This window comes from Sciurus vulgaris (assembly GCF_902686455.1).
Source record: "Sciurus vulgaris genome assembly, chromosome: 7".
NCBI classification, from domain to species: domain Eukaryota; kingdom Metazoa; phylum Chordata; class Mammalia; order Rodentia; family Sciuridae; genus Sciurus; species Sciurus vulgaris.
The window spans coordinates 121,009,675-121,148,134 of NC_136467.1; the positions used below are offsets into that span (position 1 = coordinate 121,009,675).

The 138,460-nt window shown below is 47.9% G+C and overlaps 3 protein-coding genes across 5 annotated transcripts; 2 read left to right on the top strand and 1 right to left on the bottom strand.

Moving 5' to 3' along the window:
• Positions 1-3,410: 3,410 nt before the first annotated feature.
• ETV7 (ETS variant transcription factor 7) lies at positions 3,411-10,846 on the top strand (the record flags this gene model as incomplete). Its single annotated transcript, XM_079147384.1, has 6 exons — positions 3,411-3,654; positions 6,256-6,361; positions 7,122-7,259; positions 10,149-10,245; positions 10,527-10,627; positions 10,741-10,846. The coding sequence occupies 6 exons, from the start codon at positions 3,411-3,413 to the stop codon at positions 10,844-10,846; spliced, it is 792 nt and encodes a 263-aa protein (XP_079003510.1).
• A 32,861-nt stretch (positions 10,847-43,707) lies between these two features.
• On the top strand, positions 43,708-63,217 carry BNIP5 (BCL2 interacting protein 5). Of its 3 annotated transcripts, XM_079148443.1 has the most exons (12): positions 43,708-43,924; positions 49,894-50,519; positions 51,345-51,464; positions 53,610-53,674; positions 53,889-54,129; positions 55,097-55,228; positions 56,201-56,262; positions 56,485-56,713; positions 57,410-57,541; positions 58,636-58,700; positions 60,001-60,264; positions 61,828-63,217. In XM_079148443.1, the coding sequence occupies exons 2-12, from the start codon at positions 49,898-49,900 to the stop codon at positions 61,861-61,863; spliced, it is 1,968 nt and encodes a 655-aa protein (XP_079004569.1). In that variant the 5' UTR covers positions 43,708-43,924; positions 49,894-49,897; the 3' UTR covers positions 61,864-63,217. The 3 variants fall into 3 exon arrangements, with proteins under 3 accessions (XP_079004569.1, XP_079004570.1, XP_079004571.1); XM_079148444.1 differs by lacking the exon at positions 60,001-60,264; XM_079148445.1 differs by lacking the exon at positions 61,828-63,217 and having other exon boundaries at positions 60,006-60,154.
• Positions 63,218-66,752: 3,535 nt separating this feature from the next.
• On the bottom strand, positions 66,753-103,576 carry PNPLA1 (patatin like domain 1, omega-hydroxyceramide transacylase). The gene is given in 10 exon segments (XM_079148446.1): positions 66,753-67,266; positions 72,068-72,193; positions 73,156-73,234; positions 75,675-76,283; positions 79,974-80,034; positions 81,658-81,867; positions 82,903-82,968; positions 84,353-84,487; positions 84,490-84,581; positions 102,884-103,576. Coding segments are annotated over 10 exon segments (1,764 nt in total). The 5' UTR covers positions 103,089-103,576; the 3' UTR covers positions 66,753-67,085.
• Positions 103,577-138,460: the final 34,884 nt, after the last annotated feature.

Here is a 138,460-nt window from a genome sequence, read left to right on the forward strand (position 1 = left end):
TTGGGGTGGGGAGTGGTGCTGGGCATTGAAACCAGGTACTCAGGCAGGCTGAGCATGTACCCTACTGCTGAGTTACACCCTCAGCCCAAGATAAGCACTTTATAAAAAAGAAATAGAATATATTTGAGTAGTTTGTAAAGAGCAAAGGTAGCTGTGGTTTTGTGAATACTTCGTTTAGTTTATGTGTTGAGTGGGTCATGATATAAAATTTATTGTTTTAGTAGTTGGTTGAGGGCAATATGGGTTAAAAAATGCTGCCCTTGACCATGGCATATTAAAAGCTGTAAGTTAGATGGACGCAGATGTGAAAGAGAGGGTGGGAGTGGGGCAGGAGGATGGAGTTAGAAGGAGAGTTTTTTTAAAAAATATTTTTTTAGTTATCAATGAACCTTTATTTCATTCATTTATTTATATGGTGCTGAGAATCGAACCCAGTGCCACACACATGCTAGCTGAGCCACAAACCCTGCCCCCCCGAAGTGAGAGTTTTAAGAGTGAAGTCACCCCCTGATTGATGAGAAGGGATGTGGCAACAGCAGATGGGATATTCCAAAAGCTAAGAACTAGAGAACGAAGCGCTTCCCCTCCCCAAACTCAAGAATGTGAGGTGGACCACACACTTCACTGTGTAAGCTGAAAAGACGGGACAGGCAGCTCTTCTGGTTGCTCCAGCTGGGAGCCCAATCCAGATCTGTCCTGAGAGCTGGGAGTCACCCAGCTGGAAAGCCCCAGTGGGTGACCCAGCGGGGAGAGAGGCGATGCTGGCTGGAATCTGAAGAGACCAACACAGTTATTAAGATGAAATTGAAGATACAGTGGATCATTGGGGAGAGAGGGAGAGGCCGTGGCTGTGTGCAGGTGAGGCCGCAGAGATTCGGCCTGGTTGGACTGCTGAGGAGAGTCCAAAGGCTCAGCCCAGTAATGAGGTCAGGGAGCCTTCCTGGAGGGAGCGGGCCCCTTGTGGCACCTCGATCAGCCTGGCTGAGCACTGTGTGCTGGCCCTTGTGCCAGGCGTTTCAGGAGTATCGCCTCATCTGACAGCAGCAGCAACATTTGTCTCAGAAAGCGCGTCCTGCCTTGCCCGGCACTGCTCTTTAAACTGGTGATCTCACGGCATCTTTGGGACAGTCCTGTGTGGCTGGTATGGTTTTTGTCATCATCCTGGGTTTACAGATAAGGAAACAGCCTGTTTAGGTCGCAGCCGGCCCCGGCATCATCATCTGTACTTTTTGTTGTGTGTTTTTACTTATATTCATTTAGTTTTTTGAGGGACAGCTCACATCAGTCACGAGTACGAGGTGTGCAGTTCTATGGATCTGTGTGCATATACAGCTGTGTAACCCCACTGAGATCAGGGTCTAGGACGTTTCCAGCACCCCAGGAAGTTTCCTTGTGCCTCTTGCCAGCCAGTTCCCCTTCAAAGGATGACAACTACTCTGATTCTCGCTCCAGATTAGTATTGACTCTTCTGTTTGTTTTGAGACAACCAGGCTATGTTGCCCAGGCTGGTCTCAAACTCATGGGCTCATCTCCTAGAGTAGTGGGGACTACAGGCATGCACCACCCACCTGGCTGACATCGTTTATTCTCTGTGTGTGTGTGTGTGTGTGGCACCGGGGATTTTTTTTTTTTTTTTTAGCTGTAGATGGATGCCATACCTGTATTTATTTATTTATTTTTAAATAGCCCCCTTCTGATCTTTTTTAATTTTTAGTTGTAGATGGACACAATACCTTTATTTTATTTATTTCTTTTTTGTATGTGGTGCTGAGGAGGGAACCCAGGGCCTCTGCCCCTGGCACTGGGGATTGCCTCATGCATGCTGGGCAGACGCTCCTCTACTGAGCTGCATCCCCACCAACAGAGAATAAACAAACATTCCAAATATTCCTCAGCGGGGCAAAGAACAATGGCATTGTGAGGTTTTCTTGCCAAGTCACTTGGCAGCAGCTTTTGATATTTTGTCCACCTTTCTCCTCGAGGGACACTTGCAATGCCTGGAGGCAGTCAGGTTGGTTTAGTCTTTGGCAACACCATGGTATGACCTTGGATAGTTTTCTCCCCTGCTTCAAGAAAAGAAAAAAAAGTTTTTCTTTTCACTGATGCTGGGGAGTGAACCCAGGTCCTCTAGCACGCCAGGCAAACACTCTACCACTGAGCCACACTCCCAGATGTCTGCTTTAGTTTTCTTACCTGCAAAACAACCTGATGACCACTGATCTTTAAACCAATGCAGTCATAAACTATAATTTTATTTATTTTTAAACATTTTAAAATCTTTTTAAAATTTTTAGTTGTAGATGGACATAATATCTTTATTTTATTTATTTATGTGGTGCTGAGAATCGAACCCAGTGCCCCACAAGTGCAAGACCAGTGCCCTACCACAGAGCCACAACCCCAGCCCATAAAATATAACTTTGAATATACATTTTTCTTTTCAATGGAGGAGGGGTCCACATGGCTGAAAGTACTGAGACCCATGAAAGTCACTGTGGCCTTGCTAAACACAACCTGAATTAGGGAAGTAAACAATTGGCCTTAGGAGTGTACCAGGCCCAGGCAGAAGAGAAATGTGGGGAGAATAAAAGGAAGCAGCCACCTGCCTGGTGTGTGGGCGTGTCCTGAAAATGGGTGCAGGTGCTTCCTGTCCTCAGTTGTGCCCTGAGCAAACCTGGCTCTTGAGTTGGCCTAACCAAGTGGAAAAGGATGACAGCCAGGCACACCTGGGTTCCAGGCCTGGCTGAACTCCGTGCTACCTCTGTGACTTTGGTTAGTCACTTAACCTCCCAGAGCTTGGTTCCTCATTTGGAAAACAGTGACACGAACAGAGCTGTGTGATCATCCAAGTAATTGGGTGTTTATTGAACACCTACTGCGTGCATTGCAGGTGCGTACCCAGTCCAGTGCATAGCAGACCCTCATGAAGCATTAGTAGAAGGAATGATTGGAAACAGGCAGGCGATGGGGTACCACCAATAAATAAGCAGATATGTCCAGGGTACCAACAATAAATAAGCAGGTATGTCCATAATACTTATAGAATGATAAAAACTAATACACAATCATGGCAAATGTAAAATTGACCAAGAAAGCAAGGTGGTGCAAAGGAAAAGGACCAACACGGTGAGGGAGGAAGCGATGGGGGTTGGGGGAGAGGCCCGGGAGCCCTCGCTTAGAGGGAGTGTCAGGGTGGGGTTCTCGGAGGAGGTGACCGCAGGCGGGAGCCTGAAGCACGAGCTTGGAGAGGCCGATGGGGCGGAAGTGCCCTGCCTCTACCCGCGGCCAGCCCGGGTCAGTGCTGCCGCAGGCCTCCAGCCCGCGCTGTGGAGCAGGGAGGACGTGCTGCACCGCTGCGCCGGGCCGAGCGCCAGTACTCCCTCCAGAGCGCCCGTGAGCAGGGCTTCCAGATGAACCGCCGCGCGCTCTGCATCGTCACCAAGGACGACATCCGCCGCCGCGCCCCGGGCTCAGGTCAGGGGGGCCGGCTGGCTTCACTCTTCAGGGTTTTGATGGGAGCTCTGGAAGGCGGGGGAGGCCCCGCGCCCTGTGGGGGCCCAGGAGGGAGCGGAGGGAACGGTTGCCGGGAATGCGCTCTCTCCCAGCAAAAAGCAGAACCGGAGAAAGTTCCAGGATCCATTCATTCGCACCAAGGTCTAAATGACTAGTCACAGCTAGAGCCTGGCTCCCTGTATGAATGTTTATTTTAGCCAGAACCTGGGTCTGAGGTCCCAGGAATGAAGTTTCAGGAACCCAGTCTGGTGTGGAAGAACTGGTGGCCAGGGGCGGGGTCCGGAGGTGGCAGGCGGCAGAGCCTCGGGAATCTCCGGAATCACACCTGAGTCTCACGTGGCCTTCTTTCTGGTGGTTCTTCCTGCTCGTGCTGATCTGGTGTCTTCAGAAGAATACACTCGTGTTTTCTCTGCAGCCTGTCTTTTGGCCAGCAAAGCCAAAGCCGATGTGGCAAAAGAGGCTTTCTCAACTGTTCTTCTCTTCTAACGCACCCACACCACACATGCCACCTCTCAGGTTCTGTCACACTTTTCCCCTCATGAGTCTTCTTGAGTGGCTGTGCCTGGATTTAAATTAAAAACGAACTATCTTAAATTAACACAGTATCAGTGCTTATCTTTGGGCTGCAGTGTGACCTTCCGGCGTATGCAATGTGCTCACCATGGTAATGGCATATCCCGCACTTCAAACGCTTATCATTTCTTTGTGTTGGGAAAATTCTAAAGTCCTCTTTTCTGGCTGTTATGAAATATGCAATTAATTCTTCTCAATAATCCCCTGGACTTTTTTTTTTTTTTGTACTGGGTATTGAGCTACCTCCCCAACCTTTTTTATTTATTCTTAAACTTTGAGGCAGGGTCTCCCTAAGTTGCTGAGGTTGGCCTTGAACTTGCAATCCTCCTGCCTAGCCTCCCAAGTCACTGCACTTGGCTAACAATTCCCTGGATCCATCGGATCTGGTGGGTGGCGGGAGGAGAGCTGGGCTCTGGCTTCTCCACAGCCCAGACTGGGCAGGGGCGGAGCTGGGATGAGGCGAGCACAGGCCCGGTCCCCATCATGCCTGTGATTCTCTCCTGCTTCCGGCAAGCGACCCTGGTCCTCCAGAGCCCATCGTGTGCCTCTTACCTATGGCTGCCAGGTGGGTCTCCACCCAGGGGTCCTCTTCCGCTTTTCCAGCCTACCGTCGGCATCTTAGCCCAAAGGTGTGAGTGGGAGTGGGGTGTGGGGGGGGTGGATTTCGGGACCTTGGACAGGGCCTGCCTGTCTTAGGAAGAGGCTAAGACTGTTCAGCCCCTCAGAAGGCAGGGCAGCCTTTTAATAAAGTTTGGGGAACCCCATTATTGCGGAGGAGACCAGGCAGGGGGCCGCTGAGGTCCCCGCCCTGGATTCTTTTGATCTAGCTTGAGCGAATTTCGGGAAAGACCCAAAATTTGGTAAAAGAATAGCAAAGTTTATTAGAAGGAATAGGAAAAAGGGAAAGGGGGGTAACTTAATGGAGAGTGGGTCTTCTCAGAGAGGAGGACAGTGTGACCTCCACCCGTGCCCCTCCTGCACTCTGGTTTTATTAAAGGGTTCCCGGGAAGTTCCCAGAGTCCTGCCCAGGTTCACCTCTTGACTTTTGACTGACAGCAGGATTGTGTCAAATTTCCAAGTGCCCATTGTGCCTGGTGAAGATCCAGGGTCACTCTAGGTCACTTTGTCCCATGCTGACTGGTTCAAATTGGAACCTGTTCTATAGATATTATGGTTGGGGGAGTTATCCTTATCTCCCTGGGTTCTGAAACCTTGTCTATGGAGGGGTCACAAAATCCTCTCCCCCAGCCCACCTCTGCTCCAGGAGGGTTTGTATTCTTTTTATTTTTCAAATATTTTTAGTCATAGATGGACACGATACCTTTATTTCATTTATTTATTTATTTATTTATGTGGTGCTAGGGATGGAACCCAGAGCCTTGTGCTTGCAAGGCAAGCACTCTACCGACTGAGCTATCTCTCCAGCCCCTAATCATTTATTTTTATGTGGTGCTGAGGATCGAACCCAGTGCCTCATGTGTGCTAGGCAAGCGCTCCACCACTGATCCACAACGCCAGTCCTTGTGTTCTTATTAGCTGAGGCAGGAGGATTGCAAGTTCAAGGCTAGCCTTGAACTTAGTGAGACCCTGTCTCAAAATAAAAACAAAATTTAAAAAGACCAGGGATGTGGCTCAGTGATTAAGTACCCCTGGCTCTTCAAACCCTGGTATCACAAAGAAGAAAAAAAAAAAAAAAAAAAAAAAAGAAAAAAAAAAAGAAAAGAAAGAAGCATGCAAGCATGTGGGGTTCGCACAGTGTGCCCAGTTTATACAATTATTCCCTTAACCTCGTATTCCTGCCACTCACGCCTGCCTGTTACCTGTCATCATGAGCCTTAGAACGCCCATCTCCAGGGATGTGAGACAGTTGTGCAGTTTGTGCACTGCACACAGGCCCTCAACTGAGGGTATGTAATGGGGTGCTCAGAAGCAGCCTGACCTTGGTGCCCTGGCACCTTCCTCTAACAGGAAGGAATGTCTTTTTAAGTTTACCCACCAGAGGGTGACATTGTCAGCGCCCCTTGTCAGCTCAACAGCAGAAGTCCCATTTCCATTAGGATGCTGGTGTTGGGACGCCCTGGGCTTCACCCTGAGAGGCAGGTGGCCACAGGGGACAGGCTGGGCTCCCCACTGGCCTGGCCAGCAGCCTGCCTCCCGTTCCCACCCCAGGTGACGTCCTGCATGAGCTGCTCCGGTACATGGAGACCCAGCGCGAGCCCTGGAGTGCATCCAGGGAGCTGGCAGCGGATGTGCCCCGCTGCCCAGGCCCTGGAAGGTGAGGAGGCTCTTTCTGAAGCTCGGGCCCCACCTCAGATCAGCCTTGCTGCAGGGCCGGCATCCTCAGGGCGGAGCTAGGAAGGCGTGGCAGGGGCCGCCCCTCTCCTCGCAGGCTGTTCCCCACGAAGACTCCTGCCAGGGGCTGAGCCTGGGGCGGCCACGCCCTCAGGCCCTTCGCGTGGCCTCTTGCAGCCTTTGACCCAGAGGTCATCTCCCTTCCGCTGAGACTCTCTTCCCTTGACTTCCAGGACGTCCCACTCGCCTGGATCTCCTGTAACCCCATTGGTCACTCCAAAAATCTACTTTTCTGGTTTCAGTTTGTTTGTGTTCCTGATCGGCCAGTTCCCTTGGTACTTCCCTGTGATTGCACAGCCTATGGTGGAGCTGGGATGTGAACCCAGACTGGCTCTAGAGCCTGCCCTTTAACCTAGTGATACTTCCACTCCATCTTCATTGTTAAAGGCTTTACTGGCGGACAGACAACCAGACACACAGACAGAGAAGCCACTCATCTTTCCAGAGAATGTTCCTAGCCATGGTGGGGCCACCATATTAATCCTAAGACACTAAGAGGGGAGGAAGCCTGGCTTCTGGGTCAGAAATGACGAGGTGAATACGCACGTGACCAGATCTTTTCAGTTGTGATACTTGCTGCTCAGTGCGCACCTCTCGGGCGCTGTTCTAAGGGCTTTCTTTTTTTTTTTTAAATTTTTTAATTTTAAGCTGTAGATGGACACATATCTCCGGTTGATACCAAGGTCTTCACCCTCCTGCTGCGGCTCCCTGGGCACTGGCCTCCAGGTCCCTGAGATCACTGTCCTCACGGCTCCTCTGTGCTGGCTTGCAAACTGCCACGTGCTGTGGGACTCCATGTGCCGGCTGCTCCTGGACCCCAGGTAGGGCCCGACATCCGGTGGGAAGACAGGGATGCCAAGGTCTTTCTGGTGGTGGATTCCAATGGGCTCGCCGGACTCTGGGGAAACAGAAAGATAAAGCCTGACCTGTGGGCCAGGTCACCTCCACATACCCAGGGGACAGGCGGGGGTCAGAGTGGACCCTGTGGCACCAGGGGATAATCCTCGAATGATGGGGTCTTCCCATGTGGTCCCAGAAGTGCAGTGGTCAGTGGTCATTTTACTTCGGGAGATACTGAGGAACTGGAAGTTACCTTTTTTTTTTTTTTTTATGGTACCAGGGATTGAACTCAGGGGCACTCAACCACTGAGCCACATCCCCAGTCCTATTTTGTATTTTATTTAGAGACACAGGTCTCACTGAGTTGCTTAGTGCTTCACTTTTTGCTGAAGCTGGCTTTGAACTCACGATCCTCCTGCCTCAGCCTCCCAAGCTGCTGGGCTTACAGGCGTGCACCACTAAGCCCAGCTTGGAAGTTACCTTTTAAGGACTGGGGATGTCCCTGAGGCTCTGTAACTGTGCCTCCTCATGTGTGACCTTGCCTTTGCTTAGCATGTAAGCCTCTTTGTGGGGGCAGTGCTGAGGATGGAACCTGGGGCCTTGCACATGCCAGATAAGTCTCTACCGATGGCATTTGAGCTTTTCAAAGATGTTGGCGTGGAAGGCACGGTGCATGCTGGTCAGCCCAGAGGAGGAAGCTGGGGCAGAAGCCCAGGCCTCTCACTCCCCGGGAGCACCAGCTGTGAGGGCTGAAGAGGCCTGGGGGCGGCTGAGGCCCCTGGGCGCTCCCACGCGCGGAATGCCCATACCTAGGTGGGTATCTGTGAGGAGGCCGCATGTGGTTTATCCCAGTTCTCATGATTAAATATTAATTATTATTTTTTTTGGAGAGGACAAGGCCTTTATTTGGGAACTTTAACATTGTCCAGGTTATCAGGAATGTAAACACAACATTTAACTCTTAATGTCATTGATGTCCCCAGAAAATATAGTTAAGCTACTTAATGTCATCTGATTTTTGTAAAATATCCTTTTATAGGTACAACCTGTGTTTAGTAGAGATCTCTATATTTCTGTTACTAGCAAACATAGATTAAACCTACCTGTGTCTGTAGACCTTAAACTGACTAAAATCTTCTGACTCTGACAGTTTTTCTTGATACTTATTAGGCACATCTGCCTAAGAATCTTTCATTTGTAGCTTCCAGTCTTTATTCTAGTGGTATAACACGTGTACATCTTAAGTTACATGTAACTATTATTTCTTTTAAATGCCCAAGAATGGCTATAGTTTGGTTTTAACTGTTTTGCTAGGTGTCTAAGATCAAGCTGGTCAAATTGACCTGTTCCTGTCTGTTAAAGAGTCAGCTGAGTTCCCACAGGGGTCACTTGTAGAGAACTTAAGAGCAACTTCTTAGCTCCATTAGTGCCCTTGGTTAGGCAGGGCCTCCTCAATGAGGAGGAAGCATTAGGGGTGTCTCCCTTTTCCATGACCCTCCTCTGCAGCAGGTGCACTGATTGACTTTTCATCCTCTAGTGGCCTCATCAATCGCCCTGATCAGGAGGTTGTGTGACCCACCCAGAGTTGCAAAGCTCCTTAGAGAAGTCCTCTTGTTCCCTGGGTTCAGGCTGATTGAGGGCAAAAGATCCAAATACTAGTCTATCTTGCCCTCTGTATTTAATTTCAATCTCTAAGTTTGATCTTAACCATCCAGCAAGTCAGTCTCACCAGTCATAAAGTAAGAGTACTGGGCTTTAACTTCAATGTCTATAACTTTACAGTTATTTACCCTTTTATTTAACTGGAGTCTGTATTAGTATTGGAAGTTACCACTATCTGTTCTATAGGTGATGGCTTATTATCAAAAGTTACCTAGGTTGTGCGTTCTTGAAGCAGCTACTTCTGCAAAATTAGCAAGAGTAAAAATATATTTGGCTTGTATAATAGCTATCTTAAATTTGTCTGAGCTATACATTATATCTCCTGTTTGAGAACACAGTGCTTTTACAACAAGAACCAACCTTTTGACTATAACTTTAAATAAACTGAAGTCTGACTTATTTTGGAGCTGTTGTACATAATTTTTGAATTGGGATAAAAAAATGGAACTGCCACACCTATCTCATGATTACAGCAGTGATATAAAAAATGTGTTCTTGCCAGGTGTAGTGGTGAACACCTGGAATCCCAGCAACTCTGAAGGCTGAGGCAGGAGGATTGCAAGTTCAAGGCCGGCCTCAGCAACTTAGTGAGGCCCAGTATAAAGAAAAAAAAAAAAAAAAAAAAGATAATCAGCAGTTTTTTTAGCATTTCCTAATATGCAATGGAGTCTGCTTGCCAGATGCTGTTCAGAGAGCTTTCCCTGTGTTAACTCACTCAATAGCTGCCTTGTGAGGCAGGTGTTATTGGATGTGGAAACTGAGGCACTGAAAGGGTTAACAATTGCCCAAGAGTTTAGTCCAAGAAGGGGACAGGTTGAGGACTGTGCCCCACCCTGCAGTTTATTATGCTGCGTCTTGGCAGCGCTGGTGCCGGAAGGATGTTAATGACTAAGTTTCAGGGGTGTTTAATCTGGTCCAACCCCCATACATCACAGGCAGGGAAACCGAGGCCCACAGAACCGCAATTCCATTTAATGAGCACATACTAATACCAAGCACTGTGCTGACGAGCTTCATGGATTAGCTAATTTAATCCTAACAACGAACCCTTGAGACAAATGTTATTTTCATTTCGTTTCATTTTAAATGGACTCAGGGATACAGAAACTTGTCCAAAGTCACACAGCTGCCACGGGGTGGAGCCAGGGCCTAAATGGATGCCCAAACTCAGGCTCTTTGCCCCTCCCCTGTGCTGCCTACCCTCCCAGAGAAGAAAAGGACCTGGTCAAAGTCGTGCAGCTGATAGAAAAGCCACCTGTCCTCCCCACCTTGCGGCCCCTCTGTATTTCCCACGGAGCATATACGGTTATTCATTGCTGCTTGTGACGTTTGCTTTTGAAAAGTAACCTGCAGTTCACTCCCGCTGTGTGGTCCCTGCCAGGCAGAACTTCCGTCATTCCTTCCCCACCTTCTCTGCCTATCTCCTTCCAAACTCAAGGGAGCACCATTAAACTCCTGCAGACCCCTGGACCCAGGGGCTTAAGAAACCATCCAGCCCAATCCACTCCCTTCCACGTGTGGAGAATGAAGTTCAGAAGGCATGGGCTGTGGACTGGGGGCTGATGTGGGGCTGCTTTGCCTTCCAGAACCGGGTGAGCATGACCTATGAGAAGCTGTCCCGTGCCCTGTGCCACTATTATAAACTGAACATCATCCGGAAGGAACCAGGACAGAAACTCCTGTTCAGGTGAGTAGCCTGGGGGCCAAGGTGAAAAGGGGAAGCAGTGCTGAGGTCGGGTGGGCTGGAAGCCCCCTGCAGTTGGGGCAGGTGCTGATTTGTGGTTGGGATCTGAATTCCAGATGTCTGAAGACTCCAGAGGAGAAAGTCAGGGACAAGAGCAGCCACCTGGAGCAGCTGGAGAGCCAGGAGCAGGACAGAATGGATTTCAAAGACAAGATGCTTTGATCTCTCTGTGAGACCAGGTCTCCCATCAAGGCAGCCCCCTCACTCCTGCAGGGCAGCAGGGATCCCCAGCCAGGTTTGGTGATGGAATCACAGCGGTCATCTAGAACCTCCAAGCTGCCCAGGACCTGGGGTGGCCGAAAGCTGGGAGGCCTCACATCCAGGACACTGGATGAGGCTGGTCATCCTTTGTGTGATGCAAATAGAGTGGACTGTCTTCCTGCCTTACCCTTGGTACCTGCCCAGCTCAGGACAGGTGGCCAGGCATTGGCCCTGCCCAAGAGAGAATGGAGGTCCCTCACCGAGGCTCAGTTTCCCTCATCTGCAAAAGGCGCATACTGGGGAAACCCACCCTTGGGGGCGCGGCAGGAAATGGGGAAGGGTTCGCTCTTTGACAGCTTTAGCAAACGACCATGCTGGTAGCTGGTGTTTCTGAAGAGCTTCTTGTGCGCCAGGCCTTGTGCTGAGGGCCTTAGGTATGTCTCATCTCATTTAATTCACAGACTGACCCTGAGGGTTCCAGGTGAGAAAACGAGGCAGAGGCTTGCTGACCCTACGGGGCACTTTTCTCCAGAGGCCTGCCCCGCCCCCGTCCTTGGCATCTTTGCTGAGCACCTCCTCATCCTCAGTTTTTGTCTTTGGTGACCCTATGACTATGACCCAGTGAAGGCCACCATCCTGCCTGCCACCTGTGGTTTCCTAGACTCCTACCCTGCACCTCTCTGGAGTGGCGGGCTTCTCATCTGTAAAATGGGGTGGTCTCTTGCCCTGAGCTCACAGGTAGCCAGGAGTCTTCCACAGGGGGTCTTCCTGGAGCGCCCAGGCCCAGCCCTGCCGTTTGTGCTGGGTTGCCTGAGACGCTCTGCCACCAGGGCAGCTCTCAAGCACGAAGACGCCCTGTCAGCTCAGCAGCTGCCCTCAGCTCTCTGCCCTAGGAACCGACAGGGCCTCCTGGGGGTCAGGTCACGGGGAAGGAGAGGGAAGTGCTTCCACCTAATCCAAACCAGAGCTTCTCTCGCTCACATCTCCTTCTCAAAAGCAGGAAGTCGCCCTGTCTTTGCCGTCAGGAAACCTCGTCTCTCACGGGGCCTGTGCTGGCCTTGTCACTGCGCAGAAGTTGGTAAGGACTCTGGGGCTTTGGGCCTCAAAGCTGGGATAGCTCACGAGCAGGGAGACTCCTGGCTGAGTCCTGTCCGGACTCGTGACCTTATGGGAAGGGGCCAAGCAGGTGGCCTGGAAGAAAGGTCAGTGGGAAGTCCTCAGCCCTCTCGCTGTCCCCGACTCCTTGACTGTGCCCAGAGCTTCTCTTATCACCGCCTGGCCTGGGTCTGCATGATTCGAAGGAAAGGAAAGGAAGGGATGGTCAAAACTCCTCTGTCAGAACCTCATTTTGTAGATAAGGGAACTGAGGTCAGAGTGGACGAGGGACCTGCGAAGGTCATGTGGCCCCTGGCTTCCAGGGTCCTCTCACTTCTTCACTTCTCCTGGGTCCAGGTGGAAGAGAGTGGGGAGAGGGGGGTCAGAGGTCACTTTCCCCTTTACAGCTTTGACATTTGCCTGCTGGCACGTGGGTGGTTGTTCTGCCCTAACCCAGGGTGGTGAGGCCATTAGGGCCAGGACTGGCTGCTGGGAGAGGAGGTGTGGCTGAGGCCCAGCCCCGATCCCTGGGTTGTGGAACTCTTTGTTTGGCCTCAGGCTGAGCTCCATCTTCCCTCCCAGGCACATTAGGCCCTGGTCTGGGGATGGACACCTGGGTGTCAGGAGTAAAGGGATTCACTCAAACCATCCTTTCCTGAGCACGAATTGAGCACCTATGGTGTACCTGGCACCAGGTGAGACTCAGAGTGTTCATCCATCTTTTTTTTAACATGCTTAGACTTCTGAAAAGTGACGGGTCACAGAACACTCTGTCAAAATGCAGCACTCTCTCACCAAGAATCTTAAAAGGCAGGAGATGATGTTTCATGGTTTGAAAAAGTGGCCAGTTGCCTTCTGTTTTTTTTTTTTTTAATTTATTTTTTTATCAGATTCAATTTTATCATTCATTTTATCAGGACACAGAGTTTATGAACCAAGTGAATGTGTTAATTAATGAAACAAGTGACATGAGTCATTATCCCCTCCTGCTGGTCCATCCACGGCACCAACCTGGCCATGAGCACTGTTTTCTCCATCTTCACCATTGCATGGATTCTTGCCCATGAAGTCTTTCCCTCTCAGTGAAGTTCCAGATAAAGCATTTTTTTTAACCCTGGTGGCCCTGCCGTGTTTTCCTGGATGGCTGATGCTGGTGGCCGACGGTCTCTGTCACTGAGGATCCTAGTGGAGCTCCCAGTGTTAACAGCTTTCCATAACTGTAACATGTGCCTGACATGGTCAGCTTATTAAGAGAAAAGGTTTGCTTTGGCTTACAGTTTTGAAGGTTCCAGTCCACCATCAGGCAGACCCATTTCATGGCGGGAGTTCTTTTTTTTTTTTTTTTTTTTTTTTTTATTGTAAACAAATGGGATACATGCCGTTTCTCTGTTTGTACATGGCGTAAAGGCATACCATTTGTGTAATCATAAATTTACATAGAGCAATGTTGTTTGATTCATTCTGTTATTTTTTCCCCTCCCCCCACCCCTCCCACCCCTCTTTACCCTCTATACAGTAGTTCCTTCCTCCATACTTGCCCCCCTCCCTAACCCTAACTCTAACCCTTCCCTCCCCCCCATTATGTGTCAACCTCCACTTATTAGTGATATCATTCGTCCTTTGGCTTTTTGAGATTGGCTTATCTCACTTAGCATGATATTCTCCAATTTCATCCATTTGCCTGCAAATGTCATAATTTTATCATTCTTTATGGCTGAGTAATATTCCATAGTATATATATACCACAGTTTCTTTATCCACTCATCAATTGAAGGGCATCTAGGTTGGTTCCACAGTCTGGCTATTGTGAATTGAGCAGCTATGAACATTGATGTGGCTGTATTTCTGTAGTATGCAGATTTTAAGTCCTTTGGGTATAGGCCAAGGAGTGGGATAGCTGGGTCAAATGGTGGTTCCATTCCAAGTTTTCTAAGGAATCTCCACACTGCTTTCCATAGTGGCTGCACTAATTTGCAGCCCCACCAGCAGTGTATGAGTGTACCTTTCTCCCCACATCCTCGCCAATACCTGTTGTTGCTCGTATTCTTGATAATCGCCATTCTAATTGGGGTGAGATGGAATCTTAGGGTGGTTTTGATTTGCATTTCTCTTATTACTAGAGATGTTGAACATTTTTCCATATGTTTGTTGATTGCTTGTAGATCTTCTTCTGTGAAGTGTCTATTCATTTCCTTAGCCCATTTGTTGACTGGACTGTTTGAATTCTTGGAGTAGAGTTTTTTGAGTTCTTTATAGATTCTGGAGATTAGTGCTCTATCTGAAGTATGATTGGCAAAGATATTCTCATGGCGGGAGTTCTTGATGGGAGTTCATGGGAGACCAAAACCAGTCACCTCACAGTGGAAAAAGAGGAAGAGGGAAGAGGGCACACCCACAATGACCTAAGACCTCCCGCTAGGCCCTGACTCTCAGTTTCCACCATCTCTGATTTGCGCACCAGGAAGGGGACCAAGCCTTTACCATGTGGGTCTTTGGGGACATTTCAGATCGAAACACAGCCAGCCTTTCCTTGCTTCCTCTGGTCCCTGCCCACGACGTTAACTCGCATTTTTTTTTTTCTTTTTTTGCGGTGCTGGGGATCGAACTCAGGGCCTTGTGCTTGCAAGGCAAGCACTCTACCAACTGAGCTATCTCCCCAGCCCTAACCCGCATTTTCTATTCGAGTGTTCTCTCAAAAGTTTTGTAGGAGACAAGGCCCTGGGTTCAATCCCCAGCACCACACCCACACACACACCCACACACACACACATACCCACACCCACTCACACACCCACACCCACTCACACACTCTTGTAGGAGCTGGGTGTGGTGGTGCACACCTGTAATCCCAGCAACTCAGGAGGCTGAGGGAGGAGGGTGGCACGTTTAAAGCCAGCCTCAGCCACTCAGCGAGGTCCTGAGCAATTTACCAATACCCTGTCTCAAAATGAAAAATAAAAAGGGAGCTGGGGATATCACTCAGTGGTTAGGAGCCCCTGAGTTCAATCCCTGGTGGAAAAAAGAAAAGAAAAGAAAAGAAAGGAAAGAAAGGAAAGTTTCTGCAAAGTTATATAGAAACTGCCTTCACGGAGCTAGGTCCCGCGCCCCTGCAGGGCCCAGTGTCTGGGGGCGAATGGAAAGGTGGCTCAGGAGCTTCTCGGGGCTTGGTGTCAGGCCCCTCTTCCTGCTGACTTGGTCGCTCCACCGACCTTGCACCACAGGCAACAACCCCCAAACTGGGATGGATGGGAGTTTAAAGTGAGTTGTTCTGGATTTAGAATTCATGTATAAGACATAAGACAGGTATTTTTTTTTTTTAAATTAGAGCTTTATACATAGTGGGTTCATTTTGACAAAGTCATACATGCATAGAATTCGATCTCAGTCCCCATCCTTCTGCTTTCCCTCCCCGCCTTCTTCCCCATATTCTTTTTCTTCTAGTCTACTGATCTTTCTTTTGCTTGCTTGTTTATTGTTTAGATTTATTTATTCTTGATTGATATTTTCTATGTATACATAAAGTTGAAATTTCCTGTGGTGTAATTATATATGCATATAACACAATTTTGTTAAATTCATTCCATATTTCCTCCCCCTTCTTATCCTTCCTCCCTCCCTTCTCAATCTCTTTCTTCTACTTTAAAAAACTTTATTTCTTTTGTTTTAGTTATAGATGGAAACAATAACCTTATTTTATTTATTTTATGTGGTGCTGAGGATCGAACCCAGTACCTCACTGGGTGCTAGGTGAGTGCTCTGCCACTGAGCCATGACCCAGCCCATCTTTCTTCTACTTCTACTCCACTGATTTTCCCTTTATCTTGCTGAGTTGCTTAAGGCCTTGCTAAGTGGTTGAGGCTGGCTTTGAACTCGCGATCCTCCTGCCTCAGCCTCCTGAGCCCCTGGGATAAGGTATGGACCATGGCACACTGGCCTGGTCTTCCCTGCGTCTTTATGCTGCTCGATCCTGGCACCCTACTTTCTTTCCCTTGTTTTGTTCTAGCTTCCACATACAAGAAAAAACATTTGACCCTTGATTTTTGGAATCTGACTTATTTCACTTGGCATGATGTTCTCCAGTTCCATCTGTTTGCTGGCTAATGCCATAATTTCATTCTTTTTAATGGTGGAGTAAAACTCCATGGTGCACATATGCTGCATTTTTATTAAAGATATTTTTAATCATTATATTCATTTAAAAAAAGTTCCTGGTCAGGTAATTGCTCATATATTGGGGGCTGGGACTGGTGATAAATCAACAGAGGGGACAGAGCCCTGGCCTTGAGAAGTTAGCATGGATCGGGGGGAAGCAGATATAGATGAACAGCCCCCAGAGGGGGCAGAGAGACACGCCCACTGGGGACAGCTTGGGAGGCACCAGGGGAGTGTTTCTCACTAGGCGAATCATCTAGACTTCTGATCCCTTGTTCCTACTCCCATTCTGGAGGAGTGAGGTTCGAAGACACAGGAGGACTGGGGGCCTTCTTGGGAGGTCAGGAGGATACAGGGAGGATTCTGGGCTCTCTGGAGATGAGGGCTTCTCTCCAGGGAAAGGCCTGCAGTTTAAAACAATGTCCACCAGGTGGCGCAAAAGCCTCATTTTATGTTGGTGTTGGGGCCCAGCTGTCTGCTGGGTGGGTGTCACCGTTGGGTGACAGACTACCTGTCTTCTCTTACTAAGAGGTGCAGAGGAGTCTCCAACTCAGGCAAGCTCTAAATACTCACTCAGCCTCTGCTTGAATACCTCCAGTGATGGGGAGCTCGCTGCCTATAGGTGCAGACTAAGGAGCCGTGCAGGGGGTGGAATTGAGGCTCACCAAAAAGCGCCTGTCCCATGATACTGTCACGTTCCTTTCCCAGTCCGCAGGGCACTGCTTCCTGAAATTCCCATCTTCCAGGTCTCTTCATTGGGAATACTTATCTCCTTTCCTTTTTATCTTCTCATCCTCAGGTAGTTTATCAAAGTTCTGAGCAGGGCCGAGATGGGAGCTGTTGGCGGTCTGGGGTGTTGCCAGCTGTGTGTCAGAAGCCACTGTGCCCTTCCGCACATGTGGGCCCCGGTTAGGGATCGAGCAGTCTGCGGCTCCCTTTGTTTCTTAGTAGCTTAATGAAACCAAACTTCTCGGCCTCAGTTTCCACACTGCCCTGCTGGCCACATGAGGTTGTCGAGAAACTTTAAATGACACAACATATTATTTAGTTAACATCTGTTTATTGAGCACCTACTATATGCTAGGTGCTGTTCTGGTAATTAGGGAATGCAGTGGTGACCAAGACAGACAAGTAAAGAAAGACAGAATGTAAAGTTGGCTGACAATAAGCTGATGAAGAAAGATACAGCAGAGTCCAGCGAAGGGGCCAGTTACATCCTGACCTGTCTGGGATTGGAAAGCCTGTGAAAGCGGGAGTGAGCCCTCTTCCCTGCGTCAATTTCTGCCTGGGAGCCTCTTTCCACTTGACCTGAGTCCCAATGTGAAAGAAGGACACTGTGGTCAGTTTCTGCTTTATGTAACCAGAAGCAATCCTAATGAGCATGAGGTGGTCAGAAAAGATGGGGACTCGAGCATGGCCCACAGCGGTCCTTCTTTAGCCTGTCGGGGAGCCACAAGCTAAGACCATGTAAAGTCTCCAGAGCGCCTACCATCCCAACTCAGGAAGCCCCGTGCTTTGTGGAAAGCCCTCTGGCTGGAAAGCCCCAGGCTTCTAAATGCCGGTCTTGGGTCTTGAAATCCCAGCAGTTCTGAGCAGGAAGGGATTTCCCCTCAGTCACTTGCGAGTCACATGCTCCCACCAGAGACGAGTTCTCAGGCTGTGGCAGGATGGGCGTTGCGGGTCAAAGCTCACAGGGCAGATGAGGGCAGGGGCTGCACGTGGTGTGTGCATCCCTGGGCGGCTTCGGAGGTCTTCCCAGCTCCCACAAGTCAGTGACTGACCCAGGCTCGGGGGCGGGAAACTGAAGATCAGGGATGTCATGGGAACCTGGCTGTTGTCTCGAAAGAGCCCTTGTCAGCTCTGGCCCTCCACAGACTCTGAGTGACTTGCAATGAAGTATGACCTGTTTTCCTGGCCGATCCGTGAGTGATTCACCAACCCAGGTCTTCATGAGCCATCAAAAGACAAAAGGCCTTCAACAAAGCAGGCCTGTGACCCCACCATTTGGGAGGCCAAGGGAGGGAGTCACGGAGTGTGTGCTTTGAAGAAGGGCCCAGTCACACGTGATTTACCCCCATCTCAAAAAAAAAAAAAAAAAAAAAAGAAGACATTTTCACTGTCCTCCTATCGTCGTTTGAAGCACAAAAGTTTTTGAATTTTGACTCCTCTCCTCTCCTCTCTTTTCTTTTCTTTCTTTCCTTCTCCTTCTTCTGTGTGTGTGTGTGTGTGTGTGTGTTTAACTGGGGACTGACCCCAGGGGCCCTGGGCTATAACCACTGAGATGTACCCCCAGCCCTATTTATTTATTTATCTTTGGTACCAGAGATTGGATCAGTGGTGCTTCACCACTGAGCCACATCCCCAGCCCTTTTTATTTTTTATTTAGAGACAGGGTCTCATTAGTTGCTTAGGACCTTGCTAAGTTGCTGAGGCTGACCTCAAACTTGTGATCCTCCTGTCTCAGCCTTCCCAGCTGCTGAGATGACAGCTGTGTACCACAGCGTGGGCTCCTACAATTGACAGCCCTCAGAGGCTGCTAACAGATCTTCTTCCCACTTACATTGGTTTGAGCCGAGATTTCTGTCTTGTGCAATGAAAAATGCTCTACTTTCTGAGAGAAGTAGGTTCAGGATCAGTCACAGGATTGCCTGGCACCCTCCCTGTAGGCTTGCCACTTCTCTCCGTCCTAGGAGGTGAGTTCCCGTAACTAGAGGTTTTCAGGAACAGTGGGGTGAATCAGAGGGAATGACCGCTGCAGAGCGCTGGAGATTGATTGAATGGGGTGGAGTCGGGCATTCTCAGGGACTCACTGATCCTTGCGTGCAGTCTCCACCTGCCAGGGGTTAAAGACCTGGCGTTTGAATAGGGTTCTAGTTTGCTCTCAAATCCATAAATCACGTTTATGATCACAAGTATGATACACTCTTCCATTAATAAAATGGAATACAAAACCCTCGTGATCTTCTCAATAGACACAGACAAGGCATTCAGCAAAAACCAGATGCTTTTATGATAAGAATACACAACCAATCCAGACCAGAAGGGACCCTCCTTGACCTGATCAAGGCCATCTATGGGCACCCCACAGCTGCTGTCCTATGGCATTACTTTTCCCTGATATCAGAAGATTCTAGCCAGACCAACCAGGCAAGAAACAGAAATCAAAGGCATCCAGACCGGAAAAGAAAAAGGTAAAACTCTGTTCCTAGATGATATGACCTTGTGTATAAAGAAATCCTAAGGAGGCCACAAAAAAGTCTATTAGAAGCAGTAACTAGGTCCAGTGAGGTGGCAGGACACCAGCTCAGTCTACAAAAGTCCGCTGCATTTCTGTTCACCATAATGAAATATCTGAAAGTGAAATTTAAAATAATTTATTCAAATATCATAAAAGAGAATCAAATACTTGTGAATAAACTTAATGCACAAGAATACACTCTGAAAAACTACAAAACATTGTTGAAAGAAATTAGAGAAGACCTAAATAAACACACGCACATATTATCTCTTGGGAGATGATACTATGGAGATGGCGGCATTCCTTGAAGTGATCTAAATATTTAGTGTAACCCCAATCAAAATTCCACACTTATTATTTTTCAGAGACAAGCTGATCCTAATACAGGGAATTGCTAGAAACCCCCAAATAGCCAAAATATCTTGGAAAGGGGTTGGAGGACTCCCACTTCTGATTTCAAAACTAGTACTATGGTAATCGAAATCGTATGGTACTAGCATGAGAATATAGATCAATGGAACAGATTTGAGAGTTCTGAAATAAACCCAGACATCTATGGCAATTAATTTTAATAAGAGTGTCAAGAACATTCAATAGGAAAAGAACAATTTCTTCAACAAATGATGTTGGAACAAACAGGTATCCACACACACAAGAATGTAGTGACATTCATGCCTCACACTGTATACAAAAATTAGCTCAAAATATATCAAAGACATAAATGTAAGAGCTAACAATATAAAGGTCTTAGAAGAAAATAGGACCCAGGCATGGTGGCACACACCCATAATCCCAGTGGCTCAGGAGGCTGAGGCAGAAGGATCACAAGTTCAAAGCTGGCCTCACCAATTTAGGGAGGCCCTAAACAACTTACCGAGATTTTAACTCAAAACAAAAATGAGAAGGACTGGGCTCAGTGGTTAAGCACTCCTGGGTTCAATCCCCAGCACCCCACTCCCAAATAGGGGTAAATCTTTATGACCTTGGATTATGCAATCATTTCTTAAACATAACACCAAAATACAGACGACAACAACAACAACAAAAAAAACCCTGAAAGTCAAAATTAAAAACTTTTGTGCTTCAAACGACAATAGAAGGACGGTGAAAATGTCTTTTTTTTTTTTTTTTTTTTCTTTTTGAGATGAGGTATATCACCGTGTGACTAGGCTCTTCTTCAAATCGCACACTCCGTGACTCTCTCCCTCAGTCTCCCGAATAGTGGGATCACAGGCGTGTGCCACCACAAATTTAAACAAATCTGGAAATTTGTTTAAAATATCATTTTCAAACAAAATACCAATTTAGCACTCTAAAATGAGAGAGTGAAAAGACAACCCACAAGATGGGAGAATATATCTCCAAATCCTATATCTGCCTGAGGACCGTATCCAGGATATATAAAGAACGCCTACAACTCATAATACAAAGATGAATAACCTGATTTTAAAAGTGAGCGAAACAAAAGCATTTCTCCAAATGCCAAAAAGAACAGGAGAAGATGCTAACGCCCCTGAGCCACGGGGAACCAGCCTGAGCCGCAGTGAGGTGCGCTGCACCCCCACTGGACCGCGGTAACAGGAGCACGCAGCCCGGCGCTGCAGAGACGCGGACCCAGCGACTGCACATGGGCGTGGGAGGAAATGTTCTCGAAGTGGCTAAGCTGTGGTTTGTGCGCGGCTCCCTGAATTACTGAAAACCAGTGAACTTTGTGACATGAATTAGATCTCAATAAAGTTGTTGTTTAAAACAAACTGAAGAGCACCCAGAGCCCCCCTGTGGATCAGCTTCCCCAACGAGGGCAGCAGGTCTAGGGTCCTTTCTAGGCCTGGAAGAATGAGGTACAACATAGGGATGAAAAATCCAGGCTTTGAATGCCTGACGGTTGTGGGTTCAAATCCTGCTGTCACCTCTTAAGAATTGTGGCAAGTTGGAAAATTGATTGATTTCTTTGAGTCTCTCATCTGTAACATGAGATTGATTCTTTTCCCCCTTCTGGGTTATTGGTTCTTTTTTTCGTTAGAGCATTGTCTTACATAGGAGTTGGTTCATCATGACACAATCATGCATGCATAGAATTTGATTTCAGGTCATGTCCCTCCAACCCCATCCTCCTTCCTCCAATCCACTAGACTTTCTTTTACTCATCTATTTATTTATATTTGATTGGTCCTTTTTTATTTATACATAAAGGTAAAATTCCCTGTGGTATATTTATATATGTACATAACATGATTAAAAAAAAAAAAATTCTTTTTTGATACCAGGAATTGAACTCAGGGGCACTCAACCACTGAGCCACATCCCCAGCCCTTTTTTATATTTTATTTAGAGACAGGGTCTCACTGAGTTGCTCAGGGCCTCACTAAGTTGCTGAGGCCAACCTTGAACTCATGCCCCTCCTGTCTCAACCTCCCAGGCCGCTGGGATTGCACATGTGCGCCACCGTGCCCCACCATAGCATGATTTTTAAAGATTTCATTCCACATTACCTTCTGTCTCCCACCCCTTCACTGTGCCTCTTGATCTCCTTCTTTTACATTACTGATCTCTCTAGAGATCAGAGATCCTTTTTGTGCAGGGTTCTTAGGAGGATTAACTGTTTGGTAGCTTCAATAAACAATAGGTATTTTTATTATTATTTTATCTTGGATACAAAGGAAAGAGGTCTTTGGAAGATGACTTTGACCTTGGACTAAATGTGGGGAGAATTGGTCCCACTTAAAGAAGTAGACAAATGGACAGGTTCCAGCTTTAGGGATGGTCAGTGTGGGTCCAGAGAGGGTGGATGGAGGCAGAAAAAGTATGGACACACAGCATCCCTCTCAGGTGGCCAGGTCTGCGGGTTAGGGCTGGACAGTTTGGTATTAGGGTTTTCTACAGGAGACAATTCAAGTAAGCTATCAGCACCACATTTCATTGCTAGAACTTTCCCCACTTAGTCCCAGGAAGGAGCTGTGGGTTCCCCAGGAGTCTCACATGAGGTAGGAGCATGAGCCCCCAGGTCAGCCCGGCTCTCTGGGGCCCGCCTGGTAATTCTGCTGCAGATGAACAGCAGCAGCGCCTGTTCTGGCCAGTATCTCAGTGGCCATGAGTGTTTTTTCTCATCAATATTTGATTCTGTGGAATAACAAATGGTTTTTATTTCATTCTTTGTGTCTCCGTGGGCCTTTCGAATGGTCTCCAGGGATGCGGCATCTGACTCGAATGCTCTTAGGAAACCACAGTGAGCGTGACTCATGGCTGTTCTGCCCTTTCGGCTCTTCTTTCTCCCGCTCTCTCGGTGGAGATAAAGGGTGTCTAATTGACTGGGGTTCCGTTGCAGGAAACAGAAACCACACAGGCCAAGGTTAGCAGAAAGGCGTCAGGGGCTTACAAAGTGTTGGAGTCATTGGAAGGAGCAGGAAATCTCTACCACAGCCAGGATGCAGAGGGCAGGGAGGCCCAGGACTCCCCGAGGAGCCAGCCTGCAGGGAGGCTGCGGAAAACACGCAGCTTCTCTCCACCTCCCTTGTTCCAGCAGCAGACGGATCCCAGATCCACGGGAGATGCCCTCTTCTCACTTCCTCCCGCTAAATCTCATGTCAGGTCCTAAGTCACATCTGAAGGTGCAAAGGAGTCTGGGAAATGCACTCTTCAGCTTTCCAGCCTTCGAGGGAGAGAAAAAGGGCCCTCCATGGAATTTGGGAGGGATGTGAAAGAGGCCAGCCCATCTGGACTGACCTCCAGACATTGAGATTCTAACTAATTTAGTTCAATACTTACTTGAGATAACTGACAATCCTTTTATTTTTTTACTGTTTAAATATTATATTTGCATTAACACAACACTGAGACTTCATCTCACACCAGTCAGGATGGCAATTATCAAGAATACAAGTAGCAATAAATGTTGGCGAGGATGTGGGGGAAAAGGTACATTCATACATTGCTGGTGGGACAGCAATTTAGTGCGATCACTCTGGAAAGTGGTATGAGATTCCTCAGGAAACTGGGAATGGAACCACCATTTGACCAGGTTATACCACTCCTCAGTGTATACCCAAAGGGTGTAAAACCAGTGTAGTACAGCGACGCAGCCACACCAATGTTTATAGCAGCTCAATTCACGATAGCTAAACTATGGAACCAACCTAGGTGCCTTTCAACAGAGGAATGGATAAAGAAAATGGGGTATATACACATGTTAGGTCTTTAGGTCGAAGTAACTCCATTTTGAAAATCAGCACCTGCCCACCCAGGCATGAGTCCCTAACTACTGAAACCACAGCAAAGACATCAAGTAACAATCACAGGGCCAGTCAGTACCCCATTGCTTAGAAGTTTTCCGACAGGCTGCTGAGCCTTGCAGCCTGGCAGACTCTCTGTCAATAAACCTTTGCTTGAACTCAGAGCTGTGTCTGTCTGGATAGTTGTGCCAGCAACCCTAACAATACACAATGCTATATTACTCAGCTATAAAGAAGAATGAAATTATGGCATTTGCAGGTAAATGGATGGAACTGGAGACTATCATGCTAAGTGAAATAAGCCAATCCCCCAAAAAACAAAAGCTGAATGTTCTCTCTGATATGTGGATGTTGACTTGCAAGGTTGTGGGGAATAGTGGAAGTTCAAGGGGTTGGGCAGGGAGGGGGGATGGGGATGGGAAAGACAGTAGAATGAATCGGACAGAACTTTCCTGTGCTCATATATGAATACGTGACAGGTGTAACTGCACATCGTGCGCAGTGTAACCGTGGTCCACTTCACCGTTTGAATATAGCTCTGAGGCTTAGTTTTAAAAGGGACAAGTTTTCCTTTTTCTCTTCTCCCTCTCCCGGTCCCTAACCTGGGGCTGGGGAACAAGATTACCTTGAATTATCTGTGCCCAGAGGATCACAGATAATTACCTTGAATTATCTGTGTCTGCCAGAGGATCTAGGAAGTGAATATCTCCCAAATTAACAAGTGAATGTTAACACGCCTTCAGGGTCCCTGGGACCCCCTGTCAGGGCACACCTTTGAAGAACTCCTTTAGAATTCCCCCGTCCCTCCTGATGGACAGAATCAGAGCCTCTGGGACAGGCTGTCCCCCATGTTTCTGCTTTGCTAGCAAAACAATAAAACTTCTTTTTCCTTTTTCTCAAAACCTTGTCCTCCTTATTGAATTGGCATTGGGACAAGGACCGAGCTTTTGATTACACACCCACAAAAATGGGAAGTTATCCTCCACATATGTATCATATTTCAAAATACATTCTACTGTCATGTAGAACTAAAAAGAACAAATAAAAAAATTAAATTTAAAAATTACATTTGCAGGGGCTGGGGCTGGGGCTCAGTGGCAGAGCGCTCGCCTCTCACGTGTGAGGCACTTATTTATTTATTTTAAATAAATAACATAGAGGTATTGTGCACATCTACAACTAAAAAAAAAATATTTAAAAAAGTTACATTTGCAGGGCTGGAGGTTCAGGGGTAGAGCTCTTGCCTGGCATGCAAGAGGCCCTGGATTTGACTTCCAGGCTTCTTCTAGGATTTGACTTCTGGATTTACCTTTCAGAAATGTTCCCACATACACACAAAAATATATTTATAGAGAAGTTCTCAGAAGTTAAAGAGAGAAAAGTGGGGAAAATATGCATGCCCACCAGTGGTATTTGGAGAATAAAAGCAGTGGAATAGTATGCAGCCAATAAAAGAGAAATGGACCTGCAAGGACTATATGGAAGGGACACGTAACACCCCTGCACCCCTGCTGGTGCAGGCATGGGGGGCATTCACTACATGGGGAGGCCACCTTGTCTGCGAACTTTTGGAACCGGGAAAGCCATCACTGGGAGGTCAGGGCACAGCAAGTCTTACTCACTCTTGTGTGTACGATAATGTCTATAAATTGTTCAAGGAATTTGACTGAGACCTTGGGATAGTCTTTAGCATCGTCCTTCTGTCCTTAGGATTTTACTGCTCAGTGCTCCAACTGAGAAAAGGGAAGTTGGTGGAGATGGCACTGGAGACATGCTGGCTGGCTTCTATCCATGTCGTCTCCTCCCCAAGGTCCCTGCCTGCTGAATGGGGGTGGGAGTGGGGGCTGCAGGCTCCACCTGGACTTTGGAAGTTTCCCAGGAAAAAGGTCACCAGCTGTTGGGGGCAAAGTGCAAGTGTTTGTTCCTTAGCACCAGCCACCATGCAGGGGAAGTGCAAGGATTTTTCCAGACATGCTCACAGTATCGATAGTCTCTGGGAGTTTCGAACCCTTTTATTTACCGAGTTGAAAACAAACAAAAAAAAACCTCTGTGGGGCTTGGAAGGGAAAAGGAAGTCTCCCCTGCTGTGTGGCACCTAACACCCTTAAGACGATGCTTCATGTGGAATCATCACCAGTGAGGCTCCACCTGTACAAATGACGTTCAGCACCGAGACAGCCGCCCTGCGAGAGTGAGAGCGAACTCAAAACGCCGCCTGTCTCTGCGGACTGGGTTCTCCTTGGGTCTCGAGTAGTTCTCCTTCCTTCCTTCCTCCCTCCCTCCCTTCCTTTCCGTTCTTTCTTTCTTTCTGACACTGAGTCTTGCTATGCTGCTCAGGCTGGTCTTGAACTCCTGAACTCAAGGAATCCTCCTACTTCAGCTTCGCCAGCAGCAGTGACTACAGGGCTGTCACTGTGCCCAGCTATCCTGGTGTATTAAATCCACTCAGGAATGTGTTTTTGTTGCAGCACAACAGCTCCACTCCCAGCAAGGTGGTGCTGATGTGCTCACCTGCCTATCGAGAGGCCCTTATTACAGGGCTGGCAGTGTAGCTCAGTGGTTAGAGCACTTGCCCACTATGTGTTAGGCCCTAGGTTTGAGTCCCAGCCTGGGGCAGCAGGGGAAGTAATTCTTTTGATAAGACCTTTAAGCCTGTCCTGAATCGATTATTTTCTGGTTGCTGTGGTGTTCCTGCCAGCTGAGAGGACAGGCACCTGCAAAGGCCCCACCCTTTCCTGAAACCAGGGCTCCTTCCAGCCTGGCCTCAGGCGCCATCTGCTACCTATCAGATCCCTGAGATCTTGGCTCCACAGGGCCAGCCCTCAGCTTTCCCCTCGTGGGTCACCTCTGCTGGTGGAAACTTGGTCCTCACCTGGACTTAAGGGAAGGTCAGAGCCAAGACTGAAAGTTACTAAGGGCAGAAAAGTTATGAAAAAATGCTTTGGGATTTCAATTTTGGCTTCAGTTTCCTTGATGTTGGTTTTAAGTTTTTTTTTTTTTAATTTCAAGATTGTTTTTCATTTGTGTCATTTTATTTGCTTATTTATTGGAGTCATGAGGAACACTTTGAAAATGACAGGAGGGAAGAACTTCAGGCCCCACATCTGCCTGGAGTCCATCCTCTGCTGGACCAGCAGGGCAGTCAAGGTGGGGTGCTCCTGAGGACACCTTCCACCCAGCTGGGAGGGGCTATTCTGCCGGGCCCAGAGGAGAGTTAGCAGGTTGGGGCCACCAGGACTGAAGCCCCCGATCGCAGATTGGCTGGGTGGGAAAGAGGTGACTGGTTTCCAGTGGAGGCCAGAGGTCAGAAATCTGGGTCTCAGCAGAGGCCAGCTCTGAGGGAAAATCCCATTCCACACCTCTCTCCTAGCTTCTGGAAGTTGCTGACCATCTTGGCATTCCTGGGACTCTGCAAGGCCAGCCTCCATGTGCGCATGGCTGCCTTTCCTCTGTGTGTCTCTGTGAATCTCAAATCTCCTGCCAGAAGGGTAACCCCCCAAGGTTTGCATATTAAGAGGTGGGGGGACCCTAAGAGGTGGGGCCTAGTAGGAGGTCCTTACTGGCCCCTCCTCAGTCTCGCTGGGGCTTCTGTCTCACCACAGGGTCTCTACTTACCCCACACTTCCATGGTGACCCCATCAGCTGGAGTCCTCACCAGGGCTGGTCTGAAGGTCCATCATGCCCTCGGACCTCCAGAACTGTGTGCTACATAAACCTCTTTTCTGGAATTGAACGCAGAATCCTGAGGACACCTTCCACCCACCGAGCCACATTCCCAGATTTTTTTGTTTTGTTTTGAGACAGGGCCTTGCTAAGTTGCAGTGGCTGGCTTTGAACTTACAGTCCTCCTGCCTCAGCCTTCCAAGTTTCTGAGATTACAGTCCTGCACCACAGAGCCTGGCCCCCTCTTTTCTTCATAAAGTCCCCATCCTTGGGAATTTCACTAGTAATAATAACAACAAATTACTAATATAATGCCTGTCATTGAATTTAAGGCCCACTCCAAATGCAGGTGGATCTCATCTGGAAACCATAATTTAATTACATCTGCAGAGACCCTTTTTCCAAATTAAGTTTTGCATTCACAGGATCTGGGGGTTAGGACTTGGACATATGCTTTTGGGGGCCATTATTCAACCTGCTACAGAGAGGGACCCAACAAAACTGGGGTTGGCTGCTGTTCTCCTTACCCTTCAGGCTACTGCAACTAGTCACCATGTGCCCTGTGGTGGCGGCTGCACATCTCTCTTTGTCTAATCCTTTGCAAGACCTCAAATCTGTAAAAGAGGTCCCAGTCCTTGAGGCCAAGGTGTCACCCTTACAGATACATCAGAACTGGCTGGAGGGTGGGCACAAGGCTGAAGCTCGAAGGTGGGAGAAGCAGATGGCATTTGGGGCAGATGGTTAGCTCCTGAAGAATGATGGCCTTCTGGAACACCCTCTCCTTCTCCCCTCTTCTCATCACTCCCAACTGGGAGGCCTGGATTTGGATTTTTTCAGTGACCAGAGAACTGGATACAGCCTGGGGTTCCCATGTTTTAAAACAGGAATTCCTCTGTGCTGCAGCTCCCCATCTACCAATGCCTTGAGGCACCTCTGCTGCCATCTTGGATTATTCCTGATGCCAACTCTTCCATCTTTAGTTGGGGCAGCTTCCATCCTGGGACACCTACTGGAGATTAGAAGCTCATTATCAAGGTCCCTACAGGTTAGCTGCTGCTATGTCCACCGACTTGGGATGTGGGCACATACATCCAGGGATGACAGCCAGGTCCTGCAAGATCATCACCAAGTGCCCTGCAGGTTTGGTTACATCTGAGGTATCCCTGTTAGGTGTGCTAATAGCCACCATCTTGCTGCAGAGCCTTGCAAGGGATCAGTAGGTGGAAGAAGGGTGTGAGGGCATCTTGAACCCCGCTTGTCCAGCCAATCAGCCCAGCACTCACCCAGATCCCAGAGACAACTCAGGAGCTCTTTCTGGGACCCAACATCAGCCTGGTCTATGGCTCCACCTAGCACCTGGTCATGCTGGTTTGGCAACCAACAGGGTCGTCCAGCTCCTCAATCCCCAGTCTCCCAACCATCCCTGGCCGCCAACCAGCCCAATGCCTGCAGCTATGTGGCTGGTGCACAGCTGTCAATGCCTGTTCCTGATCTGCCCAATACAGAACAGCTTTCTGAGGCAGGCGTGCAGGTTCCAGGGCTCAGCCCTCAGGACCTCCGGGGAGAGAGGTCCCTGATTGGAAAGTTGAAAGGGCAGGGGTAGGAGAGATACGATTGAAAGACTAAATTATAGACCAGGAATTGCGGGGTCCACAGGTGAGGGAAGGGGCTAAGACCAGACTTCTGTGTCACATGAGTGGACCCCAAAGGAGAGTCCCGGGGTGCAGTCTTCTAGATTGCAATAGGTCTATCCCGCCTCCAGGAGCCCCACCTCCAAGTCCAATCCTCCCACCTTAGTAACTGTCATCGTCTTGCGGGTGGAGTTACCAGCAAACTCCAGGCAACCCCGCCTATCAGAAAAGAGGGAGGCAGAGAAGACATTGGACTCTAGCAGAAACAACTGTTCAATTTTCCTTCAAGACTCTTTTTTCCCCATTTTTTTCTTTTTTCTTCTTTTGTTTTCTGCTCTCATATCTCCATCCTCTTCGAAATTAAGTACCTTTTATGCATCAGCTAATGAAGACTGGGAGTTTTGAATAGTATATTATAGTTTTGTTGTAGATTTTCTTTTTTAAAAATATTTTTTATTTTCATTTTTATATTATTTTATTTTTTTACTCACTCTATTTTCCTTTTATTGATCTGTTTCCTCAGTCTCTTTCTCCCTTTTTTTGAGCTAACAACCAACTTCTTTTGATTCCTCTTTCACTCTTCCTATGATATAGTACCTCTGTAGTCTCATTTCTTATCTCATTAACATCACATCCTACACCCCTCCTCCACCCTCTATGTCACCATTAGAAATTGTAGTCCTTATTGCAAACCTATTGTTTATGCTGTAGATAATAATCAAACTCATCATCTCTGTTTATTACCACACTACTGTGAACATCTTAATAGGGGCTGTTTTAAGGCTGCATATTGTTTGCATTGGGTGCTATTAACATTGATCTCCCCCTTAAAGGCAAGGTATTGGGAACCTGCAGGGACACTATAAATCTAGGGGGGAAGCTGTAATACCTTGAATCTGCACCATTAGAGGGGAAGACACACAAACAACATAAGAAAACAAGGGAAGAAAGCACTCCAAACAAACCAAGATGATACAATAATAGAATTCATTGACGGCACAGTAGAAGAAGTGTCAGAAAAAGAGTTCAGAATGTACATAATTAAAATGATCCGTGAAGTAAAGGATGATATAAGAGAGCAAATGCTGGAAGCAAAAGATCATTGCAATAAAAGGATAGAGATTCTGAAAAACAAACAAACAAACAAATCCTTGAAATAAAGGAAACAACAAACCAAATTAAAAACTCAATAGAAAACATCACCAACAGACTAGATCATGTGGAAGACAGAACCTCAGACAGTGAAGACAAGATATTTAATCTTGAAAATAAAGTTGAACATACATGGTAAGAAATCATGAACAGAACTCCAACAATTATGAAAATATATTATGAAAAGACCAAATTTAAGAATCATTGGAATTGAGGAAGGCATAGAAATACAAACCAAAGGAATGAATAATCTATTCAATGAAATAATATCAGAAATTTTCCAAACCTGAAAATTTAAATGGAAAATCAAATACAAGAGGCTTACAGGAGACCAAATGTACATTACAACAGATCCACACCAAGGCAAATTATAATGAAAATGCCTAACATACAAAATAACAATAGAATTTTAAAGGCCACAAGAGAAAAGTATCAGATTAAATATAAAGGGAAACCAATTTGGATATCAGCAGCTTTCTCAGCCCAGACCCTAAAAGCTAGAAGGGCCTGGAACAACATATACCAAGCTCTGAAAGAAAATGGATGCCAACCAAGAATCTTATATCTAGCAAAACTAACCTTCAAATTTGGTGAAATAAAAACCTTCATGATAAAAGTTAAAAGAATTTACAAATAGAAAGCCTGCACTACAAAACATTCTCAGCAAAATATTCCATGAGGAGGAAATGAAAAACAACTATGAAAGTCAGCAAAGGGAGGAACTGCACTAAAGGAAAAGCCAATCAAGGGAGAAACCAAGTCAAGTTAAAAAATGAAATAAGTCAAAATAACTGGGAATACAAATTATATCTCAATAATAACCCTGAATGTTAGTGGCCTAAACTAATTAATAAAAAGATATAGACTGGCAGATTGGATTTAAAAAATACCCAATAACATGCTGCCTGTAAGAGACTCATTTCATAGGAAAAGACATCCACAAACTGAAGGTGAAAGGATAGGAAAAAACATACTACACACATAGACTTTGTAATAAAGCAGGGGTTTCCATTCTCATATCAGATAAAGTAGACTTCAAGACAAAGTTAGTCAGAAGAGATAAAGAAGGACATTCCATACTGCTTAAGGGAACTTAAATCAACAAGGCATAATCATCATCAAAATTTATGCCCCAAACATTGGAGCATCTATGTACCTCAAAAAAACCCTTCTCAATTTCAGAAATCAAATAGACCACAAACACAATAATACTGGGTGACTTTAACACACCTCTCTCAGCCCTGGATAGATCTTCCAAACAAAAGCTGAACAAAGAAACGATAGAACTCAATAATATAATCAATAATGTAGACATAACAGACGTATTTAGAATATTCCATCTATCAACAAGTGAATACACTTTTTTCTCAGCAGTACATGAATTCTTCTCTAAATAGGCCATATGTTATGTCACAAAGCAACTTTTAGCAAATACAAAAAAAAAAAAAAAAAAAGAGAGATACTACATTGCATTCTATCAGATCATAATGGAATGCAATTAGAAATTGATGATAAAATAAGAAATAGAAACTACTCCAACACCTGGAGACTAAACAATACACTATTGAATGATGCATGGAAACCAGAAGACATAAGGGAAGAGATTAAAAAAAAAAAATTCTTTGAGGTAAAGGAGAACACCAATACAAAGTATCAAAATCTCTGGGACACTATGAAAGCAATGCTAAGAGGAAAGTTCATTGCAATGGAACGCATTCAATAAAAGAATAAAAAAATTAACAAATGACCTAACATTGCATCTCCAACCCCTAGAAAAAGAACAGATCAACACCAAAATTAGTAGAAGGCAGGAAATAATTAAAATCAGAGCTGAAATCAATGAAATTGAAACAAAAGAAACAATTGAAAAAGATGATGAAACAAAAGTTGGTTCTTTGAAAAAAAATCAACAAAATTAATAAACCCTTAGTCACACTAAGAGAAGTTTTTTGAAAGAAAACCCAAATTAGTAATATTTGTGATGAAAAAGGAAATATCATGACATACACTACTGAAATACAAAACATAATTAGAAGCTATTTTGAAAATCTATACTCCAACAAAATAGAAAATCTTGAAGACATTGACAAATTTCTAGACATATGTTCCACCCAAACTATTAAGAGGACATACTCAATTTAAACAGATCAATTTCAAGCAATGAAATAGAAGAAGCCATCAAAAGCCTACTAACCAAGAAAAGCCCAGGACCAGATAGATTCTCAGTGGAGTTCTATAAGACTTACAAAGAAGAACTAATACCAATACTCCTCAAAGTATTCCATGAAATAGAAAAGGAGGGAACCCTTCCAAACTCATTCTATGGAGCTAGTATCACCCTGATATCAAAAGCAGATGAAGAAGCATCAAGGAAAGAAAACTTCAGACTAATATCCCTGATGAATATAGATACAAAAATTCTTAACAAAATCATAGCAAATTGCATACAAAAATTTATTAAAAAGATAGTGCACCATGATCAAGTGGGGTTCATCCCAGGAATGGAAAGGTTGGTTCAACATCCAGAAAGCAATAAACATAATTCATCACATCAATAGACTTAAAGCTAAGAATCATATGATTATTTCAATAGATGCAGAAAATACATTTGATAAAATTCAGCACCTCTTCATACTCAAAACACTAGAAAGAATAGGGATAGTAGGAACATACCTCAACATTGTAAAAGCTGTCTATGCTAAGCTCATGACAGACATCATTCTAAATGGAGAAAAACTGAAAGCATTCCCTCTAAAAACTGGAACAAGACAGGGATGCCCTCTTTCACCACTTCTATTCAACATTGTACTTGAAAACTAGCCAGAGCAATTTGACAGACCAAAGAAATTAAAGGGATATGAATAGGAAAAGAAGAACACAAACTGTCACTAGTTGCCAATGACATGATTCTATACTTAGAGAATCCAAAAAACTCTACCAGAAAACTTTGAGAACTAATAAATGAATTCAGCAAAGTAGCAGGATATAAAATCAACACACATAAATCTAGTGAATTTCTATTCATAAGTAATGAATCCTCTGAAAGAGAAATTAGGAAAACTACCCCATTCATAATAGTCTCAAAAGAAAAAAAAAAAAAAACCACTTGGGAATCAATCTAACAAAACAGGTGAAAGACCTCTACAATGAAAAATACAGAACATTAAAGAAAGAAATTAAAGAAAACTTTAGAAGATGGAAAGATCTACCATATTCTTGGAAAGATGGAATTAATATTGTTAAAATGGTCATATTACCAAGGCACTATACAGATTCAATGCAATTCCAATTAAAATCCCAATGACATTCCTCATAGAAATAGATAAAGCAATCATGAAATTCATCTGGAAGAATAAGAGATACAGAATAGCCAAAGCAATCCTGGGCAGAAGAGTGGTGCAGGAGGTATCACAGTACCAGACCTTAAGCTATATTATAGAGCAATAGTAACAAAAACGGCATGGTATTGGTACCAAAATAGACAGGCAGACTGATGGTATAGAATAGAAGACACAGAGACAAACCCACATAAGTGCAGGTATCTCATACTGGACAAAGGTGCCAAAAACAAACACTGGAGAAAAGATAGTCTCTTCAACAAATGGTGCTGAGAAAACTGGAAATCCATATTCAGCAAAATGAAATTAAACCCCTATCTCTCACACTGTACAAAACTCAACTCAAAATGGATAAAGGACTTAGGAATTAGACCAGAGACCCTGCACCAAACAGAAAAAGTAGGTCCAAATCTTCATCATTTTGGCTTAGGATCAGACTTCCTTAACAAGACTCCCAAAGTACAGGAAATGAAAGCAGGAATCAATAAATGGGATGGATTCAAACTAGAAAGCTTTTTCTTAGCAAAGGAAACAATCATGTGAAGAAAGAGCCTACAGAGTGGGAGAAAATCTTTGCCACACACACTTCGGATAGAGCACTAATCTCCAGAATTTCTAAAAAACTCAAAAAACTTAACACCAAAATACAAGTTACCCAATTGATTAATGGGCTAAGGAACTGAGCAGATGTTTCATAGAAGATATACAATTGATCAAATATATGAAAAAATGTTCAACATCTTTAGTAATTAGAGAAATGCAAATCAAAACTACACTAAGATTTCATCTCACCCCAATTTGAATGACCATTATCAAGAATATAAGCAACAATATGTCTTGGTGAGGATGTGGGGGAAAAGGCATACTCATACATTGATGGTGGAGTTGCAAATTGGTGCAGCCACTCTGGAAAGCAGTATGGAGAATCCTCAGAAAACTTGGAATGGAACTACCATTTGACCCAGTTACCCCACTCCTTGACCTATACACAAAGGACTTAAAATCAGCATACTACAGTGACACAGCCACATCAAAGTTTATAGCAGCTCAACTCACAATAGTTAGATTGTGGAACCAATCTAGATGCCCTTTAATACATGAATGGATAAAACAACTGTGATACATATACACAATGGATTATTATTCAGCCATAATGAAGAATAAAATTAAGGCATTTGCCAGTAAATGGATGGAGTTGGAGAATATCATGTTAAGTGAGATAAGCCAATCCCAAAAAACCAAAGGCCAAATGTTTTCTCTGATAAGTGGATGCTGATACATAATGGTGGGTGGGATAAGGAAAGATGGAAGAATGCTGGGTTATGCAGAGGGAAATGAGAGGAGGGGAAGGGGTGGAGGGGGAGAAAAATGGTGGAATGAGGTAGACACCATTACCTTATGTACGCATATGATTACATGTATGGTGTGACTCTACATCATGTGCAAGAGGAATGAAAAGTCATACTCCATATGTGTACAATGAATCAAAATGCATTCTGCTGTCAGGTATAACTAAATAGAACAAACAATAAGAAACAAAAAAACAAAAAAACAGGAATTCCTGCCAGGTGCGGTGGTGCACACCTGTATTCCCAGTGGCTCAGGAGGCTGAGGCAGGAGAATGGAGAGTTCAAAGCCAGCCTCGGCAGTAGTGAGGTACTAAGCAACTCAGTGAGACCCTGTCTCTAAATAAAATACAAAAAAAAAAAAAAAAAAAGACCTGGGGTGTGGCTCAGTAGTTGAGTGCCCCCTGAGTTCAATCCATGGTACATGCCCCCCCAAACAAACAAACAAAAACCCAGGGGTTTCTGGTACTGCAGTCTATAGTCTCTGTGATGCTGAGAGTGTCAGACAGTGTGTCTGAGACCCAGTGTGGGCCAGGAGGAAACCTTCCAGGACACAGTGACTGGGAGCTGTCATTGGGGGAGTTATTCCAGGAATCCTCTCTCAAACCCCCTTTGAGTGGAGCGCTTAGTGGTGGAGTGCTTGCCTAGCATGTGTGAGGCACTCACTGGGTTTGATTCTCAGCACCACATAAAAATAAATGAATAAAATAAAGGTTCATCAACATCTAAAAAATAAAAAAATAAAAAACTCATAAGGGTCAAAAGGGCCTGTTCCCATAGTTCACCTGGAGGGGGCGCCACCCTAGGGAAACAAGTGGACTTTCAAAAGCTGGGTAAATTAGTACAGATTACCTGTAATTCTATTCTAAACAAAAGTCATTTAAAATATTCAGTTGACTATATTTTTATTTTTTGTAGCTGAGGACTGAACCCAGGAACTTGCCCATGTTGAGCAGGCGCGCTACCTCTGAGCTGTGTCCCCAGCCTGGATTCCCAATTTTAAAAACACACATGTATATTTTTTAAAAAATTTTTTTAGATGTTGATGGACCTTTATTTGTTTTATTTATTTATATGTGGTGCTGAGGATGGAACCTAGTGCCGCATGCATGCTAGGCAAGCGCTCTGCCACTGAGCCCCAGCCCCAGCCTGTTTTAATATCATGTGGATTCTTACTAGTTTATATCCCAATGTTTCTGCTTAATGTAGTGTCAAGCGTCTATCTCCAGAAGTAAGCCATGTATGAAAATAAACAATAAATATATAATAAGTATTTGACTTTAGGTTAATGTACATCATTTATATTTATTTATTTTGGGGGACGGGGTCTCCTTGCTGCTCTCCAACTCCTGGGCTCGAGAGACTCTCCTGCCTCAGCCTCCCAAGTGCTGGAAGGACAGGCGTGCACCATCACTTGGCTTATTTATTTGAGTCCTTTATAAAATAAGAAGAGTAACACTTTGCCTGTTTGTTTGTTGCAAATCATTTTTTCCCAGTTTGGTTGTTTCCTTTTTGGCATGTTCCAATGCTCCGATGCTCCCATGCTCCCGCACGCCAGTTTGCATTTGGAATGGGTCCAGTCTTTTGCTCACTTCTCATGTGATTCCTTGCTTTGTCTTTATTCTGCAGTCCTTCACCCGAATTTAGTTATTCACTCATGTTTCATGTTTAAAGTTTTAAAACGGTATCATTTTCACATGTGACGCTTTATCCATCTGGAAATCACTTTTTAGGTAGAGCATGAAGTATGGATGGAAAGATGGAAACTCAGCCTCCCCTACCCTCCAGCCAATTTCTTCAACACTTTTCTGGATCATGGGGGAAAGGACACCAGTTTTGACTACAGTGCCTGATTGTTCTCCAGAATGAAGGCACCCGTCTATCTGCCTTCCCTCAAGAGTGGCCATGGAAATCCCCATAGCCCCCTGTATGTCCTGGTCAACACCTCATAGCAATACATGAAGCTTGGTTTTAAAAAACCAAACTAGAGCTGGGGTTGTGGCTCAGTGGTGGAGCCGCTTGCCTAGCACATGTGAGGCCCTGGGTTCCATCCTCAGCAGCACATAAAAATAAATAAATAAAATAAAGATATTGTGTCCATCTATAACTGAAAAAAGAAAGAAAGAAAGAAAGAAAGAAAGAAAGAAAGAAAGAAAGAAAGAAAGAAAGAAAGAAACCAATCAAACTAGCTGGGTAGCTGGGTGTGGTGGCACACACCTATAATCCCAGTGCCAAGGGAGGCTGAGGCAGGAGGATTGCAAGTTTAAGGCTAGCCTCAGCAATTTAGCAAGGCCCTAAGCAACTCAGTGGTACCCTGTCTCTAAATAAAATATGAAAAGCACTGGAATGTGGCTCCGGGGTTAAGTGCCCCTGGGTTCAATCCCAGGTACCAAAACAACAACAAACCCCAAACTAGCATTAAAGGGAACCCACTCTCCCTCCTGCTCCCTGGGGGCACAGAGCCTTAGTTAGTTTCTTTTCCATCTTCACACTGGTCACTTTTATTCATCTTAATAGTTTGGGATACTATTTAAGGTAAACAATTATTTGTCATGGAAAAGAATGATCTTGCCTTCTAGTTTTGAAGTCTTCATCGGGACCTCCTCAAACATCTTCACCTGAACGTATTGATATGGTTCCTTAAGAGTGAGTTTCCTAACCTTGGGGACTGGAGGTGCTGCTCGGTGATAGAGCACTTGCCTGGCGTGTGCGTGAGGCACTGGGTTCAAGCACCAGCACTGAACAGAAAGGTGATTTCTTAAAATATGGTCTTCTGGTTTGTGATGGCTGAGTCGTTTAATGTACTTTCAAGTTCAATTTCCTGCTTAACATTAGTGAATATTATGTATTTCTGCTTTAAGTGATCCTGTTGTACCCTTGAGAATGGCCTGGAGAACCCCCTCATAGCGCAGTATTAATCAGGGTCAGAAAACTATGATTCCTCACCTGTTTTTTGTATAGCCTGTGAGCCTTTGAGAATGGCTTTTGGGGCTGGGGTTAGGGCTCAGTGGTAGAGCACTTGCCTGGCCCATGTGAAGCACTGGGTTTGAGCCTCAGCACCACATAAAAATAAATAAAGGCATTGTGTCCATTTAAAAAAAAAAAAAAAAAAAAAAAAAAAAAGAATGGCTTTTGTTGGGCATGGTGGTGCACACCTGAAATCCTAGCAGTATGGGAGACTGAGGCAGGAGGATCACAAGTTTGAGGCCAGCCTCAGCAACTTAACAAGGCCCTAAGAAAACTTAGTGAGCCCTTGTCTCAAAAAAAAAAAAAAAAAAAAAAAGGAAGAATGGCTTTCATTTTTTAGACAGTTGAAAAAATTTTTTTCAAAAGAATAATATTTCAAGATGTGAAATTCATATGAAATTCAAATTTCAGAACCCATAAATAGAGCTACACTGGAATACAGCCATGCTCATTTGTTTCAACTTATCTATGGCTGCTTTCTGGCTCTGATCGCAGACTTGAATAGTCTCGACCAGAGCTCAGGCAGCTGGGAATGTTATCTGGCCCTTTACAGGAAAGCTGTGTCAACCCCTAGGTATAAAAGATTCAATCAACAAACGCTTACGGAGAGGGATGAGCTGTGCTGGTCCCATGGACCCTCGCCTTCTGCCCAGGGACAGTTCCATACAGGGTGACAAGGTGACACCTCCAGGAAGGTGGCCTAGAGGTAAAGGCTCCTGAGAAGGAGCTGGCCAGGAAGAGGGTGGGTGTAAGAGATCCCACGAAAACCACGCGGGACACGGGAAATCAGATAAGGGAGTTTATTAAGCAAACAGAGTGTCTCCCCATAGGGTAAGAGAGAAAATGAGAGGAAAAGAGAAAGGAAAAGAAAGAGCGCTCGCAAGAAAGAGTGGAAAAGCGAGGAGGAGAGAGAAAGCAAGTGTGTAGGAGAGAAAAGCAAGAGAGAAGATGGCAGTGAAGCTCTCTTTAAGAATCCCGCAGGGCTAACAGGGGACCAATATCGGAGAAGGATACTTGCAAGCTGACTGATGAACCAATAGCTAGCTAGGATGTTCACAGATTGACAAGTGGTTGGGAGGCAGGGAAATGGCTGCAACGGAAAGGGCGGGGAGAGCAGCTTTGTACATTACTGTGGGGAGGCTGGAGCCCTAGGAAAAAGAGTTTTGGTGGAGAGCAGAAAGGCCAAGGGCTGGGCTGGGGTTGGGGCTCAGTGGCAGTGCGCTTGCCTAGCCAGCGTGAGGCCCTGTGTTCCCTCCTAAGCACCACATAAAATAAAGAAAGTCCAAAGGTCAAAAGAGAGGCATTTGCATTATCATTTGACTCTTAGGCTCCTTTGTACTTGAACCAAGTTTAGTTTGCATGTGAATGAAATGGTCTATTTAGTGCTCCTAGCGATCTAGCAGGGAAGGGGAAGGCCAAATCATTGACTGGTTCATTTGTTCAATAGCATCGACTGGGCACCTTCAAGGGCTGGGCACAGGCCAAGGTCTGAGGATCCAGATCTGTCCCACTATGGAAAGTGGACAGAGAAAAATGATTTCCAGCAGAGTGAGGACTGCCTGCACTTCTGCTTCCTTTCCAATCGCCCCCCTCCCTGCTAAGTTCACCCCCCTCCTTGCTAAGTCGTTTTCCCAGCCTCCCTTGCAGCAGAGACTGGCCACATAGCTCACTTTTGGCCAATAAAACATAGGAGCGATCTGCTGAGAAGCATCTTGGAAAACTCTTCAGATTAAAGAAATGACACCATCACTTTCCCTCTCTTGCCTGAATTTTAATGGGATTGTGATGGTGGCGCAGCAGGATCTGTGGCAGCCACGTTGGATCATGAGGTAATGAGTATCTGGACAAAATTGGTCTTTGTTGGCATTGCTGAACTGCTGTACCAAACCTGGAACTACCTACCTTCAGGGTCTCCTAGCTACACAAAATCATGATGTGCTGTTATTGCTTAAGCCAGTAGTTCTCAACTGCAGATGATTTTACCCTCTGGGGGACATATGGCAATGCCCAAAAACACACTTGTTTTCACTACTGGATGGGTTCTACTAGCATTTAATGAGTAGAGGCCAGAGATGTTGCTAAATATCCTTTAACATACAGACTGTCCCCTCCCCCCAATAAATAATTACCTGATCCAAAACGACAATAAAGCTGAGGTGGACAAACTGAATTCTTTGTGGATTCAGATTGTGAGAGCTTGATCAGGGACATAGGAAGGTGAGTAGGACCATGTCCACCTCTGAGCACAGGACACAGGCGTTAGAGAATTATTCCTGCAGGCTTTACTTGTGCGGTGCTGTCAGGCTTAGAGGAAGTTCGAGGAGAGAGCTGCACACCCCAGTCCCACAGGAGAGACCTCATCTCAGGCATCTCTCAGAGCTCATGTGAGTCACCTCATTGAAGCTTCTAGCAATCCTGCAGAGTGGGTGTCATTTATTCCCATGGTAGAGCTGGGAAAACTGAGGGTCAAAAGAACAGTAGAATATCGAGGGTAATTGGATGCTTCTTAAAGACTGGTTTCAATTTGCCATTTATTAGCAGTAGCACGCAAACGTTTTAGGTTTTTGAGTCTCAGTTTCTCGATCTGTAAAACTGCAACATATACTGTACAAGCTTTATATTGTAGGGGTTAAAAACAAACACCGTTTGCAGTTGTAGGTAGAAGCTCAACACGGGGCCCGAGATCCGGTGAATTTTGTAAATGAGTGTTGTTACAATGACTAGTGCGCCCCCTGGAGGTGAGCGGCGGGGTGGCAGTGCAGCTCTGCCCGACGTCCGAGCCGCCCCTTTTCCACTCCTGAGATGCCCTCTTGGAGCAGGGACCCACAGATGGCCCAGGGAGGGGAGATGCTGGGAGCCCCTGGCCGGAGGGCGGGAACGATCCCGGGCCTTGAGGTCCTGGGTGGAGGTGGAGATTCACTGCGCCCTTCAGCCCTGAGACCTACATCCAGTCATTTTATGCAGCAACCCAAACACTATGCGGAGGCTAGCGTTGGGGCAGGAGAGGGGTCCTCGGTCCGGTCGCGGCTTGAGAAAGGGCAAGGTGACCGTCCTTCAGGTATCCCTCACCTCCTTCCAGGAAGCTGGGTGGGTTAGGGTGCACATCCAGGGACAGCTGCACGTTGAAGAGGAGGGTTCTGGGCAGGGGGTGTGGCCCTGGCAGGGAGGGCGAGGTTGCCAACTTGCTCTTTGCTCTGGAATCACCGAGAGCAAAGTGCCTCACTTCTGTATGTAAATTCCTTTGTCTGGATGGGGACAGTCTTCTGGGAAGCGGAGAGTGTCCCTTGTGAAAACCCCAGCTCTGCTGACTCTCAGAACTGCTGCTGACAGGCCTCTCTCCTCAGCCTGTCCTCTTGACCCCCTACCTTCACTTCCACTCAAGGCCAAGGTCATCTCCTGCCTGCATGTTGCACACCCAGGCACAGCACAGGGCAAACAGTCTGTCTAGACAGAGACACAGACCCTGGGGTCGCGGGGAGGCCAGGGCAGCGGATAACAGGTGATAGGCCACTGTGCAGTTTCCTGTCATGAGGCCACGACTCATTTCAGGCTGACTATTCCAAACAGCACGGAGGTAAACATGAGAGAGGGTCAGGGACAGGTGTCCGTCTTTCTGGGTCTCTAGGAGTGGATCTGCTGAGTCACGACAGTGTCATGCCCTCAGTTTTCCATAGTAATGGTGTCATTTTCCCTTTTCAGCAGCATGTGGCACTCAGGCCACCTGCCTCCTCACTGATGGGGCTCTGTTGGTCTCAGAGTGAAAACATGCTCCAACCCCGTGGTGCAGTTTCATTTTTTAATGTCAATATTATTATTTTATTTATTTTTGCTAGGCTCTATCATGGAGCTATCCCCCTATATATTCTAATTAGATGACAATTAATAAATATTCTCTCTCAATCTCTCCTCCCTCGCTCTGTATCTTTCCTCGGAGCACTTGGTTGGGAACTGTCCCCACCAGAGGCCCCTTTGTGGCCAGTAACCTGCCCAGGGGCTCAGGGCCTGCACTTAGGGGACCCTGTGCTTGGCGAGGGCTCTGCTGGGATGGGGCTGGAATTCTTAAGGCTCTGAACAGCGGCACTTGGTTCTCATTTTGCACTGAGACCTGTGCATCACATAGCTGGCTCCAGCCCCTGGGATAGCCAGCTGCCAGGGTCTGTCTCTGGAACCCCAACCAAGACTTGTTTTGACAGGTGTGGAAGACAGGCCTATGTTGCCCCTCTGGGCTCGGATGACAGAGGGTGCAGAGGCCCCTGGCACCCCCGAAAGCTTCTCCCTGTGCACCAAGGAGTGCTTGTGCCTGAAGGTGGAGCTTCAGGTTACAGGCTGCACAACATCCCTGTGACTTTCGCCCACCCCCACTTCCATCGGCTTAATTTTTATTTTTTTATAATAAAATACATAGTACATAAAATTGACCACTTTAACCCGTTTTAGATGTGCAGTCCAGGGCTTGAGGAACATTCATGTTGTTGTTCGACCATCTCCACTGTCTTCAAAACCTGTCCAGGCTCCTGCCCCGAGAAACTGTCCTCGTGAAACACCAACTCCTGTTCTCTTCACTTGCTTCTGGGATTTTCTCTGTGTCTTTCTGTGGATGCCATAAGGGCCGGACCAGGCCAGGCCTATTCCCCTCTGAATACGAAAGAGCTCACAGAGCCTGGAAGGAGTGGCCAACACAATACAGTTTCCTAAACAAATAAAAGATATGGAATATTTTTTAACCCTGTTTGAGGCCTGGGTCACGTCTTGTGCCAGTAAACACTCTAAATTCCTGGTCGAGATAGTGTCCAGCACATATAGCTGGATCTAAAACCTGTTTGTTGACAGAATGAATGAAACAATAAGAACTCTGCTACCAATAATGAAATACTGACTCTTAATTGAGAACTTAGTGCCATGAACTGATTTTTGTTTTTTGTTTTGTATCAGGAATTGAACCCAGAGATACTGAGCCACATCCTTAGTGTTTCTATTTTTTATTTTGAGATAGGGACTCGCTAAGTTGCTTAGGGCCTCGTAGTGCTAAGTTGCTGAGGCTGGCTTTGATCTCTCAATCCTCCTGCCTCAGCCTCCCAAGCCACTGGTATTACAGGTATGGGCCACTGCACCTGGCTTTCCACTTTTTTAATTGGTGCATTATTGTCATATATAATGATGGGATTTGTTGTTTCATATTCGTACGTGCACACAATGTAAAAATATGACATCATTTTCTTCCTTTTCTTATAAGCATTTCACATCTGGTTCTGCTTCAGTTATCTGCAGAGGCAATTATTTGTTTTATAAGAAAAGCTCAGAGATACAGTGTCCTCTGCCTGAGGTCACACAGCTGGCAGGTGGTTTCCAGGTTTGGGCCACCTCAAAGCTAGGTGTGTCCATATTCATTTTGCAATGAATGCCTCCCCATGTCAGTAAATGAAAGGCCATTTCTAATATTTTTTACTTTTATTTAAATAAAACTCATTTTTCTTTTCTGATTTTCTGAAACATGTACTTAGTCTCCTCAGAAAAAAAAAAAAAAAAAAAAAAAAGACACTTCAGAAGGTGGAAATTTGACTTTTTAAGACTTCATAGACTGTTCTCTCAAGATTCATGGCAAAAACCTGCGCAGGAGTAGCAGGATTTGGAAATCAGCTTCCAAGTCCAGGTTTTTGCCTCCAGGTTAAGAAATACATGCACTGCATCGGCGGCCTTTCCTTCTGGATTTTTCCTCCCCATCGGTCTGCAGAGAGAACCGAGGTGGTAATGCCACCTCTGCCTCTCCCCCACCAGCGTGTCCCAGGAGGGCTTGTTCCCACCTCTGCAGACTGGCCGCCTCCAGCCAGGTCAGTTGTTTACTCAGCACTGGTTTCTTATAGGGACTTGGGTGCAATAAGGAAGTTGTCAAGTGAAACTGTTTTTTTCCAGGGTAGCTGAGCTAAGCCTCCTATCACTGGAGAAGCGGGAAGCAGCCCTGGGACGGTGGCAACAGGTGGAGGCAGGTGGGCTGGGCTTTGGCTCTTGGGATTGGCTGTGCATGAGCTCAGCTCCCAGGAGGTAGCATATATATGTATACACCCAAAGCATCTTAAAAGTTGCCAGGAGCATCTTCTGTCTGGAAGAGCTGAACTTCACCCTCATAGGATACAACTTCCAGCTAACAAGGAGCATTGCCAATCCAGAGTCCCTGGTCTGTGGATCCTGGGCCAGGGTGTCCCAGAAGAGGAGAGACTTCTGTGGTTCAAGGTTGGTTCAACAACAGTCTCCTTTGGGGGTGGAAACAGCAGGTAGATATCTTGGGGTCCTGAAAGGAAGTCAGAAGCAGAATTGGGTCTGGACTCAGGGTCTGGCTTCTTCTTCTTCTTCTTTTTTTTTTTTTAGTGGTGCTGGGGATTGAACCCAGGGCCTTGTGCATATGAGGCAAACACTCTACCAACTGAGTTATCGCCCCAGCCCAGGGTCTGGCTTCTTGGTCTTCCATTTCTTTGTCTGTAAAAGGGATGGAGCAGGGATGGATGATGTGCTGCTTATGGGCTGTCATTCTAAGAGCTCTGGACTAACTTGAACTTAAAATCTCTGAGCTCGAGGCCCAACCCTGCTATTTTTAACTGTCACCCTAAGCAAGAAATTTCACTTCTTGGGCCTTGGTTTCCTCCTTTGTAGAATGGGACAGCACAAAATCCCTCTCTCACTGGCTTCCCATAGGGTGGTGTGGAGGTGGAACGACAGACTATGTGTGAAGGGGAGGGGTCATTAGCATCCAGGACTGCATTAGGGATCTGTGGTCTCTTTTGTTCTTTCTTGATACAAGGACGGGGGTGGGGGTGGGGGGGTGCTTATAAAAAGAACTTTGCAACCTGCTGTTCTCTGGTGGGATCTGGGGCCAGGGGTGGGTTATGCACCCCTCAGGCAGTGTGGCATCGCCATTTCTATGGCACTTTGGCATGGGATGGGGTGGGTGGAAGAGTCAACCTATAGGTTGGACGGAGGGGAACAGGGATTGTTTTTGGAGCTGTCTGGCTTTTTGAATGACATCCTATAGCCTACCCCAGGTGTGCCCCACAGTGCCCAGAGGTTCCTGCTCTTATTAGGACATCATTCTTTTGAGTGTTAAAGGGTCCTAAAGAGATGGAAGTCTTTGGGAAAACAAGCATTGGATAAGGAATGTGTTTGTTGGTGACAAGGAACAGGCAGATGGCCAAACTCCAATACTCTCCCCTGAGGTGTGGGTCAGCCGGGCAGAGCGGACACCCTTGGTGGTGCCATGTGGCTGCTCTGAGGCCTCCCGCCACCTGAGGCTGTGCTCAAGGAGGTGCTGTATGCGGTCCCACTGGTCCTGCAGGGGCTGGGCAATGGCAGGAGCCTCTGTCCACCCATGCCTGGGCTCTTGGGAGTCTCTCGGGGAGGGTGCGCCGGTGCCCGAGGGGCCTGGAAGCATGTGATTAAGGACTCTCCAAGAGATCTGGGCAATCGGATGATGGCTTGGAACACAGAGGACTCCAGGGGAGAGGTGGCCTCTGAGTGTGTGAAGGATGGCCACCACTGACCAGCTCAGCCTAAGGTGGATGTTCCTTGAGACTCAGGCAGGCTGTAGTGGGACGTTCTGCCTGGAAGGGCGGCGAGTCCCAGGCCAGGAAGGCGGTCTGAGGGACACCTGCAGCACTGGAGGTGTGCTAGCTGCTTCGCAGGTTTCCTTCAACTCTAGGAGCCTGTGAAGGGCCCCACACAAGACAGGGGGTCTCTTCAATTGCCATCATCTAACACCCAGGAGGCAGGTGTGGAGGGATGAGATGTCTGCCCGTCACCCATCCAGGTCTGCCAATGGAGCCTGAGGGGCTGCCCGGCACGTGGGGGTGAGAGCTGCAGATGGGGAGGGACATCCTTGCAGGAGCCTGTTGAAGGCTTTGTGCCTGGACCTGCTCGGCTCTTACCAGGGCTGGGGGGGTGGGGAGGGTTCTAAACACGAACAATGAACAATGGCGGCCTCAGTACGTGTCCCTGAGAAGTAGCTGGTGAGCTCAGGTGCAGGCCTCGGCCCTGCCGGCTGCCTGTCCGGGGCTCTGTGAGGCTCACCTGTGTTCTTGGTTTTCTTGTTTGGGGTGCAGGTGTGTGGCCCTAGGCACATGTGGTCACGGGGACACGTGTGTGGATGTGGTTCTCTTTGTCTGTGTGCACTCACGCGTTTGTGTGCGCGTGTGGCACGTCTGTATCTAGAGGAGGCCCCTTGGTGTACAAGGAGGAAGACCGGACTTAGACTTGGGAGACCTGCACTCGGGTCCCAGCTCTGCTCCCAGCTGTGGCCTTGGGCCATCCCCTCACTCGGGGCCTCAGTTTCCCACTGCGGCCAGTTGTGGTCACAGGCTGTGGTCAATGAGAAAACGGAGCGGGGGCAGAGCTGGTTTGTGTTTGCACACACCTGTGTGTGGTTTACTCATTTATAAACAGGGAGGGCCTCCCCGGCCCGAGGACCCGGGAGGGAGCCCTGCTGGCGTGGGTCCTCCCTGGTGGAACTTGGGGCACTGGGCAAATGGCACCATCCTGTGATTATTCCCCACACTTGGGGCAGAGAAAATTCTGAATGTTCTGAGTTCTTGTGGTTTACAGCATGCACCTGGTGTTCCCATGGAGTTTCTCGGTGTCCGAGGGGGTAGACTCTGGGTCCACATGTGTGTGCTACACGCAGTCCCTTGGAGCAGCTCTGTGGGTGTGTGACCAGTCGGCTGCTGTCAACTATCTTTGTGTCAAAGGACAGGGGTGGACGGAGAGTGGTAAAAAAGTAACCCTGGCAACTACTTTCAGTTCAGTTGTAGAGCAGCAGGGCCGGGTGGCTGCAGTGGCCAACAGCAGGGCCAGGTGGCTGCGGTGGCCGACAGTGTGGATGAGGTCAGTGCTAGATATAGAAAATAAACGAAACCCGGCTGTGTGTTTGGGAAAAAACAGGTGAACTTCCTGCTCCAGGTCAGCACCGGACAATTTCTCTGGTGGTCTGTTGTTGTTGTTGAACGTGTCACTGGTGTGACGTCATGTCTTAGGAGTCTTGTGATCTGTGGATCACTTGGGTATTTCTGAGCTGATTTGGACTTTGCTCTGAAATCCACTCCCCGCCAAGGCAATCAACATGTTTACAAGAGCAGCTGGGTTTCCACACGAGGAGGGTGTGCTGCTGTCTCGGGGTTACAGTCTGAGCCAGGCTGGCCTTCCCCCGATGTAGGCCAAACATGGATGAGGAAAAGAGGAAGGAGAGAGAAAGTCTTGCTCCGATGAATCCCAATAAGCAGAATGTCACACTTAGAACATCTAGAAAGATTGAACCATTGTTGGATGGGGAGGTCCTTCATAGTTAGACCATCTTGGGGTTTAGAGACTTTAAATGGCTCGACATGCTGCACACGAGGGGGTTCTGCAGGGGGTGGATGGCGGTTTGCTCTTCCTGGTTGGTCACACAGTCTCAGTCCCTGGCCTGGAGCCAGAACATTCAAGGGGAGGAGCAATTAGAGAGGTAGGGGAGACCTGAGTTGATCTTGGTCACAGTCACCTGGCGAGAAGGAAGTGAAGGTGGACCCCCCTTGAGGGAGGATGAGGAAGGGAAAGGAGTCACTGGGTCTGGAGTGAGGAGGCCTTGGGGGATCCGGGAACACCTCATCACCAGGGAACTTGGATAGCTCAGGCTGCAGACTATCCCCCTGCTTCTGGGGCTGCAGCAGCTCCTGCACTTGGCCCCTCTCTCCATTTTCTCTCACCTCCCTCTGAGCTCAGACCACTGGTTGCCCTAGGGAGCAGTAGCTAAATTGAGGCAGTTTTCCTGAAAAACCATCAGGATGGAAAACCGTTTGCGGGTGGAATTGTATTGATGCTGAGATTAGAAGTAGCAGCATGTGCTCTGAAGGAGGTAGGAAGGGTCTGCCATCACCAGCAATGGTGAAAAACGTTTCCATGGTGATGACAGCTTTTTAAAAGATTCCTGTGCCTCTCTTCCCTTAGCTGGGTAAGGATGCTCTGGTCCTCTTGCCCTTGAGCCAAGTTAGCACAGGGCAAAGAGGACTGAGCTGAACACGGGCATCCTGTGTGTGTGGCTGGTTTTGTAATCTTGTTACTGAGCAGTTTCTCTGCCAACCCTATGCGATTTGCCCTGATCACAGGAACATGCAGAAAAAGCAGAGAGAACCCTGACACTGTTTAGTAAATATTTCTATCTTCAGCTTACTTTTGATCTTAAAATCAAATGGCCCTTCCAACTAAATTTACTTTCTTTAAAGACTGTGTGTTACTAAAGAGAGGATGGACAGGAGGGGATGGAGCATCACCTTCTGCAGTGCTTATATCCCCAGTCCCACCCACTGGAAGACCAGAATATTCTCTTTGAGGGCTTATGCTGCACCTTATTTCCATGATTGTATCTCTAGCACTGAGCAAATTCCCAGTGCATTGTGGGTGCCTAGTACATGTTTGCGGAAAGCAATAAATGGGACGAAGGACAAATATTTTCCTCTCCTGATCCCATCTTGAACCGTATTCATGAAGAACAATAAGGCAGCTAGCCTGTAAGGCGTTCAAGACCATTAGTCAATTTCCATGTAAGGTAGAAGCATGTGTCGCTGATGGAGCCCAGATGTTCCTTTTAGGGAACATTAAACAACAAACACTGCCTTCCACATTGCCTGCCTCATCCCTGGCCTGAGTTCTTATTTCCTCCAAGGTCATCTAGAGGGCCAGCAGTGCTGGGACCCCTAGGGGCTCTGACTGCCGCAGTCTGGGGCTGCAGCAGTGTCCAGTCATGGCTCCCCAGATGGGGGCTGGAAAGAGGGAAGCCATCCTGAATGTTACTGTCACCTTCAGATCTCCCCATGTTTCCTGGTTTTTTTCTGTCTTCCTCACATTCCCCTGGATCCTGCGCAGGTGAAATTGCAATTATAGATGCCTATTTTTGCCTCCGTGCTGGACATATCCGTAGAATGCATTTTAGAGTAAGTGAATCAGTTGGTAAAGGCAGGGGACATGACAAAAATGTATGATTTATATCCCACACTGCTAAATAGTCCTTGGTCAGTACGTGGTGAAGTCATAATAACAAATTAGAGCAGGCAACCTGTGGACCTAAACTCCATGGGAATCCCTGGCAGCTCAGGTTTGGGACTCAGAATCACATTTAATTTTTCTTTTTACTTTCACCAAAGGGCAAAAGGGTTTCTGGTCAACTTTGGAAAAATTGGAGAGCCCCAGGAGATTCACATTAAAGACACAAATTAAATGCAGTGTGCTCAGCCCATCCTGCCCAGAATACGTCCAGGAGGAGGGTTCTCTCCTCTTTCTGTTGGCAGCTGCTTTGTCCTGGGTGGAAAGGGCACCCTTGGAGGCAGGGGAGGGACATGTTCTAACATGTTTTGAAAGCCCCGTTGGCTGCTGAGGGGAAGTGACTGAGAGGACAGTCAGAGGCAGAGGCCACTGTCCAGGTCAGCACAGATGAGGGGCTGGATGGATGTGCTTTGAAAGTGAGGCCCGCAGGCTTTGCTGATGGGTCCAATGTGGGAATGAGAGAGAGAGAGAGAGAGAGAGAGAGAGAGAGAGAGAGAGAGAGAGAGAGAGAGAGAGAGAGAGAGAGAGAGGGAGAGAGAGATCAGGGACGATTTCACATTTGTGGCTTGAGTGATTAGAGGCACAGAGTTGTCATTTGCTGAGCTGTCCCAGAAGGTAGTCACAGCAGCAGGCAGGCAAGTCTGGGGTGTGTTTCAGATGAGGACATGAGCCAGCTGTGGCATGTGAGCTGCCTAAAGTCCCAGGGGACAAGTGGCAGGACTTAGCCTCCGACTCTAGCGGCATTTGTTCCCTGTTGCTGCCGTGACAAAATTCCACTAACCCACTATCTTTGGGACAGCACAGATTGTCTTTAGTCCTGGAGTCAGAAGTCCAAAGTCAGTCTCAGTGGACCAAACGAAGGTGAGGGCAGGGCCCTGTTCTCCTGGGAGGCTCCCCAGGTGCCACTGAACAGCCATGAGATCTAGTTGGGTTTTTCTCCTCTAGAAAATGGGGATAGTGAAACCCCTTCCCCTGAGGTTGTTGAGGACTTTAAATAAGATGGTAGCTTTGGGAAAGTGCCCCCTGGAGAGACTGACGGTCACAGGAGTGGCAGGCAGGGTGCTTGGGCCCCGGTCAGCATTGGTAGCTGACTTTGCCTTTCCCTCTGGCCTTTCTAAGGGGACTATTTGTTTTGGTTTTAGCCCAATGGAGACCCGGAGGAGCCCACAGAAGCCTCCAGCAGATAGGAGAGCCCAGTCTCTGGACAGATCTCAGGCCCCCAGGAAGGACTCAGGGTCGGGGAACTGCCGATGTCTCTCCTTGTCTACCACTTCCTGCCGGAGGGCGCTTCGCCGGTCATCCAGCGATGGGGCCAGATACTCTGGGAGCCCAGCTCAGCCTGCAGAGGCCCAGGGCACAGTCACCGCAGCCCTCACTCTGGAGGAGGCGAGGGAGCTTCTCCCCAGTGAGCAGAGGCCCCAGCAAGACACCAGGAAGGACAAGGCCCAGAGGCGGGCCCAGCAGGGGCGGCTGAAGGCCATGCTGAACTTCTTCCTGAGGACAGGCCCAGAGGAGCCCAAAGAAAAGGCCAGCAAAAGGTCGAAGGGGAAGGAGGAGCCCACAGAGCCCCTGGAAGTCCCAGGAGAGGCGGCCCTCAGGAAGAAAGCCCATGACAAGAAAGCCAGTCGCAAGAAACACACTCACAGGAAACTCGGTGCTGAGGAAACCAAGGGGGCCCAAGACCAGGAGGCTGGAGGCCCTGAGGCAGGGCTGCCCAGGACGGCTGTGGCCTCCTGGGAGGAGACTGACCTGCACCCAGCTGGCAGGGGTGAGCAGACTGCCCGTTCCTAGGTAACCCCAGTCCACCCTGAGGGTGCTCTGAGCTCGCTATCAGCAGAGGGGACGGGGAGGGTGGGAGACAGCAGGACAGCACTGTGGCTGACATTGAGGTCAAATCACCAGAAGGGCTACTGTTCACTGGCCATGTGGTCTCAGGCCGGCGACTTTTCCCTCTGAGCCTCAATTTTTTTTTCATCCACAAAATGGAGAGAAAATAGATACTGTCTCACGGAGCAGCCGTGGCCCCCGTGAACGTGCTCAGTGAGCCGGAGTTATTATTAAGTGCTATTAAGTCTGAGGAACACAGATGAGAAGAGACAGGAAGGTGGGGTGGGGAGCGTCTCTCCCCCCTGGTCTCTACCTGGCCACCAGGGTGCTCCTTCTAGGCTTTGGTTCTAGGTTGGGCTCTGTCAGGAATAAACCCGGTGTGACTTCGAGCTGGTAACCACCCCCTCTTGTGTAAAATGAGGGCTCTGGTGTCCGAGGTGACTTCCTAGCCTGACTCCTAGGACCCCAGGGAGATGAATGTCACCCACACCTGGAGGGAAATGGAGCTTTGCCCTGTTTTTTTATTTTTATTTTTATTTTTTGATGGGGAGAAGAGACTCCTGGGAGATCCCGATTGGAGGGGGACAGTTGAGAGGGACACCTGGGTCGAGGTCGCCTCCTGGCAGATTTCGGATTTTTTGGTTAAGCTCAGAGCTGGTACAGCAGCCAATTCTGTGCTGTTTTCGCAAATGGATGAGCCAAGTCAGAGGAACGTCACCCCCGTGTCCACTCCCACGCTCACACCCACTGCTTTCATCTATTCCAGGCGGACACGACTCCTATCTGCAGCCGTCCTTGCCCATCAAAGTGGGTGGTGCTGGGTCCTCGGGCATTTCTCCCCAAGCCGCGGGTCCCCAGCCGGAAGAGGAGCTCAAGAAGCTTGACCGTGAGTCTGGATCACTGGCACCCTTTTGGTCTGTGGTGGGGGTGGCTGTCACCCAGTGAGGTGGAATGCTCTGTGTGGTCACCGAGGCCTCGGAGGGTGGCTCTCAGAACACACGCGGTGATCTTCCCTGCCTCTTCTGCGGCTTCTGGCCACATTACTTATTTTAGAGCCTCACAGAAGGGAGTCTTGGGAATTGGAAAGGCTGTTGGCAAATGCTCCTGCCTTATGTGTTAATGAGAGTGGGACTTTGTTTTTAGTCTCTTAAAGTTTATTTTATTTTAAAAATACGAAGAACAGGGCTGGGGTTGTGGCTCAGTGGGAGAGCGCTTGCCGAGCATGTGTGAGGCACTGGGTTCCATCCTCAGCACCACATGAAGATAAATAAACAAAATAAAAGTCCATCAACAACTCAAAAATACACACAAAAAAATCCAAGGAACAGTAGGGACCGGGGGCACAGTGGGGTGGTAGAGCACCCGCCTAGGACACAAGGGGCCGCGGGTTCAATTCCCAGCACCACACACACAAACTAAAAACAATCTAAATATATAAACGAATAAGTAAAATAAAAATGTATTGAAGAGTGGTAAGACTAGCTCAATGCATGCTTGTATATTCACAGTTGTCTGGCCGAGTGCTTCAGAGGTGTAGGTATGTGTAATTTTGTTGTGGAACCATTTTAGAATAAAATGATTCTTCATCTCTAAAGACCTAAACCCACATCTCTAAGAAATAAGGATAGTGTCCTATGCAACTACAATATCATTATTGCTTCTTTTTTGTAAAGAAAAAAGTACAGTTATCAATGAACCTTTATTTAATTTATTTATATGTGGTGCTGAGGTTGGAACCCAGTGCCTCACACAGGCTAGGCAAGTGCTCTACCACTGAGCCACAACCCAGCCCTCATTATTGCATCTTATAAATCAATAATGACACCCCATTCATCTAATTCCCTATCAAAAAGGGCCATATTTTTTAAGAAGCTAGAAAATGGAACTACACATCTGTCAAAGAAGAGCTTAAAGATGGTGAGCTCATCATTGTGTGGGGTATTTAGTTATTTCACAGCTAACTATTTTCTCACCCTGGAGGGAATCAGCTGATTGAGGAAATGAACAAGAAGCTAAATGGGATTTGTAAGAGAGGGAAGTGAAAGAAACCTGTGGGTCTGTTGACATCTCCTGTGTAAACCCCTCGGCTGGCAGCTAGCAGAGGACAGTCTGGGCACACTACCCTTGAACAAGGTCATCAAAGGAAACTATTTCTGTTGTTTGTGGCTCCTCCTTAAAAGATTTGAGCCTTGGGCCCAGGGCTGGATTTGGTGGCACATGTCTGTAATCCTAGGGGCTCAGGAGGCTGAGGCAGGAAGATCGTGAGTTCAAAGCCAGTCTCTGCAATTCAGTGAGGCCCTAAGCAACTTAGTGAGACCCCGTCTCAAAATAAAAAAAATTAAAAAGACTGGGGATGTGGCTCAGTGGTAGAGTGCCCCTGAGTTCAATCCCAGGCACAAAAAAAAAAAAAAAAAAAAAAAAAAAAACAAAATAGATCTGGTCCGAGGTGTAGTGCAGGCATCCATGGGTCTGTGCCAGGTGTCCTGATGTCCTTCTGTCCTCTGCCCTCTGCCTTAGTTAGAATAGGGAATCCACCATTTACCCCCTTGCGTTTTGCAAGGTGGAAGGACAGTATTAGCCTTGCAAAGTGTTTCCAAGCCCTGCCCCTCATTTGTCTCTTGGCCTCTAAGGGAGGCAGGACAGGGATTATGATCCACATTTCACAGGGAAAGAGATGAAGGCCCAGGGAGGGTAAGAAACTTATCCAAGGTCACATAACGCAACAAACCCGAAATAGATGTTGCAGATTTGTGAGGTTCAATGGAATTAGTAGGGCAAGTCAAGTGTCTGGAAAGCAGGCTTGGAATTTCCTGCATAAAATGCCATGCTTGCGGCTGAGCCCTTCCCTTGGAGATCCTCCAGCTCTCTCAGGACAGCCCCTGGAGTGGGGTGCTTCCCCCTCCCCACCAAGGAGCTGTTTCGAGAGGCCCTCGCCTGAGCTACAAGGCCCGGGCTGGTGGCAAACCCAGGGTGGTCGCGGCGAGTGCTCTTTGTGCATTTGAGGAGGCGACAGGTCGCTGCTCTCTTCCAGAGGACGCTGTCATCCGGAGGATCGTGGAGTTGCTCAAGAGAGTGGGAGACCAGTGGGAGGAAGAGGTGAGGAGGCGTCTGTGCAGACCCCAGGCGGCTGGTCTCCCGGTTCAGGCCCCACCTGCCCTTCGCGCCCACCCTCCTGCCTCTCTGGGTTGGGCCTTCCCTCCCCCAGCCCCGCCCCCGGCAGTGCTTGGCTCCTCCCCACTTTTCACCCTGGGAAGCTCTTCTTGTCCTCGGGCTTAGGGCCCTGACTCCGTTTCTCTTTTCTCCCCCACAGCAACTTCAAGTCCCTCAGCTACAGGTGGCCCTACAGAACCCAGCCCCAGTCTGCAGGAGGCAGTCCCAGGAGAAAAAGTCCAGTCTCAAGAGAGCCTTTTCTCTTAAGAAGCACGGCCCCGAGGAGTCCAGGAGAGCGGGGACGGCTAATGTCCCCAGCACAGAAGCCCAAAAACCCAAGAAGCCCAGCTTTCTGCCCATGTGTGTCAGTAGCCACCGCTCCTCCATCTCTAGCAGCCCTGGTGAGCAGACTCTGGCAGTTTCCATAGCAACACTGCAGCTGCCTCCAGCTCTGGAACCTTCCTAGGCCTGGGATTGGCCACTTTAAGGGTCACTGTCCATTCTGGGTGTTACACTTGGTCCTGAGCAGGGTGGGGAGGGCTGTGGAGGGGAGAAGGACCGCCAGCTGCCCACCACACCTCACCCAGGTCTGGAAACTGCCTGAGCCCTCGATGGCCATTGTGCCCAGAGGACCCCACCATTCAGCCTCAGCTTCCTTGCACTGGTGGGGGTGGGGGCACACAGGATGTTCAGGAAGGAACCAACCCGAGGGGGGGGGGCAGGGGGCCTGTGTGGTGCTTTCTGTGTCATCCTCCCTCTCTGTCCCTTGGATTCCTCACCTGTCCTCACAGCCATATCACAAATTGCAATTATTATCCCATCTTACAGGTAAGGGAACAGGGCTTAGGTAAGATCATGTTCAAGGTCACATGACTCATCAGCTGTGGAGTCAGAGGTAGCAGGAGAAAGAATCAGACAGATTGGTCCTTCCTGTGGGTCCAGAGGACCAGCCCAATAGGTCGTGCTGGGCCAGGGGGATTTACCGCCTAGAGAGGAACAGGTAATGCTTAACAGCAAGAAGTGGGGCTCCAGAGGTGGCCACTCGGGGAGGGAGCTTCAGGCAGAGCGATTCTTAATTCACACCATAGAATTAGCCCCATTCTCTCTGGGAATCAAGTGAAAATGGTGGAGGGCTGGGGGGCACTCGGGGAGAGAGGCAGGGCCCCCAAGCCTAGGAAAGCCAGTTCTATGAAGGTGCAAAGGCTCAGAGGGCTTGGTCAGGGACGCAGCCAGCCCACAGCTCACCTGAATGGCAGCAGGGCCTCAGAACCAGCTGGCCAAGGTGCCACTCAGAGTCTGTGCCAGGTCCCGGCCTACCTGATACCCTGGGACCCAATAACACACCCGCAATTCCATTCTGCTTCCCAGGCGTGGAAGAACCTGAGGTCTGCGAGGACCTGTCTGCAGATGGTGAGGGCCCAAGTCCCTCTGATCCTCCCACCCAAGCCAGATGCCAGGGACCTGCAGAGGAGCTGCCGCTAGACGGGACCTCGGAATCTAGTCAGTACCCCGCCCCTTTCTCAGGGACCCCTTGGGATAATTCTGGTCCCACTTCTCCTCCACTTGCCAAGAGAAACTGAGGCAGGGAGAGGCAGTGGCCCGTGCAGATCTCCCATGGGAGCCTGTGAAGTGCGCTCTTAAGTGTCTCGACTGACCTGACCGTACACAGCCACAGTGAGGGTGCTTGTGTGGCTGGGGGAGCCAGCAGGCTGTGGAGGAAAGCCCTGCCCGTGGCAAGGGCTTCACAGATGATGTGAGCTTTGGGGCCCCGCTTTCAGTTTGCGTTCTGACCCCTTCAAGTTACATGAACATGGAAAATCGCTTCTTCTCTGACTCAGTTTTCTCATCTGTGAGATGGGCTGATCACAGAACCTTCTTCCTGGGGTCGCTGGAAGCTCTAACTGAATTCAGGCCTATAAGGCCTTCAGGGCAGCCCCTGCTAGCAGCCACTTCGTATCAGCTGTGGTTCCTTGTTAGGTGGCCCAGCTTGAGAACCGAAGTAAAAAGGGTGGGGAGCGGGTGGGGGCAGGGGAAGCCCCACCAGGAAAGCTGCCCTCGCTGTTCTTACTTTATCACTGGCAGAGCCAGGCCTGGACTTGCAGCATTGCAGGTTCTGAGCCCCTGAAGAAACTGAAAATACTTTTAGGACCTCTGCTTTTGCTGTCCATCCTGCCTTGTTTACTTCTCACAGAAACTGTGCCTGCAGGGGGAATTGGGAAGGCCTGCTCTTGAGACCAGGGAGGTGCAGGGTGAGGGGCGGAGGGGAAGAGGCCTAGGTGCCTTCTCTCCAGGCCAGAGGCCCTGGTTGGTGAAGGAGAAGGGAGCGTGTTCCCAGGAAGCCAGTTCTGCCTTCTGAGGAGCTCATGAGTACCCCGAGGGGCTGGAGTGTGAAGAGGCTCACCCAGGGAGGCCCTGGGGTTGGAATGGAGACTGACCCCGGAAGACTTCGCTAAGCACTTTGGTCTTTTTTAGATGAATTCATCCAGAAGATCCTTGCCCTACTCCAAGATGCCGAGGAGCAGGAGGGAGAGCAGGTGAGGAAACCCCTGCCCCTCACTCAGGACCCCGCACTGCTCCTGCAGCCTCTGCTGCTTCCTAAGCCCCCACCCACCCGCTCCAGGCCACCCTTACTCTCCAGACTGGCCATCGCTCTTCTCTGGGTCCCTCTCTACAGCCTGTGGATCTCTTTCCCCAGCTCACCTGCGCTCTCCTCAAGGTCAAGGGCCCTGACTCAGTTTCTCTCATCTCCCCCACAGCAACCCCAAGTCCAGGAGGCGGAGGTGGCTGTGGAAAACCTGGCCCCAGTGTGCAGGAAGAAATCCCAGGAGAAGAAGTCCAGCCTCCGGAGAGCCTTTTCCCACAAGAAGCATGGCTCCAAGGAGCCCAAAAGGGCAGGAACTGTCCCAGAGGCCTGGACACCCAAGAGGCCCAGCGTCCTGCCCTTGTGTGTCGGGGGCCACCGGTCCTCCATCTCCAGCAGCTTGGGTGAGCAGCCCTGGCATTGCCATGGTAACAGTCTTCTGGGAGAGCAGGGGGTGGCCTCTGAGGGGCAAGTCACTGCCGTTTGCCTTCTGCTCTCTGCTCTCGGCAGAGGAGGGGTGTGGCGTGGAGAGGGGCGAGGGGCCAGCAGGTCCCTCCTCCTACAACGCTCACCCTCCCCTCCCCACGCACCTGTGGAAGCCGGTGCCTCTGAAACACCTGGGGAGCAGACAGAATAACGGCCCCAGGTTTGAAGAAGCAGAGTACAGACTGGGCTTCTGTAGTTGCTCTACACTGAAGCCTGAGGACCACAGGTGTACAGGTTCCCTGGCATTTACGGAGTGCCTGCAGGTCTTATGTGACCTGCTCACAGCCCTGTAAGGTCCATCTCAGGACCCCCACTTGACAGATGGAGAAAGTGTGGTTCAGACAGTCATGGCAACCTGGCCAAGCCTCCCGAGCTTGTGTCCTCAATTGCTTCATTCTGGACCGTGAGGAGGCAGAGGGGTTGGTGTAAGGAAGAAGAGTTAGATTTCTAGAGAGGGCAAAGAGAGCTCTGTGAACCCCTCCCAGCAGGGCAGGGGGTGGCAGGGAACTTTCTGAGGACCTGGAAAGCAGGGCCCCTCTATAACAGCCTTCGGGGGGACCTAGACACGGCTCCATTCGGGTGCAAAACACTCATACCAATTCTTTTGCCCTCAGATCCGGAAGGTCTGGAGTCCCAGGAGCCTTTGGCTGCAGAAGGGGGAGCACCTGGCTTCTCAGCAGCATCCTCCCAGAGCAGAAACCACACGCCAGAAGGGGGACCTCAGCCAGAGGACGCATGTGAATCTAGTTAGTGCCACCCCTCTCTCACGGGGACAGCTTCCTAGGTGCTTCTCTGCATGGACTCACAGGCTGAAGAGGGAATAGTTCCCGGCAGGGAGTAGAGAAGCAGCTGGGAAACACCCCAGAGACCCCAGAGCAGGGCAGGGGCACGGGCTTGCCCTTCCGCTGGGGCTGTTGGGCAGGGTTCAGGTAGAGCACACCTGTCTGTTCTGTGAGCTGTAACTTGACCTCCTCTGCATGGGTTTGCTTGACTGTTTCATGTAAAATCCTAGCTTGCTCTGGTCTCATGATTGGTGATGTCCTGGCAAACAGGCTCTCTGCAGGGGGAGACTCTCACGCCAGTTTGTAGCATTTCAGGAGTATAAGTACTTCTACCCTGGCCAATTTCAAGGTGCCAGCAGTTTATGGTAACTGCTCCATTAACCTCCTGCACATCTACAGTGAACTTGGTATGAGAATCCCAGGCTCACCGCCACTAATAACCAGGTGCGTGAGGACGTTCCTGATGCAGCAGTAACCATGGCATGACCCCTGCTTGCATTCTGACTAGCTGCTTTTATTTTTTAATTATTTTTGGCACCAGGGATTGAACGCAGGGGCACTTAACTACTGAGCCATGTCCCAGCCCTTTAATTTGTTTTTTGTTTTGTTTACATTTCGAGACAGGATCTAGCTAATTGCTTAGGGCCCTGCTAAGTGACTGAGGCTGGCCTTGAACTTGCAATCCTCTAGCCTCCTGCGCTGCTGGGATTACAGGAACGAGCCACTGCCCTCTGCTGAGGGCTGCTTGCAGTCCAGCTTCCATTCCTGACATGGGGAGGCCCTGGTTTTCCCATCTGTCAGTGGAGCCAGACGTAGTTGCGGGGAGGCTGCGCAGGGCAGAGGCCCTTCGGTTTCTCCGGCGCAAACCCAAACAAAGCTCCCACACACCAATTCTGGTTTAAGGAAAGCTTTTTCTTTGCCTGTCATAACTCATCTGTGTGCCGTGTTTTAAGATAACATACTATTTATATTGGCGGATGTGTTGCTGCAGCATTTGATTGTGGGGGACCCGGGCGTCACCCCACATACCGTCCCTGACCCTCTTTTCCTTTCACTAGAGGAACTTATCATCAGAAATCTAGTGGAGCTGCTCCAGGAGGTGGATGGCGATTTGGGGAACCAGGTGAGCACCCCCAGCCCTCCCCAGACCCCATCCACCCAGTCCTGTCCTGGATTCAGCCCCATCCGGGTCTCTGGGTGACCTCAGGCACATCTCTTAACCTCTCTGAGCCTCAGTGTCCTCTTTTGTAAAATGGGGGATAATTACCTCCTTGACCAAGTTCAACGTCTACCTAGAAAGTACCAGGCATGTAGAAGGGGAGGCAAATGCCTGCTTATATGCTTTTGTGGCTACTCCCCCAGCTGGCCAAGACCTTCCCTGTTCAAATCCTCTGTTTGGAGCTCAGCTCATGCCACCACCCTGCAGGCCTCCTGTGCCCATGTCCCTCCCGCCCCTGGGATCTCCTCCTCTGCAAAGCCCCTTTACATGCTGCGTGGCCACGCCCTTCAGCGCTGGCGTATTTCGGGTTCTTTCAAGCTGTGGATTGTCCTCCCTGCGGGACAGCCCATAACAGAAGCTCCCTGCTCTTGAAAAGTGGTTTCCTCAGAGAGACCCCGCAGGTCCATTGCGGGCATAGGTTACAGGTGCTCACCCCGCCACACTCGCCCATTTCCCAGTCACTGGCTCCTGCACCCTTTTGCCTGGGAACCCAGAACCCCTCTGCTACCACACAGGGGGCAAAATCGACACCCTTCGCGTCCCCAAGGGCAGCCCTCCGGGAGCCTGCCTCTGCTGGGGGTGGGTGTCTGAAGACCCTGTCCCCTCTCCTGGAGGCATTCTCGCAGTAGCACGTTCCAGGCCAGCTCCCAGAGAGCACAGGGGACGAAGCTGCGGTGTCACCCTGCGTGGGCTGCCTCCCATCCCTGTCCCAGGTCTCCATTCCCCACCAGTGTTTCCTAGGGTCACTTAACAAATCAGCTCCCTGTACCCAAGTCCTCTTCTCTGGATCACCTTCCGTGCGGGGGGACCCCACCTACCATTTTTCAGTATGAAGAGCTCACTGGCTCGAGGAGCCTGGGTGTGGGGCTCAGACTCGCCTAACATCTCTGCAACCAGACATTTTACATAAACGGTCCCGATCCCCCCGTGGATCCTGGGGTTGGGGGATATTACTCCCGTTTTACAGATGACTACAGCCGTTTAGGAGGTCACATGGCTAACTCGGCATCAGTTATGTGTCTGGAGACCTGCCCTTTGTGGCTGTCCTGCTGCTGTGGCCTTTGCAGAAGTGATGTGGAGCAGCAGGGTGGGGGAGTTTAACCAAGGGGAGCTCACCAGGGCCACCAGGGTCCCAGCTGGGCTGCGTGACCTGGGGAGGGACCCTGCCCGCAGCTCTAATGGCTGCTTTCATTTCTGCTTGCAGATCAGGCGGCACCCCAGCTTTAAGAGGTTTTTTTACGAGTTCTCAGACTCCTCCCTCAGGAAGCTGGTGGCCACCCTGCGCAGACGCCAGGCTCACCTGCCCAGTGGGGACGGGAACCTCGCCAAGAGACCCTCCCCGTATGCCTTTGGCTTGGTTCACGAATTTGCTGGCAACCACAGTCGTACCATCTGCAGCCTCATGGGCTCCCGGGGCCACTACAGCCAGCACAACTTCAGCCAGTTCCCATCCAGGGAGGCCCAGCCGGTGAGAGAGGGCGGGAAAGACAGCGACCATATGGTACAAGGGTCGTGGGCCTGGGGGGTCTGCCTGCCCTCTTCTCCCCGCTGCACTCAGTTCAGAACTTGCAGGATTGCGTTCCACTGTCACCTCCTCACTGAGGACTTCAGACAATTCTAAACCACGACTTTCCCCCTGCAAAACGTCACTGACTTTGCTCCATAATTAGTATGGTCTTTGCTCAGCTCTGGTCTCCAGTTGTAGGTACATTTTCACATTTTTTGAATAAGGACATCTACTCCCTCAGTTGCCCTTATGATTTCATAGGTTCTGTGGCTTGGCTTCCCAGTTCTGAACGATCATAAAATTTAAATAACAAAACGGAAGGTTGGATTTCAAATAAGGGTGGTGGAGGAGGACAAGAGGGCTCTGTGGGATGCTCAGGGCTTTTGGAAGTGCAGGGGCTCGGGAGGCAGGCCTTACCCCAGCCTCACCCTGGCTGCTTGGACCTGCTTCCGGCTCTGCCTGGTGCTGCCTGCCCAGGCACTGAGATGTTCCTGCTGGACATAACACTTGTCACTGTTTATTTATTTATTTATTTTTTAATTCTGAGTTTTCATGTTTTCTGGTGGCCTCTGCTCGGCCACCAGATTTCCCCACCCTTTCCAAATGCACTTCAAATCGCCTGCTTACTATCATCCCCCGCAGATCCGTAGTGCAGAAGCTACTGAATGAGGTGTGATTTTTGAGGAAGGAGATATTCTCTTTGTTGGCCTTGGACAGACAGCCCCAGAACTGCTTCCTGGAGGTCCCCTGGGAAAGCAGGCCTTTTTGCAATGTCATCCTCTCTGGGGGTTGCCTTCAGAAGCCCCTGGAGAGGGCTCTCTAGAGAACCGGGCATACTGCATGACAGTTGAATCTTACCAGCACTGTTTTGCCTTGGCTGATTTTCCTGGTGGCAACTCCTTGTGACCTTAGACCTCTTTTCTCAGCCCCACTATCTTCTCTGAAGAATGAGAATGTTCTGGAGATTATGCTCTCTAGGGTGGTTTAGGTAATAACTCATACAGAGCGATCTGAGTTCTTTGTAAAAGATATTGTGCAAACATGGGTTCTGACATCCTCAGTATCCCTAAATCCATCTTCTGGTTTTACTCACCATTCATTCATTCATTCATTCATTCATTCATTCTTCATTCGACCAGCAGACATTGACAGAACTTTATATGCTTAGTTGTGCAAAGTGCTGGTCGGTGCTCAGGAAGGTTCTGCCTTCAAGAACTTCACATGCTAGTGGAAAAGAAAATATTGACTGGTGACGACATTAAATAGCAATCAAATGCCAGAGTGGTAACTGAGGTTGATGAAGCCAGTTGTCCTGGGAGGCTTCCTGACAGTCGAGGCTGGGGAGGCTGGAGTGGGAGGGAGGATGGGTCAGCTCGGTAGGCAGGAGGGGCTACAAGAGCCAAGGACCCAGAGGTGCAGCTAGTGCCGGGTGTTGATGGGACTGTGAGTGGTCTATTGTTTGCAGAGAGGGGCCCACAAATCACTGACGTGTGGCTAACACTTGTGTCCTTCTTCTCTTCCCAGAACATCCCGAGTCCTGAGTGTCAAAGTCCAGATTGAAAGCCGTGCCGGGGACTCAGATGCCCTGAACTACCCAAATGACAGGCAGCTTTAACTGGAGACCCTGAAGATGCTTCCTGATGCCCTGCTTGGTGCTTTACCAGCATGCCCGGGCGCCCGGAAACAGCAGCCGACAACCACTGTGTCCTCCGCAGCCCTGCGCAAGAATGCGCAAAGCCTTGATCCACAGAGCGGGAGCGGGATGCGGGGGCTGCGTTCGGGGAATCAGCCTGGGCTGGGAGTTGGGAGGCCTGAGCTCCGCCTGCTGAACCTGCCCGGATCGGATCGCGGCAAGGCCCTGTGCGCCCTTGGACTCTAGTTACCATGCAGAAGGTCTATTGACATTTCCCCAGATACTAGTTTTAAGGTGTTTTTGTTTGTTTGTTTGGTACCAGGGATGGAACCCAGGGGCACACGACCACTGAGCCACATCCCCAGCCCTTTTTTTATCTCTTATTTAGAGACAAGGTCTCACTGAGTTGCTTAGGGGCTCACTAAATTGCTGAGGCTGCCTTTGAACTCGTAATCCTCCTGCCTCAGCCTCCAGAACCATTGGGATTACAGATATTTGCCACCCCGCCTGGTCCCCAGATACTAGTTTTAAATGAGTTTTAGTTTTGAAAATAATTTTCATTTAATCTCCAACTAGAACATCCCCATGCATTAAGCAAATGTGCATTTATGTGCAGAATGTAAGTATTCAATTCACCAGTAGCTCATGCTCCTGTGGATTTGTAAGTGCCTTCCAGGAACTCTACAGGCTCTGGGTAGGGAGATCTGAAGACTGATGAATCCCTGGTCTTTCAGAATCCTCCTAACACTGTCCTCTGATTTGTTCTATGACCAGAAAAATGAAGTTGATCCCTTTTACCTCCAGTCTTGTGGGATTTACTTAGAATCAGAAAATGCATGTGAAAGGTTCTGAAAATTACATGGTACCATGTCCATGTAGGTTTTTTTTAACTTTTTGGGGTAATGGGGATTGAACTCAGGTGCACTTTGCCACTGAGTCACATCCCCAGCCCTTTTTATTTTTTATTTTGAGACGGGGTCTCACTAAATTGCTCAGGGCCTCACTTAGTTGCTGATTGGTCTCAAACTTGTAATCCTCCTGCCTCAGCCTCCTGAGTCACTGGGATGTTATTTTTATTATAGCTACATCTGCGTAGTTTTTAGGAAGCGGAGGAGGGCTTTAAATTGGACTGACATGGATGGTTATACAGGTGTGCACTGCTCAAGAGCACCAGACCCCAGGAGGTACTGTTCACAGCCTGAGCACTGTGGATTTGTAGACTTATGATGATGGTTTTTCAGCTGATGGAAGTGAAATATCTTGAAAGGGACTAGTTTGTATATTTGCCTCTGGCACCCCATTCTACACAACTGAACAGCTCAAGTCACATGGACCATTGGCTGCATACCCATACCTCCAGGCAGGCCTGATGGGGTTCTGACTCCCTTGGACACGGCCTGGAACGCATGGCCCTCGGGGAGAGACATTAATACCTGGATGGCAAACTAACTTCTTACCCTTGGTGGACTGAATTGCCGTGTGGGGCCTGTGGCTAGGCATGGGCTGGGCCTGGGGAGGGAGAAAGCCCAGGATAGGGGGGCTCTGGGCACTGGGATGGGACCAGCCTCAAACCTGAGCAAAGTTTCAGGAAGTTCAGCGAGGTGTATTCTGAGGTTGTTTAGTTTTTATTGCTTCTGAGGAGTGTGTGGGTGAGCGATTTGTGGATTATTTATGCAGCGTTCAGGAACACGATGGTGAATGGCAGGACCAGAACCATCTGAAGCCAAGGTCGGGGACCTCTGCGTACAGTTTCTCACTAGGAACGATGCCCCAGGCTGCTGAGTGTTCGGTGTGAGTGTCTGATGCTGGCATCTGAGTCTCGTTTTTGTACTGTTATTTGACCAAATAAAGAAATTGGCACAGACGTGTGACCTGAATTATTCCGATGGAGGCCTGGCGGAGGCCCCCCCGCTGCGTCCTTGATGGTCAGGTGGGGACGTGGGCTGTCGCCTCCCCTCCTTGCCAGGCTTCTCTCTGCATCCTTTCCAGGTGTCCCTGGAAAAATGAGGGGTCCTGGGCTGGGGTGGCAGGAGACCAGGCTTTAGCCCAGCAGCCCCAGCCTGGGGATCTTGGGGACAGGACACTCACCCTCTGGACCTGACATCCTATGACTCCCAAGGTGGCAGTTCATTGTACATCTGGGGAAATCCAGGATGGTCTTGATTCTATATGATCTCTCATTCGTCCCTAAACTCTGGTGCCCAAATTCTGTCACTTAGAGCCAGGATAAAAATTGCTGAATATAGCTCCAGAATTTTTATGTCCAGAAAATGTGGTCTCCATAGAAAGCCATGAGAGTTCTTTTCCCTCCATGATGACACATGACGATCTTCTTTTCAAACCACGTTCTGTACCCCAACCCTCAAAGGTACAATAAAACTGAGGCAAGCAGGAGAAGAAAGCTGGGTAATCCTCACCTCACAGGGAGGAAAGTGAGGCTCAGAGTGGGCAAGTGACTGATTCAAGATCACACAGCCACCTATGTCCCACTTGGTGTTCTCCACCATCTAATCCATTAGATCATTGATTCACCCCACGGCTACCAAGCACTTTCAGGTACCAGGCTAGTCTGTGGAATACCAGACGCAAAAGTCACGGCCCCTGTCCTCAGGATGCTCATGGACCTGCTGGTTATGGGGATTCTGTGACAGTAGGAATATAGCAGGGTGGACAGGGACAGGGTGCTGTAGAAGGACGGGCCTCCCTGGCCGTACACCAGGGCCACGTTCACAAGAGTACCGAGTGCTTGGGATGGCCTGCTGCTCTGATTGTCCTTTAAAAGGTGGACAAGCAACCTCAGGACACTTGTCTTGAGAAGACAGGAGGCTTAGAAGGCGAATCCTAGATTCCGGGGCCAGGGAGAGGCAGGGGTCAGGCTGGGCAGGTCACGGGGTGGTGGAGCTACCGGAGTCACTCAGGCAGCTCTGGAAGACAAGCCCACATCTGGCCTTGCCCTGGACACCAGCAAGTCCCCCACTGTCAAAGCACAGCGCTGGCCACTTCGCCGATGATCCACGAGGTTGGTTTAAAAAAGAGATAAAAAGGAGAAGGAACAAATCAGGGTTGTCGATTTTAACGAATAAAGATGCAGGGTGCCAGCAAGTCCGAGTCTCAGATAAGCCAACGATCGCCGAGCAGGGATGGGCTTCTAGAGAACAGGACTCCGGTGGATCTGAAATCCACGTCTTACTCCATGCCCCGTATTTTGCCTGGAACTCTGAAACTGATGCAAGAATAATTCTCTGCCTTACCTCGAAATCAGGGAAATGAATTAACGTGGAGACAGATCTGCGAGGGGATTATGGATCCTTGTTATGGATATTGAAAGCTTCTAGGCTCCAAATGCAGAATGAAAACCATAGTTATTAGTAAATTCAATTCTGTGTACCAAGGAATGTGTCCCCAGAAGACAGACACCTGGGCCAAAGGCGGGTGGCCAGGAGGGGCCCCTCCTCTTCCCTGCCACACAAACCTCCAGCTGCTTCCTTTGCCAGGGCCAGAGTCAGTCAAGCAGGCAGAGGACACAGGGTCCCAAGACCGATTGTCCTCAGGCCTTGCAGGCGGGCATTGCGCCCCTGCAACGGCCTACCCGCCTCAGCTTACGCCCGCACCTCCCGCCCTGGGTGACGGTGCCCCCTGGACAGTTGTCCTCTGGGTTTTGCATTCCAGGATTTGTTAATCAAATGCGGCTGAGGCCTGTGGCAGCCCGGCTTCCTGACCGCGCCCACCTGGGGCTGAGGGTCCCCCTCTCTGGCGGCAGCGCCACACCCATTTCTCTGGACAGGCTGGGAAAATTGAGGCCAAGGTGTCTTTCTCAGGGACCGTTTCCAGTGAGGCGTGAACAGCAGGTGCTGTGGATGAGTGCTGGGATGGGGGCGAGGGGGACATTTGGTCTCATCTCCTTGACACTGTCCACAGCCACACCATGACTCGGGAAGTGCAGGGTGCCGGGTCTGGGCATGGCAGCACCGCAGGACCCCTGGGGAGTCTGAGATCTCAAGGCCGGCTGCGCGCCAGGCGGCTCCACCAGGGGATCCCAGCGGCGGTGGGCGGGTGTCTGGCGGTTCCGAGTGGAGCCTTTCGCTCGCTGGGAGGTTTAAAATCAAACCAAAGAAGAGCTTGGTCTCTGGGCAGGACGGGACACAGGACAGCACCTCTTCCGTACAGTCCTGGATCCGGGTCGCCCGTGCCCAGGAGCAAGGTCAGGCCAAGGCTGGGGTAAGTCCAGTCACGAGGCGGTGCCGCGTACCCTTCCGGTGGGTCAGTGCTGTCCATCAGTCTGTGCAGAGCAGCGTGGTGGAAGGGAGGGAAGGAGCTCAGGGAAGTGAAGAGGATATTTGGACAGGGAGACGCTCGACCCGGGACATGCACCCTCTGTGCCCTTGATACTGGCAACAAGTGTCACCCCTGGCCCCCAAAGGCTGCAGGTGGGGAGGACATCTGAGAACAGCAGGGAGAAGTCTGGGCCCGGGGGTCCTCAGGTTCTCTCCAGCTCCTGTCTCTCTTGGTTCACGGCTTCCTAGGGAAAGGACGTGGATACATTATTTCTGAGCATCTCCCCACCGCCCCACAACAGAGGGCTTCCCTAACTTTAGTTCCACCAAGGGCATCTCTTCTGGATCCGCTCACCTGGGGCAGCCCTAACTGGTGGCCAAGCCCTTGATAGCCAACCTCATGTGTGGAAATTGGAAGTACAGATCTATGCTAAGCCAGTTGGAGGTTTCACTTTATTTTTCAAGGGTCCTCTGCTGCTCTACTGGGAGAGGATAAAAGGGTGTTTGAAACATTATGCAGTTTATAAAACTTTAATTGGTACTTGGTTTTTCAGGAAGAGGTGGGGGTGGAGTGGTTTCCAGAGAGCTGAATACAGTTGTGCAGGTTGTACACTGTGCAAGGGTATGGTGTCATATAAAGGAGGTAGGGAATTCATAGACATAGAAATGTCTTTGTTATTTGTACAGTTTTCTAGCAATTGACATCAAGTATCTTGTTTTAACAAAATCAGTATAGCAATATTCCAACTGCTGACAGTCAAGTTCTCCAGGAAGGGGTGCTATTTTCTTGGTGTAGGAGGTTTTATATAGACTAATGTTGACCTTGACTTTGACCAGGAAGGGGAAGATCAGGGGTAGAAGCTGGATTGACAGACTCAGGGGTCAATACAGCATCCTGGGGGAGGACAGGTAGGGTCTGGCCTTGGGGGATACCCTGAGGAATTCCACACCTCGGGGCAGCTGTATTCCTGGATCCGACTGGGATGAGGCCTGTAGGTGACCCAAACTATGTCAGGCGTGGAGAGCAGAGAGAAGTCGAGTGGGCAGGGAGCAGACCTGGGGGAAGCACATGTGAGAAGAAACAGGATAAAATGGGTAATAGAAGACCCAAGTCCAAGCCTTTACCTGTGTGACCCTGGGCAAGTCCTTGGCCCGTTCTGGGAAATTGCAAGAAGACCCCTGCAGAGATCATCTCGGAGATACGCCTGGGTATAGACTTGCATATTCTTGGATAGTTTTCAGATCTCCATAATTTTCAAATCTGTCGTCCTGTGGGGTAAACCTGCAGGGACTCCCTAGAGCCACGTGGGAAGTTCAGCCCCATTAGCAGGGCTCCCGAGCCAGCCTGACTCACCCCTGCCCTGGTTCCAAGTTCACCTCCAGGCTTCTCCCTGCCTCCAGCCGTGTCTGGGTAGTAACTGCTGGCAGACTGTGGATGCCTGGCTCCGGTCATCCCACCTGCCTGCTGCTCCTCCTCCCCTCCTCCAGGAAGCCTTCCCTGAGACCCTCCATCTGACGGGATGAACTGGCTGCCTCTCCTCTGCGTGCCTTCCCATCCTAAGCCGGCGGTTCTCAAACTCCAGCAAGCTCAGACTCACAGGTGAGATACACATTGCCCGTCAGCCCCAGGTTCTTAGCTCAGTAGGTCTGGCTGGACCCCGGAATCTGAGGTTTTAACAGGCTCCCAGGTAATGCTGCCGGGGCTGACCTGGAGCGCTCTCACCCACAGAACCTCCGAGCTCCGAGAGAGGCAGATCTCTGTGATGGATCTATTCACACCATGCTCCATCCAATTAACGGAGGACAGGCTAAAGGCCATCATGTTCCCAGTGTCCACCAAAGAATAGGGATTAACTGAAAGTTGTTTGAATAAATACAAGTCAACAAGTCCAAGAGTGCTAAGAAAGAAAAACGTACAGTGTTCCGTATAAGATAGGTCAAAGTCGACTTTGGACCTCAGCGCAAGCTGTGACTGGATATGGACCACGGGTCAAGTTCAACGTCAGGCTTTGTACTGCAGGTGCTGCTGAACCTGGTCCAGGATGAAGCCAGGCCCTGCAATAGTTCACTCCAGGAGGCTCTGCTGTGTGATTCATGGGTGCTTCACTTCTCTGAGCCCACCCACCCCCCAGGGTTAAAGATGATTAAATGTGAAACAGTCCAGGTACTTGATAGCAGTTCAATGCATTTTTAAAATCCTAACCATCAGGAAGACAGCACCTGGTCCACCAGACGTTAAAGCACTTGAGAAACTCAGTGGGTGCAGCACGTGCTACTGACTCAGGAACAGGCGGTCAGGCCAACGGACTGGCCCAGACACCAGTGAGAAGCCAGGACAAAATATAGGTGCCGTTTAAATCAGCAGCGAGAGAACAGATTACTTACTAAATCGCTTGGAGGTGACTGGCCAGCTAATTTAGGGGGAATTTAAGTGTGTTAGTTTTCCCCAGTTTAAAATAAAATTAAAAGATTAAGATAGGTCCACATCTCTGATTTGAAGACCTTGGGGACAGATGTGCTTGGGAATTCAGAATTCTCCAAACTTTAGGGAAAGAAAAATAGTGCTTCGGTTATGTGTTTTGTAGCTTCCCCTATGGGGTCTGGGAACACCCAACAGTGAGACACACTACTATTTCTACAGACAAGTTATGAAAATTCACACTATGTGGAAGAAAGGCCACAAATAATTTGACCTCTGGCATAGCTGAGGTTTTTGCTGTTACAGGAACAACCACAGATTTTTGTTTTTTCAGACCATCTTCTGTTTCGGAATTGCAGGTGAGGGGCAGCGGACCCAGCATGCCTAGCATTGGTGAGCGTGCATGTAGGGGAATCTACCCTAGTTCATTTGCTGGTTGGAGGGTAAATTATTATAATCCCCTCAAGGACGATTTGGTCACATGCACAACTTCCCCAAAATATATACCTTTTGACCTAGCAATTCTAGTTCTAGAAATGCAGACACCATTTCTTACGTGTGTGCAAGAATGTGTTCAGGGGGACGTTTGTCAAAGCAATGTCCATAAAAGCAACAAGGTGGAAACAACCTAAATGTCCATCTGTAGGGGATCGATTACACAGACAGTGGTACATCACACCAATGGAATACCACAGATCCATTACCAACTTGATAAATCTATATTTGACATGGAAAGAAACAACGATATACATATACCATTTAGTTCAAAAGCAGGCTATAAAACATTATGTAGCATACGATGCCATTTCCATAAAAATAAAAAGTACACGTCTGTCTGCATATGCTTAAAATAGGGAAGGTTCTTCACCAAAATATTAACATCTGGGTGGTGGGGTTTCTGGAAATTTTTACTTTCTATTTGTGCTTTTCTAAATCTGAAGACTATTTTTTTTTTTTTTGTAATGAGTGCATGTTGTTTTTAAAGCCAGAAAAAGTAATAAAATGTCTCATCCTATAAAGATGCAGGTATAAAAAACAAATAGGGACAATGTCTCTTTCGAGTGACATTTATGTTGTGCTAAAATAGAGGACCCCGCCGAGAATCCTACGTGGGCGGCTCATCTCTGTGTCTTCCTTGTGTTCAGAGACCCCCCTGCTCCTTTCTCTTGGCACCCCAGGTTTTCAAGCCGCCTTAGACTCCCCCAAATGTCCCACGCAGGCCTGGGCACTCATCACAGGACTTGATGTGTCTTCAGTGCCCAGAATGACACAGGACACTTGCACATGCAGCTTCTCATTTAAGACCCAAATAACTGTGGGGTGAAGTAGATGTTCACAGGGAGAAACTGAGATTCCCACTGAGGCAGGACTGGCCTCAGTGGAGAACTGGAGGCTCACCCTGTGACTTCTGACTCCCGTGCCGCTGCTCCTACCACCCTGGGAGGCTGTATTGCTCAGTGGTAATATTAAGACACTGGGGACAGACAATTTGGATTGGATCCTGGCTCTGCCACTTACCAGCTGTGTGACTTTGGGCACGTTACTTAATAGCTCTGTGCCACAGTATCTGGAACATAAGTTCTGTATACATTTTGGTTATTATTATTATATTCACATTTGAATAGGGGGGAGTTCCATAAAACCCAAAGAACAGGCTCTCTCATGTAGAAATTTGGGGAGTCTGACAGACAATGGCAGTAAGTAGGATAATTTGGGGGCAGGACAATTATTCTTTTCCATTTGTAGCCTGTAGACTGTCTCTTAATTGGGGGGTCAGTTTTATAATCCAGGGTCAAAGGACTACTGAACTTTTATTGGAGGGGAGATGCGGCCAGCAGAGGAAAGCCACACCCAGCCTGCTCTAAGAGAAGAGCAAGCCTGGCAGAACTGCTGGTCCCGGTTTGAAAGAGACTGGACCAGAATCAATCCGGACCTACAGCCTAGGCAGAGCTGTCCAAGTCAATTGGTAGACCCAAGGAAAAAATAAATAAATACTTGTCATTAAACTCCACTGAAATGGGGTTGTTTGTTATGCAGCATTATTCACTAGCAGCAGCAGCTAGTGAATACCATCTGCATCAGAGTATGAATTTGCTTAACATAACACTGATCATGTTAAACAACTCTGCTTAAACAACACTGATTAACATATGGTGCATTTGCCCTTTAACTTTTATTCTGGTCTGTCTCCTGTTGTTGCCTGGGGTATCAGCTGGGGACCAGGAGTTTATTCAGGACTAGTCTGTAAATGAGGCAGTGTACTTGTGATTACAGCTTGGGAGGAAATGAGCAGATCTCTCCTCTTGGATCCTTCCTCATTCTCTTTCCCTGGCATTTTTGAGCTTCTCTTTTCTATCCTAACCTAGGCTTTTGAAGTTCAGAGCAGCCGATGTGCCTGTAATTGCTTAAGATCACCAAGGAGTGGCTTTGTCCTCATCTGTGACGGAGGCTGCAGGCACCCTGGCCCAAGGCAGTCTCTAAGAGCACCTGCAGCAGGGCTCTCTCAGCCTGTGAACATTCTTGTTGGACGCTGTCACTGCCTGCTGCCTTAGAAGGCACCTCCATCTGCAGAAGGTTCATCTACCAAGGAAGCCCCGGTGGTACCCACAGTTCCCACTGTCCCGCTGTGGTGGGAAGAGAACTGGCCCTGGAATCAAGGAACCTGAGTCTCTGCCTGGCTGCCAGCTGGTCCTTTTAGCTCTAGATGCAGATGGTATTCATCAGCTGTTGCTGCTACGATAATGCTGCATAACAAACAACCCCATGACAGACCTGCCCAAAGTCCCATGAATGAACTTGACCTTGAGCTCCCAGAGACAGAGATACAAACCCTCAAAGCTCAAGGAAGTCTTGAGGTTGGAGAGCAAGGAATGGAGTAAGAACAATCCCAAGTTGCACCAATTCCATGACCCCAGGAACCTCCAACTGCCCACAGAGTCCTATCTGCTCCCTGTTCACCCTTTAATCCAGAAAGGGACACGAGGGTTTGCCCCACTTCCCAAGCATCTCTGAGAATCCCCTTCCCACCACCCCGCTCCCCGCACCCACTAAGTCCCTATTTACCCAGACTCTGCAGTGGGCTTTTGGCTACCAGGGTTAGATGGACCCTCATCTAGTTGATAAGTCCTTATGCCTCTCTGGGGACCCCCACTTGGGACAGGGACAATCAGGAGGGATGTTGCTTTGAGAAATGATTCACAGAGTTGATTGCATTCAACTCTTCCGACCTTATGAGCTGATATCATCCCCATTTGGCAGATCAGGAAATGGAGACTCGGAGACACCAAGCATCCCGACTGAGACCCCTGAATGAGGCTGAGGCAGAGCAGGGAATTCATGCCAGGTGGGTCTGACTCCAAAGCCCAGGCTCCCTGCGCCCATGTTCCTGAGGTGTCTCCAGAGCTGCTGGGGGCGGGGGGGATTTGAAAAAGTGCTCACTGCACTTTGCTGCCTGGTTTTTTGGCCCGTGGTTGCCTCGAGAAGCCTTTTCGGGTGCTGCTTGGTTTTGGTTTGTTCTTCTTGAATACCTTCTTCACCCAGTTTGCATCCTCACCTGGGCTCTCCCTGGGCAAAGACAGGAAGCAGGTGGTTTGTTAGTTGCCTGTGCATGTCCACCCCTCTTGGGACCTGCTCTAGCTCAGGAGGAGGACCCACGGGGTGGCGGAGCACCAGAGATCCCCAGCAAACATCGATGGTTGTCAGTGAATATCTACCTAAATAACATGGTGCTCACTAGGCAACTGACACCCAGGCCTGTGTTTACTGTTAGATGTAGATGCAAGGAAGTTTAAATGATGTGAACACAATGCAAAATTTATGCCTAAGCTCAGAATTATTCCATTTATACACACTCTGCCCAAAAGTCGCAGAGTTGAAATCATGCATAATGTGGCAGGCAGGTCCCTCTTGGTAAGTTTGATATGATGAGGAGTGTGACCCCGAGGCGAGGCTGCTCTCCAGTCCTGCAGCAGCCGACCCCGGAGCCCAGCCAGACTAGGGCTGTCCCAGCCAGGGACGAGGTTGAGGGTGGGTGGGAGCACCGCCCTCCCATTCCACCCCCCCCCCCAATCCAACTGCCATCCAGTCAGCAGGGAGCCCAGGTAAGGGTCCCCAGGGAACATTAAAAAAATATGGGGGTCTAGAACCTCATACCCTCTCATAATTGCTGTAAAGATAAAAATTCAGTGTGTTACACAAACTGGACGATTCATGCGCCCTAGAAAATGGGATTCCCTCAACTCAGACGGTGCAGGGGCTGCCCCAGGCCAGGGCGGCTGCTGCTACCCGCTTTGAACTGTGGCTTCACGGAGAGTAAAATATGGGGTGCTTCCCGGCAGCACCCACAGAGCGTCCGCGGCGTGCGCAGGAGGGAACCCAGGAGAACAGCCTCCCCCACAGGAGCAGGCCGATGTCCACACCGCCCTCGCAGCAGAAGAGTGAAGGGGTGGACGGTAACCGCGCAAGCTGGGCAGCCCGGCCCCTTCCCCCACCGAAGGGAAGGACGCGTTCCCAGCGAAGGAACTTACGTCACGCGAGGCTGGCCGGTGGCTTCCTTCACATGGTCCCGAGGTACGGCACTTTTTGGATTTGAAGAGGCGAGGGAAGCTTCATCCAAAGTAAAAATATAGGAGGCATGAGCGACATGGGGTGGGGGTGGGGTACTTGGTCGTTTTCTGTTTTTTTTTTTTTTGTACCAGGGATTGAACCCAGGGGCCCTTAACCACTGAGCCACATCCCCAGCCCATTTTATTCTTTTTAATTTTGAGATAGGGTCTCGCTGAGTTGCTCAGCACCTCACTAAGTTGCTGAGGTGGCTTTGAACTTGGGATCCTTCCTGCCTCTGCCTCCCAAACCACTGGGATTACAGGCGTGTGCCACCGCATCTGGCACTTGGTCATTTTTGAAATGACAACAGTAAGTAAGCAAGAGAGTTTAAAAAGTCATTACATTCTCTTATTCTCAAATTTTCATATTTAGGACCAAATCACAGTATTAGATTTGATAGAGACCCAGGGCAGCAGCAGTGGAAGGGCTGAGGCGGACCCTTGATGGGACTCAGGATGGCTCCCTCCCTGAAGGCAGCACCTTAGGGGAGTTTTCAGAGAAATCCCCCAGAGGGGCCTGGATTTCCACCACAGACTTCACGCAACACTCTTTCCTTGGAATAGAGAATATCACTAGTGTCATGACCACCATTCTTAAGCAAGCTCTTTGCATGTTTTCGGTGAGGATGGGATGCAGGCTATCAGAAGATAATTGTGTAATAGATATAAATGTAAGTGATATAAAATGTATATTTCCCTATCTAAAGTTCCTTTGTGAGGGTCCTCTTGGATGTCCCTAGGTGTCCCCAGTCTATTTTCAGTGAGGCTTGCCCACTGTTTATGGATTTCCCTTGGGTTGTTTGTGATTTTCCTGTCCCCAAATATCACCCTGGCCAGCCCTAAATGACTGACAGCACCGAACCTGAGAGGGTCCCCTCTGCCTTACTGCCACAGATGGCTGGGGATGTTGCAGTGAGGTCCACTGTAGGCTGTGACAGTTTTCCAGCTTTGGCACTATTGCCAATGAGGTCAGATAATTCTTTGTTGTAGGAGCATCCCTGGCCCCCACCTACCAGGCGACAACAGAAAGTATCTCCAGATATTGCTAGAAGCCACCTGGGAATAAGATCACGTCTAGCTGAGAATCACTGGACTGTCTAGCCTCGGCATGAGTGAAGACACCAACTCAGGACCAGGTTTGCCCAGGCCCCTGAAGATGGCTGCCTTCACCCTCAGGTGTGACCTGCTGCAAATAAATGCACTGTACTTTAACAGGAAATAAGAAAGCACGTAAAATCTTTTGATTTTCTAATGTCCTTGTGTTTTTGTCTTATTGTTATTAAAAGAATCAAAGTAAATCTATTCCAGAGAAAGGGGGTCACTTCTGACTTGGGACAGATCCCCAAAGAAGCAAACCTTGCTGATCTGGGCTTTTAACTATGAAAGTTTGGTTGAGGGACCACAGGATTGCCTGGCTTCAGTCCATCCTTTGGGCTGCTTCTCCTCCTATCACACCGAGGCCATCCTTGGTGGTCACACACATTTCCTCTTCACACTGAATGTGCCCTGCACTTTCTTGCTCTGCACTGGAACCTCTTGAGCAAAATCTGAAAGCTCTTTCTACTCCATCCCATCTTCTCCCACAAAGCATGATTGTCAAAAGCCTGCCCATTTTAACTCCTGTCACCACCAAGAAGCCTCACTTATTCCCCAGAGAGAAGTGGTCTGCTTTTCTATGAATACCCTCCAATGTGGTTTTTGTTATTTATATGATACTTTAAACTTCTTGTTTTTTTGACATGGGGACCCATGTTGTCTCTTACGCTGGAGATATTTTTATGGGGGTAATGAATCAAGAACCGTCAATCTCAGAAGCCCCTGTCAGGTGTTTTATCTATAGCGAATAATTGGTTAAAAAAAAATTATTTGCGATCTTTAGTGAACTGTACTCTTGTAAAATACAATTCAAACACATCAGTTGAAAATTGATCAAACTGCTGGATCTCTGCACTCATTTCATTGTGACCTAGTAACAAATAGTGTGGAGGCTGGCTGCCTTCTGTGGACCACTCTTGAGAATCACTGCCCAGCACAGTGGCTTTCACAACAAAACCTCCTGAAGCAGCCCTGCAGCAGTTAAACCAGAGTGAGCAAAACCATCTGGGCTTGTGAAAAACACAGCTGAGTCCCACCCTGTTTATGACTTAGTAGGTCTGTGGTTGGGCCTGAGAAGTGTCAATTCTAACAAATTCCCAGATGATGCTTTAGTGACAGGCTGGAGGGATCACACTTTGAGAATTACTGCACCAAAGGAACAAAGAGCTGATGATTGCACTGCCCCCTTGTGGTGGCCTGAGCTCATAACAAGCAGAGCAGCTAAAGCTTCCGCTACCTTCACCAACCCATCCCCTCAAAGCAGTGCCTATCAGCCATGGTGCTCTTAGGTGCTTGCTGAGCACTCCAGACAGGAGAATGTAGTGGGAAGCCAGGGGGGTCCCTACCTGGGGGCTGTTCTGGGCCCAGTTCCTCCACCGGTGGCTGTGCTTCAGGGGATGCTGAAGGAGAACCTCGGGGTGATGTCTGAGATGTTCCCACAGCTGACGGCCCCAGGGGTGGCCTGGGTGATGTGCATTCCTGGGAGGGTGGTGAGCTGAGTGGCAGTCTAGATGGTTGTATCTGCTGCTCAGGTGACACAGGTGACAGGCCAGGTAGTGCAAAGGGTAGTGACGGGCCAGGCCTTGGGCCTGGTGATAAGTGCCCAGTTGAACCCGATGCTGGTGGCACCGGTAGCAAGTCATTTGGAGAGAGTGGCAGCGATGAGATCTGTGGTGGGGCAGGTGGCTGCTTGAATGAAGGGGCAGGTGACTCCACAGGGCACTCACACGTGGATTCGGGAGTCCGCATGGGTGGGGGCACAGGTGGATGGCCACCCCTGACGTCCCCCTCGGGAGCCAACTCTGTGCAGAGCTGTGCGGGTTCCTCCCGCCGTGGTGGCAGGCTTGGCTGGCTGCGCTCAGGGCACTCATGGCCAAGGGCGAGTTCTATCTGGCAGTACACTTCCACCCGAGGGAACATCACTTTCCTGGAGGGCGAATTCAAGTAGGCGGCATCTGGGGAGAACAACAACCCGGGTCACAGCAGCGTTATCAACCCGTCATCGCCGGGCATCTGCAAAAACGGCCCCCAGGTTATCTTCATAGACGGGACTAGTGCTGCCAGCCTTTCTGTCCTTACTTCAACTCACAGGGAGAAAGACAAGCATGATTATCCCTGGTGTCTGGGTGGGGAGGCAGACATGGCCCAAATAGTCTTAAAAAAAGCTAAGAAATAACCTGTAGCTTTGAGTCAATAATAATGTCTCAATATCCATTGGTTAATTGGAACGAGTGTGACATAGGTGTACCCTATTGTATGTGTGCCGTACTATGACATCTTATAATGTGAGATGTAAATAACAGAACTAAGCACCATGGTACGAGCCTGCAATCCCGGGAGACTCAGGAGCCGGAGGCAGGAGGATCACAAGTTCAAGGCCAGCCTGGGGCAACTTAGTGAGACCCTGTCTCAAAATAAAAAACAAAAAGGGCTGGGAATGTAATTCAGTAGTAAAGCACCTCTGAGTTCAATTCCCAGTACCAAAAATAATGATGATGATAGGAGGAGGCGTGGACTGAAGCTCCCTGTGCCATTTCACAATTTTTCTATAAATCTTAAACTATGATACAAAACAAACCTTATTAAAAGTGGAGGTGGGATAGGTAAAATAGTTGAGCAGACGCTTCACCAAAGAAGATATAGATAGCAAACAAGCAGATGAAAAGACGCTGAACATCATTAGTCATGAGAAAAATGCAAATTAAAACCCCAACATAGCACCGCACACCTATGGGAAGGCTTCACGTGTGAGGCCCCGGGCTGGGTCCTCAGCACCACAGAAAAATAAATAAAGTAAAGGTATTATGTCTATCTACAACTAAAAAATGGGGAAGAAAAAAAAAGTCAAACACACATTCTGGTTATAGATCCAAAGGAATCAAAAACAGGATTCTGGAGAGAAATGCACACCCTCATGACCGTCACAGCATTCTTTGCAATAAGGAAAGGGGGGACGAACCAATACCCCGTGTCCATCAGCGGGTGAATGGGTGAAGAAAAACCGAGTACAGACAAATGAGCGTCAGCCTGAAGTGGAAGGAAACCCTGCACATTCCACATCACCGACAAACCTGAGGACACTGGGCCACGTGACGCAGGAGAATCACAAAAAGACACTGTTTGATTCCACTTCTGTGAGATATCTAGAGTGGTCAAACTTGCAGAAGCCAAGCCAGCAGCGGGAGCCAGAGGCCGGAGGAGTTGGCCATCAGTGGCCAGAGAGTTTCAGTTTTGCAGGATGAAGAGGTTCTAGAGTTCTGTTGCACACAGTATGAATCTAATTAGCTCTCCTGAATGGTACACTTAAAATGGTTGGTATTTATTTTTCCACAACTAAACTATATGTGGAGGGTTGCAGTGGCACATGCACTATAATCCCAGCAGCTCAGGAGGCTGAGTCAGGAGGATTGAGAGTTCAAAGCCAGCCTCAGCAACAGCAAGGCACTAAGCGACTCAGCGAGACCCCATCTCTAAATAAAATACAACATAGGGCTGGGGATGTGGCTTAGAGGTTGAGTGACCCTGGGTTCAATCCCCGGTACCCAGGAAAAACAAAACAAAACAAAAAACAACACAACAAAAAGCCAACTCTATATGTGGGATAAAGATACACATACCACACAATCCAGTTTTCCACTCCTAGGTGTTTACCGGAGAAATGGAGACAAGTATCCATACAGACACTTACAGGACAGTGTCCAAGCAGCTTCATGCCAAACAGCGCAAATGTGGAAGCTACCTGACTGTCCATCAACAGGTGAAGGGACAAGTGAGCCACAGGTGTGCTCATACAATGGACAGGAAGGGAATTTTGAAAAACTGAGCGATCTGTTCCCATTTGCAAGAGCATGCTCTGCCTCAGAATAATTAGGCAGAGGGAAGGAATCCAGATAAGAGAGAATTCAACCTATGAGATTCTATTTGTCAAAGTTCTAGGAAATGCAAATTCACCCACGACGACAGAAACAGATCAGGAATGGCCTGGGCATGTCGGCGGGGAAATCCTGAAAGGGCACAGGGAGACTTGACTGCTTGCTGTCCCTGACCCCGGCCACGTTTCCACAGGTGTGTGTGTGAGAACCTACCAATCCTGGAGAGGAGGCAGGCAGTGGAGAGAAGGAAGGAGCAGAGGCGGATGGGTGTCTGGACCCGGCCGGCTGAGCGCCGACCGCACCCACACCCACGTGCACCCATCTGTGTGGGGAATGTGGATTCCCAGGTGCCAGTGCCAGTGCCCTCCCTGTGCGGAGGCGGCTGACAGGGAGCGCGAGGGTGCGATAATGAGGAGGAGGTGAGCCCTTGGGAGGGAGGGTGTGAACAGAAGGTGTGAGTTGAAGAGTCCATGGGTGACACCTTTCGGGTGTGCTCCTGCGGAGGTGACCCCCATCCAGAAGCAGCCAGGCTGCTCCCCAGGTGGCAAGTGGGGATTAAGAGTGTGGCTCTGGGCACCAACTGGAATTTCTCAGGATGTGTCATTGGTCCTGTTCACGCTCTAGTGCCAGCAGAAAAACCCAGCCCCAGCCCAGCCGAGGAGAGGCAGGTGCTGGCGGTAGAACCTGCGCAGACAGAGCCAGGCACACGCTGGCAACCGGGAGAGGAGCCCGAATGGCTGCGAGCCGGCGGGAGGTGTGATCTGCTCCTACTTGGTGTGATTCCAGGGCTGCTGGCAACGCTGCCAGCCTCTGATGCCTGCCTCCAGTGTCCTGGGGACGCCTGGAATTCCACCACTTGTTTTCATCCTGGGGTTTCAAACTGTCAATCAAACAGGTGTAAATGTCCACACCAGCTGTGGACAGAAGGGTGAGGAGGGGAGGTGGAAGAAGGGCCACCAAGCAAGTCTGAAGAGCCACGTTGTAACTGTCCCCAGGACTTGTCCTGAGACAGCGAGAAAGAAAATATATTCTAGGGGGAGAGAGAGGACACCGTGGGTAGGTGGAGGCTCCGGGGCCAGGGGACTGTATTTCATTCAGAGACAGCATCTTGCTGAGTTGTGTAGCACCTCACTTTTGCTGAGGCTGGCTTGAACTCACGATCCTCCTGCCTCAGCCTCCTGAGTGGGACGGCAGGCGTGCACCACCATGCCTGGCTGACTCTTTTCATTCTTGTAACAAAGACATTCATCAGAGACTTCCTGGGGCTCACTTAACACAGGCCCTTGGAATCATCCTACCACCCTGACGGTGCACAGAGGAGACACAGGGACTACCTTTTTGGACCAGCGTAGGACAAGGACTCTTCTCTCTGGATTGTAGCTCAATGTTCACTCACAGTCTCACATAAATATCACTAGTCAACCTCTAGTTCTACATTAACAATAGGACCTTATTGGAAAGAATAAAATGGAAGAGAATGAAATGAGATGAAAGGAAATTCTCCAGGGAGATTGATTGGAACTGTGTAGTTCCTAAACATGGTTCTTAAGTTCAAAATACCCTAGAAATGCCTCACCACCAGTCCTGTGAGTCAGCCCCAAAGCCCCCTTTCCATGGGGATCTGAGCCTCCTTTCTGGCCACGGTGGCCTTTGTCAAGGACCTTGCCTCCATTTCCAGCTCTCCAGGGCACAAATGTGTGGCACCGTCCCTCAATTCAGCCCTTCCACTTCCAGCCCTCCACCCTCCCTCCCTGGGACCCACAGGGTACTTACTCAGCCTCCTCAAATACATAACTGTATCCTCGTAGCCTCGGTAATAGTAATCCTGCAGGATCTGTGGGTGGGGGCACCAGAAATAACCAGGGCTGCAGCGATCAGCTGCATCACGGTCCCCTCCCCACCCCACAGCAACCACTTCCATGGCTCTTGAACTTTATTTGATGGGCTCTTCAGAACGTCCTTATCCAGTGTCCCATCCCCCCTCACCATCTGCAAGGACCCAAGGAGTAATTCCTGATCCTGGTCCCCAGAGATGCTGAGTTAGCATGTCCAACCTATTCACAGTGCATCCTCAGCCTCCCCTGGGCAAGAAAGGGTAAGAACAATAAGCCAAAGCTATGGAACCAGCCTAGGTGCCCTTCAACAGATGAATGAATAAAGACAATGTGGTATGTGGACACAATGGAATATTACTCAGCCATAAAGAAGAATGAAATTATGGCATTTGCAAGTAAATGAATGGAACTGGAGACTATGATCTCCAGTTAAGTGGAATATGCCAATCCCAAAAAACCAAAGGTCGAATTCTCTCTCTGATATGAAGATGCTAACACACAATAAGGAGGCAAGAGGGAAGAATAGAATTTTTTGGATTAGACAAAGGGGAATGAAGGGAAGGGAGGGAGATGGGAATGGAAAGAGAGTGGACCTGAATCAGACATCACTTTCCTGTGTTCATATGTGAACACACGACCAGAGCAACCCCACATCATGTACAGCCACAAGGATGGGAAGTTATACTCCATGTGTGTATATGTCAAAATACATTCTACTGTCATATAAACTAAAAAGAACTAATAAAAAATTGAAACAAAAATAAAGGGTGAGACCAGGCACGGTCCCGGGTGCATGCCTGTAATCCCAGGAGCTCGGGAAGAAAGGCAGCTTCAGCAAAAGTAAGGTGCTAAGCAACTCAGTGAGACCCTGTCTCTATGTCAAATACAAAATAGGGCTGGGGATGTGGCTCAGTGGTCAAGTGCCCCTGAGTCTGGTCCCTGGCACTAATAAAAGTAAAAGTAAAAATAAAAATAAAATAAATAAAAGGTGAGAAGTTTCCGGGAGATTCAGAGAAGATGCATTTGGGCCACATGAGGAGCAGAGTTTGGAGTCTGGGTTTTAAGTCCCAGTACTCTCTCCTATTGGCTGTGTGGCTGGAACACCTCAGAGCCTCGAGGTCTTCGTCTGTAACACGGGGACAGTAATAGCATCTACACAGAGGATGCTGGGGGACTGGTTTCATGAGATTTCGCTCATAGTGCTTTCTTCCAAGCAGGGCCAGATAGGAAATACCTAGTCTCTGCCACGTGCTCTTCTTCTTCTTTTTTTTAAACAGCACTTTTAAAATGGAAAACCTGTTCACAGTTCCAGGCTGCACAAAATTAAGGTGCAGGCTGGCTTGGGCCTGCGGGCCCTGGCTCGCTGAGTCCTGCCTCAGCTCCCTGACTGTCAGAGTGCAGGGCCTGTGGCGGGCCCATCAGTGCTGCAGACATGATGCTGGTCTACAGGGAGGACACTGGGTCTCAGCTTGGGGCTGAGGTCGGGAGTCAGCAGCTGGCCAGGAGCCAGGCTTGGAGGAAGCAGGGGGGATCTTCCAGGGGAGGTGGAACCTGAGTGGCCCCCTGCCTGCCAATCTCACCCCAGTCCCGCCCTCAGGCCCCCAGCCCCTCCTGCCCCTCACCACCAGGTCGGGGGGGAACAGCGCGTGGGTCATCCGGGTGATGTTCTCCAGGGAGAACTGAAAGGAGCAGTTGAACATGCGGAAGTCGTGGAAGATGGCGGGGCAGTCCCGGGGACAGATGTCCTGTTGCCCGCTGAAGGTGGAGATGGTGATGGAGTCTGTCCAGAAGGAGCAGGGCTGCATGCCCGTAAAGCCCCCGTCAATGTACCTCTGCGGGGTGGGAGAAGTGCCGTCTGAGGCCCCGGGCTCCTCCTCCACCAGCAGGATGCCAAGGGATGGGGGCCATGGGACAGCAGGGCCGGGGACAAGTCTTGAGACCAAGATGCCCACGGGCTAGTGATGTGCCCAAGGCCACTTGGGGGGTGCCTGGTGGCCTCTGGACTCCTAGCCCCGTGCTCCGACCTGCTCAGCCTCCCCTTGATCATCTTAATGGTGCTGAGACAGGCTCCAGCCTTGTGTGTGGGTGAAGCAAGAGACCCTGCCCCTGGCAGCCTGGCAGAGCCACACTCCTAATCCCTACCTGCCATCTGGGGTGCAGCCTGGCTGCTTTCCAGATGGGAGTCACCTCTGGCAGGAAGCCACACCAGAAAGGTGTCATCGTGGACTCTTCAACTCACACCCTCCTGGTCTCTGTCCTCCCTCCCAAGGGCTCACATCCTCCTCATTATCGCACCCTTGGCCTCCCCATCAGCCAGGGGTGCCTTGAGAACGAGCCATCTGCCACCAAGAGCCTATCATCTGAATGAGAAGGGCATGGGTTGGGCTGTCACTGCTCAGAGTGTGGCCTGTGACCCAGCGGCACCAGGTCCCTTGAGGCTGACTGGAGGCACAGACTCTCGGCCTGCCCTGACCCACTGGATGGGAGTCTGACTTATTTGATGAGATCCTGCGAGTGATTCAGAGATTCATGACAGGCCATCTGGGCCCTGGCCTGCAAAGCCCTCAAAGATTCCCATCATTCAAGTTCCAGGTCCAAAGTTCTAGGCTTTGTCTGTCAAGTCTGGGAAATCAGATGGCAGAGCCTCGGTGCTGCCAGGCATCAGGGATGTGTTGGTGATCCGGACGAAACCCCCACCCCTGGTTTGAGGAGGCTCAATGTTAAAAGGCACTCAGAAATCCCTCCACATTGGGAATTCAGAAGGGAGACCTTTCCATCGAGGCCCATCCCAGTGTCCTGTGACCCACATCTGCTTTCCCAGATGCACCTGGGTCCTGCTCAGCCCTCTCAGCACTAGGGGCACTCACCACACCGCGGTAGGTCGGGGGGATGAAGCCGCAGTACACAGGAACGAAGCAGCTGCAGTACAGGGCCTGCAGGGAGAGCAGGGCTGAGATCCGGGATGGGGGCTCACCTGGAGGCCACTGGGCCCCCCCACCAGCAAACCTCCTTAAGCCCCAGGCGAAGGTGCCAGCTTGGGAAGCAGAACTCCAAATTCAATTCCTGTTTGGGTCCTAACTAGTTGGATCCTTGGTGACCTCCTTGGTCAGTAGGGGCCTATTGTCCCAGCCTCAAAGGAAGGGTGTGACCTCAATGTCACCAGGATCCCTGCGGATGCCAACTTTCTGAACGCAGTGGGATTCAGTAACTATTAGTCCACGTCTGTCCTGGGCCAGGTCCTGGACTCAGGGGGTGGGAATGCTCACAGACAAAGAGGAGCAGGGAGGCCACAGTGCAGGGGGTGACAGGTGTACTCGCGGAGATGAGCATGGCCCTGTGGCCCCAAAGAAGGGGGGCAGGGTGGGGCAGGTCAGGAGGCGGTGAAGGAAAGTGCCCTTGTAGGGGAAGTGGGGCAGGAAGGAGGGGAGGAAGCCCAGGTAGAGGGCACACAGGTGCAAAGGCCCTGGGTCCTGGTTGGGTGTGGTCTGCTGTGGTTGGCTTGGTAGAAACCAGAGGTGGGGGCTGGGGGATGAAGTGGGAATGTGGGCATGAGAGGGTGGGTCTACAAGAGTGGGGTGATAACCCAGGGGGACAAGATGGGTACCCACTGCCTGTTCACTCTGGGATCAGGCCAGGTTGGAGTGAGGAAGTGAGGTGCAGTAGGACGGCCCTGATTTGGGGGAAGGGAAGAGGGGAAATATGGGAAGGAAGGCCCTGCAGCAAAACCCCTTTGTCCTGAAAGAGAATTGGGCATGTTCACAGCACTGCCCAGCAACAGTGATTCAGAAGTGAAATTTGCATTGGTGAGCTTAGCACTGCGCGCTGTCAGGGTGGGTGTGCACCCTTCTGGAGTGAGAAACCCTTTCGATGATCATTCAACCTTCTCCCACAGGCTATTGGAGAGGGGACAGAAGGGGGGACCTCTGCCCTGACTTTCCACAAACTGAGAATAATTCAGGAGAGGACGCCCTGCAAGCCAGGCTGGGAGTCCCTGAAGGAGCTGTGGTATCGTGCAGGCCACACCCGGGGCTGTGAGGAGCTCCAAGATCAGCCCAGAGGGCTGGGCAGGACAGAGGTGGAAGGATGGCCAGGCCCCTAGGGACAAGGGTGTCAAGGATGGCGCTTGGTTGGCCTTAGGTTCCTCTGTGTCCATCTCGTCTAACGTGGTTCCTGGCACAGGAGATGCCAGGTGTGAAGGATGCAAGGACCAGGGAAGCAGAGGAGAGAGGGGAGGAAGCGAAGCCAGTGGGCCCACCCGGGCTGCGGAGAGGCAGGCGGCCCTCCACCCCACGTGGGCGTCGAGGCCCAGGGCCTTGCCTCGATGAGCTCTTCCTTGGATGTGTACTCCGAGACCACCACGCTCTCTCCGTCCGTGAAGCGGGTGAGGCCCACGTGCAGCTTCCCGGTGGCGAACTTGTAGGAGTCTTCTGGCAGGACTTGGTACAGGAAACTGCCTCGATCATCCGCACCATCTTGCAGGATGGGGACAAGGGCCCCAGGAAGGATTTCTTCACCTCGGCCAGACCCACGTTCAGGACTCGGAGTACTCTCTGCAGAGGAAGCAGAGGGCAGGGGGTGGCATCACCAGTGGCCTGTGCCCAGTGGCCAGGAGAGGTCTTCAGTGACGTGGCCTTCTCATCCTGCACGGGACAGCGCGAGAGGCTAGCACAGCGCAGGTCCTAGCTCTCGGGAGTGGCCCGCCACTGCGCATGAGCAAAGCCGCCGGATCCAGGACCGCCCACGGCTAGGCTCTGGCGGAGGCTGACCCATGCTCCCGCTCCCTGTCCTGGCTATGGGACAGAAACTTTCCAGTGGGTGGTGTGTTCTCTTACACGCTCTCAACTTAGAATCAGAGGCGGGAAATAGCCCTGAAAAGCATGGCTAAAATTTCTAAACATTTTTTGTTGTTGTGTTGTTGTTTATTTTTGGTGCTGGGAATTGAACCAGAGCCTTGAAGGGACTTGATCAACATGTGTCCTACCCTGAGCCACAGAGCCAGACCTTCGACAAACATCTGATTGTTAAACATCCCCTGCATAGAAGACCTTTCTTAAAGATAATGTCATGTAACAGCTACTCGGGAAGCTGTGCAGTTGTGAGCTCTCTGTCAGGGGAGGTAACCAAGCAGAGGTTGGATAAGCACCTCTGTCAGAGAGCTTATCGAGGGGATTCCTGCATGGGCAGAGGGCGAGGAGTCCTTCCAACTTTGAGATTCTCGAGTCCCGAGGCGCCTGGCAATATGTCCGGAAGTAATCATGGCGTGTCTTACTTACTCTGCTGTTCATGAACAGAGCAGCTGAGCGGGAGAGGTTAAATGACTGCACCACGTCATGCACAGCCATCTGGGGACAGACCAAAACTAGGACACTACTCCTCTCATGATTTCCAATTCACAGCTTATTCCACACGAGTCCTGCAGGCGGGCAAGATAAGACTCGGCAAGGCCTTTCTATAGGTGTGGAAGCAGAGAAAAGCGAAGAGGCCAGCCAGCCAGCCTTCGAGAACTCCCTGGGTTCTGTGCTGATCCCAGGGATGAGAGGCTGAGTGAGGGAGCCTGGGTTGCCATGGTGATGCCCTTCTCTTGCTAATGTTCAGCGTGCACACTGCATTCTGTGTGGTGGGGACCCGACCTGACCCACAGTACATCACAACCATCACCAGGGACGGTGCTCCTGGAGGTGGGGAGGCCCTGCAGTTTTGGCGGAGGTCAGCTTTACCACGTGCTGACAGGCACAGTGTTTTCCCCCCAGGGAGGGTGCTGGTGACTCAGGGGCAGGTTATGAAGCAGGTTTGGACACCGAGGTGTTGGGTCACTGATGGTCTCACCTGTAAGCCCGGTTGGGATAGGGATTCAAACCAGGATGGGGACATTTGTTTTTGGAATTCTTAATGAGCAGTCTACCACCTTGCGAGGTCAGTGACCTTTCCCAGCGCCTGGGCCAGGAGCTCTGATTCAGCTTGCCTGGCTCCTGGCAGAGGCCCGCCAGGATGGTTGAAAGGAAATGTGTTCTTGTCACACAGATCATACCTTCTTGTTGTGGAAAAAATGATTTTAGAAAACGCAGATAAGCAAAACAAAAACAAAAACACCAAAAGGTCTTAGAATTCCTCCATCCAGAGATTACCATTTGATCTCTCTTCTTAGACTACATATTTTATTTTTATTCTTGTTTATAGAAAGTATAAGTAAGAATATATACACTAGAGACACTATTTATGATTTGCTTTTTCCAACCAATATATTGTGTCTTTCCTGGTCGATAAATATCTATTTATAATGTAATTTTAAAAACAGTGTGGAAAGCTTTACGAGATTATACCATTATTTATTGAGCAGCTCCCCTACAGGGGTTTGGCTAACTAGTTTGTTTCCTCTTTCGTTGATTTTTTGGCTTTTCTAAATAATGCTGCAATGAACAGTCTCAACCTAAATTCTTTGCCCATGTCTTAATTATTTTCCTGAGGATGAATTCCTAGAGGTGGCAATGCCAGTCAAAGGCTTGCATTTTTAATACCTTGTAAGGCTTATTCAATTGTGGCTAGTATATTATTCATTTCTTGTCAACTCTCAGCTATTCAGGGGTGGGGACAGGTGACAGGGACCAAACAGTGGCCAAGAGGATGGAAACAGTATTGACATTTCCAATGAACTCGTGTCCGAAAATGGTCCAATCTGGAAATTAACAATACTGCAGCCAGAGTTGGGTGGCCACAGGGGGATGGAGAGGCAAGATGTCTGGTTCTCCCCGACTCGTGCTTTGCTTAAAATTCTTTCGTGCTGCTTACTTGAGCCACGAACCAAAGGACGCCTTTCTCTTGGTATCTTCCTGCTTCTCTCCAAGTCTCTGTCCCGCTCTTCAGACTCTCTCACCGCACCCCTCTGGGTCTCTTTTTGTCATTCTCTCTCTCCTCTCTCTTCTACTCTTTCCTCTCCCCCTATCGTTTCCCACCCGGGGGGAAAAGAACTACATCTTCTGGTCAAACAGCTCTCCGTTGGTGGAACGCAAGTGTTAAGTGCAGCAACTGCTGGGTTCTGAGAGCAGGGATAAATTTAGCTCACTTCTTTATGCATCTGTGTGCTTTCCAGAACCTTCTCCTATTTAAATGCCCCCTTCCAAGCTGCAGGCTGCCAGGCTGTGGGATGCGGGGACCCACAGTGACCACAGCAAGGTGGGATTCAAAAGTAGCATCACCAGGCCAATGTGTCTTGGTTAGGAAACTCAAGGTTGGCAGCTCACAGCCCCAGCCCACACTAGCCACTCCACCTCTGCTCAGAGAAGGAGATTCTCCCCCTCTTCTCAATGGCTGTCACTGTGCTGTGCCCATAGAAGGCCCTGCAGAGACCTTCCCTCCAGGCTGGGAATCCCTGGGGGCTGTGCTCCCTATGCCCTCCAAGCCTCCTGTGACATTTAATGGGGGCTCAATGTGTGAACAAAGGAAAGGCAACACCTAAGCATGATGGAGATGCTCCCAGAGAGGAGCCACTGGACTTAATGACCCAATAAAAGCTTGGAGTAAGGTCGTCCCTGATAGATGAATAAGCAACAGAATTAACTACATTGATTGGTGTGGCCAACTCACCAGGCTTTATGAGTCTATTGTGCCAAGAATTTCAATGGAAAAATAAGGAAAGAAGATGCAGAGACAGGAAGATTTGAAAGGGCACCGGGAGCCACTTCCTAGTTTCAACCACTCAGGAAGATTCATTCTTTTCTGTGACCACATCTATTTCTTGGAAAGAACTCAGGCTGATTTAGTTAAAATTCCAGCTTCACCATATATTATCTGGGTGAAACAACTTTATTTGACCTCAACTTTGCCATCAGTAAAATGGGGATAAGGATGCCTACTTTATTGGGTGGTGAAGCAGACTGTTTTTAGTAAGTACTCAACACTGATTATGCCAATAATTCCCTGAATGACCAGGGACAAGCCTTCTGGATGTTTCTGACTCGGCCTTCTAGTCTGAGAAGCTTGGAGGGACAGGGTGTGCCTCTGTGACAGAGCAGCACAGGCACATTGAGCAACGCCTCCTCTTCTGTCAACCTGGGGGGACTATACAGGCTTAGTATGGGAAAGCGGGGGCTAGAAAACGCAAAAAAGGGAAGAAAAGGGAAAAAGAATAATCCGGTTTGTGTTTATTTAAGTGTGTGATGTTTATCCTGTTCACATGGGCTCTGTCTGGTTCACCCTCATGTCCCTAGTATTCAATGTAGCTCCTGGGACATGGGTAGGCACTTAATACACATGAATGTAAGTTGGGCACTGTGGCCCACGCCTGCAATCCCTGTAGTTTGGGCTCAGGAGGTTGAGGCAGGAGGATGGAGAGTTCAAAGACAGCCTCAGCAAAAGCGAGGCTCTAAGTATCTCAGAGAGACCCTGTCTCTAAATAAAATACAAAATAGGGCTGGGGATGTGGCTCAGTGGTTGAGTACCCCTGGGTTCAATCCCCGGTACCAGAAGAAAACAACAACAACAACAACAACAAAAAAACAAACAAACAACAACAACAACAAAAAAAACAGAATATATGCATGAATAGGGAACAAATAAACCCCAGAAATCGAAGGACACTGAGGTCCAGAAAGAGAAATAACTATTCAAGATGACTGAGAAGGTAAAAACGGAGGGCTTGTCTTCCCCGCCTCCTCACGGCCTGGCCTCCCGCTAAGTAAAAAAAATCCTAGAAAGACGGGCATTTGGAGGTTGGCAGTTTAAGCTGCTGGGTATCCCGTCCCAGGGCCCAAATTAGGTCTGCCGTGCGGGATGGATCTGTGGAGGATGGGGCCGCAGGGCCTGCGGTCTCCGCGGACTGGTAGCCTAGCAACATCCTCCAGTTCAACCAATCACCGCAAGGCACCGCGCCGCCCGCTCGCTCGCTCCCCCCGCCCTCCACATACACCCCCACCCCTGGTAGCGGCGCCAGTGATGCGCACAGGAGAGGTCGGGGCTCAGCAGCCCCACGGGAAGGAGCCTGTGAGCAGAGCATTCCCAGGAAAGCCCTGGAAATTCTCAGAATGCCTGCCTGGAGTCCTGGGAGGTTGCTGTTCCCTACCTCGTCCCAATTGCAGGCTGAATTCTCCTCTTCATTTTCCTGTGGGTAAATCTGACTATAGTAATAATCACTATTATTATTATCCTAACAACAGTGGTTGACCAAGCAGGCTTTCACACTTACAATCTGTTTATCCTCACAGGGACAGCTAGCCCCTGAGGGGCAGCGTTCTCAGTTTACTCACATTGTATTTCTACCCCACACTGTAGAGTCTTTGATTTAAAAACATTTTGGCTTAAAGCTACAGTGTCATTAATGGAAGGCCCATAGGCACCCTCCTGACAGCAAGTCCTCAGTCAGGAAGCCCTTTGTTCCAAAGAAATCTAAAATGGAAGCCCAGCACATAAAACAATGGGGCATGTGACTGCGTGGGTTGAAGCCAGGCGGGGTCCCACACCCTGTCCCATTGTCCCCCCCCCCCCCCCCCCCCCCCTTTGGAAGGAAGTCCCTCCAACACCCAAGAAGTAAGGTCAAAAATATTAGTCCGGACTATTTCTTTCATTTTACTCGTAGAAAATCCAGCCCAGAATAAAGGTTAACTTCAATAAATATTGGATGGATGGAAGGACAGCTGGATGTATGGAGAGACCCTGGGTTACACAGTTGATGTTGGCAGAAGCAGAACTAGAATTTGTATTTTCCTACTCTGTCCTGAATGCACCATAGGCTTTAGTCAAAAGTAAAACAACTCTGACCTGTTTAGTACTTACGACAAAACAAATAAAAGCAATACTTCTTGTGTGTGTGTGTAAAATACAATCCTCCACGCAGACCTTACTAAAGAATTGAGTTTTAAAAGCGTGGCTTGTCCTCTGTCAGGCTGCCGTGGGAACAGAAGTCCCTCTGGCAGTCTCATCTCCCGGGTTTTCAGCCCCTGTCTCCAGGGTTCTTTCCCTACCTCAGGTACAGGCCCCAGGCGACACCCTATCCCAGTGATCCTCTCCCTTGGAATCCAGGCACGATGTCCCCCACATTCATTGTATGCGAGAGCCTTAATGATTACTCCAAAGCGAAACAGGCAGAGAGGGAACGCGTCTAGAAAGTTCTCTGTGAATTCATGATGTTCTTAGGGCCATTGCCCCTCCTTTCTTCTCTTGGTTTTCTTTGGTAGACCCAGAAATCACTTGGGATCCTGTTGTGAGATAGAAATCAAGACTGTTCCCTTTCAGATTCTCCCTGGACTAATGAGGGGACACAGCTGTGAACTCCTCACACGCCTACCCTTACGCATTCTTCTGTTTTGTGAGCATGATCAGGGACCTGCAGGTGAAGCTTTGCTGTGCAAGAAATCAACTCCAAGCGCCTCCTCACTTGGAAGTCTCTTTTAATCCGGTGCCACTGCCAAGGAAGGCCCAGGCCTCCCTGCAGAACTAGGGTCCCCACAGCGTGATAATTAGGGTTCATTTCTGCTGACAGGAGTGATTGACAGCCACAGCCGTCTGAGGCTTCCGCTGGAGGATCTGCTGCCCATCTTGCAGTCTTCATGAACTCGCCAGGCTTTGGTCCCTGCTGGTTGTCGCTACTCTCAAGGGCTATCCTTTTGGGTACCTCGGTGGTGCCTGCCACTGTGCCAGACTCTGGGGCCTCAGCATTCCATGACACTCCTTTCAGGTAGTATTGTGGTTATCTCATCTTTACAGATGAGGAAACCCAGGCTCGGCTGGTTACCAGCCCAAGGTTATGCAACTGGAAAGCAGCAGAGCTGACCTCCACATCCTGAGGGACCCAGAGCCAATGTTATTCCCATCATAGTGGCTGCCGCTACTCTGTGAGATGACAGGTGGGACCAGATGGTTACTCAAAGGCTCTTGGGGGTCTGTCCTCCCAGGATTGGTTAGGGCCACCTCCTTAGGCTCCAATGGCCCTGGCAGACAAGAAGCCTCTCTCTAGAGCACCAGAACCCAAATCACATCTCCTTACGTGGGCTCCCCCACCCTAGGCTCTATCCCAGGCCATGTCAGTGTCCTCCCTGATCAGAAGGTACTTTGTGCAAAATCCCTGCCCCACCGCTTTTGTTTTTTACCATTTCTCCAGACCTTGACCTCAACCCAGTGTAAGATCTGCCTCTTCTATAAACCCCTTCCCCTGGACAATGGCCTCTGGTGCTTATAATTTGCACAGTTTATCTCAGGGCTGCCCTGTCTCTGGTCAGCTGTCTTCCTAGAGTGTAGGACCTATACCAAAAATACCCTTTCCACACCTTATTGCCCAGTTCAATGCCAAACATTTATGAGGTATTAAATGCTCCAAGAGCAGGGACCATTTCCATTTTGTTCCCTAGCACTTAACTCAGTACCTGGCATGCTGTAGGAACTTAATAAATGTTTGCTGAGTAAACTAATGGTGAACAAGTGGAAAATGAATGAATGAATGAATGAATGAATGAATGAATGAATGTGAGAAGAAAATCAAAGAGGGTTTTCTCCTCTGCTGGGCTGATGGGAATCTTTCCAGAGGGTTCTCAGGAAAGTGATTCAGCCAGGGTCCAATGGGGCAAACCACACAGCACTTTGTCCATCAAGCCTGCTTCTGACTTCCGCCCCACATGAATGGACACAGACCCTGCACTGGAGGAAGTGGTGGATTCATGGGGACAACATTGGGTCACTCTCAGGACCCAATTCAGCACATAATTGCCATAGCAGCCCAAGCAGTCTGGAAGTTTCTTTACCATTTGTGTGTTTTGCCCATGGAATGGGAAACGGAGCTCAACTGTCTTTCCCAGAGTTTGATCCGGAAGTGAAGCAAAGAACACAACATTATTTTAATTCTAAGTGCACTGGTTTAAAAATGAATGCACTAAATGCAGCGTGGGGTCCTGGGTTAGGTCTGGGGACAGAGAAAGGCTGTTGGTAGAAAAATGGGTGAAATTCTAATAAAATCTGCAGAACAGTTAATAGTCATGGACCAGCATTGGGGTCTTAGTGTTGACAGCTGTACTGTGATGCTTTCAGGTGTGAACTCAGGGGAACTGGGTGCAGAACATACAGAAGCCCGTATCCTATCTTAGCAACTTTCCTGTAAATCTAGCATTAATTCAAAATAAAATGTTAATTGCTATTAAAAATTCTAAAAGCACAGATAACAAGCAAGCCTGTTAGACACACAGTGCCTGGTGCTCGGAGGGCACAGTAGACACCTGCTGTGCCCTGGTGAGGTACTTTTAGAATGGATGTTCCTCCTGTGTCACCAACACACCCAGAGCTTTACCAGATCTTCCATCCAATGTTTTACTACATACAAGTTCCAAGGTTTGTTTGGGGAAAATAAATCTTTATCCATTTGGTTGGAGAGGCTTAAATGTATAAAATACAAGTTCCTTTGAGTGAGTTGGAAGATGCGTGGTTACAACCACATAATGACACCATTTCTATAGCACTTTATAAAAAGTCCCTGTTGAAAAAAAAAAAAAAAGTCCCTGTTGTATTTCTTATGCCACTTTATTTCACTTTCTTGACCAGTCTGTAAAGGATTGCTTGATCTCTGGAGTTTAGCAAGAAAGCAATCATGTTGCATAACAAAGCAACTTCAGAAATTGTGATTAGAGAGGATGTAGACCCTAGAAATTTAGAGGAATTCCCAGTGCTGATTCTGTGGCATAAACCTGGGAAGATGACTTAATCTCTCTAATCCCTATTTCCTCATTTGTAAAATGATTGTAAATGTGGTACCTGTTTAATAAGGTTGCGAGGGAATTAAAATAAATGGTGCATTAAAACACTTAGCACAGTACCCTGCACATTCTAAGTGTTGGTGATTCTAAATGCTTGGTAAATAGCTATAGCATGACACCAGAATGTGAATCTGAACAGCATATCTTTTTACAGAAAACACTGCCATTTCAGGCAGATAAATAACTCCGGCTCTGGGAATGATTTTTAATGAAGACATTTTGATTCTGAAAATGTACCCAGCAGCCAGGAACTGAAATCCAGTTACATCGGGACACACACACACACACACACACACACACACAAACAGGAATAAATGGAGGTTCTCATTCATATCTTAAAGAACAATGGAGAGACTTCCAGCTTCAGCAATACGATGGGCTGAGCTAAAAGGAAACTCCACAGCTTCTGGGAAAGCAACTAAAAGTCCAGATTAAATAAAATGGAAATAAAATTGCAAGTCATGGTTGAACTCATAAGAAAGAAAAGAAATGAAGATGGACCAGAAAGTCAATGCCAAGAGAAGGAATAGCATGCTCTGGTGGCTGTGGGGCTATCACCAGACCAGAAACTGGCAGGGACAGGGAACAAGGTTGAGGGCTGTCAGGGGGTGGGGTCAAACAGAACTCTACGTAAAGCCAGGACCCTCCCCCAGCTGCTGGGCCACTGAATGGCACCAGTGGCTTTGGAGAAAAACCAGTCAAGCCCCCAAAACAGAATTCCCAAAAGCTGCATGCCAGCATTAAATGTAGTCTAGAACTTAAACTAATACAACCCTATGAAGGAATTAACATGAAACTTGGTCCCAAGTTGGTGATAACCCTGGGGCACCCTGCCTGGGTCAACACTAACCAGCTCTGACCCATCCTTCCACCACCCAAGCCACATAGAATTCCTACAGAAAAATCCAAATCCTCTTGCAGCGGAGCTCACAGTTGCAATCTGAAACACATTAATTGGATCCATGCTGGATTCAGTCATGTTGGTTTGTTTTAATAAGTTCAATTACGTTCTCTAGGATATGATTCAGTTAAGTTTGAAAAATGTTCTTTACCTGTGCTTTTATTTCAAGATAATAGTCTTTTCCTCTTACTGACCCATTAACTCAGCATTCATGCATCAGAAGACTTATTTTGACTTGTTTTGTGACTAATATTGGCCTGGCACTGCAGCAGGGGTGCACGTTTTTTGTTCCTTACCAAAATGTTCGAGGTGTATGTTCTAACCTTAAGTTACCAATGGAGAAGCAGAAGGTGAGGCAGATCACTGGCCACTCAAGGACCTTCGGCACTCAATGCAGCAGGGTTGGAAGGTGGGGCCTCATGGGAGAGGCTCATGTCATGGGGCAGAGCCCTTATGAATGAATTAATGCCATGCCTTTATTGAGGGAATGGGTTAGCTCTCTATCTGCAGAGTTCAGCCTCCTTTTCTTTCATGTACTCTTGCATGCCCTTCCTCTTCTCATCATGAGTTGAAACAATACAAAGGCCTCACCAGAAGCCAAGCAAATGTCGGTGTCATGCCCTTGGACTTCCAAGCTTCCAGAACCATGAGCCCAAACAAACCCCTCTTCTTTATAAATTATTCAGTCTCAAGTGTTCTGTCATAGCATCTGAAAACTGACCAAAACAAATGGTTTTCAAGCTTTAAAAAATGCTAAAAGATTTTCTTTAAATGAATTTAGCAAGAGCCTCCCTGTATGAGATGGACAACAGCAGGTCTGTATTAAGTTGAAGCTGGGCTTTAGGGGTGTCCTCCTCCTGCTTTTCTTCCCCATCCACAGAACTCTGGGACTCCTTGGAAGATAGTCCTCAAAACCATTGACCTAAATGTGGTCTACTTCCAACAAGTCACTTCCTACTCCCAGGGTCTTAATACAGTCATCTGTAAAATAAGGGCCTTCCTTCTTTGACATTCTAATGTTATATGTCACATCTATAACTGTAGAATATTCTCCAAGAGCCAGGCAAACCCCCAAAGAGAAACCAGAGAGATACATTCAGGGGTCCATACCTGCCAACAGCCAGCAATCAAGCAGCTCTTGTTTTATGAGCCCTTGTGGGAGCCGTGAGGCCCACAAGATCTGATTGATCAACCTTTAATCCAGCTGACGAAATGACACAGGACATTTGAAACAATTAGAACAGGACAGCACCAAGTGCTGGGATAGGTGGACAGAGTCTGTGGGCAACTGGACATCACAGCAAGGAGAGAAGGAGTCGGGTGAGGTGGGTGGTGTCAGCCCCTGCCAGCCAACAGACTGGCTCCATCTGTGATCATGAGTCACAGTCTTGGTCCCACGAAGGGGACAGAGTGTCTCCATCATTTCAGATCACCCGTCATGGTTTGTGACAGAGGGTGTAACCTGTCCCCAATATCCACTCCTCCTCCTCCTTAATCTGTGAACCTCCAATGGTTAGCTGGACTTGTGGCTTTCCAAATGACATCTGCACTCTCCAGCCTCCTTTGCTGACAGGTAGGGCCTGTGACTAAGCTTTGGTCCCTGGGATGTGGGGCTGCCAGGATGGCGCGTCACCTCCGAGGTCCTTCCCAGAGAGGGAGGGACGTGTCTTCCCTTTCCCCTTTCTGACTGGCTGGCATGAGGACACGCTGGAGCCCTCTTGGGAGCACAGGGAGAGGCCACACCTGTGAGAAGGTGAGCTGCAGGGCTGAGGACAAGGTCTGCAGGGACAAGAGCCCCCTCTGTCTTGGTTAAGCCTCCGTTGACCCAACCGAGGCGGCTCTGCCCACAGCTTTTTGGGTTTGCATGACGTGATGCTTGAGAGCTTCCAGGGCGAGTTCCTGGGGACACTGCTGACTCCCAGAGGGAGGCTGTGGGAGGGGAGGCAGAAGTCTCCTCCGTGGCTCGGAGCTAAACGGAGGCGGGCGAGGCCAAATGGGTTTCCTGGAACCAGAGGGGATGGAGGGATGCGGGGAGTGTGGACGCTGGGGCCAGACCAGCGTTGGTGTGAACCCCAACATCCTCATTGCTAAACTCCACCCAGAAAGTCTCAGGAGAGCGTGGCCACTGGGACACATGATCTGACTGGGGAAAATTCGGTAACTTTTGTCCTCAGAATCCGAGAGCTGTCTGGTGGCCATTGCTCTTCTGGTCTCTGTGACAAATGCCGCCTTACAGCAGATGGAATAAGGGCCCTGATGGCAACCAAGAGGACCCCTCAGAGGAGGGGACATCTGAGGTAGGCCTTGAGGAGGGAGAGAAGGAGCCAACAACAGGGAAGTGAGGGGATGGCACCTCTAGAAGAGGGGACAGGTGGTCAGACACAGGGATGTGACCACCCTAGACCACAGTGGAAGTGAAGAGGGGCGGTCCCAGCACCAACACTCAGTCCTGCCCTTCTTCTGGACCGACATCTTTAAACACTTTATCTTGGGTTTGGGGGTTTGGGACAGAGGGGTGAGTTGGCACGTTAAGAAGGCAGGGTGAGAAAATCATTTATAACAGAGGACAAACAGTCACACGAGCCTAGCTACCAACTTGTTATGGGTCGGATGTGAAGTGTCACCCAAAAGCTACGTGTGAAACGATGCAAGAAGGTTCAGAGAAGAAATGACTGGGTCGTGACAGCCTTAACCCAGTCAGTGAGTTAATCCCCTGATGGGATTAACTGAGTGGTAACTGAGGCATTACATGTCCAGAATAGGTAAACCTAAAGAGACGGAAAGTAGATGAGCGGCTGTCAGAGAGGAATTAAGAAGTGGCAACTAAAGGATAGAAGATTTCCTTGGGGGATAATTAAAATGCTCTAAGATTGATTGTAGTCATGATTTCACAACTCTGTGAATGTATGAAAAACCATACATTATTGTGTTATATATTTTAAAGGGGTGAATTGGATGGTATGTGAATTATATTTCAATAAAGTTATTTCTAAAAATGGGGGTGGGAAAGGGGAGAGAAAGAAAAAACAGCCATAAGAGCCTCTGTAACACACGATTCCATCCACGTTTTCTCAGAGTGGGCTGTGCAGGAATGGGCGACGAGGACATTTGGAGGTCAGCGCCCCTGGCCTGGTCAGTCTTGCTGTTTATGGCTTAGCCAGAGGATCTCTCAGAAACTCATCCAGCCTGAAGCTGCTACAGAGAAGTTGTTTTTCTCAACTCTGAAAAAACCCACTTCCCATTAATATCAGATCCGGGAAATGGCTAGTCCGGGATGTGATAGGCATGTCACATCGAATGCTCTCCTGCTCATTGCCATAGTCTTGCTCAGAGTCATAGATCTTGGGTTGGTCTCCACCTTGACCACACATGGGGACCACCTGGGAGCTTTAATAAACAGGGATGCCCAGCACTGTCCCCAGATTTAATTAGTGTGGGAAGAACCTGGGTGATCCTAAGTGCAGCCAAGATTGAGGGTCCTGATGAACAGTTTGTTGTTGTTTGTACCAGGGATTAAACCCAGGGGTGCTTAACCACTGAGCCACATCCCAGCTGTTTTAAAATATTTTATGTAGAGACAGGGTCTCGCTGAGTTGCTGAGGCTGGCTTTGAACTCGAGATCCTCCTGCTGAGCCCTTCCTGAGCCGCTGGGATTGCAGGCGTGTGCCACTGCACTGGGCTGATTGAACAGTTTTTAACGACCAGAAGAGACTGTCAAAATTGTGACATAGAGTGTGATAAGTAGCCTATCATGAAATGCTCCTTTTAGACTTATGTTACTGGGTCACTATATAAACAAGTCTGTGTCACTGAGTTTCAGTCCATGAGCTGGAAACCTCGGGTTCCAGGAGCAGCAGCCTGGGTAGGGGGCAGCCTTGCAGCTCTGCTTGGGTCTCTCCAAGGCGTGGCTCCCTTTCTCCAGGCTTTCCCCAGAGCAGCCCTCCCTGAGCCCAAGCCCACTTCTCTGAAACCCTGGCCTCAGCTGACGTGTTCTACCCCCACGCAGTGACACCATGCTGCTGCTCTGTCATGTTGGCATGCTGCGTTCTTGCTCAGAAGCCTGGGTTCCTGCCCAACCTGTCTCTACCTGCCCAGCTTCCACTCACCCTTCAATCACTAGCTCAGCCGTCAATTCCAGGTGGCTTTCCATGACTGGAGGTGTTTGCTCACTCCTATGCCTTTTAATTTTCTAACATCCAGTTGGAACTTTCTTGCATGAGGCTTATTTGGTGGCTGCCTTCAAGTTTCAGTAGACTGTCAGCTCTTTGAGGGCAAAGCAGTTTAATTTGGTTTATATCTTTGTTTCCTCTGCAGGGCCTAGTATATGTTCAACTAACACTGTAGAAACAAGGGAGAGAGAGAGGAAGGGCTTGCTAAGCAATTTTATGGGGAGAAATGTACCAAGCAGTAGCTTAAATGGGAATGGGATTTCAAGTCTACCAAATATCCATTCTTCAGTAAGAAAAGAGTTTTCTCAAAATTATACAAGTTGTATTTTTCAAAGTATACAAGTTGTGTTTTTCCAAAATACAACTTTGAGTTATTTTTCCAATCCTACTTCAGATCCAATTGGAAATTTTGGAAGCCCACTGGTTGTCATGGAGACCACCTCCAAGAATGTGAAGGTGAATGAATGAATGAATGAATGAATGAACATTTACTTCATCTCTGATGAAAACCAGGCACCGAGAACATGAACTGAAATTGAATTCCATGCATGTATGGTTTTGTCAGGATGAACCCAACTACTGTGTATGACTATAACGCTCTGATTTAAAAAGAAAGAAAGAAGAGAAAACCAGGCACTGTGTTAAGCACTTTACCAACGTTTTCAAGCCTCTCCATCAGCCCTGTCATAGAACGAGGAATGCCAGTCAGGAAACGAACCCTTCACTGTCTCAGCTTTCACAGGAACAAACAACCTCAAGACAGAAAAGCTCAGTCTTGGGAATAAAGAACAGAGATGTGTCCTTGTAGGGGACAGACCCTGGAACCATGTGTTTAAGAATTTGTTAAAAAAAAAAAAAAAGAGAGAGAGAGACTAATCTTGGGTTACATGCATATAGCACAATTATTTATGCATAAAATACAGACGATCTGACAAACATTCAGAACTCTTGGGAGTGTTCAACAAGGTCCCTGAAAACAAGATCAGTATGCAAAACCCATAACATTCCTTTTTATCAGTGATAATCCATTAGATCTGAAAATGTCCCAGAAAAAAAGAACTCATAGCAACAAAAACTATAAGACTCTCAGAAACAAACCCAATAAAAGACATACAAAATCTTCACTGAAGGACAAAAAGACCAGAATAAATAGACAGATTATATTTATAAATGGGAAGATGTAATTTCAATCAAGATCCCAACAGAGCTTTCCTAGGGTGGGACAAAGAATAACAGAGGCAGCTGGGCTTGGTGGTACACGCCTGTAATCCCTGCACTCAGGAGGCTGAGGCGCGAGGATCACAAGTTCAAAGCCAGCCTCAGTTACTTAGTGAGACCCTTTCTCAAAATAAGAATAAAAAGGGCTGGGGATCTGGCTCAGTGATTAAGTCACCCTAGGTTCAATCCCCAGTACCAAAAAGAAAAAAAAAAAAAAAAAAAGAGGAGAAGAAGAAGGAGGAGGAGGAGGAGGAGAATAATAATAATAATAATAGCGGCAATATTTGCAGAATAAAGAAGGAGTGGGAAGGACTTGCCATATGAGATGCATCCCTATCATAAGGCTATGATGTTTAGTATAGTGTAATTTGGAGCAGAAATTAGGCCACTTAGACAACAGAAACTTGGAGAGACTCTAAGGAGAGTTTCACAGGAATGCAGGAACTTGAACAACCAGAGCTGTGTTCTAAGCGAGGAGGGCTGCCTCTAGCTGGTCATCGCACAGCAAAACAAGAAATTAGGTCGTCCCTCATCCTACCAACACAATAAATTCCAGATGGATGAACCTAAACATGAAAGACTTAAAATTTTTTTGAAAGACAACAGAGAAGCAACCATTGTAATGAAGATTAAAAAAATACACATCATAAGAAGAAAAGCTGGGTCCATTTGACTGCATTAAAATTTCCTGAATGACAAAGGACAACAGAAAGAAAAAGACAATTTCAGAGCAGGGAATATAGGTGCGAGGGCTAGAACTGATCACCAGCGTACAGAATAAACAAAGAACACCTAGAGGTTAAAGAAGAAGATAACTCAGGAGGAAAAACCAAACAGGGGCAAGGTCACGAGCAGGCAAGTGACAGAGGAGGAAGCAAAAGGATCCGGAACAGGTAGAGGCTCACCCTCACTGGCGATCAGGACATGCAGGTTAAAGAAGCCAAATCCCTGAGAGAATTCCACAACACGTTAGATTGACACAAAACTTTCAAGTCTGACACTACCAAGGATAGATGACTCTGTGGGGGAAATCAGAGCTCATATATGCTGCTTGGGGTTGAACTGGTACAACTATTTGGAGAGTAATTCAGCCAAGTGTAGCTGATCTGGGCCCTGCTGTCTACACAGTCAGCATCCCCCTGACATGCTTTGTCGAGAGGCAGTGTGGTTTCAAGGGCAAGACAGTGTAGACTCTGGCCAGACTGAATTCAAATTCTACCTTTATCAAGTCTTGTTTGTACAAACCTTAGGCAAGTTATGTAAGCATTTTGTGACTCAGTTTCCTCCTCTATAAAATGGGATAATAATAGTTTTCACCACGGAGTTTGTTGTGAGTACTGAATGAGTTAATGTGCCAAAGAAAGAGAACAGGGCCTAACATAAAGGAAGTGCCAGTTACGAGTAAATTACCTGGCAGTTCAAGTGCCGAATGAGGCTGGAGGGTCATGGGAGTCTCATAAACGCTGAGTGGAAAGAGCAAGGCCCACAGGCACCTCACCCTTCCCTGAAGTATTCATGATCACGAGCAGCAGCACATTCTGGACCTTGATCCCACAGACCGGAGGCCTTTTCACAGGTGTCAGTGAAAAGGTCTCCTGTGGGTCACTCCTGCCACAGGCTGGCCAAGTAGGTTTTTGCTGGTATTTATCAAATTGAATGCGCCGAATCTACTTGGAAAACTTTGGACACCAGATGGTGAAGACAACATCGACTCACTCAGATGGCATATTTGGAGAATTCGATATAGAGACAGGATGGCGGGTGCCTTGGAGTGGGAGGCAAGGCTGGCACCTGGAGAGGGAGAGATCTCCCCAGGGAGCCAGGGCACTCCAAAGCAGGAGGTCTGTGATGCCAGGACAAGGAGCGGGGACCAGCCAGGGCTCTCGACCCATCCCCTTTCTGAAGACCCGCCTGGGGGTCCATTGGGTGATAGAGGCACAGAATGCTTCACAAGAGAAGACTGTACTTAAAAAAAATCTGGAACAATCCATGCTGACAGCACTGGCCGCAGGAGCGGGAGTGGGATGGGGGCCGCAGAGTGAGCAGGCTTTTTCTCCACTCTGTATGCTTTTGTTGTTTGACTTTCACTTATTCCTTGTGAAATGTTAAAAATAAAACATTACCTTGCACACACGAGGTACTCAGCCAGTGGGCATTGCTACTATTCTTAAAAGCAAAGATTTCCGCCCAGCTGAGTGAGGTCCCAGGCAGGAAGGCTGCCTTTTCTGCTACCCATTCCTCCTCACCTGGGGCAGCTGGGCCTTCGGCAAGTTTCTCTGGCTGTCTCTTCAAATGCAATCATTCTGGTGGTCCTCGCCACCAGCCCCACTCATCCCTCAACCTAGAAATACCCCGCCCTCCCCAACCCGCTGTGCCCAGTTCAGAGCGTTGACAGGTTACCAGGTGCTTTTATGAGCAGTTCCCGTGCTAGCCCACCGAGTCCTTCAGCAACCCTGGGAAGCGGCCACTATTTGGATCTCCCTTCTACAGTGAAAAAGACGGAGACGCAGAAAACTCAAGAACTCGCTTCCAGGTCCCGGGTCTTGAAACAGCAGCGCATGCGCATGCTCTCTGCCGCCGCCCCCACCCCCAGCACGCCGTCTGCATCCCATCAAGCCGGTGCTCATAGGTGTCAGCGTGAGGTAGGAGCTGGGCTCCAGATGCCCCTCCAATCCCGCCTCCCACTGTCTTCCTCCATTCCCCCACCCTCACCCTATAGCTTCTGGGCTGTTCCTCTCTGTGCAGGTCATGCTTGGATGTCACCTCCCCCCAACCACTTATAGCCCCCAGCCAGGTGCAGTGGCATGCCTGTAATCCCAGCCCTTTGGGAGACTGAGGCAGAAGGATCACAAGTTCAAGGCGGGCCTCAGCAATTTAGTGAGATCCTGTCTCAGAGTGAAAAAAAAAAAAAAAAAAAAAAAGATCTGGGGATGCAGCTCAGTGGTAGGGGTTTCTGGGCCCAGAACTACTACTACTACTACTACTAATTATAATACTATAAAATAAAACATGGTCCCCACTTTATCCTCTGTCACTGTCCTGTTGTAATTCATTCTAGATTCTATCATCTCCTGACATTGCTTTAGAAGTTTCCTTGTTTGAACGCTTATTATCTTTCTTTTTTTCTCGAATTTCTGCCCCCTGAGAGCCTGGAAGATGACTGAATGCCCCCAGCAGCATGGTGGTTGGCTGGGTGATCGGGCTGGTGCTCTGGGGCAGCTGGGAGGCTGCTCTGTGGTCCTCCCTCTGGGTCTGCAGTGTGGCCCCATCCTTCTATCTAAGGACCGTGGACTAGCAGAGCAGAAGATGAAGTGAGAGCTGCCATATTCTGCCCCCCCCCCTGATTTCCAGTTTCTCCCCCTCAAGTCCCCACCCCCCTACGTTCCCCCCACCTCAGGGTTCTCATCTCTCCAGTCACCTGGAAAGGGTGAACAAATCCATCTCACCAAGCTGGTGGACCTGACCTGTCTCCCCTCCCAAGGTTATTTGCATTTGAAAAGAGGTCACAAAAAGCAGCTCTTAACCCACATGTGACTGTGTCCTGGTCTAACTTCTGACACGGGATGTTAAGAGAGATACTGTCTGTCCCTCACCTGGGCCCTGAGACACAGGGCAGCCCACAGGTAAGGATGTTGAGGGAGAGGGAGAGAGGCTGGGTCCACATTCACCCAGTGGGTCAAAGGCTGTGACCTCGCAGACTTCAAAGCTGCCCACTGTCCCACTGACCCATCTCCTCCTTTCCTGCCTCCCAGGCCTGGTTTTGTCCCCCAAAACATCTCCAAAGCATCCTCGAGCTCTGCTTTGATGACGCCCTCCAGAACAAAGCCCTTACCCATCTCGATCCCGCAGATGACCAGGGCGGCAATCACAGCACCCGCCGACGTCCCTGCGAAGCGATGGGCTGTGTCCAGCATCCGAGGCGCCAGATCCCGAAGGGCATCCACAGCCCCAGCCTGGTAGTAGGAGAGGAATCCACTGCCAGAGAAGGAGATGGAATGAGGGGTGTCTGGGTCCCCTTTGAACACCTGCTCTTCCATCGCCTCAGCCTCCGGCCTCCCACAGGGAGGAGGGACCACCGTTCAGAGCCTGCTTGCCTCAGCCGGGCCTGCCAATCCCCTGTGGGAACTTGCTGTCAGCTTCTCTGCCAACCCAGAGCCTGGAACGTGGCCGTCTCTACAGGGTTGGCCTGGGCACCCACGGGTGGTTCAGACAACCACCGTCTGGACCTGTTCAATTCTGCCAGGAGGCAGTCTCAAAGCTTGGAAAGAGGCTGCAGACACAGGACAAGGTGCAGAAGGTCCTCCAAATATGTGAGCCGGGTCCTGGTCCTGCGACCCCCCCCCAGCTGGCTTCATTGCTTGGCAGGATTCATGTCTGGCACAGACTCAGCCCTCTGCCTGTCCCTGGAACACCTGGGAGTGTTCACGGCTCCTTGCATAGGGCCATGCCCAAGAGGAGGACGCCACCAAAACCCTCGGTGAGAGGCTTTGCACGCCCAGTTGCCAAACCTCTGCCAATGGCTCTGTGTGCACCTCCCTCCCTGACATGCTGCGATGGTGAAGGAGTCACAAGCCACCTCCCTCCAGGACAGCATCCCCTCCTCCTAGAGGCTGGACTGTCAAGGTGGCTTTCAACAGACCAGATCGGGGACACGCCCCTCCCTGGCTCCTGCAATCTGTGCGTATATGTGATGTGCTGCATAATTATTTTTATTTGTTCTTACATAAGCACCCTTTTGTTTATTCACTTGTTTGTTCTCATGTTAGGATTGCCACAAGCAAAATTGTAAAGGAAGACAAGTTTGGCTTCAGGGGTGGGACCCACCACACATGAAGTCCCTTCTCCTGGACCTTTCACCAACCCTTTGGCCCTTGTCAGCACTTTCTCACCAAGCCACAAACCTTGAGGCTACCCTCTAAGTGTCCAGGAAGAAACCCAACCTGAAATCTAGATCATTCTGAGCCTTTAGGACCTCTTCCTACTTTGAAATGAGAAGCTGGAGATGGACAGTATTTAACCCCAAGAATGAACAGCTTGGGAGGTCCCCGTGGGGGGTCTCAGGGTCAGGCAGAGATGTTTTGGCAAAGGAGATGGTCGATGGAGACCAGGTTAGCTAGAGGACGTGCCCGCCCTCTGTGGAGGATGGGCCTCCCTTCCAGCCCCCAAGTTGCACCACTAAGCACTAATGTGGAAAGACCACGTCTCTCCACTCCCCCTGGAGAACATAGTGGCAAGGGCAGAAGTAGAGTGGAGACAGCAAGTCCCCACCCACTTCCCAGTGGAGGCCAGTCTCTCTGGAGGAGGTGAGATCAATACCTTCCCTGGTCCTGGGAGCTTTACCAACTCTGGTGTCCTCGATGATCTAAACTGGACTTCCACAATGAGGGCAGTGCCCAGGATTCAGTTAGGAGGGCACCTTCTGTCTTGTGTCGATATAATTACCTCAGTTTGGGAAGAGAGCTTTTGATGAGATGAGTGTGCAACAGAGAAAATGTGTGTGTGGGTGTGTGTGCGTGTGTGAGTGTGCACGCGTGCATGTGCACGCAGAGGTAGGAGGCATACCTCTGGGGTGGAGACTGGGAGTGTGACAGGGTGGCCATCGGCTTTCAGAACAGCAGACCCTCCTTCCTGGGAAAGTCAGGTCAGCTCTGTGGCCAGACCTGGGAGCAAGCAGAAGCTCCGCCCCCCCAGCTTCTTGGGAATGAGACAAACAAAAGTGGAATAACCAGAGACCCGCGCAAGGCAATCTGTAATTAAGAACTAAATTGTGCAAGGTTGAGATTGCTGCCAGCAGTTCAGAGGGGAGGGAGAGCAGCGTGGCTGCTGTCAGCCGGCAGTGGGAGGAGCTGTGGGCCGGGGGACTTGAGGGGGCTGAGGGGGTGCCTTGGACAAAGATCAGTGTGAGCTCGTTCCAGGGGAGGGAAATGGTGATGGGCTCAGAGTCCCAGCGTGAAGGCTCCCAGCTCTGCTGTCTACAGGCAGTGGGATCTGATTCTCCACGCCTCGGCTGTCCTTGTCTGCTAAAGAGACAATAATTCCTCTGCTCCGTGGCAGTAAAGTGGAAAGATAATGGCTGTAAAGGCCTGGCAGGTGGTGTGTCTGCCATCAGAGGGGAGTAAAGTCCAATGCTCTGGAACACGTGGACCTGGAGATAAGGTGGAATAGCAAGGCGAGGTGGGAGGAGGAAAGCTGCATCCCTGTGCCACACGCAGGGGAGCCTGGGGCTGAAGGAAGGACGACAGTGGCTGCCAGGCCAGGGTGGCAGCGGAAGGAAGACCAGTAAGTGAAGCCATTGCCACAGAAGACTCCCAGGACGCGGAGGCTGGTTGGAAGGGCAGGGTGAGTCACAGTTGATGCTGCAATATGGGCCCGAAGGTAGGGAGGGGTGGGCTGCCTTTGTCAGACTTAGGGAAACTGGACAGAGGATGATTTTACTTTTAAGATGTGTCCAAAGTGGAACCAGACATGGCAGGGATGGCTCCAGTGTGAGGGACAGGGACTCTGCCATTAAGGTGGGAAGGGGGCGGGGCAGATGAAGGTCCCGCTGAAGGGGAAGATGGCTATGGGCAAACACCTCCTTCTGGGTCCTCTGGAGAGTCCCAGTGAAACAGGAAGCAAGGCCACCTGCTCTACACAGGCTGCAGCGGCCTGTGTTCAACAAGTGCACTTAGTCCTCAGTCCCAAGCAGATGCCAGAGACCGCTACAGGGAGGCACAGCCTCCGTGCAAACAAGAAAATCAGAAATCCACAGCTACACGTGAGAAGACCCTAGTGCAGCTGGGACTCAGAGTGGTCTCCACATTTCATGGGGGCTGAGGAGCAAAGGCCCTCAGCGTTGAACAATTGAGAATGTTCTTCTCACTTCACCTTGTTCCTGACATCACACTTAAGGCCCTCAGGACTTCAAGGGAATGACATTGAGGAAGAATCACTTCCCAACACTTCTGCATTTGATTTGTCGAGTTGTCGCGTGACCTTCTCAGGTGTTGCTTAAAACCAAGTTCACACTTCTCATGACTGAGCGGTCACATTCAAGAAACAAAATTGCTGATTGCATATAAGTCCAACAAAACAACCCACAATCAGTGCACAGAGGAACCTGTAGTTGCCACAAGTATGAGGACTTATGCAGAAGGTCTGCAAAGCCACTCGGGATGACTCTCAGGAAGGAGGATGGTTTAGATTCCAGGTTGGCTTTTCAAAAGATGGTACGCCACCTCTGCTCACATCTTGAAAACAGAAATTTAGTGGAGAACCTTGTTGTTATTTGATACAAGAGTGTGACTGTCACAGCACCACTGATCAATATTCTTAAAAACAAAAAATAGTTAACCTGAATCTGAGGGCTAACTTCTGGTTCCCAGAATATACCATGTATGAAGGCACAAGTTAAATGCTGCTGGGTACCAACGATCCAACGAGGTGAGACTGTGGTGAGACTGGCAGAAAACCATGACTGACTGCACAGCAGCTGTCTCCAGCCCAGTTATTCCTTGTCTGAATCCCTGTTGAGCAACTGAGAAGACTGAGACTTAATATCCCACCTCCTTTGCAGCTAAGGGTGCTGACAAGGCCCACTTTTAGGGGGAAACCCTTTGGGTGGTGCATTAGGAAGATTTTACTTCTTTTCTCTTACCTACCCTACCTGAAAAATAAAGTGGGGCTGTCACAATTAATTGAATGGTCCCCTAAAACTGTAACTTGACTTTTGAAATGTGCAAATTAATTTTTGAAGACTCAATCAACAAACATACAGGTGTATCCTCTGTGAAGTGAGAGTGTTTAAACTTTTCTAAAAGTCAGGAATTTAAAAATGTACATTGAGGAACGAGAGACAAAGTTTGGCCCAGTTGAGATGGGGACAGAGCTTGCTTACTCTCCAACAGGTCGTCCTTTTGTATGACCTTGAAATCATCCATTCAGGCTAACAGTATCTTCTTCTCCTGGTGAAATAGGTCAGACAGACACTAAAGCCCCCCAAATAGTACAACAAACACCCACATTCCCACCAGACAGATTAAACGAATCTTAGCATTTCACTACATCTTGACCAAATATTTCTTTGATTTTAAAGAAATGAAACATCATAGATGGAGGCAAAACCTCCTTTGAACTCTTTGCTGATCTCAATCTCGCCTCTTTCTCCATGGGAAACCAGTTTCCACATTAGTGAGACAATCTTTCTCTCCCATGGTCTCACGCTTTTCTTTTTTAAGTACAAGGGATTGAACCCAGGGTGCTCAACCTCTCGGCAGCATCCCCAGCCCTTTTCATTTTTTATTTATTTATTATTTTTATTTTTTATTTTTTAAATTTATTTTTATTATAAACAAATGGGATACATGTTGTTTCTGTTTGTACATGGAGTAACAGCATACCATTTGCATATTCACATATTTACATAGAGTAATGATGTTTGATTCATTCCATTATTTTTTTCCTCCCCCCCACCCCTCCCACCTCTCTTTTCCCTCTATACAGTCCCTCCTTCCTCCATTCTTGTCCCCCTCCCACCCCCCATTAAGTGTCATCATCCACTTATTAGTGAGATCATTCCTCTTTTGGATTTTTGAGATTGGCTTATCTCACTTAACATGATATTCTCCAATTTCATCCATTTGCCTGCAAATGCCATAATTTTATTATTCTTTATAGCTGAGTAATATTCCATTGTATATATATACCACAGTTTCTTTATCCATTCATCAATTGAAGGGCATCTAGGTTGGTTCCATAGTCTGGCTATTGTGAATTGAGCCGCTATGAACATTGATGTGGCTGTATCTCTGTAGTGTGCTGATCTTAAGTCCTTTGGGTATAGGCCGAAGAGTGGGATAACTGGGTCAAATGGTAGGTCCATTCCAAGTTTTCTAAGGAATCTCCACACTGCTTTCCAGAGTGGCTGCACTAATTTGCAGCCCTACCACCAATGTATGAGTGTACCTTTTTCCCCACATCCTCTCCAACACCTATTGTTGCTTGTGTTCTTGATAATTGCCATTCTAATTGGGGTGAGATGGAATCTTAGTGTAGTTTTGATTTGCATTTCTCTTATTATTAAAGATGGTGAACATTTTTTCATGTCTGTTGATTGCTTGTAGATCTTCTTCTGTGAAGTGTCTGTTCATATCCTTAGCCCATTTGTGGATTGGGTTATTTGTATTCTTGGTGTAGAGTTTTTTGAGTTCTTTATATATTCTGGAAATTAGTGCTCTATCTGAAGTATGAGTGGCAAAGATAACCTCCCACTCTGTAGGCTCTCTCTTTGCATTGCTGATAGTTTCCTTTGCTGAGAGAAAGCTATTTAGTTTGAATCTATCCCAGTTATTGATTCTTGCTTTTATTTCTTGTGCTATGGGAGTCCTGTTAAGGAAGTCTGATCCTAAGCCGACAAGGTGAAGATTTGGACCTACTTTTTCTTCTATAAGATGCAGGGTCTCTGGTCTGATTTCAAGGTCCTTGATCCATTTTGAGTTGAGTTTTGTGCAGGGTGAGAGATAGGGGTTTAGTTTCATTCTGTTGCATATGGATTTCTAGTTTTCCCAGCACCATTTGTTGAAGAGGCTATCTTTTCTCCATTGCATATTTTTGGCACCTTTGTCTAGTATGAGAAAATTGTATTTATTTGGGTTTGTGTCCGTGTCCTCTATTCTGTACCATTGATCTACCTGTCTATTTTGGTGCCAATACCATGCCGTTTTTGTTACTATTGCTTTGTAGTATACTTGAAGTTCTGGTATTGTGATACCCCCTGTTTCATTCTTCCTGCTAAGGATTGCTTTAGCTATTCTGGGTTTCTTATTCTTCCAGATGAATTTCATGGTTGCTTGCTCTATTTCCGTGAGGTACGTCATTGGGATTTTAATTGGAATTGCATTGAATCTGTATAGCACTTTTGGTAGTATGGTCATTTTGACAATATTAATTCTGCCTATCCAAGAACATGGGCGATCTTTCCATCTTCTAAGGTCTTCCTCAATTTCTTTCTTCAATGTTTTGTAGTTTTCATTGTAGAGATCTTTTACCTCTTTGGTTAGATTGATTCCCAAGTACTTTTTTTTTTTTTTTTTTTTTGAGGCTATTGCAAAAGGGGTTGTTTTCCTCATTTCCCTTTCAGCTGTTTCGTCACTTGCGTATAAAAATGCTTTAGATTTATGCGTGTTGATTTTATAGCCTGCTATTTTGCTGAATTCATTGATGAGGTCTAGAAGTTTTCTGGAGGAGGTTTCTGGATCCTCTAAATATAGAATCATGTCATCAGCAAATAGTGACAGCTTAAGTTCCTCTTTTCCTATTTGTATCCCTTTAATTTCTTTGGTCTGCCTAATTGCTCTGGCTAGAGTCTCGAGGACAATGTTGAATAGAAGTGGTGAAAGAGGACATCCCTGTCTTGTTTCTGGTTTTTTTTTTAAATTTATTTATTTATTTATTTTTTTAATGTAAACAAATGGGATACATGTTGTTTCTCTGTTTGTACATGGCGTAAAGGCATACCATTTGTGTAATCATAAATTTACATACAGTAATGTTTGATTCATTCTGTTATTTTTTCCCTTCCCCCCCCCCCTCCCACCCCTCTTTACCCTCTATACAGTACTTTCTTCCTCCATACTTGCCCCCCTCCCTAACCCTAACTCTAACCCTAACATTAACCCTTCCCTCCCCCCCATTATGTGTCATCCTCCACTTATTAGCGATATCATTCGTCCTTTGGCTTTTTGAGATTGGCTTATCTCACTTAGCATGATATTCTCCAATTTCATCCATTTGCCTGCAAATGCCATAATTTTGTCATTCTTTATGGCTGAGTAATATTCCATTGTATATATATACCACAGTTTCTTTATCCATTCATCAATTGAAGGGCATCTAGGTTGGTTCCATAGTCTGGCTATTGTGAATTGAGCAGCTATGAACATTGATGTGGCTGTATCTCTGTAGTATGCTGATTTTAAGTCCTTTGGGTATAGGCCAAGGAGTGGGATAGCTGGGTCAAATGGAGGGTCCATTCCAAGTTTTCTAAGGAATCTCCACACTGCTTTCCAGAGTGGCTGCACTAATTTGCAACCCCACCAGCAATGTATGAGTGTACCTTTCTCCCCACATCCTCGCCAACACCTGTTGCTTGTATTTTTGATAATCGCCATTCTAATTGGGGTGAGATGGAATCTTAGGGTGGTTTTGATTTGCATTTCTCTTATTACTAGAGATGTTGAACATTTTTTCTTATGTTTATTGATTGCTTGTACATCTTCTTCTGTGAAGTGTCTGTTCATTTCCTTAGCCCATTTGTCGATTGGATTATTTGTATTGTTGGTGTAGAGATTTTTGAGTTCTTTATAGATTCTGGAGATTAGTGCTCTATCTGAAGTATGATTGGCAAAGATATTCTCCCACTCTGTAGGCTCTTTCTTCACATTACTGATAGTTTCCTTTGCTGAGAGAAAGCTTTTTAGTTTGAATCTATCCCAGTTATTGATTCTTGCTTTTATTTCTTGTGCTATGGGAGTCCTGTTGAGGAAGTCTGGTCCTAGGCCGACATGTTGAAGATCGGGACCTACTTTTTCTTCTATAATCTGCAGAGTCTCTGGTCTGATTCCAAGGTCCTTAATCCATTTTGAGTTGAGTTTTGTGCAGGGTGAGAGATAGGGGTTTAGTTTCATTCTGTTGCATATGGATTTCCAATTCTCCCAGCACCATTTGTTGAAGAGGCTATCATTTCTCCATTGCATATTTTTGGCGCCTTTGTCTAATATTAGAAAGTTGTATTTATTTGGGTTTGTGTCCATGTCCTCTATTCTGTACCATTGATCTACCTGTCTATTTTGGTACCAGTACCATGCCGTCTTTGTTACTATTGCTTTGTAATAAAGTTGAAGTTCGGGTATTGCGATACCCCCTGCTTCATTTTTCCTGCGAAGGATTGCTTTAGCCATTCTGGGTTTCTTATTCTTCCAGATGAATTTCATGATTGCTTGCTCTATTTCTGTAAGGTACGTCATTGGGATTTTAATTGGAATTGCATTGAATCTGTATAGCACTTTTGGTAGTATAGCCATTTTGACAATATTAATTCGGCCTATCCAAGAACATGGGAGATCTTTCCATCTTCTAAGATTTTCTTTAATATCTTTCTTTAGTGTTCTGTTCTCATTGTAGAGGTCTTTCACTTCTTTTGTGAGATTGATTCCCAAGTATTTTATTTTTTTCGATGCTATCGTGAATGGGGTGGTTTTCATAATTTCTCTTTCTGAGGATTCCTCACTTATGTATAAAAATGCATTGGATTTATGAGCATTGATCTTGTAACCTGCCACTTTACTGAATTCACTTATGAGTTCTAACAGTTTTCTGGTGGAATTTCCTGGTTCCTCTAAGTATATAATCATATCATCCGCAAATAGGGATAGTTTGAGTTCTTCTTTTCCTATTCGTATTCCTTTAATTTCCTTGGTCTGTCTAATTGCTCTGGCTAGAGTCTCAAGTACGATATTGAATAGGAGTGGTGAAAGAGGGCATCCCTGTCTTGTTCCAGTTTTTAGAGGGAATGCTTTCAGTTTTTCACCGTTTAGAATGATATTAGCCATGGGCTTAGCATAGATGGCCTCTACAATGTTAAGGAATGTTCCCACTATCCCTATTTTTTCTAGTGTTTTGAGCATGAAGGGGTGCTGTATTTTATCAAATGCTTTTTCTGCATCTATTGAAATAATCATGTGATTCTTGACTTTAAGTCTATTGATATGGTGAATTACATTTATTGATTTCCGGATGTTGAACCAACCTTGCATCCCTGGGATAAAACCCACTTGATCGTGGTGCACTATCTTTTTAATATATTTTTGTATGCGATTTGCTAAAATTTTATTGAGGATTTTTGCGTCAATGTTCATTAACAATATCGGTCTGAAATTTTCTTTCCTCGATTTGTCTCTGTCTGGCTTGGGTATCAGGGTAATATTGGTTTCATAGAATGAGTTTGGGAGGGTACCCTCCTCTTCTATTTCATGGAATACTTTGAGAAGTATTGGAATGAGCTCTTCTTTAAAGGTTTTGTAGAACTCGGCTGAGAACCCATCTGGTCCTGGACTTTTCTTTGTTGGTAGGCTTTTGATGACCTCTTCTACTTCATTACTTGAAATTGTTCTATTTAAATTGTGTATGTCCTCCTCGTTCAATTTAGGCAATTCATATGTCTCTAGAAACCTGTTGATGTCTTTGAAATTTTCTATTTTGTTGGAATATAGATTTTCAAAATAGCTTCTAATTATGTTTTGTATTTCAGTCGTGTCTGTTGTGATATTTCCTTGTTCATTCCGAATTTTAGTGATTTGGGTTTTCTCTCGTCTTCTCTTTGTTAGAGTGGCTAAGGGTTTATCAATTTTGTTTATTTTTTCAAAGAACCAACTATTTATTTTGTCAATTTTTTGTATTGTTTCTTTTGTTTCAATTTCGTTGATTTCAGCTCTGAGTTTAACTATTTCCTGTCTTCTACTACTTTTGGTGTTGGTCTGTTCTTCTTTTTCTAGGGCTTTGAGCTGTAGTGTTAGGTTGTTTATTTGTTGATTTTTACTTCTTTTATTGAATGCGCTCCATGAAATAAATTTTCCTCTAAGTACTGCTTTCATAGTGTCCCAAAGATTTTGATATGATGTTTCTTTGTTCTTATTTACCTCTAAGAATTTTTAAATTTCCTTCCTAATATCTTCTGTTATCCATTCATCATGGATAGCATATTGTTTAATCTCCAGGTGTTGGAGTAGCTTCTGTTTTTTACTCTTTCATTTATTTCTAACTTCAATCCATTATGATCTGATAGAATACAAGGTAATGTCTCTATCTTCTTGTATTTGCTTACATTAGCTTTGTGGCATAATATATGGTCTATTTTAGAGAAGGATCCATGTGCTGCTGAGAAGAAAGTGTATTCGCTCTTGGTTGGATGGTATATTCTATAAATGTCCGTTAAGTCTAAATTATTGATAGTGTTATTGAGGTCTATGGTTTCTTTGTTCAATTTTTGTTTGGAAGATCTGTCCAGTGGTGAGAGAGGCGTGTTAAAATCACCTAGTATTATTGTGTTATGGTCTATTTGGTTTCTGAAATTGAGAAGGATTTGTTTGACATACATGGATGAGCCACTGTTTGGGGCATAGATGTTTATGATTGTTATGTCTTGCTGATTTATGGTTCCCTTAAGCAGTATGTAATGTCCTTCTTTATCCCTTCTGACTAGTTTTGACTTGAAGTCCACATTATCTGAAATAAGGATGGATACCCCAGCTTTTTTGCTGAGTTCATGTGCATGGTATGTTTTTCCCCATCCTTTCACCTTTAGTCTATGGGTATCTCTTTCTACGAGGTGAGTCTCTTGCAGGCAACATACTGTTGGATCTTTCTTTTTGATCCAATCTGCCAGTCTATGTCTTTTGATTGATGAGTTCAGGCCATTAATATTCAGGGTTATTATTGAGATATGATTAGTATTCCCGGTCGTTTGGTTCATTTTATTTATTTATTTATTTATTTTGAGACGACTTAGTTCTTCCTTTATTTGACAATTCCTTTAGGATAGTTCCTCCCATTGCTGATTTGTTTCTTTGTTTTTCATCTCTTCCTCGTGGAATATTTTGCTGAGAATGTTGTGTAATGCTGGCTTTCTTTTTGTAAATTCTTTTAGCTTTTGTTTATCATGGAAGGATTTTATTTCATCATCAAATTTGAAGGTAAGTTTTGCTGGGTATAAGATTCTTGGTTGGCATCCATTTTCTTTCAGGACTTGAAAAATGTTGTTCCAGGCCCTTCTAGCTTTTAGGGTCTGGATTGAAAAATCTGCTGATATCCGTATTGGTTTCCCCCTGAATGTAATTTGATTCCTCTCTCTTGCGGCCTTTAAAATTCTGTCTTTATTTTGTATGTTAGGTATTTTCATTATAATGTGCCTTGGTGTGGGTCTGTTGTAATTTTGTATATTTGGAGTCCTATAAGCCTCTTGTACTTGATCTTCCATTTCATTCTTCAGATTTGGGAAATTTTCTGATATTATTTCATTGAATAGATTGTTCATTCCTTTGGTCTGTTTCTCTAAGCCTTCCTCAATCCCAATAATTCTTAAATTTGGCCTTTTCATGATATCCCATAGTTCTTGGAGGTTCTGTTCATGATTTCTTACCATCTTCTCTGTTTGTTCAACTTTGTTTTCAAGGTTAAATATTTTATCTTCAATATCTGATGTTCTGTCTTCCAGGTGTTCTATTCTATTGGTTATGCTTTCTATGGAGTTCTTAATTTGGTTTATTGTTTCCTTCATGTCAAGGATTTCTGTTTGGTTTTTTTTCAATATCTCTAACTCTTTATTGAAATGATCTTTTGCTTCCTGTATTTGCTCTTTTAACTGTCGATTGGTGCGATCATTCAGTGCCTGCATTTGCTCTTGCATCTCGTCATTTGCTTCCCTGATCATTTTAATTGTGTACATTCTGAACTCCCTTTCTGTCATTTCTTCTGCCATGCTGTCGTTGGGTTTCATTGATGTACTATCTAGATTTGTTTGCAGCATTTTCTTTCCTTGTTTTCTCATATTGTTCAGGTATCAGTTGACTGCTGTGATATTGCAGATTTCCTCTATTGTCTTATAATATCCCTGAAGCTTTCTAGTATATCCCCTCTCAGCCTTCAGTAGCCTGAAGTCTTGGAGGAAGTTGATAATGCGGGGCTCCACAAGGAAGCTGACTCCCTAGGGGAGGTGGCCTTCTGGTGGGGTATATTCCCTGCTAGTGGGCAGAGGTACCTTCACTTGCTGATGAATGGTCATCCAAAGGGGAAGTAGGATGTGGGCTGATGCAAGGCCAGTTTGGGTCTGTGTCTCTGATTTTACAGTCCTTTTGGGAGAACCTCACCCGACAGGGAGGACTCACCCAGTGGGGAGGTCTCGCTGGTCGGTTTCCCTCCCAGAGGTTCCGATCAATTCACAACTACCTCCTGGGCTGGGCAGCCTTCTTCTGCAATGTTCCCAGGGACCCGGACCTACCTCCTGGGCCTGGAAGCCTCGCCCTTCGCAGATGAATCTCCTTAGGCTGCCTCTCCTCAGAGAAGCTGCCTGCAGACCTGGAGCCTTCGCTCCACCCCTCAGTTTGTCTGTGGGGCTCTTCCACCAAGAAGCCGCCTAGGCCCTGGGACCCTGCTCTGCACTTTTTGCCTGGCTATGCGGCCCCTCCTCTGAGCAGGCACCTGGAGCCCCTTACAATCGCTTCGAGTCCCAGTGACCCGCCACATGCCTTTTCCTCCGGCAGCCACCTGGTGTTCCCTGCAGTCGCTCTAAGTCCAAGTGACCCACCACGCACCTCCTTCTCCGCCAGGCAGTCACCCAGAGATCTGGTGTGTCACGAGTCCCAGGAACTCACTGTGCACCTTCTTGTCCCGACTGCCACCCGTAGACCTGGTGCAGTCACTCCGATCCCAAGCACCCCGCCGCGCTCCTCCTCCTTCTCCAGACAACCCCCCTGTGTTCAGGAGCGGATGCTCTGGGACCAAACCACTCACCATGCTGTTCCACCGGATAGCCGCCCAGAGCCCTGGCGCAGCTGCTCCAATTCCAAGTGACGTGCCGAGCCCGTATTTCTCCTTCTCCTCTGGGCAGCCCCCTGTGTTCAGGGGTGGTCGCTTTCAGTCCAAACAGCTCACCAAGCACCTTCTCCTTTGGGCAGCCTCCCAGAGCCCAGGTGGGTTGTGCCGAGTCCAAGCGCTGTGCCGAGCGGCCTCCTTTTCGATGCTCCCAGTTGTCCGCGTTCACTGCTCCAGCGGGGGGAGGGGCGTCTCGCCGGCAACTCTACTTCACAAAGTTGCCTGCGTTCAGGGACTACTGCCCCATCTGGGACGTCTGCCCAATGGGGAACACTCACCCGGCTGCTTTGAGTTGGTCCCAAGTCTCTCAATATCTCCTCTTCTTGAGTCCTGAGTCCACGCTGCTCCTCCGGATAGCCGCCCGGAGCCCTGGCGCAGCTGCTCCAAGTCCAAGTGACGTGCCGAGCCCGTATTTCTCCTTCTCCTCTGGGCAGCCCCCTGTGTCAGGGGTGGTCGCTTTCAGTGCAAACAGCTCACCAAGCACCTTCTCCTTTGGGCAGCCTCCCAGAGCCCGGGTGGGTTGCGCCAAGTCCAAGCGCTGTGCCGAGCGGCCTCCTTTACAGCGCTCCCAGTTGTCCGCGTTCACTGCTCCAGCGGGGGGAGGGGCATCTCGCCGGCAGCTCTACTTCATAAAGTTCCCTGTTTTCGGGGCTACCGCCCCGTCTGGGACTCCTGCCCAATGGTAGACGCTCCCCTGGCTGCTTTGAGTTGGTCCCAAGTCTCTCTATATCTCCTCTTCTTGAGTCCTGAGTCCTGGAGCAACACGAAACGCAGCCACCCTCTAGTCCGCCATCTTGAATCTTAGTTTCTGTTTTTAAAGGGAATGGTTTCAGTTTTTCTCCATTAAGAATGATGTTGGCCATGGGCTTAGCATAAATAGCCTTTACAATGTTCAGGTATATTCCTACTATCCCTATTTTTTCTAGTGTTTTGAGCATAAAGGGGTGTTGTATTTTGTCGAACGCTTTTTCTGTGTCAATTGAAATAACCATATGATTCTTATCCTTAAGTCTATTGACATGATGGATTACATTTATTGATTTACGAATGTTGAACCATCCTTGCATTCCAGGGATGAACCCCACTTGATCGTGGTGCACAATTTTCTTAATATGTTTTTGGATACAGTTTGCCAATATTTTGTTAAGGATCTTAGCATCTGTATTCATCAAGGATATTGGTCTAAAATTTTCTTTCCTTGATGTGTCTTTGCCTGGTTTGGGTATGAGGGTGATATTAGCTTTATAGAATGCGTTCGGTAGGGTACCCTCCTTTTCTATTTCCTGGAATACTTTGAGAAGTATTGGAATGAGTTCTTCTTTGAAGGTCTTGTAGAACTCAGCTGAGAATCTGTCTGGTCCTGGGCTTTTCTTGGATGGTAGATTTTTAATGGCTTCTTCTATTTCATTGCTTGATATTGATCTGTTTAAATTGTGTATGTCCTCCTGGTTCAGTTTGGGAGGAGCATATGTCTCTAGAAATTTGTCAATGTCTTCAGTAGTTTCTATTTTGTTGGAACACAGATTTTCAAAGTAGCTTCTCATTATGTTCTGTATCTCAGTGGTGTCTGTCATGATATTTCCTTTTTTCATCATGAATTTTAGTAATTTGAGTCTTCTCTCTTCTTCTCTTTGTTAGTGTGGCTAAGGGTTTGTCTATTTTGTTTACTTTCTCAAAGAACCAACTTTTTGTTTTGTCAATTTTTTGAATAGTTTCTTTTGTTTCAATTTCATTGATTTCAGCTCTGATTTTAATTATTTCCTGTCTTCTACTACTTTTGCTATTTTTCTGTTCTTCTTTTTCTAGGGCTTTGAGCTGTACTGTTAGGTCATTTAGTTGTTGACTTTTCATTCTTTTCTGGAATGCGCTCCATGCAATGAATTTTCCTCTTAGTACCGCTTTCATAGTGTCCCAGAGATTTCGATATGTTGTATATCATCGTTCTCATTGACTTCTAAGAATTTTTTTATCTCCTCCCTGATGTTTTTTGTTATCCATGTTTCACTCAATAGCATATTATTTAGTCTCCAGGTGTTGGAGTAATTTCTCTTTTTTATTTTGTCATTGATTTCTATTCTCAGTACATTATGATCTGATAGAACACAAGGCAGTATCTCTATTTTTTTGCATTTCCTAAGGGCTGCTTTGTGGCATAACATATGGTCTATTTTCGAGAAGGTTCCATGTGCTGCTGAGAAGAAAGTGAATCTGCTCGTTGCTGCATGGAATATTCTATATATGTCTATTAAGTCTAGGTTATTTATTGTGTTATTGAGTTCTATGGTTTCTTTGGTTGGGTTTTGTTTGGAAGAGATCTATCTAGTGGTGACAGCGGTGCGTTAAAGTCACCCAGAATTATTGTGTTGTGGTCTATGTGATTCTTGAAATTGAGAAGGCTTTGTTTGATGTACAGGGATGCACCATTGTTTGGGGCATAAATATTTACTATCGTTATGTCTTCCTGATTTATGCTTCCCTTAAGCAGTATGAAATGTCCTTCTTTATCTCTTCTGACTAACTTTGGCTTGAAGTCCACTTTATCTGATATAAGGATGGAAACCCCTGCTTTTTTACTGAGTCCATGAGCATGGTAGGTTTTTTTCCCATCCTTTCACCTTTAGTCTGTGGATGTCTTTTTCTATGAGATGAGTCTCTTGCAGGCAGCATATTGTTGGGTCTTTCTTTTTAATCCATTCTGCCAGTCTATGTCTTTTGATTGATGAGTTTAGGCCATTAACGTTCAGGGTTATTATTGAGAAATGATTTGTATTCCCAGTCATTTGGCTTATTTTTGGTTTTTAAGTTGGCTTGGTTTCTCCTTTGAGTGGTTTTTCTCTAAGGTAGTTCCTCCCTTTGCTGACCTCCATTGTTGTTTTTCATTTCCTCCTCATGGAATATTTTGTTGAGAACATTCTGTAGTGCAGGCTTTCTATTTTTAAATTCTTTTAACTTTTGTTTATCATGGAAGGATTTTATTTCATCTTCAAATCTGAAGGTTAATTTTGCTGGGTATAGGATTCTTGGTTGGCAACCATGTTCTTTCAGAGCTTGAAATATGTTGTTCCAGGCCCTTCTAGCTTTTAGAGTCTGGGTTGAGAAGTTGACTGCTATCCGTATTGGTCTCCCCCTATATGTAATCTGATGCTTTTCTCTCGCGGCCTTCAAAATCCTATCTTTATTTTGAATGTTAGGCATTTTCATTATAATGTGCCTTGGTGTGGATCTATTGTGATTTTGTGCATTTGGTGTTCTGTAAGCCTCTTGTATCTGATTTTCCATTTCATTCTTCAGGTTTGGGAAATTTTCTGATATTATTTCATTGAATAGGTTGTTCATTCCTTTGGTTTGTATCTCTGTGCCTTCCTCAATCCCAATAATTCTTAAATTTGGTCTTTTCATGATGTCCCATAGTTCTTGGAGATTCTGTTCATGATTTCTTACCATCTTCTCTGTTTGGGCAACTTTATTTTCAAGATTAAATATTTTGTCTTCATTGTCTGAGGTTCTGTCTTCCAAGTGGTCTAGTCTTTTGGTGATGCTTTCCATTGAGTTTTTTATTTGGTTTATTGTTTCCTTCATTTCAAGGATTTCCTTTTTTTTTTTTTTTTTTGAGAATCTCTCTGTTGAAATGATCTTTTGCTTCCTGCAGGTGCTCTTTCAGCTTATTGGTATTATCATTCATTGCCTGCATTTGCTCTCTTATCTCATCTTTTGCTTCATGAATCATCTTAGTCACGTATAATCTGAAGTCCTTTTCTGACATTTCTTCTAACATACTGTCATTGGATTCTATTAATATGGAATCTAGATTTGTTTGGATCATTTTCTTCCCTTGTTTTTTCATATTGTTCATGTATCTTCCCCTCTAGCACTGCAGATCTGGGATATTGCAGATTTCCCCCTATAGGCTTATAGTGGCCCTATAGGTTTCCTTTCTTTAAGGGGAGATCAATATTAGCAGTGTCCAAATCAGACACTATGCAATCTTAAACCAAATAGCCCCTATGGGGACAATAACAAAATTGTCATAGTAAACAGAAGGGGTTCAAATATTATCTTTGGTAAAACAAACAGGTTTGTAATAAGATCTGCAGTTTCTAATGGAGGACAAAGAGGATGCAGAGGGATGTAGAATGTGGCTGTTAATGGAATAAGAAAAGAATAATACAGAAGTTCTAGAAAATAGAAAGGGTGAGAGTGTAATCAAAAGTAATTGGATATTAGCATGCAAAAAAGGGAGAAAGAGACTCTGAGGGAACAGGTAAACAAAAGGAAAAGAGAACAAGAAAAGTAAAGAAAGAAAACAAATTTTTGAAAAAGGAGAAAAAAGAAAATCTACAGTATAACAGTCATATAGTAATGAAACCTCCCAGTGTTCAGTAGCCTGATGTATGAGAGGTACCTGACAATGAGCTTCAAGCCTCCAGCAGGCATCTCAGGATGGGATTTGCCCCACCTAAAGATGGGAGCTATGGCTTCCAGGATTATCCAAGATGGCCACTCTGGCTTCAAAATGTGTTGGTAAATGGGGAGCTGCAGCTCAGGGGTGGATGTGGTCAGCTGGAGGTCCTGGAGACGGGATGTGGTTGCTGGCAGGGGTCCTGGAGGTGTTTGGTGTGGTTGTGGGATCCTGGATGCTGGGTGCAATCAGTCAGTCTGGGGTCCCGGTGATAGGGCGCAGTCAGTTGGTCTGAGGGTCCTGGTGACAGGGAGCAGTCAGTAGATGTGAGGGCCCCAGAGGCAGGGAGTGATCGGTCAGGCTGAGGTATCCTGGAGACGGGGCTCAGTCAGTCTGGCCAGGGGTCCTATGGAGCCTGGCTGTTGTCTCAAAATGGCGGCAGCCATGTGTAATCAAACCGCAGGTACTGTGACAGTGAACTTCCAGGCAACAGCAGGCAGCTGATGCTCCACTGGCGGTCAGTGATCAGTTTGCTGACTGTTGTCGGACGATCGGGAGGTGAACCTCGGGCGGTGGGTGATGGATAGGTGTAAGGCAGGCAATGGACAGGTGAGAGGCAGGCAAATGGCGGACGATAGGTGCCTGACAATGAGTAATCTGCACTCAAAAAAGGTGTCAATATGCTGGCAGACTGCAGGTCATCACAGCAGACAAATGGAGTAAACACCAGGGGATTGATAAGCAGCAAAAACTGCCTCACCAAGAAACAGATAACCTCTGCTTGAAACTGGAGTTACAGAGTGACAAGGAACGCAGCCTCCCTCTAGTCCACCACCTTGGATCTCCCTGTTTTCATACTTTTATTATATTAATGTTTTATAGCAGCTTGGGAGGCTGAGGCAGGAGGATTACAAGTGTGAGACCAGCCTCAGCACCTTAGTGAAGCCCTAAGCAACTTGGTGAGACCCTGTCTCAAAATTTAAAAAAGGGTTGGGGATGTGGCTCAGTGTTTAAGCACCTCTGGGTTCAAGCCCTAGTACAAAAAAAGAAAAAAAGAAAGCCATAAATGTTTAACAAACAACATGTAGTATTGCTTTATAGATATTTTTACATTTCACATAAACAGACAATATTGCATTTATTTTACAACCTTTTGTTTTTATTTAGCCTCATGATATATGGCTTGGTCTTTATTATAGTCCTACCTTTTGAGACCCTGGGACAATATAGTAATCGTTCTCCTAATGATGGACATTTGAGCTGTCTCCAATGCTTTACTACAACCAACAATGCCAGAGTCAATTGCACTTCAGGGGAATTTCTCTGGTCCCAGTGTGGGTATGTCACTTGTATCCCTGGGATTTCAATTTACGGACCTGACTGGGTTACACCACGGAGAGGCTAACGCCATTGATAAAACATATTGTCACTTACATTTTCATCAGAAGGCATGAGCACAGTTCAGAAAAATCTGTTGAGAAAGGCCAGGCAGGGCAGGGAACAACTTAGGATTGGCTAGTTGGAATGAGGAGGGTGGGCTCGGGTAGCGGTCCCTGGTCCTGGGCAGAGTGTAGGCGCCCGCTGGAGGCGGTGGCTCAAGGGTGAGCTCTGATCGGTTAGTTCCCAGAGGAGACCTTTGATTGGTTAGTTCATGCAGGGCTCCCCTTGAGCCCTTAGCCAGCTCAAAGAATTGGCAAGTACTGGGTGGGGCAGTCTCTTCCCCAGTCAGGGAGGCCGCAAATGCCAGAGCATCAAGAACACACAGAATAAGAAACTCCAGTTAATATCCGGGCACTTCGGTTCGACGTGGCCTTGCCCTGTGGCTGTCTACCGTGGTGCGCCAGTTTATACTCCCCTTGAAGGTCTAGCTGAGGTTGAATTGCTTCACTTCTTTTGATATTACTCAATTAAAAACAATTCGCAAATCTGAGGGGAGAGAAACACTATCTCATGGGTGTTTAATTTGTATTTTCCACAAATGATCATATTTGTGAGGCCAGGCGTCATTCCAAGTGTCCACAGGTCATTCTATTGTTTCACTCTGCCGCTTGCCAACCTTTTCCATTTGGGTGGGGAGAGAACTGGTCTTTGTTAATGACGTGTAAACTTTGGAACTAATACTGGCTCCATTCAATGCTCTGCAAATATCCTCTCCCACTTTGTGGCTTGTCTTTTGACTTTGTGATATTGTCATCTATGGAACAAAGGTTTTAATTTTTATTCTTTGCAGTGTCAGGGACTGAAACCAGGACCTTGCACATGCTAGACAAGTGCTCTACCAATCCCTTAACGTTTTAAATGTTAATATAATAAAATGTATCAGTCTTTTCCTTCATGGTTTATGGGAGGCATTAAGATGATGTCCCAAATCAAATAAAATTCAAGTTATTTTAAATAATTTAACCCTCAATGCCTAAGCTATTTGCTCAGTCTCCATAGGAAAGCAGCAGTTCGGTGCACAATTTGGCACTGTTTATTTAAAAATCAATACTTGCAGGAATTTATATTGCAGAAAACACTTACAGGAGCACCCCCCCCCCAAAAAAAAAAAAAAAAGTATGCACAGGATTGTTAAACACAGCATCGTTTGTAATAGCAAAGATCTAGAAGAAACCTGAGTATCCTCAGTGGAAAGCTAGTCAAATGAATTATGGAATAGTTGCATAATGTAATTCTCTGCAGCCATGGAAAAGAATAAGGCTGATTGGGATGTGCTTATTGGGAAAGTTCTCCAAGATGTATTGGTAAGGGGAGGGGGGAAGGACCCAAACGGTAAGTATAATATACTATCATTTATGTCTAAAAGGAAAAAATTTTCTTTGTGTAAGTGCATGTAAAATTCCAAAAATAAAACTGCCGAGGAAGGGTAGTTACAAGAGGACAGGCCTGGAGGGTCGGGGGAACCCAGCTGCCACTGCCAAGGTCAGGGTGGTTTTCATTGTCGCTTCCATTCTGGTAAACAAACAAGAGCCTCTGTGGAAGATCGCATTTGCTATCGGTTTTAGCATGTGGAACAGTCTGAGGTGAAGGGGGCCTTTCGTTCCAACAGCCAAGAAGAAATTGAATTATCAGAAACAGCCGGGTGAGTGGGCGTCTGCGTGTCCTTACACGCCCCTTGCGGTCCCAAGGCGTCAAGGGCAGTGCTGGCCGCACCGGGCCAACTAGTTTCGGGCTTGCTGCTGTCTGGGGCGGGCGGGAAGGGTGCCCAGCTGCCTGCAGTCTCGGGGTGGAGACTGTGCAACAGAGGTGGCTGGGGAGAGGTGGGGCACAGGTGGTCCTAGACTGATGATGGCAGGTCTGAGTGGAAAGCATCCGCCTGGGCCCTGAGGTCTGGGCTGCCTCTGGGATCGGAGCCTCCTCTGCACCCCTCTCCCTGTGGGGGACGAGAGCCCCAACCTCGGAGGTGCAGGCAGGCGCTTCTCCTGAGAGCAAGAAAGCAGTGCTCAACCCGGGAGGTCGCTCTTCCAGTAAGTGAGCGCAAGGCACCCGAGTCACCCCGTTGACATTGACGGAGGAAGAGGGATCGGGCAGCATCCGTGGAACAAAACCAAGACGTGTCTCTAGGGTTGAGTCCTGCTGGCCTTTCCAGGGCAGCGCAGTGTGGCCAGTCAGGGAGCTGGGTTGTCTGGGCTCAAGCCACAGCCTTGTGAGTGGCACAACTGGCAAGTTATTTAGATGCCAGTTTTTACATCTAAAAAATGGGAAAATAATAATACCTTTGTAAAAGCACCTACCTCACATTAAATGCTTGTGAAGTGTTCACTTGTTATTACTTAACTAGCACAGTTGGGGGCTTAGACAGTGGTATGATCAGCACATGGAGATTACATCTGTATCTGAGGTGGATGCACATTAACAAACCCACAAACCCAATAAATGGGGTTCAACCTGACTGGTTCATTTACACTGGCCCTTGAGTGTCACTAAGTCCATTGACAGCCCTGCTCTGCAGAGCTCAGACCGTGCTCAGAGGCCACATGCAGGACAAGAGAGCATGTTATTAAATTGTGGTTCAGTCACCTCGCAAAACAGAACAGTCATTGAAAGGATAATTAAAATGGTGAGAGAGGAAAATGAAGAAATGCTTGTGATATAAACTTAGAAAAACAAAAGAAATCAAAATGGACGTGAGATGGATCCATGTTAATGATATTTTGAGCGAAAAAGCAAGATTCAGAAGAGGGTGTGTGATATGTCATCATCTGTATAAAAAGAGAGCAATGAATTTAAGAATCCACTTACAGCTATAGCATACACCACCTCTGACAGATTCACAAGAGACCAAAAGCACTGGTGGCCCCTCGGGTGGGGACACACACCCCTGACAATACTTGTCTTCAGAAGGTTGGACCCGGCAGATGTGTTCCTGATTTTAAAATTAAATAATGTAAAATGCTTTCTGGTTTTAAATCAGATACTCCTTTCTACTCTATTCCTCAAATCTAAGGAACATTCCTACCCGACCCTCAAAGTTGAAGGTTTCTTGCGGTCAATAGTCATTCTTAATAGGTTGTTGTAGTGTTTGGGTTTTTTGGTTTTTTTTCCTCCTAAAGAACTTTTACTAAATTGAGGCTGAGTCTTAAAATAGGTGGTATTTTAGAATCAAGGAAACAGTACATTAAAAAGGTGGGCATGTGAAAACCATTGTGTGGCAGGACGGGGAGCTTTCTTTTTCAGAATGATCTTCACAGTTATGTTTGCATCTTTTTTTTTGTTTTGTTTTTTCAGTTTTTCCTTGAAACATAACTTACACTGTTCTCAGGGGTCAACCAACGGTTTGGGAAGAGTTCCCCAGCACCAGGGAACTGCTGACTGGCACAGCAGTGACCCCGTGAAAGCCCCATTTCCTCAGCTTAGTTTAGCTTCATTATTTGACAGCAAAGGCGCTGGCTCTAGGTCTTGTTGTGTTACAAGGAAAGACCCCTTATCCTTGGGTTTTTCAAGAGACACCATCTTCTAGTGGTTGATCATCCCAAACTAAGAAAACACTCCCATGGCCACTGTGGAGCCTGTTCCAGTCACTGGTTCAGACCTGGGTTTGGTGGGAACAATGGCTGTGATGCGCAAAGCAGGCATTGAGTTGGAAACACTGGTTAAGGCCAGAGGCTGCTAATCAGACCCTCCTGGGGGAAGCCCACTGAATATCATGACCAAAAGGTGGCCTTGGAACATTGCTGTTTCCAGAAGTTCAGACGGTCTTGGCATAAGCTCTGTGGATAGAGGACCTATTCATCAAATGAATACAATTCAGAAATACTGCAGATGAAGTTGGGCCATGGTGGACCACGCCTATAATCCAGGGACCTGGTGACTTGGGAGGCTGAGACAGGAGGATTGCAAGTCTAGCCTGGACAACTTACCACGGCCCTGTCTCAAAATTTAAAAAAATTTAAAAAAAAAGTCAAAGGTCTGGAAATGTAGCTCAGTGGTAGAGAGCTTGTGAGTGCTCATGTGAGAGGCCCTGGGCTTGATTTCCAGCAACACACACACACACACACACACACACACACACACACCCCACACACACACACCACACCACACACACACACCACACACACACACACACACCACATCACACACACACACACCACACACACCACACACACACACACACACCACACCACACACACACACACCACACACACACACACACATACACACCACACACACACCACACACACCACACACACACACACACACCACACACACACACACATACACACCACACACACACCACACACACCACACACACACACACACCACACCACACACACACACCACACACACCACACATACCACACACACACACACACACACACACGGAAGAGACAGGGAGAGAAAAGACAAGACTATAGGTGAGGCTGGAGAATCACAACGCCATCCTTCATATTAAAGGTGCTACGAAGTTCAGTGTGGCAAGTTGCATTGGTTTCTGGCTTGTCCTTCCTCCTTCTTTCTGGTTAAACAAATCCTAATTCTGTTTACATTCTTTGGGGCAGCTATGTCCTTTAGGGAAGGCAGGCCCTGGAACAAGGGAGATTAAGAAAGAGCAGATGAACACAATTCTGGCCAATAAGACAGAGAAGAAATCTACTGGGGGATTATGAGAAAGCTGTCCTTGTTCTTTGAAAACAGACTCACAAAAACGCTGCATGCAGTGGTGACTGAGTCACTCCCACTGGACCAAAACCTCCCACAGGACAAAATTATAAAAAACAATTATGAAAACACTTGAGAATGATCAAAACGGCATGGATACTGCATCAAGTAGTCAACATGTGGAGGAGGGAAATAGCACGGGGTAGGTTTTTTTCATTTTCTTGGAGCTTTTTGCCTAATGGAAGCCCCCAGTCAAGGTTATGTGGAATGTTTAAAACTCAGATATAAGCCCACGGTAGTACTGGCTACAGAATTCTGTTGACCACAAAGCTGGAAAGTGAGGCAGGAAACCTTGCAAAGATGAAGACACAAATAGGTAACTCCAGATTCTGTGTCTAGACCTTGTAAATCTCTGAACTCCACAGGGGTGGTAGAGACTCCAAGCAGCATACCTAAGTCTAGAAAATCTAAATGAAGATTTCAGTTCCTATCCAACAGAGAGACAGCATTTCCAGTTTGAGAGTTCAGCCAAATTAACTGTCTGATAAAATAAACAGAAAAAGCAGTATTCATTGGGAAAATGAAAGAAATCCAGAGTCCCTGCACCATAACATTCCAAAGTTCAGGAAACAGTCCAGAGGTACTTGACATTAAAGGTTTGAAAAAGGAAAATGGGACACACAGAAAAGAGAAACAGGAATCAATGAAAACCAAGCTCAGGGTGGGCCATATATAAGAATTAAAGACAAAGATTTTAAAGCAACCTTAATAACCACATTCAAAGACATAAATGAAAGTATATTCATAATGAATGAAAAGATTGGAAATCCAAGGAGAGGAACAGCAACTATAAAAAAAAACCACAATGGAAATTCTGGAACTAAAGAATATGACAACTGAAAGAAAGAGACCAACAGTGTTATGGGCCTGGTTACATGGACAATGACCAAACAGACTCCATTTTACCCTGAGACTCCATGTCATGTAGGAAATGCTTCTCCCATGGGAACACCCCACCTCTGTGCCTATCAACAGTTGCTTAGCATAGCATGTTTGGCAACAAAAATTGGTAATTCTTATATAATGTAAAATTGTTCTCTTTTTTGTTCCTATTTTTCTTGGACAAGGTACCCTGTCAGAGAATGATTGTCTACATGTTAGTAACCCTTCTTTAACTTGTACCTGACTGAGGTTGTTTTGACCCACTTCCCCTTCTACTTATTATTTTAGATCTCATGATGTTAGTTTGTAGTTTTAAATCATAGCAATGGCCACTTATGATTGATGTACTGACATGCTTTACTTGTGGTATGAAAACCCCTCCAACCCTACACTTGGGGCTGTCCTCCCTATAGCCATTTTGGGCTATGTGTGAGACAGTCAGATGGCCAGCTAATAAAGACGCTCAAATTTGGACTTCTCAGTGGTGATCAGTCTGTTCTTCAGTTGCACCCCACAGCAACAAGAAGAAATAGCCTTTTTTTTTTTTTTTTTTTTTTTTTTTGCCTTTAGCCACCATCAGGATGTGGTGCTTGTTTTGCCACAGTTACCTCTGGTCATGAGGACAGCCAGCCTAAGGAGGCCCATGCACTATGCCACACTTGGCAGAGAAAGAAAATGAAAAGGACCTGGGTCCTTAATGATGTCTTCAAGTCACTAGATGAACTGACCTAGGGTCTTCTCTGCTGCCAGCTTTCTTGTTTTGGGAGAAAAATAAGATGGCCTTATTTAAATAATTTCTATTTTGGTTCTATGTTACTTAAATGAGAAAGAGAGCAACAGAACACTTACCCCAAAGTTCACTGAATGCACGTCACCACATCTTCTTAAAGTAATATCTGTTGACACTGAGCACGCTTAGTTCTTATGTAGACCCTCATTTCTGCCTTCTAGAACTGCACCATTCAAGTTTATTACCTGTAGAATAGGAGATGCTATAGTCCATTTGTGTGTGTGTGTGTGTGTGTGTGTGTGTGTGTGTGTGTGTGTGCTGGGGATTGAAACCAGGGCCTTGTGCATGTGAGGCAAGCACTCTTCCAACTGAGCTATCTCCCCAGCCCTCTACAGTCCATTTTGACCAAGTGGAATACCCAAACAACTCTCTAAATTGGTGACTTGACGTCTGCTGGAAATGTATTACTAGAAAGTTCAGGTTTACAAATTGCCGTTACTCAAGGTGTAGAGTGGGCGACACCAGCATCTCAGCCCACCCTAGGCCTACTGAATTAGGGTCTGCATTTCAACAAGATCCCCAGGTGATCCTGTGCACACTGGAGCTTGAGAAGACTCCTGTAAACAGCTAACTGCAACGTGTTAGCTGTATTGTCAAGAATGAAAAAAAATTCTTGACCTGTTCTCAGAGACCTTCACAGAATCATTTCATTTGGTTTTCACAGCAATACTGATAGATTTTATTTCATTTTATTTTATTTTTTTTAGAAAAATCCATTTATAGGGAAGGGGGCAAGAATGGAGGAAGGAAGGACTCTATAGAGGGATAAGAGGGGTGGGAGGGGTGGGGGGGAGGAAAAAAATAACAGAATGAATCAAAAACTATTACCCTGGGTAAATGTGTGATTACACAAATGGTATGCCTCTACTTCATGTACAAACAGAGAAACAAGATGTATCCCATTTGTTTACAATAAAAACAAATTTAAAAAAAGAAAACAGAAAAATCCATTTATAGAAGAGGAAATGAGACTCAGAAGTAAAATGACATTCATGAGTTACGGAAAGATGGTGCTCTTTGTTCTAGCTCTGTGCATGGTTTGCAATGATACAGATGTTTGGTTTCCAAACGGGAGGTAAGTTCCTGCTGCCCCATAGACCATCTTTTTACATTCTGTTAGGATTGTGCCATTCTGTCACTGGAGAGCACACGAGCAGCCCCTTCTGTCTGCTTACCACGGGCCTCAGCCCCTTGACAGGCCCAGTTCAAGGCTAAGGTGAATATACCTAATGATATATTAGGTAGCCATATTTTAAATGTTTGCACTCAAAGTACATTTGGTATTGAATGCCTTTCCATTCATTAGGTGAAAACCATTGAAACAAAGTTATAAGTGAAAGTTGCAAGGCAAAGATTATCTGTAAAGTGCCAGCTATAAAATTTGGTCTCTTTTACAATAAAAAAAAAAAAAAAAAAAAAAAAAAAAATTTGGTCTCAGCTATATTGGGAAGGGTGAACCTGGACTAAGGTGGTCTTTTCCATCGATCCAGACAGAGAGCCCAGTCATTCTTCAGCTCCAGCCTCCTCCTCTGGGCCTCCTTGATTCCACCCTCCTTTCCCTTCTCCCAGCTCCCACAGCACACTCTGGTCCTGGAACAGAGCTGATTTTCTGCTAAGCACCTGTCCCTTCCACTGGGCACCCCCATACATGCACTGGCATCTGGATTTTTAGATAGCTTTGTTCTGCGCTCCACGATGCCCAGCCCCTGTTCCAAATCTCTCTCCAGGCCCTTTGGCTCTGCTTCCCAGCTTTCCTCAGCTCTCCCTGACTCCCTGTCCCTTCAGGGCCTCTGTCCAGGGCCCCCTCGTCTCTCTGAGGGACCACTGCACCATTGCGGCCGTCAGTGGTGCATCAGCCTACGCGCAGCCTTCAGTAAAAGGAAACTCAGCATGGAGAGACCTGCGCCCTGAGAAAAGTCTAGGAAGCGTCCTGTCTAGAAAGCCCTTGAGAAGACCGTCCCTCAGGGTTGGCAAGCTGGACGGGCTCACATGTCCATGCCTTAGCTGCAGAGGAGGCTGGGACAGCCACCATAAAGGGACACAGGCTTTGCCAGAAGGAGGGAGGTAAGAGGGCAGCTTCTACTATGCATCCAACTATATCCGCCTCAAGCGTCCCTGCCTTGGCACCGCCCCCCAGCCCTTTCACACATTCCTGACACTGCCTGTATTCATTCATTTCATCAATCACTCCATCGTTACATTAGGTTTAGTGAGGTTATATTGCAGGGACAACTCATCATCTGCAGCCAACAGTTTCTAATGACAGAGATGTATTTTTCTGACCAGGGCACCAACTAAACTTTCTGTGTCATGGCAGCAGCAGGAAAGAGCGCACAGAGATCAGCAGTGACTCCTTAACGCCCCCACCTGAAATTGACAGGTGTCCATTCTGCTCACATTACATTAGCTGAAGCAAATCACGTAGCCACACCTAACTTTAAAACGGGCACAGGCGCAGGGTGAGCACGAGATTCAGCAAGCATTTGTTGAGCATCTACTTACTGTAAGCTAGGCTGGGGGCTGGAGAAGTGCTGAAGGCCTTTCCAGCCTAGGAGAAGGAGTCTGCCGTCCGCTTTATGCCCTTGTGCTAACATATAGAGCCTTCCAATGGACCACCAACTACATTTTTGTTGCAATAAAACAATAACAATCTGACTGTCTCCCTGAATAGACTACAAAACCTGAAAGGTGTCTTATCACCTCTTGCAAACCTAATGCTTGGAACAGTGCTTTGCACTAGAGGAAACTTAAATGTTTTTTAAAGGGTGCGTGAAGCAGGATGGACTCAACTACCAGCATCAAGAAGCTGACCCTTATTTAAACAAATGTGGTTTCTACTTCCACACACAGTGAGAAGTCTAACAGCCAGCACTGCTGGGCTTGGTGTCTGTTCAGAAAAGTCATCCAGGATCCAGGCTTTTTCCAGCCTCGGCTTTATGGGTTTTTCTTCTTGTGATTGTGCCTCATGGTCACAAGACTGCTGCCACAGCTCCAAATAACATATTCACATTTAAGGTAAGAAGCAGCAGAGGGGCTGCAAGGGCTTTCATTCTGGGGCTGTCTATTTTAGCAGGTAACAAAAATCTTCCCAGAAGCACCTGAGAGCTTACACTTAAAAACCAAAACATGGTTCATATGGCAGAAAAAGGCCGGGGGAGAAAACATCTGGGTTTCAATCTCTGTGTTAGGCAATGGCAGAGAAGGGCCTGGGAGTGGTTTGGAAGCCAACTGATGTGTTCATCCCAAATAGGGAATGTGTGCTCAGTAACTATCCGTGGAGGGTCTGATTTTTGTGATCTGGTTCTTTATTTATTTTCAGTAACATAAAGAGCTCTCATCATTGCAATGACTAACCAATTTTGAGCACATCTTGAGTCTGTGCTGGGCCCCGGGCCAAGCAAGTTACGTGAATTTTCTCATTCTATTTTTGCAACTTGATGACAGAGTTATTATTGATCTCTGATTTACATATGAAGAAATTAAATCTCGGAGTAGTTCAGCAACCTGTCTAACTTGTTCATTTACTAGCTAGTCAGCAATGAAACAGGGCTCTGGACGCCAGTGTCTCAGCCCAGAACCTGTATTCCTATCCTAGACCTTAGGGGACCTGAGAGCTCATCAGACCCTGCCTTTTATTTCTATGGTGCTTAAACAAAGGCCCAGAGAAGGAAGGTGACCTGCTCAAAGTCACCCAGCAAGCCCAAGTCAGAGCCAGACCCAGAACTCAAGAGTCCTCACTCTTAGGAATCCTTCTGTCAACACTGGTCTGTCTCTGTCTGGACACCTCACATATGAAGGAATTAAATTTCTGATCTTTAAAAAAAAAATGTCTAGCATGGCATATTGTAGATAATTTGGTTTTAAAAATTACATTTGCAGGCCTGGGGATATAGCTCACTTGGCAGAGTGCTTGCCTCTCAAGCACAAGGCCCTGGGTTTGATCCCCAGCACCGCAAAAAAAAAAAAAGAAAAAAAAGTTGTGTTTGATATAAGGCTTGGCAAGTTAGTTGTCTTCTGTTTGGTTCAGACTCTTTTACCCATTTCAGTGGAAACTCCAGTCTGCATGATATTCTCCTGTTCTCAAGGAATGAGAGGAAGCGCGAAATGGCCAGGACCTCAGCTAGAACTACTGAGATGATTTTGAGGTCCAGGCTCACGACCAGAAACGCTGTTCCATCATGTCCTGACACCAGCCTTGGGGAGTCTCTGGAGCGAGTCGAACAAGGGTGGCGCCCAGTCCTACTCCTGCCACCTGTTAGCTGAGGGGGCCTAGAGCCTAGGCCCATGTGGAAACTGAGCAGAACTAACATGCAGAAGCACCGGCACCAACTGGGACTGAGCCTGGGTCGGCCTGTGTGCCCTTCTGCTGCTGCCTCCCTCAGGGCTTCTTGAGGATGGACATGCAGCCAGCAGGGCGCCTTGTCCTGGGTCGGGAGGACAGAGGACGCGGGGTGTGGCTCAGCGGGGGAGCGCTGGCCGTGCGAGTGAGGCTCGGGCATTCCCAGCACCGCGAGGTGAACGAATGGAAGCTGCAGAAGGATGGGGTTCTTCCAGGCTGACTCAAGCTGTCTGGAAAAGCCACTCGGTCAGAATGTAAGACCGAGAGTAAAGACACAAGTGGGGGCTCCAGAGCCTGGTGGGGTCTGGGCGAGGCCCTGTCACTTCCTATAGTGTGTGTGGGTATGTGACCTCCTGTGCCTCCATATGAGGGGGTGACAGTGACGGTGCCTCCCCTGGCCTTGGCGCAGGATTCCATGAGGTGCCACCTGTTGAGCGCCGAGCACCATGCTGCCTCACGGTGAGCACATGCGCGGGTTCCTGGGGCCGGGTCAGGTCCGTCAAGCTCTTCAACACACTTCAACCTTTTCTCTGCCTCTTTTAGGGGTGAGGACAGTTGGGCAAAGGACTGCACCTGGCAGCAGAGTGAGGTAGCGTAGCTGGCGTTGAAGACACAACTGCAGGGCAGGAGGCCTGGGCTGGAGACTGGCCTCTACCCCCAGCACCCTGTATGGGCCTCAGTTCCCTGCTCGCAAAATGTAGGGGTTGGCAGAGATGATGGGTTGGGTGGCCCCTAGCTGTAGACGTAGGAGGTGATCTTGGCCATTCAGTCATATGCCTAGAAACCTTGAGTGACTTTGACGGGCAGGAAGCAACCATTCAGCAAAGGCAAATCCCAAGATGGCCTCCCAAGCCAAGAAGAGCTAATTACTATCTTCTCCTCGTGCAAAGTGTGGGAGCTTGTCCTGCTCATCTAGCCTCCCCCACTCCTCCTTGGACAGAGAGTGACTTTACCCCCTGCTTCTTCCCTATGTACTCATGTAAACTTGCTCTCAGACCCTTCTCCACACTCAGAAAGAAATGTATTTAACAAATACGCACCTACTGTACCAAGCACTACTCCAGGTGCTGGAATATAGCAAAGGACATAGTTCCTACCCCCGTGGGGTTCATGTGCTAGGGGGACAGATAGAGGTAAGCAAAATAGGCAAGTCAAATACACAATGACTCCAGTGTGGTGGTGCACACCTTAATTCTGGTGACTTGGGAGGCTGAGGCAGGAGGATCGCAAGTTCAAAGTCAGCCTCAGAAACTTAGTGAGGCCCTAAGCAACATTTATTTTGAGATGTTGTCTCAGAATAAAAAGGGCTGGGGATGTTGCTCAGAGGTCAAGCACCCCTGAGTTTAATCTCTGGTACCAAAAAACAAAAACCTTGGTGGAGGTGGGACTGGCAGAGAGCAGGAGCTAATGGCTGGGACTGTGCCAAGAGAGGGCAGCCCAGCAGGTGGTGTGTGTGTGTGTGTGTGTGTGTGTGTGTGTGTGTGTGTGTGTGTGTGTCAGGGTATAGACAAGACAGGAGCCGCGTTAGCCAACCTGGATTTAGGCTGGGAAAGGAGTGGAGTGAGGATCTGAGGGGGGCCGCAGGAAGGTGGTGGGTTGGTGGACTCGAGAGGAGTCAGTGGACCTGGGAGTGGGGTGAGGTCTCAGAGGAACCAGCTGGAAAGAGGCTTGACTGAGCTCTGGGGAAGAGGAGGTCAAAGAACCAGGAGGCCAGGGCTGCACCTGCTGGGGAGGTGGGTGGATGGAGAACCACCGAGGACCCAGGCAGGACGAGCCACCTTGCGGTGGCCACTAAAGCTGCAGGGACACGCGCGGGGAGCCCCGTCCAGTGGGGGTGATCCCTGAGCGCTCTCAGCTTTCCATCCGGGAAACCTCTTCCATTTCATAATCACAGAGAGGAGGAGAGCCGCCGCCTGGGAGGAGCTCCCCGAGGGCCCGGCCGCGGAGCGCCTGGCCGGACCCTGCTGCTGGCCCGGGTTGAAGCTGCGCGCCAGAGGCGGGGCGGCTGGGTGCCTCCCGCGCGACACTGAGCTGGCAGGCCACCGCTGGTTTCCTGAGCGAGGACCTCCCTGTCGTCTCTGAAATGCTGCCAACCGCCGGCCACCCGCGCAGCGAGGCTCTGTCGGCTGCCCCCTGCAGTTTCTGAGGCGCCGATGAGCCCAGGAGCACCTGCAGTGCCCTGCGACCCCGAAAATGTTGCCCCATCCATGCCCCGTCTCTCTGGTCTTTGCTGGCAAACAAACAAGAACCGCTCCAAAGCCCGCGACTGCGCAGTGACAGAACAAGGCTGAAAAGCCTGCTTTCCGGGCTAACTGCTGTCCAGCGGCCACCGGGAGGCAGGGTGCCCCGGGGCTGAGGCAGTGCCCGCCCTGGGGCCCCGGGTTTCCTTCTCGGTCTAGGAGGCCCAGGGCAAGTCAGCTTGTCCCCCAGCCTCAGCTTGCCCACCCGTGAAGTGGGGATGATGGTTCTTGCCAGGCTCCAATGAGGGGGTTTGAGGACCAGGGGAGGAAGGTGTGTGCTGCTCCCCATGCCGAGTGACCTCCTGCTGCGTGCTGGGCGCACACACAGCCCTCCCTGGAGGAGCCCAGAAGACCACACCTGAGCCCAGAGAACCGCAGTGTGTGGGAGAAAGGGCCGTCAGAGGGACACGCTAGGGCAGTCAGGTTACAGAAGGAAGAAGCATTTTTCTGGTGAAGTCTATAGACAGATTCGGGGAGAAGGTAATGAATGGCACAAGTGTGCCCAGCGGTCCCCCTTCCAGAGCATCATGTGACAGACACACCTGCTCATGCAAATGACCTGAGCTCAAGGCTGTTCACACAGAACAGGATGTAACTGAGCAGTTCGGAAGCCCCTAAATATCCACTAATTAGAGGAGGGTTGAATAAACAGGCTGCATGGAGAATAAGGAAAAGATGTTGGTGAACTGATATAGAAAGACTGCCAGGAGATACGAAGTGAAGAAAAACTGGTCAAAATAGTACATATAGAATGCTAGCTTTTTTTTTTTTTTTGGTCCAAAAATAGGGGAGACTATCTATAGAATACACCTATTTGTATGTACAGAGAATATTCTGAAATTAGCTATAAGAGGCTAGTACCCTTAATTGTCTCTAGGAAGGAAAACTGGGAAATAGGGGTAGGAATATCATTGCATATCCTTTGTACCCTTTGATTTAGGGACCATGTAAATGCAATATCTATGAAAGAGAGAGAGATAAAGAAAAAGGAGGAAGAAGGAGAGAGTGGGACTTCAGAATCAGACTTAAGAATTCCAGCTCCACCACTTCCCAGCTGTGTGACCTTACCCAAGTTACTCAACCTCTCTGAGGCTCAGCCTGGGCATGAAAAAGGCATGATGATATCATACTGTCTCCAGCCTACCTGGTCTGTTGGGAGAGCCAGACTAACAAGTTTCAAGTACCAAGTTGAACATGGTTGCTGTAGCCTTTGAAGCAGTCATGGCTTCCCGCTCTCCAAACTCCCTGGAGGACATGCTGCTTAGTTCTTCTGTTTTTTCCACAATGTCCCAGGCACTGGGCCCTTGGCCACCCCATGCCTGCAGGTTACCAGGTCAAAGCCGAGTTGGAAGGGGAGCTGTCCTGAGCCATGTGCCGTACCAGTCCCGCTCTCTCCCAGTGCAAACAGCGCACACACTAGCTGCTGAGCTCTGTGCTAGGATGTCCAGCTCCACTGACCCCCACGGCCCTTTTCCCGGGCTGCGCCTCCTTATGCAGACAAAAGCAGCAATTGTCAAGTGTGGTTGTCAAGCTCCGATGGGAGCGGGCCTCTGAACTGCTGGTACCATGGCCGAGCCTGTGCCCACCCTGGGGCCCCGATCTGCCCACTGAGCACTGCAAGAGGGAGCCCCCCGGGCACTCAGGGCCCGAAGTCCCACATCCTCACCCTCTACATCTTCCCAATTCCTCACCGGTTCCCAAGCACATCCAAATCTTCCCCCCCTCACTCTCCAGGCGTCTGATTCCTGGTCCCTCGTCCAGGGATCCTGCCTCCCAATCCATCAATGCCCACTTCTCATCTTGACAGAAGCAGCTCCAACATCCCCTCCCTGAGGAAGCCCTCAGACTGGGCTCTGCTGTGCCCCCTCTGGGAGCTCTCGGACACTCAGAGCCTCACCATGACCATGGCTTCCTAGAACTAGGATGGTCCTGATGAAAAGGGAGGGAGGCCTAGCCAGCCAGTGCATGAACAGAGTGGTTCATTAACATTGGCCTGGTCAACCCCCAGCCCCATAAAAGTTAGCAGGACGGTCACGGGGGAAGAAGCTGAGGCTCAGGGAGGGCAGAGAATTCACCCAAGGCGGCACAGCAAAGAGATGGTGGGCCAGGGTGTGTCCCATCCTTACTTGGTTGTTTCTGTGCATGTGTTGCCCCGGCTCCTTCAGGGCCGGGCAGGAGACGAGTGTCCTCATTGGAGAGAAGAGGAGGGGGTGCAGCACAAATGGGACAAGGTGGCCCTGTGAGGACCAGGGGGATGAGGCTCCGACCCTGGGCTCCAGGAATTAAGGGAATTTGCTGAAAATAAGCAGGAACAGGCCAGAGAAGAACGCAAACTGTCTTCCATCTAAACATCTCAAGAGGTGCCCGGTCCAGACCTGCCCCCCCACACCCCGAACACGGATGCACTTTGTTCTCCACACCCTCAGTCACTTGCTGCCAGTTGATTAAGGACTGGAGCCGACTCAGTGTCTGTCTGTCGGTAAGGAATGGTGCAGTCAGTCAGGAGAACGTCATGTGACGGCACCGTCTGCAGCCAAGACGGGAGGAGGAAGTCCTCGCTGCTCTGATAAGGAATGGTTGCCAACACATGTTTGAAGTCAAAGAAAATATCATGTGCATAATCAGGGGAATGAAAAGCAGCCCACACCTGATGACGATTTCCCACATTGGTCTGGCAGGTTTAAAAGGTGATTAAGGGGCCTCTCGGGCGGGTGTGTAAAGAGTCACCACCACTTTAGAAAACTGATGGGCAGAATCTACTGAAGTGACCTGTGCCCAGGTCTCAGAGGAGTCCCTACTCAACCCTCACAAACACCGAGAGACAACAGCTCCTGCACACCGCTGCTGCGCCTAGAAGCAGAAACTCCAAAGCAACCAAGCAATGAAAGGAATCCCAGCGTCTCCGGACAGTGGAATTCTACCCAAGTGTGGAAATGTGCGCCGAGTCTGGGACTATAATCATGGTTCAGATAAAAGTTGCAGAAGACGATTCAAAAATCCAAAAAAGTTTAGGAAGTATGCAATATGTATTTGCTACATTTTGTTTATTATATTATTATGTAATGTTTATGTGTATTATATCTACTAACTATACTACTTGTTTATAATTATTGATTATAGTAAATACATATTTATGATAAGATATTATAAATAAGTGGCAGGATTACAAAGAAAAAAGGCATAATAAGCATAAAATTCAGGATGGTATTTAGGGGAATAGTGGTGGGGGTGGGGCAGGGCACAGAGAGAATTTTAAAGCCTGACTTCAGGCACAGCTGTGAGCTCGGCTCTGGGGACACTGGGGCAGGGGGATTGCTCCAGCCCAGGGGTTAGAGGCCAACCTGGGTGACAGACAAAAAAAAAAAAAAAAAAAAAAAGCAAAGGAAGAAAAAGAAAGAGGAAGGAAGAAAGGTAAAAGAAAAGGAGGGAGAGAGAAAGAAACAAGAAAAAAAGTCAGCCCTCTTTGTTTAAAACAGATTGTAGATACCAGATGGGTTCGTTGTATCATGGGTGTTTTTTAAATTCATATATGTCTTATAACTCCTAATTTATATCTGCTTAATATTTAGTAAGACCAAGGTTTAAAAACGAGGTTCAGAACTGTGTGCGATGTGCTATAATATGTATACAAAAAGGAGACACACACACACATTTTTATACTAAAGGATCTCTGGAAAGTTACATTCGTGACTGGTAAAATCATTTGCCTCTGCTGAGGACAGGGAGACTTTCCTGAGGTTTTGGAATTCTGAATCATATAACAGACCGAAATTAAAAGTCATAAAGAGAGAAGATTGAAAGGGAGGGCACAAGGGAGGTAGAGGGGAGGGGAGGACCCCAGTCCTGTCCCAGCCTGGGGGCAGGAAGAGGGGACAGGCCCCATGGCTCTGGATGTTACCTGGGTGTGTCCAGAGCCCTGGGGCCAGCTCAGGAAAGTCGGTGACCTCACCCCGACTCTAGACCCACCCCACCCCCAG

Bases quoted from the DNA above. Each gene is read 5' to 3' on its own strand.
- BNIP5 (XM_079148443.1), top strand. From the start codon at position 49,898: ATGGAGACCCGGAGGAGCCCACAGAAGCCTCCAGCAGATAGGAGAGCC. The intron at 54,130-55,096 runs GTGAGCAGACTC...TCTGCTTCCCAG, and splicing joins CTCCATCTCTAGCAGCCCTG to GCGTGGAAGAACCTGAGGTC. The intron at 56,714-57,409 runs GTGAGCAGCCCT...TTTTGCCCTCAG, and splicing joins CTCCATCTCCAGCAGCTTGG to ATCCGGAAGGTCTGGAGTCC.